The sequence below is a fragment of the Oryza sativa genome, chromosome 4 (assembly GCF_034140825.1).
Source record: "Oryza sativa Japonica Group chromosome 4, ASM3414082v1".
Lineage (NCBI taxonomy): Eukaryota > Viridiplantae > Streptophyta > Magnoliopsida > Poales > Poaceae > Oryza > Oryza sativa.
In genome coordinates this window covers 13,667,638-13,789,533 of record NC_089038.1, presented here as the reverse complement: position 1 = coordinate 13,789,533, position 121,896 = coordinate 13,667,638, and the positions used below count along the sequence as shown (strand labels likewise).

Sequence of the window (121,896 nt, the reverse complement as noted above, 5' to 3'; positions counted from 1 at the left end):
GGTTGCGAACCGGAAGAGATGAGTACTTCTCCAGTAGTGTCTGCGCCCCCCATCAATAGGGCCTATAGCATAGCATGATAAATCGTGCCGTTGATCCATCGTATTTCCTATTACTATCTTCTATTGCAATTTGGTTAAGAAAAAGCCAAGCAAACACACATGCAGACCTAAAAAAAATATACAAAGCTCTTTTACCTAGACAGATCGATTAAAACTCTACTGGATCAATCTCTACGTTTTCTTTATCTCCTATATTGCAATTTGGTTTAAAGAAAAATCAACCAATCAAAACAAACAAATTGCATATAAAACAACTACTAAGCTCTTTGACCTTGTCAGATTAGTGTGTACTCGTACCATACGTCCACTGGAATGGCAAATGTGCCTCCACTGCTTAAGCGTACTAAAATTTGACTCAATTGCTCAAGTGTGCTAAAACTACCCATATTTTAAATTGATGTCCTACGATGGAAAAAAAAACAAACCTATCAAAGAAGACCCATTTACAGTAATTTTGTAGATGATAGATAGAAAAAATAAATATACAAAACTAAAATCTTCACCACGCAACCGACGCTCTGATACCAACTAATGATGCTATATCTTGTGGTACAATCTTCTGGTGAGGTGATAACTCTCGCTTTGATCAAGTGCGACGTGTCTACCAACCAGAACAAGTCCAGAACGTCGTGCAATTGCTACACCATAAACGATGTCATACTAACCCTGACGCGTGGTTGATGATCCTACAATGCAAACGAGAGAACACTGCATGAATAAGATAAGATACAATCTAAATATTGCGAATAGGTAATTAAGCATCAAGAAATAGTTACAATTAAGGTGGTAGATCTAATCGACCCGGCAAATAAACACACCAACTATTAGTGACTCTGAATCTATAGTCACCGACTAATTAAACGAGGATGACTAGAGACAAAGTGAATGACACTTGGCAAAATTCAAATAAACAAAACTCAATTGTTTTACAGGATGTATAAAGCTTTTTATGATAATAAAGCTAGAGATAGTTGCTGGTTGTGGAGGTGGAGAGAGGCATTTCCTAGATGGGTATAATCTATTATAAGACTCAAGGTTCAAGTTCGGTTTCAGCAAACAACAATGTATTGTTTTGATGATTTCTGTTGACTTAGGATGAATTTTGATATGAGACTGGGTGTGTTTAAAAAGTAACGAGATAAGCTTTCCAACATGTTCAAGATCAAATCGGAGTTAGCATAAATGTTCAACATGTTTGAAGTCGGTACTAATTTTGGAGGTCGAACTAGCTAGACTTCAAATTATCATTAGAACTTGGAGGTCGAACTAGACTTCAAATTATCATTAGAACTTGTGGAGTTAATTAAGTGTGTATAAAGTGACGACGTCCTTATCACTCGGGGCTCATATGTGATGACGGTGTTCGGAAGGAGACGAGGAGGAAGGCCGAAGGAGGTTTGAGGAAGGGGCGCAATTGACAGCGCACGAGGTACGTCATCGGGCAAGGCAGGAAGTACGATTGGATGAGTGGGGTCGATCGGTACGTGGTGGGATAGGATCAATGGTTCGCGCGGGTGATTTTTCCGGACGATCGTGTGAGACGAATCTGGTCCATCCGCCAGATTTCGCGACCAGACGGTCAGGAATCAGCATACATGTTCGTGCAAGTACGTTGCTACATATTGCAGTATAGATTACCTCTACTCACCCATACATACTTTTGCAATTCTAAGCCCAAGGACCAAGGTCATGGGTTAGTCCAGCTGTCCTCTCTATTTTAGCCAACGCTCCCATCCTCCACACATTTGTGCCAATAGTATAATACACTGGCTAACCGTACTAGTTATACGTACTGATGCTAACTAATCTTGACCGGGTAGCACATAGTTTTGGGCTTGTTAATGCTAATTTTATCAACATGTGCTTTTCTTTTTATTATTAAAAACCATGTGACAACGTAACGAAACTAGATCACATGGCGAGCATATAGTTAACTCTACTCACCATACTCTCGATCACATGGTGAGCACAGATGATTATTGGCCATTTTTTAATATTATTTTTAATTTTTTTAGGGAAGGGTATTTTTTACCCGGCTTAACCACTAGTTATTTTTTGTCATGCCGTACTGAAGCTAACTAATTTTGACCGGGTAGCATATAGTTTTGGGCTTTTTAATGCTTATTTTTATCAATATGTGCTTTTTCTTTTTATTATTAAAAATCACGTGACAACATAGGGAAACTCGATTGGTCATTTTCTTAATATTATTTTTATTTTTTAGAGAAAGGTATTTTTACCGGCCTTATTGGTCTTTTTTTTATTATTTCTTTTAGAGACGGATATTTTTTACTCGGCCTTTACATCCAACCGGATATATGCAAACATTTAAATTGCAAACATCCAAACTGAAATTTGAGGTCACTTAGTAACCACTAGGCTACATATCTTTTTGCAGAAACCAAAACCATTATTGGCCATTTAGAACTGGTCAAGCCAAAATTCCATCTTCCCAAGAAACCAAAAAACTAAAGCACCGGGTGGTAATATATAGTTATGAAGTACTGAGAGAGCGAGAACACAAGTAGCCGATCAAACACTTCAGAGTCCGCCAGTCCGGCGACCCCATGCCGGCGACGGTGAGGCCATATATCTTTCCGGTGACCACATCAGCTCATCGACTTAGTGTCATCAGGTCAGGAGATCTTGTCAACCTCTGAACTGACCACAGCTTCTTGCTGGCTTCACTCCTCCCTTTCCAATCCAAGAAACATGTCTCCTGGAAATCTCTTCGCCGACTTCACGGTGCTGGTGGTCGTGGTGCTCGCAGTTGCCGCACCACCGGTGTCCGGGCAGCGCTCCGTCTATCCCAGTGCCAACCTCTCGACACTGTGGGTCAAAAACAAAGTCCTTGACAGCGTCCCATATGAAGATGGGTTGGTACGTGCCATAGTCCTCCGATCACCACAAACCTCCGATCTCTCATTTGCCGCAGGGTTCTTCTGCACCCCACCCTGCCAAGAATTCATCTTCGCAGTCTTCATTTTCCCTGACACAGATTCTTTCCCGGTAAATAAAATGGCACGGGTTGTCTGGTGTGCCAACCAGGCAAGCCCTGTAGGAGAGAATGCTACCCTTGAGCTGACTGGAGATGGCGACCTGGTCCTCCGTGAAAAAGCCAATGGCAGACTCATCTGGTCGAGCGGCACTTCAGACCAATCCGTGCGACGCATGGAGATCACTGAGCAAGGCAACCTTGTGCTGTTTGGTCAGAGGAACATGACAGTGTGGCAGTCATTTGATCATCCCACCGACGCATTGGTCCCAGGGCAGTCACTGCTGCAGGGCAAGATGCTCAGAGCAAATGCCTCCCCCACAAATTGGACTGAGGGTAAGATATATATAACTGTTCTCCGTGATGGTGTACATGGTTATGTTGAATCCACACCACCACAACTATACTTTAAGCATGAGCTGAGCAGAAACATGAGCCAGAGAGATCCAACAAGGATTACCTTTACAAATGGCAGCCTCAGCATCTTTTTGCAGTCCACACATCCAGGAAATCCAGATGAAAGTATCCAATTCCAAGAAGCTAAGTCCACCCAGTACATAAGGTTAGAGTCTGATGGGCACTTGAGGCTGTTTGAGTGGTCTCGTGGAGAACCAAGCTGGATCATGGTGTCTGATGTAATGAAGGAATTCCTACATGTTGATGATTGTGCTTTCCCAACAGTGTGCGGGGAGTACGGGATATGCACAAGTGGGCAATGCATCTGTCCCTTTCAGAGTAATTCTAGTTCACGTTACTTCCAGCTAGTTGACGAGCGGAAGACTAATCTTGGTTGTGCACCAGTGACACCAGTATCTTGTCAAGAAATCAAAAATCATCAGCTCTTGACTCTTACTGATGTTTCTTACTTTGATATGAGCCAAATCATCATGAATGCAAAAAATAGAGATGACTGCAAGCAAGCCTGCTTGAAGAATTGCTCATGCAAAGCAGTAGCGTTCAGGTATGGTCAGAATGATTCCAATGGAGAATGCCGGTCAGTGACAGAGGTATTCTCCTTGCAGTCAATACAACCTGAAAAGGTTAATTACAACTCTTCAGCTTATCTAAAGGTACAGATTACTCCCTCTTCTGACCCTACACAAAAAAAATTGAAGACAATTTTAGGTGCTACACTTGCAGCAATTACTACTCTTGTTTTAGTTGTTATTGTTGCTATATATGTACGAAGGAGGAGGAAGTATCAAGAACTAGATGAAGAATTAGAATTTGATATATTGCCTGGAATGCCAACGCGGTTCTCTTTTGAAAAGTTAAGAGAATGCACCGAAGATTTCAGTAAAAAGCTTGGCGAAGGTGGATTTGGATCGGTCTTCGAAGGAAAAATAGGTGAAGAGAGTGTAGCGGTGAAACGTCTGGAAGGTGCTAGACAGGGAAAGAAGGAGTTCTTGGCAGAGGTCGAGACTATTGGCAGCATTGAGCACATCAATCTTGTCAGGCTAATTGGATTTTGCGCAGAGAAATCAAATAGGCTTCTGGTATATGAATATATGCCAAGAGGGTCACTTGATAGGTGGATATATTACCGCCACAACAATGCTCCTCTTGATTGGTGCACAAGGTGTAAGATCATTATGGATATTGCCAAGGGTTTATGTTATCTTCATGAGGAATGCAGGCGAAAAATTGCTCATCTGGATATCAAACCACAGAATATTCTTTTAGACGAGAATTTCAATGCTAAATTGGCTGACTTTGGACTTTCCAAGCTAATAGACAGGGATCAAAGCAAGGTAGTGACAGTGATGAGAGGCACACCTGGATATCTGGCACCTGAATGGTTAACATCGCAGATCACTGAAAAAGTTGATATATACAGCTTTGGAGTTGTTCTCATGGAAATAATAAGTGGAAGGAAAAATATTGATCTCTCACAGCCCGAGGAGAGTGTTCAGCTCATCAACCTATTACGAGAAAAGGCTCAAAACGATCAGTTGCTTGATATGATTGATAAGCACAGTAATGACATGGTGTCACACCAGGAGGAAGTGATTCAAATGATGAAGCTTGCAATGTGGTGCTTGCAGAATGACAGCAGCCGGAGGCCTTCTATGTCAATGGTTGTCAAGGTATTGGAAGGTGCAATGAGCGTGGAGAACTGCCTAGATTACAGTTTTTTCAATGCAAATTCAGTAATATCTGCTCAAGGCAACCCATCTACATATTCGGCTCCACCTCAAGAATCAATACTATCTGGTCCAAGATGAAATGGGTGGCTAATGATTACAGGAAAATCAGGTTCATGTACTTTACCTTTTATTACTACTTTTATATTTTATCTTTTTCGTTCTTTGAGAAGTATATTTCAGAAAGCATCAAAAGAATACTTTCTGGCTATTTTGGATTTTCGGTGATGTTCTGAGTATGTCGTTAAAAACATTAGCACCACTAGTACATGTTCTGAAAGCAATGTGGGCTTTGATTTTCTAATATTCACTTTGAAGTAATGTTGATTCCATGAAACTAATAGAACTATATATTGCAAGCCTCCTGAACTTCTAAAATTGGTTTAATTCACCCTATTAGGTGGGTTTCAACAATAGTTATGCACCGTGCATGTCATCTGAAAACCAACACTGACACATCCCATAGCGAAAACTGCACCCCAGTAACCCACTGCCTTACCTGTTGGCTGCTGTCTACAGATGTCACCCCTACCTGCTATCGAATGCCCTATACAGTTCACACGGTTACCTTGCCCATGATGACAACCTAACTTTAGCAGAATGCCAAAACCATTCTCAGATGAGCACTAGAAAGCGAAATGAGCCAATATTACATGCTCAATGGTCAAGATGAAAAGACTAAGATGGACACTTGTAATGCTTCAGGGAAGTAAAGAAGTTATTTTTTACCATATAGAAAGGATTTCTTGTTATTTTGTAAGTAATTTGTTCTTAAACCATTATGATACACATCATATCGTGAAATGATTTTATGCAGAATAAAACATAATTTAACAGTAGATTAGCCATTACATAAAACTCTTAATTCAACTTTGTTCCAAAGTAAGGAGATGCATCCTTTATTCACCCAAACTCTTATGTACAGAAAGGATGGCGTGTGAAAAATTTGCTAGTAATATACCTATGCATAGATGGCATTTCTAGAAGTAAATTTGGGGTAAGTTTTGGTCTTGTCTATTCGATACTAGAAACAGCAAATTCAAACGAGCTTACATGTTAAACTCCAGATAAATATTAGGATCACCAAACTCAAGTTGATTTGATGTGTCAAAAGTTAGAACCATAAATGGTGGAGTTCTAGGAGGATCCAACAAAGCAAATTTGTTAGACCATATGTTAAACAAACATCAGCAACACAATTTTACTGAAAAATAGGTTAAAAAATAGCAGTAGCCTTAGAAAAACAGCAGCGAAGACTATCATGTTTTTAACTGTTAAGTGTTAACTGGGTCAGCCCATTTAAATTTGGAGTCTCCTAGTGAGTAGAAGCCTACAACCATCATGATCTCTGGTCCCATGTCTTCCACATCAGGCAAATACTTTGTATTTTGCGCAAATTATTGCAGCTTTGTTTTGTGCACTACAACTTAAGGTAAAAAATGTTCATGAAAAAGCTGAAAGCGCTATCTGGTTCCACAATCTTATAATATGCACAAATACGAACTCACAAACTTGATGGGAAATGTGAACTCACTTGCTTAGAGCTTGGTAGAAATTATTGTTCCACTCATCCGCGTCTCCAACCAGATTCCATAACCCAAGAGGGGATCATCAGGTGCACGCCATTCCTCCGGAACACGTCCAATTTGTGCCTGCAGTTTTACAGGTCCCATAACGTCAAAATTGTTGACAGAGAGAAGCATCCCGCTGGCATACAGCAGGCCTGCGAGCTCAACCTGGCGATGCCACGATTTCCCATGCTATGAGAGTTTAGGCGAACTCAAACAGACAAACGAATCGATTTCTCCCGTATGCTACGAGAGTGTAGGCGAACTCAATCAGTAAAACGAATAGCCTTTTTTCCCAGCATATGCCAAACAGCTCATGGCGGCGGTGGCGCTCGCGCATTTCGTCGAACACCTCCCGTGCGGGGGCCATGGATGGCCTGGCGCCCGTCAAAGCCAGAGACGGGACGAGGCGCCCGCAAGCGAGAGCGGAGTGGACGCCATCGCGGCCACAGCAGGCGGCGCGGTGGACTGGTGGCGGGCAGATTGGAGTTGCGTGGCGAGAGTTGGGGAGAGCGTTGCGTGGCGAGGGGAAGCTCCACGATGGCGGCGAGATCGAGAGTTGGGGAGATCGTCATTCAAGGCCGGTTCACTGGCCTTTTATCGACAGTTGTTTTGGGCTCCGACTGTCCTTTATTTTCAGGGTCTTGATAGGTTGTTAAGGCCCTTTGGGGAGCTTCTAACAGCTGCAGCTTCTTCTAGAATCTTCAGTTGCCAGAAACTCTCCTAAACAGTCCAGTTTTTTACCAAGATTTTGAGAATTTGTAGTTGTAGAATCTGGAAAATGAACTAGAGGCCAGAAGCTGGATTTTCCAGCTTCTCCAGATTCTCACCAGCTAGCTTCTTAACAGCTACTTCTTAGAATCTTAAGCTCCCCAAACAGACCCTAAGAGTTTTGAGTTTTATAGTTGTGGTTTTCGCCCAGTTTCTCTAATTAACTATGCATTGTAGTATTGTAAGTTTTGGTTCTATTTTTTTCTTAAAATAGAACATCTTCTTTTTCATATAAAACGAAGGCAACAGCCTGACCGTTGAAAAAAAATAGCCGGCTCACTGGCCAAACACGCCCTAGATCGTCATCCAAAAACTGCTCCAAGTCCAACCCAGCTCACTGTGAAGCATTTTTATATGGTGGTCCACCTTACATAATTTTAAAATTTTTAAGTGTCATAAATATAAAATGTATACAACGAAAATATATAATTGATAAAAAAATATATACCATGTGATATATTAATAAACGACTTGCTAATTATTACTGGTGCAAAAAAATATTTATTCTCTTTTCAAGAATATTTTTTTCTTTTCTAAATTATAGCTATGTAGTTTTGGATGGTCCCTAGACCACCCATCAGATACGCCTGACTCTTAAACAAACCACAGACCGAACCAAACCCATTGTTGTGAAACAAATTTTTATATAAGATAGGTTTTTTTTAATCTATAAATCGGAGTACAGATACGATTTATCTCTTTATAAGACCTATATAAATATATGTGCAGAGCGAGATTTTGATGGTGATGTAAAAGAGAGCTTTTATGTTCATTATCTATTTTTACAATGCTTTTGAGAGCCCTCACACTGTCACCCAAGCCTCCATCCGAGAGCTCACACACTACCGCCTCCATCTCAAAGCTCATAAGCCGCATTCAACACCAGTGGCGTAGCCAGGAATTTTTCATTGGGTAGTCCTATTTCTCATTACAAAAGACGAAAAAGATTATATGTGACCCCCTACTGAGTAGGTATCAATTATAATAATATAATATTATGAAAAAAAAATGTCTAAATGAGAAATGCATACAAGCTAAAATATAGACGATGAGATATTCATTTCTACAATAGGAAATCATTTACCTTCCGCCGTGGTCCTTACTAATACAACTTAGTTCTTGTAAATACTACCTCTGTCCCAAAATATGAGTTTTAGACTTACACACAAGTATTAAGAACACAAGTAAAATTAAACGAGAGAAGATTGTAATTGGTTAAGAGGAAAAAATACTTAAAAAATTTGAACGGTGAAATATTATAATTGATTGAGAAGGAATATAGGTGGAAAAATTGTTATATTTTAGGATAAATTTCAAATGTTAGAAGTTTGTTATATTTTAGAACGGAGAGAGTAGCATATTATGATATACTCCCTTATCCCAACTCTCAAAATATAGCAATATAGAACTGGATGCAAGTGTGGAACACATCTAGATTTTTTAATAGAATGTGTTTATCTAGTTCTAGGTTGATATATATTAGGATGGAGGGAGTAATACAGTTACTGTTTTAAGGCTTCACTTGATGCAATCTTAAGTGAATCAGTTTAACAATATAAATCTTACAAAGATGAAAATCACTATATATCACAGAACTTTATTAGACTTCGTGGGTATAGGGTTAAGGTCTTGGGCTAAAAGCTAGGGTAGTCCTATGCCCATATAGACTACCAGCTAGTTATACGCCCTTATCAACGCGCGCCTTCAGCTGCATCTTTTTTCCCCCTCGTGGATGCAATCAGAGCGATGGCAATCTCACTACACTGGCCAAGGTCACCTGTGACGGGCCCAAACCCTCATCTTTGACGGCTTCGCGCATGGTCAGTGATCAGTGGTCACTGGTGAGTCCAGTCACCTTTGACGGGTGGCCGGCCGTCACAGGTGACACCCACCTCTGACGGGCAAGTTACTAGAAGGCCGTCAGAGGTGTTGGTCTCCGCTAGCCTAGAGCGAGTTAGGACCCGTCACAGGTGACTCATCTCTGACGGCCCTTTAAATAAAGGCCGTCAGAGGTTGAGGTCTCCGTAGTTAGAAGCTGTCACAGGTGATCTACCTGTGACGGCCCCAAAAGTAAAGGCCCGTCACAGGTAGGTCACCTCTGACGGGCCTTTATTTGCTAGTCCGTCACAGGTTAGGTTACCTTCGACGGATTTTTGTTCCGACCCGTCACTGATGAGTTAATTCCAGAAAAAAAATAAATGCTAAATATTGGCTAGCCTCAGGATTTGCGAGCCATGCCCTCTGAAACACAGATACATTACAGATATATTCTAGTCACAGATACATCACCCCCCCAATATAACATCACAGATCCATCTCAAACATCACAGATCCCCAACAACACATATATGCAGTTCAAATGCCACAATTTTGCACAGCAAATTCACCACCCTTGAAAGCCACAATTTCGGTCATTGCTCATAGAACCGCATATATACTTACCAAATGGATTAAAGCCATAATGTACTCGACCTCCACAACCTGTCAATAAGGGAAAAAAAAAGAGAAAATAGATTAATAGTACAACGTAAATCGTAGTTGATCAAATGTGATGACAATTTAGTAAAGTACCATAAATATTGCACATATGAAAGTAAATTACATTGCACTCTATAAAAACATAATTTTTTACATCGCCAGAAATTATAAAAACATCTTTTTTACATCACAATAAATTATCTAGCCAAGTTCATGAGTCTATTTGGCATGAAAACGTCCTTTCTTGTTCATTATTTCTGCAAGAATAAAGGCGCACACTTCGCCTCTGATAGCGGGAGGGTTGATGGGTGAGATCTTGAAGCCAGCTCTACCTTTCTGTTTAATAAATAAGAGGTTAATTAGCACGTTTTGAATAGCAATGTAGATATTGAAATGAGCTTATTCGCCATTAGCAACAACCTCAGGGTCGAAATCTTTCACCTCTCTTAGAAGTGTTGACATGTTGTGGCACACGTGGAAACCACATTGGTCTCCGATCTGTTGTGCGCATGCAAACTTGGTGTCATGATAAAGTTCGTTCTTGCCCTCCTTGTGCCTACCACCCTTTTCCACATATGGGCCCCAAGCCATATTTAAGGCCTTGGTGATTTCACTGAAATCATAATCTTTGGACTTATTGGAGTTAAGGTAGGTAACCCTACTCCACTTAGGTACGATGACTAGGAGAATCCAATGTCGCCTGCGCAGTGGTTATGTAGCGTTAGTACTAAGAACCTTAACTTCAAAAACAATATACACGAAGGGTATTGTCCTCTTACTCTTGGTTGTGTGCGCACATGATGTACTCCTTGTCTTGATGGGCCCATAAACACCGGTTGACATAGTCAACCACCTCAGTGAAGCTCTGTCGTAAATTAACCTCATTCACCATGGATGGATCAAGGAACCCAACCTGATTACCATGGCGACGACTCTCGATCCAACACAACCTTAAAATATTTACGTATTAGAACTAATTTAATTAGGAGATATAGTCCAGTCATATCACAAGTATAGAAGGTATGCACTTACAAGGAGTAGCATTTTAGAAGACCAGTGTCCAACTTTCGGATCCTGAAAAGGTTGAAGAGGTCATCAAAGCCTATAGTTATATAGGCAGGCGACGATAGGAACGGCTGGTGGTCGTGATGTCCAACTATGGATGACTCCCTCATTTTCCGCTTGGCATTGCTTAGCTCCATTTATTGCTTATGTAGCTCTCGGCAAGCAATACCCATCACAGCTAACACATTGTCCTCCACCAATGGCATGCCTAGCTCAAATTGGGCTGGCGCCCTCACGACCTTCCCCGATTTGCTCACCGGCATCGACGTCGCAGCCTTGCCCCTTTTTGGCTCCGGCGCCAACTCCCCGACCTTCCCCTTGCCGCGTTCACGCTTCTGGCCCTTGACAAGTGGTGGGGAGCTATCGGCCTTTCTTGTGGTCTTTATTGGAGCCAAGCTTTGAGCTATATCTGCCAAGTCCATATCAGCTCCACCGGGAGAATGAGGTACTGACAATGCCGGTCCACGGGGAGCCTCAATTGATAGCTTAGACTTGGGAGGTGTAAGCTCCGTCGGTCGACTTGGACGAGGAGTCATCTTCACAACTATGTCTTCTTTGGGCCATTGTATGAACGTCTTGCGCGCATCGCCCAAAGTCATGATTTCATCATTTGGGGGCACGGGCAGCGGATAGCCTGACCAGGTGTCCTTTACTGTATCGATGGACACCTTGGCATACCCAGCTAGCAGGTCTGCACCGTGGACCTTGTCTGTAACCGAGGGCTTGAAAGCCATGCCCTCAGCGACTTCAGGAGCGAAAGTTGGGTGGACTCTCGCTAGTAGGACACACTGTGCTACGCCCTGCATAAGGTGAAAGTTTGAATTTAATATTGGAATGTGTAAATGTCTTTTATTAGATATGGATCGGATAACAACAATTACCTCGATGTGGTCCACTGCAGCTAGTGGTGCGATCGGGAGACCAGGGGCCGGCACCTCTGTGGATGCACAACTACTCCTATGCTGTGACGGACTCGCGTCGTGTTGTACACGAGGAGTTGGTTGCACAGCAGGTGTTGTGACTCGGGGTATATTCATGTCGGCGAGCACCTTGTTAACCCTTTCTTCCACCCTTGCATTCATGCTAGCTTCTAGTTCTTGAATGACCTCAACCTTAAGTTCGGCCTTCAAACGAGCGTCCCTCTCTTCCTTGGAGACTTTTCGTTTCCTGTATTGGGAGCTGTACTGAGGGAGTCCATGCTTCCAGGGCACATCGCTACCAATTCCCCGAGTTCGGCCAGGATGTTCTTTGGTTCCGAGCGCCTTTGTGAGGATGTCATCTTCGCGCCTCTTCGGCGCGGACTCAACCTCGCTTTGTGAAGCTTGTTCAGCAACCAAGCCCAACTAGAAAAGAAGATAGTCGTTTATACGAACTTGTACTTTATACGAACGGAAATTAGTTAGGTTAAGTAGTGAACTCACCAGTTCCTGATAGACGATGGCATCACTTTTGTTCTCAAATGTGACAGAGCCGTCCGGGTTGACCTTACCCCTTGCCCGCGCCCAGTTACGAGCTCTTTGTTCAGGGATGTCTGAAAACGGGGCAGGGACATTCGCTGCTGCAGCGGCTGCATCTTCTTGGGCCCATATTGCCTCCTTGCCGATGTACCCTGCGGTGCCCAGCCGATGCGGGTGCTCATTCCGCTGTTGCAGTACGCGATGTGCCTCGCTTAATTCCCTAAACTCTTGGGTGGTCTTTAGAGAGCAGAATTCCTCCCACACCGCTTCGGTTATTTGAGGGTATTCATCGAACGACGTATGATTGCCGGGCGGGTTGACAAACTCGGTGAAGAGCTTCGACTTCCAATTCTTCCAAGCTTTGCCCATCTTTTGGAATGCCTTCCGCTTGAGCCTATCCTTTGCTTCGGCTGGAAATGTGAACCATTTCTCCATTGCCGTCCAAGCTCGCTCTTTCTCGGCTTCTGTGACCTTCCCGATATCTTTATGGAGGATCCCGAAGTTCTCACGTGCCGCTAGCCCGCAGCAGTTAGACCATCTTCCAATAACAGTCCTGGGGGCCGTGGGCCTACCACTAGCGTCAACCTCTCTTATAACTTGCACTGTGGTCGGCCATATATTTTGTGACCGCGGATTTCTACTAGACCTACTTGCACTTGTCCCGCCCGACATCGACGTATGTTGTTCCTGCGGCAATTCTGCAGCACAAACAGAAGGCAATATTTGCTAAGGGGTGCTAGCTAAAATTTATGTGGTCATGTGGTAAAAATTTATCCTATAAATTACCATGAATTTCGGGTTGTTGGACCGCCGTTGTCGCGGGATGACCTTCGGCAACTGCCTCTGTGGCTGGGTTTGCTTCTTCCTGGATCCTCGCAGGTGTTGGGGAGGGCGGGTTTGCGCCGGGCGTTGACATGGTTTAACTTTCGCGAAAAAGATTATAAATTTCCTACCATTAGACTAAATAGCATTAGATCCAATGTAATACGGGGTATACTATGAAAGATATGGCCTCAGTTTTGCTGAGAAATATGCATCAATTACAATCATTTGCATGAAGGGATAAAAAGAGGAAATCATAACATCAAAAGAGCAAGTGCGGAAAATCTGTTCTTATGCATAAAAAAAGAACAAGTGTAGAGGTATATAACCACTGAATCAATCATGCAAATTTAAAAAACAGCAGCAGCAAGGGTACAGAATTTGCATGATTGACATAAAACAGCAGCAGGAGGAGTATATATGCCACAGGGGTAGCAACAGCAGGGGCAAATTAACTAAAACAACATGTCTAGATATACTCCTCTTATCAATCCAGAAGAAAAGAGCAAGTGCAGAAAATCTGTTCTTATGCATAAAAAAAGAGCAAGTGCACAAAATCTGTTCTTATGCATAAAAAAAGAACAAGTGTAGAGGTATATAACCACTCTACACTGGCCATTTAATAAGGAACAAGTGAACAAGTGTAGGGGCAAAAAAATGAACAAGTGTAGATAATCTGTTCTTATTGAGCAATTCATCACTGGCCATTTAATAAGGAACACATTGGGCAGCAGCAGCAAGGGTATATAAATCATCAAAGAATGACAGAAAACAAAATGCATGGAGAACTTTGGTGTCTAGGTCGGTTCCGTCCATGGACTACACTGACCTATCCTTTTTCAGCTAAATGTAAACATGATCCACAAAATTCAATAGGTCTAGCAACATATATAGCAGTACACACTCCATGAATGGTTATATGTCCAAATGGCAGGGGCAAGTGTAGATAATAAAACAGCCCACAATAATTTATGTGGCAGCAGCAGCAAGGGTATATAAATCATGTATATAAACAACAATTCATGCAATTCACCTATTCATAGACAACAAGGGTATATAAATCAACAAGTGTAGGTAATCTGTGGCCAATCTATCAATTCTTTCATTTGAACTAAATTTCAAACCCTAAACCTAATAAAGTTCCTTAATTATCAAACAATGACAGAAAACAAAATGCATGGAGAATTTTGGTGTCTAGGTCGGTTCCGTCCATGGACTACACTGACCAATCCACCAAAATTCCCCATGCATTTTGTATTCTGTGATGGTTTGATAACCTCGGAACTACATTAAATCTACGGCCAATCTATCAATTCATCCATTCCAACCAAATTTCAAACCCTGTATATGCTTTATTTATAGGAAAAGGGAACATTACCCCTAACTAGCTATCTAGACAAACTATTTCTAGCTAGCTACCCTACCTATCTAACCACACTGTTGCCAATCTATTAATCCATCATTTTTCAGCTAAATGTAAACATTATCCCCGAAATTCAATAGTTCTAGCAAAAGGGAACAAAACAACATATAAAGCAGTATACACTGCACAATTATACATATGCATTTTCAATTATAAAGCAGTATCCACATTCAAGTTTCAAACTAGCTACATATTTAAGTTTTAAATAACAGTTGCAACAATCTGAACGGAATGACAAAAAAAGTGCACAATTATACATATGCATTTTCAATTCAAAAAGAGCACAATTATCCCCAAAATTCATCATTCATCCAAAGTTCATCATTCGTTCATCCATTCCATTGCATCATTCATTCATCCATTAACTGCACCATTCCATTCATCGGCATCAGAGAGAGGGGTACCTGGAGAGGAGACGACGAGCAGAGGAGGCGGCGCACGGTGACGACGAGTCCCGGCCGGCGCACGGCGCACGGCTTCTCGGCACGGCAGCGCTGAGGAGGAGAAGAGGGGGTTAATCGGCGACCAATAGTAAACGAGGGGAGGCGGGGGCCGTGGGCTCACCGTGGAGGTCCCGGTCGAGAGGAGGAGGCGGCAGAGAGGAGATCCCGGTGGCAGCGATGACGGTCCTAGCGTGGCGACTAAGAGGAGGTCCCGGCGGCGGTCGAGAGAGTGAGTGAGGCGGCAGCAGTGGAGAGGGCGGTCGAGAGGAGGACGGTGGAGAGGTCGAGGCGGCGGTGGAGAGGGCGGTGTAGAGGGTGGAGATGGCGGCAGAGAGGGCGGCGGAGATGGCGGCGGAGAGGTCGAGACGGCGACGGTGGAGATGGCGGTGGAGATGGATGGCGGCGGTCGAGAGAGTGAGTGCGGCGGCGGTGGTGCAGGCCGGCGTCGGTGGAGAGTAGAGCGTTGAGGGTGGCGGAGAGGGCGGAGAGGGCGGCGGATTTGGCGGCGGCGAGGGCGGCGGTGGAGAGGTCGAGGCGGTGGTGGAGAGGAGGGCGTAGAGGGCAGCGGAGAGGTCGAGAGAGGCAAGGCGGCGGTCGAGAGAGTGAGTGAGTGAGAGTGGGTGCCGGATCTGGATCGATCTAGAAGATGTCCAACCCTAGGTCAACCCTAGTCAAACTCACCTATGACGGGCGCCAACTATGTGGCCGTCACAGGTGTCCTCACCTGTGACGGGCGCCAACCGTGGAGCCGTCACAGGTAAGACCACCTGTGACGGGCCCAACACTCTGGGCCGTCACAGGTGAGGTCACCTGTGACGGCCCTACAGATAGAGCCCGTCACAGATGAGTTTGCCTAGAGCAATTTTATTTTATTTTATTTCACTTAGTTCTTTTATTTTCCTTAACATATTTTCACATACACTACATATTTTTTTATACTTAATTATTTTATTTCACTAACAGTAGTAATTGCACTTCATTATTATACTACTTTAATTATTTTATTTCCAATGCTTATACTTGCTTAATTATTTTATTTCACTTCTAGTGGGTGCTTCACTTAATTATTTTATTTGACTATTTCATAAGCAATATACTATTGATCATTGCGAACATATTAGAGTCATACAGATAACAGACATGTAGACATAAACTACGTACATAAATTACAAAAATAATCCTTCCTCATGGTCGACACGTGCATATTGAACTTCATCTTCTTCTTCCTCCTCTTCTAGAGGTATTTCTTGACCTATGCCGTGGACGTGCTGGTTGTAATCATCCTCGTCTGCAATGTTGTCCAATCCAACAATTTTCCTTTTCCCTTCACGAACAACATGTAGTTTCTTGTTACACGGGTCAACTATGTAGAACACTTGAACAACTTGTTTGGCGAGAACGAACGGTTCATCCTTGTATGCGTTGTTAGCCAAGTTGACAGTGGTGAAACCTTCATTGTCAACTTTTACATTGCGAAGATCGACCCATCGACAACGAAACAACGGGACTTTGAACTTCAAGTAATCTAGCTCCAATATTTGCTCAACTTTACCATAGTATTGATCACGACGACCACCGTCACTAGCAGCCTCGATGCGTAACCCACTGTTCTGCACTGTGCATTTGCTGTCTTGCTTTACCGTGTGAAAGGTGTATCCATTTATGTCATATCCTTGCCAGGTGGTGGCACTCCATTCAGGACCCTGTGACAACCACTGAAGTGTTTCACTAGACAAGTTCTGCAACCTGGCAATTCGGTTCTTCAGCCACTCGTTGAAAGAAGACATGTGCTTATTCCTGACCCAACTCTCTGATCGGCCTGGGTTCTCTTGTCGGATAACTGCAAGGTGTTCGTCAACGTACGGCACCACCTCAGTCATATGCTGTAGTACCGTGAAATGAGCTTTATCGTACACCTTCCGATCCAACCTAATAGTCTTTCTTCCAACAGTACCAACACCGTCAAGCCTCCCTTCGTGATGAGATCGTGGTAATCCAATTGAAGATGTTTCGGACATGTAGTCCACACAAAATTCGATGGCCTCTTCGGTGGTGTAACTCTCGATGATACTCCCCTCGGGGTGTGAACGGTTCCATACATAACCCTTAAGGATCCCCAGGTACCTTTCGCAAGGATACATCTGCGTCATGAATGCTGGACCACAGCACTTTGTTTGCCTCACAAGGTGCACCGGAAGATGTTCCATTATGTCAAAGAAAGTTGGAGGAAAGTACATCTCAAGATGACATAGGGTTCTCACAAGTTCTGCCTGTAGTTCATCTAGTCCCTCGGGATCAATGATCTTCTGGCCGATTGCATGGAAAAAGGAACACAACCGCTGGATCGTGTGTCGCACCTTAGGAGGCAAAATATTCCTTATTGCAACGGGCAACAGCTGTGTGATAAGAACGTGGCAATCATGCGACTTCATTCCAACCAACTTAAGATCTTGCAGTGAAACGAGCCTACTGATTCTTGATGAGTAACCAGATGGAACCTTTATACCACTCAAACATGTTAGCAAATCAATCTTCTCTTCTTTCGAGAGAGTGTAGCATGCTGGAGGAAGGTAAACCCTGCCGGATTCTGTGGTTATGGGATGTAGCTCCGACCGAACACCCATATCTTCCAGATCTCGTCGGGCGTTGAGACCATCCTTTGTAGTACCTGGGTTAAGCAGTAATCCCATTAAACTCTCGCATACATTCTTCTCGACATGCATCAAATCTATGCAGTGGCGAACTTCAAGATCCTTCCAGTATGGTAGTCTCCAAAATATTGACTTCTTTTTCCACATGCTCCTCTCTTTTGTCTTTTGTTTTTCCACATGCTCCTCTGTTTTTTCCTTCGATGTGCTCTTCTCTTTTCGCTTTCCAACTTTCCTCTTTTTTCCAAACTCGTTGGTTATTCCCACCACTAAGTTGTGCACCTCTGTCCCTGTTAGCTCTGTCGGGGGTCCGGCTGTATCTCTGTGTCCATTGAAATTCTTTTTCATATTCCTATACGGGTGATACCTTGGAAGAAATCTCCTGTGACCCATGTAGACCGTTGTCGCGACCGGGAAAATTGCCTTTTCCCGAACGCTAGTGTATTAATCCCCGTCCCAGGAAAAGCCGGGGTACACCATACAAACATGATATAAAAGACACATCTTTATTATATCGATAATATTTACATTATTACAAAGGCACTTAAGGCCTGACAAACAAAAATAAACAGCAGCGGACTAGCGGGCCTACGGCTCCATCTTCACAGGCGCTCAACTGGGGTATAAGCCAGGACTCCACCTAAGACATCTTCTCCAAAGCTTCTCTTACTGAAGAGGGGAAAGATTGAGCAAGAATGAGTACAACCACAGTACTCAGCAAGCCACACCGGCAGATGCATGATTAATGCAAGGGGGGTACAAGGGGATAATAATAGGGGTTAGGTTTTGCAGTAAACAGCATTTAAAAGTCACTTAGTTGCCCAAAGCTATTTTATAAAGACGATCCTAGAGCTACACAATATTATTAATCAAGGCCGTGGACCCACACGAACCTGCCTTAACCCAAGGCCTACGATGATTCAGACCGAACTGGCAACCCGACCTGGGTCCCAGCTCGTCCCAAGCCAACCCAGGCCAACCTTTCCACATTTTAGTTGTTAAGCAAATTTTAAGAATTAAACCACTAACTTGGGTACATTGCTAGGCTTGCCCATATCCGAGGGCTCGGCTATTCGAATAGATTTACTCTGATCAGAGGTGTACATCTTTACCCACAAGACACATCTTTACTCCGCATTCCATGGCCTTGGAACCCGTCGTAAACATGTGACATAACCCTTCACCCATCCTAGCCGTGAACAAAAGTACCGACCCAACCCTGCCTACGGCCGGTATCCCGGGACAGGCAGGCCAGGATTGAGCCCCTAGCAACAAGATCTAGACCGGGTGCGCCACACACATAGGGGTGAGACCACCCGCGTACTAGTCCAGTGCCATGGCATCTCGACTAACGGGCACCGACCCGTGTAGTCTTCATTTGCCTAGACATCTCGATTACCGAGCCGCAGCTCGCGTAGCCTTCATTTGCCTCAGAGATATCCATCGTCGCAACGACTTCATCCATCTCTATCCGTGTCATTTTGTTCAGGACTAGACTGAGCACCGAGTTAAGCCTTACCCATTAGACATGTGGTTAGTACGGTAGTGCTTTGCAACAGAGGCCCGAGCTTAATCCTTATAGTGGCCGGGGTGCTACTTCCCACAACTGGCATGCACCCAAACCCCACCGAAAACATGTTTTAGGGGTTTTGAAAGAGGAAGAGAGGTGTATGTCCAATTCCACCATAATCCAACAATTCCATAGTGTCCAAATGATATGAGAATTCCCAAAGTCTAAAGTTATAAAACCACCTAATGTTGCCTAATTAATCAGCGAAGCATCTACCTAAATTTATACTAGTGGAACCACGAATAGAGTACCCACTAGTTGGGGTTTTGTTTATTCTAGGGTGAACAAGGTAATAATAACAATGGCAATAATAATGTCTTAACAAAGGTAAATAAGCATGGCTAAATAAAACAGTGATAACGCGGGAATTTAAATAAAGCAATAATGCAATAATTTAAATCAAAATAATTTGATAAACTGGGATTCAATATGTTCAAGGATGATGTGACTCGCCTTGCTCAGAGAGAACGGCCTTCCGAACCTTCGGCGACGACCGCGAACCACGCTTCTGGAACCTCCGGAACGACAGAAGCTACGCGAAGCACACAAGCAAAGCTACAAGCCTATAAAGAAGCAATAACAACACATAAAAAGAAAGCACAGGGTTCTTTAGGTTATAACAAACATTAGGAGACTTGAACGGGTCGATTCAGAGTTCGTACGACCAAGATATGATCATCCGAGGTTTAATGCTGTTATATGGAGATTTGCGGATTATTATAATTAAGCTTTGCAATTATAAAACATGTGTAAGCGCTAGCCTGGAAGAGACAGGAAGGCTGCGCTGTTGACATGCGGACCCCACATGTCAACCTAAAGGACCACGGTAGACCGAGTACACAGAGACGGTCCACGGGTCGACGGAAGCGGACCCCGTGTGTCAACCGAGGCGAGTGGCCAACAAACGGACTCCACTAGACACCACACGGGCTGCACACGTAGAAACCACGCGGCTACCGAGCGGGCACACTAACACGGTCACCACACGCACAAGCGAACGACTACCGACACCGGTACACGGGAACCGGGGTCGACGACCGCACAACGGGTACGGGGCGACACCGAAAGGACGAGGACGGGGCAGCGAGGGAGAGGGAACCTTACCACCACGCGACGAGGCGCGGGAACGACAACGACGAACGGGCGCGGCGGAGACAGACGGGCACAACGGAGACGAACGGCGAGGGGACGGCTTCGGCGGCGATCCTTGAACGAAGGCGAGACGCGGCCGGCACGGGGCTTGACGACGCGGAGCCGAGGACGAAGACGAGGACGGGGCTGCAGCGGCTCGCTTGACGAACGCGGACGACGGACGAGAACGGCTCGACGGAGGGACGAACGCCACGACGACCGGGAACGACGAGAGGACGACGACGACGACGACGACCGGGACCGGCGAGGAGGCGACGAGGACAGCCGGCGGCAGCTGCACGGAGATGGGGACGACGTGGAACACGCCGCTACGATGCCGACGACGGAGGCGGCGCCGCGAGACGACGAGCCGGGCGACCGACGGGACGTCGACGACGAGAACGATCGGAGACGACGATGATGGACCGCGGAGGGGTTTGGATGGAGGGGAAACGATGCCGAGGACGACCTTGCCGCTGCGATGCCGGAGGTGGTAGTGGTGCAGCAAGCCGACGAGCCGGGGAGGAGGAAGGGGCGGCCGAAAGGACACCGGCGACGAAGAGGATGGAGAGGCCGGCGCGGCGACGGCGTTCCGGCGAAACCGAGGAGCAGCCGGGGTGGAGGACGACGCTGCGACGTCAACGGAGGAGACGGCGACGTCGGTCGGCGTACCGGCGACGAACAGCAGCCGGCCGGAGACGGAGAAGTGGTGGCGACGCCACTGGACGCCGGCGAGGACGCGTCTCCGGTGATTTCCCCGCGAAACGGAGGCGAAGCCGGGAAAGAGGAGGCAGCTGCGACGCCGGGAGAAGTGGCGGCGCAGCCGGAGGGTGCACGGGCGAGGCGGGAGGTGCGGCTGGAGGTGGCCGGCAAGGAGGAAAGAGAAGGGCGACGGCGGGGAGGCAGCTCCGGGGGTCTCCGCGGGAAACGGAGGGCAGGCCGGGGTGGAGGAGGTGGCGGCGACGCTGGAGGAGGCGACGGCGCGGCCGGCCGGCGCACGGGCAAGGCGGTAGGGGCGGCTGGAGGCGTCCAGCGGCACGGGAGAGAGAGGGCGACGGTGGGGAGGTGGCTAGGGACCACGGGAAGGCTCGGGAGGGGGCTAAAACGAGAGAACGGGGGATGAGGATCCCATTTTATAGGATGGGGGAGAGAGCCGGGCACGGGAGAGGGCGGAACGGCGACGGGAATGGCGGCCGGCGGCAAAGGTAGGCGGCCGGACTTGGCGCGTCCGTTCCCGGCGATTGGGGGCGGCATTCAAGGGGGAAAACGGGGGTAATCGAAGAGGAATCAATGGGGATTAATTCCCCCCAATCAATTTGGAAAGAGCCGGCTTGAATAGAGCGGATTTAGAGGAGGAATGGCGCTAGGGTTCACGGGAGAGAGAGGAAGAAGGCCGGCGGCTGGAGGTCGGGGACGCGCCTGACAGGCGGGTCCCACGCGGGAGGCGCGCGGCGTCAGCGCACGTGCGGCGCGCGTGCGCACGCGGCTGGCTCGGGCAGGGAGGCGCGGCTTGGGCCGGGAGGCGGCCCAGGCGGGAGGAGGCGGGAAGCGGCCTGGGCCGGGCAGGCCGGGAGGGGAGGGGGGGGAAGAGGCAGCCCGGGAGAGAGGGAGGAGGGAGCTGGGCCGAGGAGAAGGGGGGCCCAAGAGAAGGAGGGAGAGAAGGAGAGGAAGAGGAATAGAGGGAGGAAGAGAGAACTTTGGCCGCGGGCCGAGAGAGAGAGAGGGAGGACTTTGGGCCAAAAGAAAAAGGAGGATTATTTTTAGGTCTTCTTTTTAATAAACTTTGATAATTGTTTTTGTTGTTTAATAAATATTTCCGGTGCTCTGAAAATTCAAGTAAAATTTGAGGGCTCATTTTAGACCAAGGAGAATTTAACAAAAATTCTCCAGGCCACATTCGAATTTTTCTTGTACGTATTTTAGTGTTTGCCGATTTCTTTCCGAATTTTAATTAATTCTATTATTCCTTTTAGAAAATGATTTTTATTTCGGGATGAATTTATCAGGACGTGACAACCGTCTTGTGTGAATGCTTCAACCATTTGCTTCTTGTTTCCTCCATACACTCCGAACACGCCCATTTCCCTTTCACAGTTTGGCCAGAAAGGTTGCCAAGGGCCGGATAATCGTTGATGGTACAAAACAGCATCGCTTGGAGGTTGAAATACTCTTGTGCATATGCGTCCCATGTTCGTGTGCCCTCATTCCATAGCCTTTCGAAGTCATCGATTATCGGTTCAAGGAACACATCGATATCGTTGCCAGGTTGTCTCGGTCCTTGAATGAGCATGGCAAGCATAATGTACTTTCTTTTGAAACACAACCAGGGAGGAAGGTTATAGTTAACAAGCAGAACTGGCCATGTACTGTGACGACTGCTCAAATCACCAAAAGGATTAATGCCGTCCGTACACATTGCGAAACGCATGTTTCTTGGGTCATCTGAGAATTCCTGGTAAATCCTATCGATTGTCCTCCACTGTACTGAATCTGCTGGGTGCCTCAGCATAGTATCGACTTTCCGTTCCTCGGCATGCCAGCGCACAAGCTTAGCTTGTTCCTTGTTCGCAAACATTCTCTTCATGCGCTCCGCAATTGGGAGATACCACACCACCTTTGCTGGGCCTCCCCTCTTTGACTTACTTCCTTCACCTTCACTCTTTGCTCGTTTGTATCTTGATGCCCCACAGATAGGGCAGACATCCAAGTCAGCGTATTCCTTGTAATACAAAATGCAGTCGTTCGGACATGCATGAATTCTTCTGACCTCCAGGCCCAACGGACATAATACTTGCTTCGCTTCATATGTCGTCTGAGGTAAATTGTTCCCCTCTGGCAACAGATCCTTTAACAGCTCAAGGAGTTCTGTAAAACTCTTGTCCGACCAGCCATTACTAGCCTTAAGCTTCATGAGTTCCAACACGCATGACAACTTGCTGTGCTTCGACTTGCATCCATCATACAACGGCATCTGGCAATCTTCCACCAACTTACTAAACTTCTCATAATCTCTGTCGTTGTCCTCTGCGTCTTCAATGTCATGCAACATTGTAGATAGACATTGAGTGTCCAAATCTATGGTCTCTCCACCTAAAGGAGAAGGTACGAACATGCCTTCTCGAGCTGCGACGGTGTTCTCTACATCCTGATCCAACACTTCTTCAGCTGCGACATCAGGCGCCTCTTGCTCTCCATGCTTGGTCCAGCAGGTATATTTCTTCATGAATCCATTCATTATCAAATGAGCATGCACTTCATCCTTGTCTTCGATCATCTGTTCATTCTTACAGTCCCTACATGGGCACAACATGTGCATGCTCATCCTACTTTTTCTGTCATTATCCGCAAATGTGACAAATTCAGTGACCCCCTCTCTATACTCGGTAGACGAACGATGCGCATAGTACATCCATCTACGATCCATCTGAAATCAACAACATACGAAGAAAAATAAATGATGATCGATATGTTGAGAATGAATGGAGAATAATGTGTTTTTTACCTTGAATTTTAGCAAAAAATCGCCCCCCTTGCCCTCCCAACCGATTTGTGAACAGTACAATGGTCGGGATGGAAAGCAGTTGGCAGTTTGGGGGTATTTATAGACCCAACACACCTCAAACGGGTTAGATAAAAAAAGCCCGTCAAAGGTATTGCTCATACCTTTGACGGGCTTCTATTCAACGACCCGTCACTGGTATCCGCTCACCTGTGACGGGCCAGAAATGAAAGCCGTCACAGGTGGCGGCCCATCACCTCTGACGGCTTCTAATGTATCGGCCCGTCACAGGTGAGGTGATACCAGTGACGGGTTGGAAGCAAAACTCGTCACTGGTATACCTCTGACGGGTTTTCCTTTCGGCCCGTCACAGGTGAGGGGATACCTGTGACGGTCCGCGGCCGGATGGCTCACCGGTGACGTTATCCCGTCTGACCTGTCAGAGGTAATGGTCACTAGTGACCAAATCGTTTGCCCGTCACAGGTATCCCGTCAGAGGTGTGAGGATCTGGCGTAGTGTCTTAATCTGATGATTTTCAAACTTCAAATGTTACTAAGCGGGATGTGCATGATAGTACGTCCATCTTTTACCCGGTTAATTTGTTTTGGCTCGGAGAAAAGGAAAATACAATGACGGGCGACGGCAAAAGCAAAATCAATATATAGCTCGTCTCTTCTCTTGGATATACAAACTTTGCTATACTTACGGTATACTAAGGGGTTGTTTGGTTTGCTCCCAAAGTTTATCAAAGGTTACCACACTGTTAGATACAAGTTTGACCAAGTTAGTCTATTGTTTGGTTCATAGCCATACTTGTGGCAAGATTCCCTCTCATCTATTATGATCCCACATGTCATCAACTCAATAAAGTGTGGCATAATCCTATTTTGCAAGCTAAGGTGTGGCTCACTTTTTATAAACCACAACTTAGACAAGTGTGACATAAAAGTACGATGAATGATAGCAAATTTAGTATAACATCCAAACAGCCCCTAAGTTTATACGTATTAACTTTATATATACACGTGTGCTATACAAAATTTATATCTATATACATACATATGTAACTTTACATATACGTATATATAAAGTTATACGTGTATATATACGTATACATATAAATTTTATACATATACATACAAATTTTATACACATATATAAAGTTTGTATGTATACGTATAATTTTTCTATGTGTATATATAATTTTTTATATACTTTATATATACATATGTATAAGTGTACATACAAACTTTATATTTAGAGCAATTTTATGGTCCTTAAGTAGGTACCATGAGGTACTACTTTTTCTATTGTAAATTTGGTACCTCTTGGTACCTAGGTACTATAAGGTATCATGAGGTACCAAATTGGTACCTCATGATAACCCCTCAAGGAACGTGGAATTACTCTTATATTTATGTATATAAAATATATAATATGTAGGTACAGTTTGAGACTAGATCCATTCGATCTCTACTCGAAATGAGAAAAAATAATGATTAATTAAGTAATAATTATGATTCTTTTTAATTTTTAAACAACTTTCACACAGATTTTTTTTTCTAAAACGTATGTAGTAATGAAAAACGAGAAAGTTGAAGTTTGGACTTAGGCCCTCTTTGTTTAGGCTTATAAGCCTACTTATAAGTCGAAAAGTCTAAGTCAAAACAAACAAGCAGCTTTTTCATTTGGCTTTTTTTGAAGCCATAAGCCACTCTAACACTATTAAGCCAAAAGCTAGGTTGGAGAAGCTTTTTTGGCTTATATGAGATAGATGTATGACTCCACCACTAAACTTAGGACATTAAATCCACTGGCTTATAAATCATATAAGCCAATAAGCTGACTTAAAAGTCTAAACCAATAAACCTAAGCCTAAACAAAGAGGGCCTTAATAAAGAAAAAGCGCCTAAGCGAGTAGCGGGTCACGCCTCACCCGGGCGCGGAACCAGTCGCCCATCAGCCGGGGTGTGAGACCGAGACACACCTCCACGTTGAATCGTGCACTCACCACACCCCCGACGCACACGGCGGATTTAGCGCGAACCGCAAAAATCCACCTGATTTCTCCACACGGCGGATTCTCAGTGGCACTACAGCGCCGTTTCTTTTCGCTGTAGGGAAACCCAGGTACGCGCCCGTCAGTACACGCTTAATTTGAACGTACGCTTAGGGAATAAATATAGCTGCCACTGAGACATCTGACTATAGCTCTCAATGGAACGGTTTTTTTCCTTTCACTGTAGTGAATTAACAGTACATTTAATTGCATTTATGCAACTGATAGTAAAATAGCAAAAGATATTTCAAAACCCTCCAGGTATTTTGGGCATTATTAAAAAAATCAAATAACTAACCAAAGGGAAAATTACAAAAACCATCTCATAAGTCACTTAACGGGATCAGCCTGCTATTGTAGGAAAATTACAAAAACCACCCCCACAAGTCACTTGAACTTTGACATTTCACCATATGAATCATTTTGTTGTAAATGCTTACTCACTATTTGATTTTGTTGCAAAAATCAACCCAGTACGAACGTTTTTAACCGGATCAGCCTGTTATGATGTAGAGCTCCATAGGCTAAGCTAGCCAAGTCAATTGTCTAAGTGTTTGCATTAGACTCATTCTTCATGTTCCATTAAGTTCTTTTCATTAGCAAAACTGTAAGTGCAACAACATTTACGCTCTCATCAACAATTTTATTTGTGAAATCTCCAAAAAAAATTTATAAAAACACATTGACGTCTCATTAAGCACAAACACACTAGGATGGTTTTTTACAATAAAACCGAATAGGAGGTAGGCATTTGCAACAAAGCTGAGTAGGATGTGAGCATTTGCAACAAAATGACTTCAAACTTCAAGTGACTTCTGGGATGATTTTTTGCAATTTTAAATAAAACAATATGATTCACGTGTTTTCTTACCGGTCTTACCTGAGATTAGTTAATTAGTCTGTTGGTATGCTCACCCAAACGAAAATAGCAGAAAAAAATGGCGCTCAATTACGAAATTGCTTAAAACCATACCATTATCTACTCCGACAATGCTTAAATGATGAAATTGTTAACGGTGATGCATCAGCACTTGCCCTTTTTCTTGACAAGAAAACAATGAGATAGCACACGGAAATTACGCTGAGTCCATGGTGGTAGTCACTGCCTCACTGGTCAAGCCACTCGACAATGTAATGCGGCACAGCCAATTCTTGAACCTTTAGAATTAGAACTGGTGATTGGAGAAACCAATTCAAGCTTCCAAAACCAAATTCAAAGCACCGTGTGGTATATATCCCTGAACTTTCAACATGTATTGACATATCACCAGGTCAGGACATCTTGCCAACCTCTGAAATTGGCCACAGTTCCTTGCAGGCTTCTCATCGCTTTTCCCATCCAAGAACCATGTGTCCTGCAAATCTCTTGTCCTTCGACATCGTTGCTGCGGCGGTGGTGGTGGTGCTGATGCTTGCAACTGCAGCACCGGCCATCTCCGTGCAGCAGCTCTACGACTATCCGACGGCAAACCTCTCGACGCGGTGGGTCAACAACGCCGCGGTGCTCCAACACAGCGTCGACTTCACCGACGGGTCAGCCGTGCGCTCCATCATCCTCCGCTCACCAGAAACCATATTTGGCCCCTCCTTCGCCGCGGGGTTCTTCTGCGCTCCACCCTGCAAAGCGTTCCTCTTCGCCATCTTCATTGTCTACACTGACGGTGGTGCCAGTATCACCTCGGTACGAAACGGTATTCCGCAGGTTGTCTGGTCGGCCAACCGGGCACACCCTGTTGGAGAGAATGCTACCCTGGAGCTGACTGGAGATGGGATCCTGGTCCTCCGTGAAGCCGATGGCAGACTCGTCTGGTCGAGCGGCACTTCAGGCCGATCTGTTGTAGGCATGCAGATCACAGAGCAAGGAAACCTGGTGCTGTTTGATCAGAGGAATGTGACAGTGTGGCAGTCATTTGATCATCCAACTGATGCATTGGTCCCTGGGCAGTCTTTGCTGCAGGGCATGAGGCTGAGAGCAAATACCTCCAACACAAATTGGACTGAGAGTAAGTTGTATATGACTGTTCTTTCAGATGGTTTATATGGTTACGTTGAATCCACACCGCCTCAACTCTACTATGAGCAGACAACAAACAAGAGAGGAAAATATCCGACAAGGGTTACCTTCATGAATGGCAGCCTCAGCATCTTTATACGTACCACCCAGGCAGGAAAGCCTGAAGCCATTATTGCACTGCCAGAAGCAAAGTCCACCCAATACATAAGGTTAGAGTCTGATGGACACTTGAGGTTGTATGAGTGGTTTGATGCAGGATCAAATTGGACCATGGTATCTGATGTAATCCAGAAATTCCCTGATGATTGTGCTTTCCCAACAGTGTGTGGGGATTACGGGATATGCACAAGTGGCCAATGCATCTGTCCTCTTCAGGCTAATTCTAGTTCAAGTTACTTCCATCCAGTTGATGAGCGGAAGGCTAATCTTGGTTGTGCACCAGTGACTCCAATATCTTGTCAAGAAATGCAATACCATCAATTCTTGAGTCTTACGGATGTTTCTTACTTTGATGAAGGCCAAATTATTGCCAATGCAAAAAACAGAGATGATTGCAAGGAAGCCTGCTTGAAGAATTGCTCCTGCAGAGCTGTGATGTTCAGGTATTATGGGCAGAATGATTCTGATGGAGAATGCCAGTCAGTGACAGAGGTCTTCTCCTTGCAATCAATACAACCTGAAATTGTTCATTACAACTCTTCTGCTTACCTCAAAGTGCAACTTACTCCCTCCTCAGCAGCCCCTACACAAAACTCCTCTTCTGCACCTACACAGACCTCCTCTTTTGCCCTTACACAAAACAAAAGTAACAAAATGAAGGCAATTTTAGGTTCTACACTTGCAGCAAGTATTACTCTTGTTTTGGTTGCTATTATTGTTGTCTACGTACGAAGGAGGAGAAAATATCAAGAGACAGATGAAGAGTTAGATTTTGATATATTGCCTGGAATGCCCCTGAGGTTATCACTTGAAAAATTGAGAGAATGCACTGAAGACTTCAGTAAAAAGATAGGTGAAGGTGGATTTGGATCAGTATTTGAAGGGAAATTAAGTGAAGAGAGAGTTGCAGTGAAACGTCTAGAAAGTGCTAGACAAGGAAAGAAAGAATTCTTGGCAGAGGTCGAGACTATTGGCAGCATTGAGCATATCAATCTTGTCAGGATGATCGGATTTTGTGCAGAGAAGTCAAATAGGCTTCTGGTATATGAATATATGCCAGGAGGGTCACTTGATAAGTGGATATATTACCGCCATAACAACGCCCCACTTGATTGGAGCACAAGGTGTAGGATCATTCTGGATATTGCCAAGGGTTTATGTTATCTTCATGAGGAATGCAGGCGAAAAATTGTTCATTTGGATATCAAACCACAGAATATTCTCTTAGATGAGAACTTCAATGCCAAATTGGCGGATTTTGGACTTTCCAAGCTAATAGATAGAGATCATAGCAAGGTAATGACTGTGATGAGAGGCACACCTGGATATCTGGCACCTGAATGGTTAACATCACAAATCACTGAAAAAGTTGATGTGTACAGCTTTGGCGTTGTTCTTATGGAGATAATAAGTGGAAGAAAAAATATTGATATCTCTCAGCCAGAGGAAGCTGTTCAGCTCATCAATTTATTACGAGAAAAGGCTCAAAATAATCAGTTGATTGATATGATTGATAAGCACAGTAGTGACATGGTCTCATACCAGGAGGAAGTGATTCAAATGATGAAGCTTGCAATGTGGTGCTTGCAGAATGATAGTGGCCGAAGGCCTTCTATGTCAACAGTTGTCAAGGTATTGGAAGGTGTAATGAGGGTGGAAAATTGCCTAGATTACAGCTTTTTCAATGCAAATTCAGTAATATCTGTTCAAGGGAACCCATCCACATATTCAGCTCCACCTCATGCATCAATATTATCTAGTCCAAGATGAAAGCAGAAGAAAATTCGATTCATGAACTTTACCTTTTATAACTATTTTTGCATTGTATCCTAGTATCCTATTTATTATTGGAGAAGTATGTTGCAGAGAGCACCAAAAGAATACATTTTGGACAATAAATGATTAAATGTTATGTGGGGACAGCTCTATGTGCGCTGTCTGAAGCAGCAGAAGCCGATGACATCCAACTGAGTCCATGTCTTCCATTTGATTAGCTTAGGATTAGTTTTTCATTCAACGGGATTAGGATAGTTTTTTAAGGATAAGACATTCTTGTTAAGAGTTTTTTAAGTGTTGGGCCTCTCTCTTATATTAAGAAAGATGTCGGAATCAATAAGCAAGCAGAAGTTAATCTCCCAAACCCCTCCCTCCCATTCTCTGATCATCACGATTCCGGGGAGGTGAGGCAACAGACCTAGCTCTCCTGTCGAGCACCACTATCACCTGAGGAGCTTGGGGTACACCCCTGGTTCCTAACAATAAATATGTTGGATTTTTTTTTTGTGATGATTTCAGTATGCCGCTGAAAAACCATTAGCATCACTACTACATATTGTGAAAGCAATGTGGGCTTTAATTTGCTAAAATTCACTTTGAAGTAAGGTTGACTCTATGAAACAAATCAAACTATATGCATTGCAAAAACCTCCTGAACCTCTGAAACCTGTTTACTACCCCATGAGGTGGATTTCAACAGTAGTTATGCCACCATATCTAATCCATTTTCGCCTTCATTTCAACATCACTCTTATTCCCCTAAGCGCATGCACAAGTAGGCACTAATCAAACCATGTAAAATCCACCAAAAGAATCCCAAAATCACCATAACTAGATATGGCCACATGAGATGCTAACCCTTAAATCAAACAAACAAATATCTTTCAAACCTCATCTGCTTCCTCTGAAAGATCCTCCGCACTTCTCTTAGGGAACAATAGCAGGAGTCTTAGGTCAAAAAAAAAAAAAAGAACTACAGCAAAATTATTTTCCTTCAAAAAACAAAAATGGAAGAAGCCTATCTTGTGTTCACCCACTAAACTTTCAAGTCTCCTATGACTGGGTAAGAAGCCTACTACCATCATCATCTCTGGTCCCGTGTCTTCCACCTCAACCCAGATTACTGGCTACAGCAAATAATTTGTATTTTGCATAAATTATTTCAGCTTTTCCATTTTTGTTTCTGTGGGCTGCAACTTCATCAAGATACAAGATATTCATGAAAAGCTGGAAGCACTTCCTGGTTCCTTAATCTAGGAATATGCATATATACCAACTTACAAATTTGATGGGGAAATGTGAACTTACATGTTCAGGGCCTGGTAGAAATCATTGTTCCTCGCACCTGCATTTCGATCAGCTCCCATGACCCAAAGGATCAAGATTACGCCACTGCCCATTTGTGACTTGAGTGTACGGTGCCATAACATCAAATTGTTGACAGAGAACACAGCCCGATAATGGTTCGTTCATGAAGCCGCAGAGAATTCCAATTATCTGCCTCACCACAAACCTGCACGGTGCATCAGTCGGCTCAAGTGAAGTGCACCACAGCGAAGCCCCCCAGTGAGGACGGTACGTAGGTAGCATACTACTAGGTCTAGCTAGGCTGCAAATTCGACCTGGCAATGCCATTGCCATGGCTTTCCTTGGTCCCAGGCAGCACGCCAATAGCTCACGGTGTTGACTCCCGCGCATTTTGTCGAACACCTCCCGGGCGAGCCAATATCAGCCATGGCTGTTGGCGCGGCCGGCCAGCGCGATCTGCAAAAACCAGAGATGAAAGGGAAAGAGACGCGGTAAGCGTGGGCGGGAGGGGGGCGTCATCGTGTCGGCACCGACGCCGTCGCGTCCAGCAGGCGGCGGCGGGGAGATCGATCGGCGTGGTGGCGGTGGATGGATCCGTCGTCTCCGCGCAACCTACCTACCTTGGTGTTGGTGTTGGTGGCACTTTGGAGTTGGGACTTTGCTTGGGTGGCAGTCGGGGGAAGAGGAAAGCTCAATCAATCTTGGGTGGCAGTGACACGTAACGTCGAATGTTTGTGGTGTATCTGTGGAAATATCGAACATAAGCCCAACAAGTGTCTTTGAAAAAAACAACAACTCATAATTAAACTGCATTCGCAGAATATCATCTTGATAGGCCTAACTATACTTTTTCCATCCTAAAATATATCAATCTTTGAGCAGATAGAAGATATTCTAATACTACCAATTTAGATATATGTCTGTTTAAATTCATAGTAATAGAATATGTACCATTCACTCAAATGTTGTTTATATTTATTTTGGGAGTAGTACTGAGATTCCAGCTCTGCATGACATGCACGAGAATAACCAAAGTCCAAAACGACGGTTCTTAAAAAAAAAAGTCCAAAACGACCTTCCTACAAGGCTACACCTAACTTAGTCACACTTCTCCAAACTAACTACCAATAGTAACAACAGAACAAAATTTCGGTGCTAGGAGATTTGCACAGCTCGAAATTACAAATCGGATCATGGACATGTTTTTTGCAAGTTGACAGCACAAATGCATCCCCCATTTCATTCTCTACTTCTCTTTCTTTCTCGTTCACCTTGATGCTGCCCTCTCTGGAGTTCTCTCTCCGGCACCATGCCCTTCAGTCCTCTTCCCAACCTCTTCTTATTGCTAAGAATTCCCCTGTTTTTGTCTTTTGATTGGTTCACTGACACTGTGCCAAAGCAGATCAACATATTAGTTCATGCGTAGAAGAACGAGTGAGGTTGCTCCGTGCTTCCTATAGTCGGCAGGTGTCTCTATCAAGATGATCCTACAATCCAAAACTAGGTAGAAATCAGCAAAAAATTTCAGCTGGTAGTTGGGTAGAAACTACCTTTAACAGTCTACTGGAATGACAAAATGGGGGGGTCTGGTATGCTAAAGTATCCCTTTTAAGATAAAGTACCTATGAATTTCTAATCGGTGTCCATGAATATGGACAGCGATTCTTCCTAGAAGGATCGAAAATCATATGATATGATCCTAGCTGCCACTGAGACTCCTGGTTGCACACTATAGAAGATGGTGGTGGTTGTTGAAGTATAAAGAAATTATAGCCTTCTACATCAGTTTGCAATTCACATTAACTTTTTAGGTAAACTAAATAGTACCTATAACTCAATGCACAAAAGAAAGGATTCAAAAGACCTTGGTTGCTGCAATTTAAACAAAAAAGGATTCAACCCTTGTAGATTCCAACTTGTCGGATTCGTTGGAGCTTAGAAGTGAAGAGAAGTACGTGTTGAAATACTTGCTCCGGTTATCATTATTTGATGTTTAATTTGATAAGACCTGATCAAACTTTGGAACTTTAACCGTCATTAACTTTTGAAATACTTATCTTTAAAACATAAAAATGCTATGTGTAGATTTGTCCCAAAAACACTTTCATAATCTCTTGAACTTATTGAATTTTATAAAGTCATTATAGTTTAAATTATGGTTAAAGTCACACATCAAAAACCATGGAATTAGGGAGTATAAGTAAATTACTTGTTCCCCTAATATGTAAATTTCAAACCAACCGTGTTACCTGGTCTTACCTGATTAGTCTTAGCTGTTATGCTCTCCCAGGACGAAAATGGAAGAACGGAATGCGAATGCCGTGGCATGCTTAATTATGAAGCTTCATATTACCATCCCGGTGTCTACTCTAAAAATGCTTGAATTGCTAAAGTTAATGATATCAGCATGTGCTTTTCCCCATGATACGGCAGAAGGAAACTTGTTCACCAGAATCCATGGTAATCAAAGTTACATGGGAATGCCTGTAAAGCCAATTGTTGTCACTTTAGGATTAGAAGTGGTCAAGCCAATCAATCTTCAAAAGAAATTGAAAGCACCGAGTGGTATGGTTCTGAACTGTTGACTTGTATCCGGAGTGCGAGAAGATGAGTAGTCGACCACTTGGGAGCAATAGCATGCGCCAGCTGGCAAGGCCGCGAGGGTGAGCCATCTTTCTGGTGACCATATCAGCTCATCGATTCAGTGTCATCAGGTCAGGACATCTTATCAGCCTCTGAATTGGCCACAGTTTCTTGCTGGCTTCAATCTCGTTCCTTCCCATCCAAGAACCATGCATCCTGCCAATCTCTTCTTTGAGATTGTGGTAGTGCTTCTGCTGCTTGCAACTGCAGCACCGTTCGTCTCCGGGCAGCCCTATGACTATCCTATGGCTAACCTCTCGACGCGATGGGTCAACAATGCTGCCATGCTCAAGCACAACTCCTACACCGACGGGTCAGCAGTACGTGCCATTGTCCTCCGTTCACAAAAACAATTGCCCGGCATCTCCTTCGCTGCAGGGTTCTTCTGCGCCCCACCCTGCCAATCATTCCTCTTTGCTGTCTTCATTGTCTACACCAACAGCGGTGCCGGGATCACCTTATCGGTAAACGGAATGGCACAGGTAATCTGGTCAGCCAACCGGGCAAGCCTAGTTGGAGAGAACGCAACCATTGAGCTCACTGGAGATGGCAACTTGGTACTCCATGAAGCTAATGGCAGACTCGTCTGGTCGAGCAACACTTCAGTCCAATTAGTGGCAGGTATGGAGATCACTGAGCATGGCAACCTGGTGCTGTTTGATCAGAGGAATGCGACAGTGTGGCAGTCATTTGATCATCCAACCGATGTATTGGTCCCTGGGCAGTCATTGCTGCAGGGAATGAAGCTCAGAGCAAATACATCTACCACAAATTGGACTGAGAGTAAGTTGTATATGACTGTTCTCCCAGATGGTTTATATGGCTATGTTGGATCCAAACCACCACAGCTATACTATACATATTTGGTGGACACAAACAAGAGCAGAAAAGATCCGACGAGGGTTACCTTTACGAATGGAAGCCTCAACATCTTTCTGCAGTCGACACAGGCAGGAAAGCCAGAAGCCATTATTGCACTGCCAGAAGCGAAGTCCATCCAGTACATAAGATTAGAGTACGATGGACATTTGAGGCTGTATGAGTGGTCTGATGAAAAGTGGACCATGGTATCTGATGTTATCAAGAAATACCCTGATGATTGTGCTTTCCCAACAGTGTGCGGAGAGTACGGGATATGTGCAGGTGGACAATGCATCTGTCCTCTTCAGACTAATACTAGTTCAGGTTACTTCCATCCAGTTGACGAACGGAAGGCTAATCTTGGTTGTGCACCAATGAATCCAATATCTTGTCAAGAAAAGCAAAACCATCAATTCTTGACTCTTACTGATGTTTCTTACTTTGATGGAAGCCAAACTATTGCAAATGCGAAAAACAGAGAGGATTGCAAGCAAGATTGCTTGAAGAATTGCTCCTGCAGGGCTGTAATGTTCAGGTATGACCAAAATGTTTCCGATGGAGAATGCCAGTTAGTGACAGAGGTCTTCTCCTTGCAATCAATACAGCCTGAAATTATTCATTACAATTCTACTGCTTACCTTAAAGTGCAACTTACTGCCTCCTCTTCTGCGCCAAAACAAACATCCTTATCTGCCCCTACACAAAAGAAAAGTTACAAAATAAAGACAATTTTAGGTTCTACGGTTGCAGCAATTATTACTCTTGTTTTGGTTGTTATTGTTGGTATCTATGTACAAATGAGGAGGAAGTATCTAGAGATAGATGAAGAATTAGATTTCGATATATTGCCTGGAATGCCAATGAGATTCTCATTTCAAAAGCTAAGAGAATGCACTGAAGACTTCAATTAGAAGCTCGGCGAAGGTGGATTTGGATCGGTCTTTGAAGGGAAAATAAGTGAAGAGAGAGTTGCAGTGAAATGTCTGGAAAGTGCTAGACAAGGAAACAAAGAATTCTTGGCAGAGGTAGAAACTATTGGCAGCATTGAACACATCAATCTTGTTAGGCTGATTGGATTTTGTGTAGAGAAGTCAAACCGGATCCTAGTATATGAATACATGCCAAGAGGGTCACTTGATAAGTGGATATATTACCGCCACAATAATACCCCCCTTGATTGGAACACAAGGTGTAGGATCATTCTGGATATTGCCAAGGGTTTATGTTATCTTCACGAGGAATGCAGACGAAAAATTGCTCATTTGGATATCAAACCACAGAATATTCTCTTAGATGAGAACTTCAATGCCAAATTGGCAGACTTTGGACTTTCAAAGCTAATGGATAGGGATCAAAGCAAGGTAATGACTGTGATGAGAGGCACACCAGGATATCTGGCACCTGAATGGTTAACATCACAAATCACTGAAAAAGTTGATGTCTACAGCTTCGGCGTTGTTCTTATGGAAATAATAAGTGGAAGAAAAAATATTGATTTCTCTCAGCCAGAGGAGAGTGTTCAGCTCATTAAGTTATTATGCGAAAAGGCTCAAAATAATCAGTTGATTGATATGGTTGATAAGCACAGTAATGACATGATCTCGCGCCAGGAGGAAGTGATTCAAATGATGAAGCTCGCAATGTGGTGCTTGCAGAATGATAGCTGCCAAAGGCCTTCTATGTCAATGGTTGTCAAGGTATTGGAAGGTGCAATGAGTGTTGAAAATTGCTTAGATTACAGTTTTTTCAATGCAATTGCAGTCATGTCTCCTCAAGGCAATCCATCGATATATTCTGCTCCACCTCCTGCATCAGTATTATCTGGTCCAAGATGAAATGGGTGGCTAAGGGGCACAAGAAACTCTGGTTCATGCACTTTACCTTTTATAACTGCTTTTGCAATCTATCTTATTTGTTCTTTGAGAAGTATGTTTCGGGAAGCATCAAAGAGTACTTTCTGGGCAATACCGCTAGTACATTATTGTGAAAGCAATGTGGGCTTTAATATTGTAAAAATCACTTTGTGGTAAGGTTGATTCTGTGAAACAAATCGAATTATATATTGCAAAGCTTCTGAAGTTCTAAACCAATTGACTTCACCCCTTAAGGTGGGTCTAAACTGTACTTATGCCACCAAATTGAATCCATTTCTGCGTTCACTTCAGCATCACTCTAAGCCCTATCAAACCATGTATAACCCACCAAAAGAAACCAAAAATCACCACAACTTGATCTGGCCACTGAGATGCAAACCCTTGCATCAACCAAAAAATATCCATCAAACCTCATCAGCCTCCTCCGACAGCTCTGCCATCGTTTTCTCAGATATAACAGCAGAAGTCTTAGAATCAGCAAAGAAAAATGAAAGAAGCCTGATCAACCCACTTAAATTTGAAGTCTCTACCGAATAGAAGCCTACAAGGCTACAACCAACATAATATCTGGTCCAAAGGTTTCCACCTCTACCTAAATAACTGATCACAGGAAAATAATTCGTATTTTGCACTTTTCTTTTTGTGCACAGCAAGTTCATTAAAATACAAACTATATTCATGAAAAGCTGAAAGAGCTTTCTTGTTCCATAATATCAGAATATGGCAATATGCACATATATGAACTCACAAACTTGATGGAAATGGTGAATTTACCTTCTTAGAGCTTGGTAGAGTTACTGTTCCACGCATCCGCATTTCAATCAGCTCCCATGGCCCAAGAGGGGATCAGGTGCACGCCATTGCTCCGGAGAAGTCCCGATTGTAGCTTCACTACTCCCCGGAGATGACGCTAGCCTGCATATTCAACGCCACGATTTCCCTTGCTAGTTGCGACCAGAGTCTTAGGCGTACCCACCAGAACCGAATCGTGCGTGCGTGCGCCTTCCCCAGCATGCCAAGAGCTCACGGCGGTGATGGCTCTCACGCATTTCGCCGAACACCTCCTGGCCAGAGCGGACCGTGGCTTGGCCCAGGCGCTGCGAAGCCCAGAGACGGAAAGGGAAACAGCCGCATCGATCCAGCCACGCGGCAAGCGAGAGGTACGGAGTGGGCGCCATCGCCCGGGCACCGACGCCGTCGCCGGAGTGGTGGCTCGCCCACTCCGGTCGGCGCGCATTTCGCCTCTGACCTTGGTGGTGGGGAGGAGGGGGGAAACTATGGTGGGATTTTGAGATAGATGAAAATAAAGATGAAGTCAGCTCATACGTAACGAGCGAATTATTAATATAGGCTTAATTGAGTTTTAATTATTATTAATTTGAAAAAAAATTTATTTAATATTTTAAACTAATGTTTTTATAAAACACACTATTTAGTAATTTATAATGAACGCTAATGAAAATTAGGGTGAAATATGTATCTTAATAAGAAAAGACCGGAGCCATGGATAACCGTGGTGACGGGGGAACCGCAAAGGGCCTGCTGTTATGGCTGCACTGGACAATCCAGTTGTTCGGCTGTCAATCAAGAATGCATCTTGGTCGTTTGGCTGCTGTAGCCGCTGCTAGCTGGTTCCGTTAGACATTGTAGCTACTGCTGTAGCGCAGCAGTAGCCAGCTCTTCCGAACAGGCCCAAAGCTATGTTGAGACGATTCGGGAGAAAATGGAGGGAAAGAAAGGAAGCAGCCATTCTATTCATAGGGCACGTAAAAGATGTGAATGCTTGCTTTTACTTTCAAATAAATTGCATATTACCTAAAACATGCATGAATTGGGATAAAAACTTATATAAAATGACACACAGAACCATGGTGAAAAATATGAGTGAAAATCAGGAGATTGATTCGTGTCGGGCACCTGATGCCAGCCCTAAAATAGGGTGCTCTTCCCACGATCTGCTAGCTGCGTTTGTACGTTTATGGTATGTGTGCACAAATCACCTTCTTATTTTGGCTTCTCGAAATGATTTTTTAAATTAAACTACTTATCTTATTTATAATCCGACTATATTATTGTACTCCTTGCAATTAAATCTTTATAACAATATGACACATGATTTAGGTGATAAAAAATACCTGTTTTAACCGGTGAATTTTAACGTTTTATGTGAGGGAAGTGGATGTTTCAATTAGAATTGGATTTTGTTGCACGTTTTAAGTTACTCATGTTGCGGTGGATCTTTTTTAGTGTTGCACATGATATCATTTGGATATTTGAATAAGTATTTTTTTAATGTTTCACTAGTTTATTTACAAAAGTTGCACGTGGTTTTTCTTGCATGTTTCATCAAGTATATTTGCGATGTTTCATGTTGCTATAAGTTATGTTCTATTCTATTATATATTTATTGTTGTTGCATTGCTTGTTAATAACTAAAATTTTCAGTAACTCGTTTTTTTTTACACCCTGCGATATAGGAAATGTTGGTAGTGTAGGCATACGGTCAAATAAGCGACCAACTAAAAGTTGTTGTTAGTCTATCGTGTACATAAACATGTATACATATGTACCTATACCGTTTTGTTTGTATTAGCTAGGTGTATGACTTTGTGAAAAAAAACAAGCAGTAGTTGCTACTCCCTCCATAAAAAAACTCAACTCCTAGAGTTTAAATTTTATAAAAAAATCAACTTATATCATTCTACCTACCCTCATCACGTAAAACGAGAAGCTTTATCTCTTCAATATCCTTTACCTACATATTACTCTCACTACCTTTTTTTAATAATTAAGGGTATTTTAGTCATTCTCACTCTCCACTATTTCTATCTTGGAATACTAGGGATGGATTTTTTATAAGACGGAGGGAGTATATGCCAGTCATCCTCGTAGCTCACGCACGAGCGAATTTTGTACCTAGAAAAGAAGAGCAAGACTTTTGATTTTTTTCCCCTTCCAACCTGCGCCCGACGCGTCGGTGCGGATACACTTGTGAATCAACTAGAACATTGAATAATTTAGTAAGAACGACTAAACCATCAAGAAAATTCAAAAAAAAAATTAAAAATATAGCATGTGTAACAGAGTTAGATTCCCGATGAAACATTTGTTTCTCATACGTAAACATCAAATTCTAATGGTTGAATAAGTGCAAAAACAACAGTGCAATTGGATCACATAATGAATAAGTAATTTAGGAGGAAAAAATATTTGAAATTCGCTAAAAAAGACTACCACCATATCAATACCGTGGATGATAAGACTTTTACAGTACACGAGATGCGAGAGATGCAAGAGATGGACTAATTACAGTGTGCATGTAACATAGGCTGCGCGTGGTGATGGAGACGCAATGTGGGGAGGGGCGGCCGATTTTTGGCTCTAGTTTCAACCTTTGCTTGCTCACAGCCTCACGCCTTGTGTCTGAGAGATACTTCCTCCGTATTTTAATGTATGACGCCGTTGACTTTTTAACAAACATTTGACCTTTCATCTTATTGAAAAAAATTATGTAATATCATTTATTTTATTGTGACTTGATTTATCATCAAATGATCTTTAAGTATGACATAAGTATTTTTATATTTGCATAAAAAATTTAAATAAGACGAATAGACAAACGTTGGTTAAAAAGTCAACGGCGTCATACATTGAAATACGGAGGGAGTATATTTGTGAGAAGTCAACTCCTTTTTATCATTTCTTTGCTATTATCCACATCAGCAAAATGATTAGATGATATTCTTTTTTTAAGGAACAATGGTTAGATGATATTCTTTTTTTTAAGGAACAATGATTAGGTGATATTGATAAAAGTATTATATGACCTTGTTATTGATAAGATTGGACACATCTCGTAATGACAGTTAGATCATAAATCGCAGTTGGAAAACTAACATATTTTGAAGTGCTTTATAAAAAGCCAGTTATTTAATTTGATAAATATATGAAAGAACTTATGAACATTTATAGACGAAAAGGAAAACATGAAGGAACTCCAATCCAACACACGGGGAGAGCAACAAGTAAGGCTTCGATTAAAGGCGGAACATCCAAAGCGCAAATGCAATACCCATCCATCACATAGGGTCGAATGACGATCGAGAAACCAGAAAAATACAAAACTTGTGAATACAATCATTAGAAAACAACATGTAAAATGTGGACTTTCCGCGTATATACATTGAACAGTAAACTTTATGGCACCGAATGAAAACGCTTGCCGATGAAAAGTTGAACACAAAAGACTGACTATTCAACTGTATTTTTTTTTGCCTGTACTCTTTATGGCACCGGTTTGCAAATTAAAGTAACAAAACCAGTCATTGTATCAGGTTACAATTTTGCAAACGAACTAAATGGAGGGAACTCTGGCTCGGACGTATGATGTTTGGGAAAAAATCGGACGCTGACATCAGCATAACGTCAGCATGACGTCAGCGTCCGATTTACGTGCAAAAACTACTTTAAACTGATTTTTCTCTTAAATTACATATCCAAATCATGATTTGATTGCACCATTAAATTCGTTGCAATTAAATCTTTAAAACAAGACCACGCATGGATATATTCCGACGAAATTTTTTTAAGCTTATTATTGAATTATTTTTAAATGTTGCATGATGTTCCACCAGGTATATCGGAATTGTTTCACTAAATAGATCGAAAATGTTTCACTCGTTTAAATCGGGTGTTATTTCACCTTATATAAAAATAATGTTTCAGCAAATAGCGAAAGAATGTTTTAGTTTACTGCAACATTTGATCCATATACAGTGAAACATTATAACTACACTAGGTGAAACTTTTTCGGCGGAACAAAAAATGAAACGAATTCCCTTGATAGGGGGTTTCCAAAATATGTGGGTTTTTTTATTGCAATGGAATATTTCAGTTCACTGCAACATTAGATCTGTACACAGTGAAAGATTGTGAGTACACTAGATGAAACATTTTTTGTGGAACAAAAAATAAACCAAATTCCCTTAATAGGGGGTTTCCAAAATATGTGGGTGATTTGTTGCAACGGCGCGTTCCATAATATTAAAATCCAATACAACATTTGATCCGTATATATTAAAACATCGCAAGTACATTAGCTGAAACATCGTAAAACTACTGGTTAAAACATCAAAAGAGATCATATGCAACATTCAAAAAAATATCAATAGAGAAGCTAAAATATTTTTTGTCGAAATATAATCATGTGTGGTCTTGTTGTAAAGATTTAATTGCAATGAATATAACGGTGTGATTAGATCGCAGATTAGATAATTAGTTTAATAGAAAAATCGTTTTAAAACTAGAGCTGCAGGAGGTGCTTTTTCTCTGACGTCGGACGTCAGGCGCGCAGCATTTTCCGAACTAAACGCGGTAAGCTTCGATATATAGCAAGATGCTTTTACTCTACAAAATAGATATATCATCACTTTCGCTTCTGTTACAGTTTTTTCTTAAAAGAAAGTTTCAGCCCATCTCAGAAAAGAGAAGTCTGACTTTGAGGGCTCCGTTTTAATTTCCCCCAGTCGAAAGTACAGTATCAGGTACAGAAAACACAGGATATTACAGATACAAGCAAACAGCAAAGTTGTCCGGTTATTTCAAACCCCGGACAACACGACAACATGTAAGCACGCAACAGAACAAAACCAAACCCGACGAAGCACTCCACTCAGGCACTCACTCACTCACTGCGTGCCACTGCGACGGCCACAAGCGAGAGCGCGACGAGCCTTGACTAGCATCCACGATTAGTCAGTCGTGCACTCACCACTCACCACCACGTCGTCCCCCGGCGGCTCAAACCCAACATAGTCAAAATTGCCGGATTTTTCCACCAAAACGGCCAAACTCGATCTCCTTGCCACGCCGCCCCCAACACGACGAGGCGTCGAAGCCCCCCACCACAACTAGTACTGTGTTTGATTTTTCTAAATAATGATGCGTACTGTAATTTAGAACGAAGGGAGTAAAAAAAAGACCCGCCGCTGAGACATGTGACTAGCTCTTCATGGAATTCTCACTGACAGTGAAATAACAATAGATAATAGATTTAATTGCATTTATGCAACTGACAGTAAAATATCAGAAGATATTGCAAACCTCTCAAGGGTGTCTTAGGCATTATGAAAAAAATCAAATAACCAACGGAGGTTAACTGATGGTAATTAAACAAAGGGAAGAAAAACATATTGTATGTATGTAGAACTTGTGCTCGCCAATAACAACCAAGCGCTTGTTTATAGCAGATCATATAATTTCTTCCTGATTCAATCGTTCCATGGCCGTCTGGAACGTGTAAATTTCAAATAGAACAGTATGATTCACGTGTTTTCTTACCGGTCTTACCTGATGCTCCCTCCATACCAAAATGTTTAACGCTGTTGACTTTTTTAAAAATATTTGACCGTTCGTCTTATTCAAAAAATTTAAGTAATTATTAATTCTTTTTCAATCATTTGATTTATTGTTAAATATATTTTTATGTATACATATAGTTTTGCACATTTCACAAAGTTTTTGAATAAGACGAACGGTCAAACATATTTTAAAAAGTCAACGGCGTCAAACATTTAGGGAAGAAAGGAGTATTAGTCTGTCTGCTGGTATGCTCTCCAAACGAAAATAGCATAAAAGATGATGGTATACTCGATTACCAAAATTTCTTCTTACCATACCAATATATTCTCTGACAAGGCTTGGATGATGAAATTGTTAAGGGCGATGCTATCAGCTCCTGCCCTTTTTCTTAACAATAAAACAACAGACAGTAATTACGCTGACTCCATGGTGGTGGTCACTGGCCAAGCAACTTTACAAGGTAATGCGGCACGGCCAATTCTTGAACCTTTAGAACTGGCGATTGGAGAAACCAATCCATGCTTCCAAAACCAAAACCAGAGCACCGCGTGGTATAGCCTTGAAGTTTTGACATGCATTGACGAGAAAGCCAGTCGACCAATTGGAAGCTAGTCCAGAGATCATCTTTCCGGTGACCACATCAGCTCATCGATTCAGTCTGATCACAAGGTCAGGACACACCTTGCTAACCTCTGAACTGACCACAGTTTCTTGCTGGCTTCTCTCCTCTCTTTTCCATCTAAGAACCATATGCATCCTGCCAATCTCTTTGCCGGCTTCACGGTGCTGGTGGTCATGGTTCTTGCAGTTGCAGCAGGGACGCTCCCCAGGCAGCGCTCCGACTATCCCATGGCCAACCTCTCGACACTGTGGGTCAACAATAGAAACAGGCTCCCTGACAGCATCACATATGACGACGGGTCTATGGTACGCAGCATACTCCTCTTGTCACCACAAACCTTTTATGGCCCCTCCTTTGCCGCAGGGTTCTTCTGCACCCCACCCTGCCGAGAATTCATCTTCGCTGTCTTCATTGTCTTCACCAGCAGCGGTGCTTTGTTCCCTGTAGCGGTAAACGAGGTTATCTGGTGTGCCAACAGGGGAAGCCCCCTAGGAGAGGATGCTACCCTTGAGCTGACTGGAGATGGTGACCTCGTCCTCCGTGAAAAAGCCAATGGCAGACTCGTCTGGTCGAGCGGCACTTCAGGCCGATCCGTGCAAGGCATGGAGATCACTGAGAATGGCAACCTGGTGCTGTTTGATCAGAGGAATGGAACAGTGTGGCAGTCATTTGATCATCCAACAGACGCATTGGTCCCAGGGCAGTCACTGCTGCAGGGCATGATCCTCAAAGCAAATACCTCCCCCACAAATTGGACTGAGAGTAAGATATATATAACTATTCTCCAAGATGGTGTATATGGCTATGTTGAATCCACACCACCACAACTCTACTATAACTATGTAGTGAGCACAAACAAGAGCAAGAGAGTTCCAACAACGGTTACCTTCACAAATGGCTGCTTCAGCATCTTTGTGCAGTCCACACAACCAGGAAATCCAGATGGCCGTATCGCATTGCCAGAAGCTAAGTCCATCCAGTACATAAGGTTAGAGCCTGACGGGCACTTGAGGTTGTACGAGTGGTCTAGTGAAGAGAAGTGGACCGTCGTGTCTGATGTAACCAAGCTATCCCTTGATGATTGTGATTTCCCAAAAGTGTGCGGGGAGTACGGAATATGCACAGGCGGGCAATGTATCTGTCCCCCTGAGAGTAATTCTAGCTCAAGCTACTTCCAGCCAGTTGATGAGTGGAAGCTGAATCTTGGATGTGTACCAGTGACTCCAATATCTTGTCAAGAAATGCAAAACCATCATCTCTTGACTCTTAGTGACGTTTCTTACTTTGATGTTAGCCAACCCATTGCGAATCCAACAAACAAAGATGATTGCAAGCAAGCATGCTTGAAGAATTGCTCCTGCAGGGCTGTAATGTTCATGTATTTCCACAATGATTCACATGGAACATGCCATTCATTGACAGAGGTATTCTCCTTGAAAACAATACAACCTCAAACTGCTACTTACAACTCTACTGCTTACCTCAAAGTGCAACTTACTCCCTCTTCTTCTGCCCCTACACAAAACAAAAGTTACAAACAAAGACAATTTTAGTTTCCATACTCGCAGCAATTGGTGCTCTTATTTTGGTTGTTGTTGTTGCTATTTATGTCCAAAAGAGGAGGAAGTATCGAGAAAGAGATGAAGAATTAGATTTTGATATAATGCCTGGAATGCCAACGAGATTCTCATTTCAAAAACTGAGAAAAAGCACTGAAGACTTCAGTAAAAAGCTAGGTGAAGGTGGGTTTGGATCGGTCTATGAAGGGAAAATTAGCGAAGAGAAAGTTGCAGTTAAACGGCTGGAAAGTGCTAGACAAGGAAAGAAAGAATTCTTGGCAGAGGTCGAGACTATTGGCAGCATTGAGCACATCAATCTTGTCAGACTGATCGGAGTTTGTGTAGAGAAGTCAAATAGGCTTCTAGTATATGAATATATGTCAAGAGGATCACTTGATAGGTGGATATATTATCACCATAACAATGCGCCTCTTGATTGGAGCACGAGGTGTAGGATAATTCTCGATATTGCCAAGGGTTTATGTTATCTTCATGAGGAATGCAGGCGAAAAATTGCTCATTTGGATATCAAACCACAGAATATTCTATTAGATGATAACTTCAATGCGAAATTGGCAGATTTTGGACTTTCTAAGCTAATAGATAGAGATCAAAGCAAGGTGATGACTGTGATGAGAGGCACACCTGGATATCTGGCACCTGAATGGTTAACATCGCAAATCACTGAAAAAGTTGATGTCTACAGTTTGGCGTTGTTCTTATGGAAATAATTAGTGGAAGAAAAAATATTGATATCTCTCAGCCAGAGGAAGCTGTTCAGCTGATCAATTTATTACGAGAAAAGGCTCAGAACAGTCAGTTGATTGATATGATTGACAAGCACAGTAATGACATGGTCTCACACCAGGAGGAAGTGATTCAAATGATGAAGCTTGCAATGTGGTGCTTGCAAAATGATAGTGACCGAAGGCCTTCTATGTCAATGGTTGTCAAGGTATTGGAGGGTGCAATGAGGGTGGAAAATTGCCTAGATTACAGCTTTTTCAATGCAAATTCAGTAATATCTGTTCAAGGCATTCCATCCACATATTCAGCCCCACCTCGGGCATCAATATTATCTAGTCCAAGATGAAATCAGTGGCGGAGCCACCACCAGCCTAGCCTGGGTAGCCGCCCGGGCTCACTGGCGAAAACTCCATTAAATTTTAATATTGATGAGTAAATTGATTATGAAATTTCTATAGCAAATGCTAGTTATATTGAAATTTGCCAGGGCTTAAAAATCTTTCTGGCTCCACCGCTGGATGAAATGGATGATTACTGACTATTGAGCAGAAGAAAATCTGATTCATGTACTTTGCCTTTTATAACTTTTTTTGCATTCTATCCTATTTATTCTTGGAGAAGTGTGTTTAAGAGAGCACCAAAAGAATATACATTTTGGACAATAAATGATTTAAAATTATGTGGAGACGGTCCTACGTGCGCTATCCAACTGACCCCATGTCTTCCGTTTTGGTTAGCCCAGGATTAGTTTTTCATTCAACGGGATTAGGAGAGTTTGTTAAGGATTAGACATTCTTGTTAAGAGTTTGTTAAGTGTTGGGCCTCTCTTCTGTATTAAGGGAGATGTTGGAATCAATAAGCAAGAAGTTAATCTCGCAGACCCTCCATCTCATTCTCTGTTCATCACGGCTCAAGGGAGGTGATGCTACAGATCTCACCATCCTGTTGAGCACCACTATTAACTGAGGAGCTTGGGTACACCCCCTGGCTCCTACCAATAAATATGTTGGATTTTTGGTGATGATTTCAATATGCTGCTGAAAAACCATTAGCAATCACTACTACATATAGTGAAAACATTGTTGGGTTTAATTTGCTAAAATTCACTTTGAGGTAAAATTCACCTTAAATTATATATCTTTCAAACCTCATATTTTTCCTCTGACAGCTCTGCCATCCTTCTCTTAGACAACAATAGCAGGAGTCTTGGAAAAAAACAGCAGCAATGCTATTTTCCTTAAAATAACAAAAAAGGAAGAAGCCTACCCTGTGTTGACTGGGTCCGCCCACTAAATTTCAAGTGTCCTAATGACTTGGTAAGAAGCCTACAACCATGATGTCTGGTCTGGCGTCTTCCACCTCAATCCAGATTACTGGCCACAGCAAATAATTTGTGTTTTGCATAAATTATTTTCAATTTTTGTTTTTCTGCGCACTGCAACTTCATCAAGATACAAAATCTTCATGAAAAGCTAAGAGCATAATCTAGGAATATGCGCATATACGGACATACAAATTTAGGAATATGCACATATACGAACTTACATATTTGATGGGAAAATGTAAACTTACATGTTTAGAGATTGGTCGAAAATATTGTTCAACGGATCTGCATTTTGATCAGCTCCCATGACCCAAAGGATCAGGTTTACGCCACTGGCCACTGCTCCTGAAAACATCAAAAATTGTTGACAGAGAACATCCCGATAATAGTTCGTTCACGAAGCCGCAAAGAATTCCAATTTCTGCCTCACCATCAGTTGGCTCAACGGCACCACAACCCGGCACGGTGAGGACGACGCTAGCACGGAGCATTAGTATACAGCTAGCCTGCGAATTCGACATGGGAATGCCCACGGCTTTCCTCGCTGCCAGAGCTTAGGCAAACCAGATAGTAAACGAAGCGCCTGGCTTCCCATCCCAGAACGCCAAACAGGCAACAGCCCGTGGTGACTCGCGCGCATTTCGTCGAACACCTTCCAGGCGAGCCCGTCATGGGTGGCGGAGGCCGCCCAGGCCGGCGGCTGCAAAACCAGAGACGAAAGAAAACGGACGCGGCCAGGAAGCGAGGACGCGGAGTGGGAGACATCGCGCGGGCGCCGCCGCCGTCGCGTCCAGCAGGCGGCGAGATCGGTCCGAATGGTGGAGGTGGAGGTGGACTGGTGGCTCGCCGCCTCGCCCACTCCGGCGGCGGGTACCTGCCTCGCTGCTAGTGGCAAACAGGTACAATAGCGGACCATAAGCTATTTATAAGAGAAAACTAGACAACGGTATTCCGACGACCGTTGGAATAGGATACCCTCTATGAGACGTACATACTACTTGCTACCTATTATCTTATCAGCTGCATGGTACTCGATACATGTGATACATATTATCTGGTACCTATGATAATTAGGACCTTATACCTGTGATATTCGTGCAAGAAAATAGTTAATATGTTTATCCCGTTGCAACGGGCTCCCGTTTTGTAGCAGCGCTCTATCTATAAACACATATCGCGAAAATAAAAGAGTAGAGAGAAGTATAGTGGGCTATAAATTTATAGCTAGCTGCAGCACGACTCCAGGATACAATGTATGTATGATAGGTGGAATCATAGTATATATTTATAGATAACTATTTTATGAATTAGATGTTGCACCACCAAAATTTATCCCGAGAAAGCAACACAAAAATTCATCTGCTGCTGCGTCTAAGGTCTGGTTTAGTTCCCAACTTTTTCTTCAAACTTCTAACTTTTTCATCACATCAAAACTTTCCTACAGACATAAACTTTTAACTTTTCCGTTACGTCGTTCTAATTTCAATTAAACTTCTAATTTTAACGTGAACTAAACACCCCCTAACTCATGCGGCAACGCCGCTGTGTAGATGCACACGCAGGAGCAGCTGCTCCGATTCAGGCACGCAGCGTCACCACCAGCCGGCCGGAGGGATGACGATGACAGCTGACTGCAGTAGATCGGAAGCAGCAAAACGAAGAGAAGGAAAACAGCATAAAAGGAAATACGATAAAAATTAGGTGTTGATTAATTCTGTGTTTTCCTTTCCAATCGGCCTCAACCCTTATATAGGGTCCCTGGTCTTTGTCTTGGTCCCACACTAATTAGATTAGAGATCACACATCAGTAACCAAAACAATGAAAATGAAACGTTGCATATGCACAGCGCCTCCAACTTCCTTGCCTCTGCACGTCACTTCTATGCTGCCAACTTGATCATGTGATCTTCTATCCAGCATCACAGCATATCAATTTTGTTCTCAAGTTTTAACTTCCATAGAAAATCCTGAAGAAACCAATCTCTGCATGTACTGCTGCTACGCCAGGAGCCAGGAGGCAAAGTAAGAAACCATATATGCATGCATCACATTCAGGAGCACTTGCCCATATATTCTCTGATAATAACCTGGTTAACCATTGAACAACCGAATTCAATTAAGTAGAAGAATAAAAACATTCGGCAAGACTTCATCCAAATAAAATAACCGAATAAAAACCATCGGCTGTCAATTTTTGATATCAACAGACGTTAACCCGTGCATTGCATGGGGTAATAAAGAATATTAAAATTTTAATCACAAACTGCACATATTTTAGGAGTTAAAAAATAATAATATAGTTATGTAGTCGATATTATTTCATATAAAATTTATTAATATAAAAATATTTTCACCAATAATATATGTAATAAATTTAGTCACACTTAACATTTTGTAATATAATAGAAAAGAAGATGCAGACCTAGGATTTAAACGGTGACCCGCTTGGTGGAGGGGCTTGCCTCTTGCCACTGCTCTAGCCGAGCAGATACGAGAAATGTGGTCCTAAAGTTCAATTTATACGTTCATAGCGCTGAGCATATCGAATGAAATGTGAACACCAATATATTCATGGCGCGCTAAAGTGTTATACTTCAGTGTCAACCTTCATACCGCTAAGCCAGGTTTATTTTTAAAATAAGTTTTTGAAACGGTTTATTCCTAAAATAAGTTTTCTAAAAGAGTCATTTTGTCAAAATTTCGGTAATAGCTAAATGTCCCGTGCTTTGTCACAGATAAAAAATATTTATTATAATATTGTCTAAAACAAATAAAATATATTTATCTTGAAATATGTTACTTACAAAAGAACATTCACCTTATTTGATTTTAGATGAGGCAATCCATTTACATTTCACTGTTTTTACTATAAAAAGTTTAAAGGTTTAAAGGGTAATATGCAAAAATTATAATGGGGTAAGTGGTGTGAGGGATCCACCACCACCACTATCAACATCTAAGTAATATAGATATGCTAATCATATGCAGGCGTTTGAGAAAACTAATAATCAAGTTTTGAGTCAAATTTAAAGTACTAATTTTATTGATACACTTGGATTTGTTAATTTTTCTTTTCAATCGAGTCACTAAAAGTAAATTAAAATTTACTATGTAGAAAATTTTGTATTTCGATTAAAATTTTAGAAGATTAAAAAAAATCCGAACCAATGGTGCAAATTAGATAAGAAACACCATTCTTACATCCATGGCGGTCTCCGGCCACCTTTCCCCACCACTTTGAGATACCCCGAGCTCCCCTAAATGCTCTTCCTCTATCCCCAGGTCGGAGAGCCTCGGTCTCCTTGTCTCGTTCACCGAAGCTTGCTGGAGGCTATTGTCTTCGTCAAGCTTGAGAGGTGCCGCCGCCAATCCTCACCACCAGCCGCTCTCTCGCTGCCTTGCAGGCACGGTGAGGGTCCCATCCTCCTTCTGTCCCAGATGCCCTCTTCCGCACCACCGCCGCTCGTCGCTTGTGGCCTCCTGGGCCCGGCTGCCTTGAGTGCACGCCTGTTGTCATGGTTCTGGATACCACATACTCAATAGTAACGACTAAGCTTGGCGGGACCCAACATATATCAAGTCTTATATGGAATCATACCTTGTATATAGAAGGAGTTACAGATAAGGAAGGACAAGTAGAGTTCTATATGGAAACGACAAGGACTACCTGGATCGTATCCATACTTAACTCCCTATAGTCCTACTTGGATAAGGGGACATCTATGGGTATAAATACAAACCCCCTAAGAGGGGAGGAGAGGGGACACACAATAGATAGACACACAACATACAACCCAACACAAGTCAGAATAGACACCAACACACGCCGCCAAATATCGACATCAGAGATAAGCCTAGACAGAACTAATATGATGCCTGCGGAGGCCGACAAGAGGGATCTAGCGCCATCTCTGATCTCGATGAGTTCGTACTCGAGGAGGAAGACTACCCTGTCGTCGACTTCATACCGGTTATCTATGCCGCCAAGTCAACAACAGCTGCATAGGTTATCCCAAATATTGTACTTTGTGATCTAGATGAATAAAGAGCAACACCGGCTTCGGCCAACAGGAGTAGGGCTATTACCTGTCAGATAAGGGGCCCGGATCTATATAAAATCCTTGTCTCCATCTCTTTTACCTCAATCTCGCGTATACCCTGGTGCCGACGATCTCCATACCATGCAAATACCGTAGTCGAGACCTCAAAAGTCGACACCTGCCTAGCCACGCTGCCTAGCCATTCTCGGCCATCTTATCGGCCTCGGCCGATCTGGGCCGTCAGGTGTGTGCCCGTGTGGCTGGTTGCCATCGTGGACTCCGTCCACAGTGGACCAGCTCCCCTTGGTGCTACTGACGTGTGGGACCTGCCCTTGGTTGACGCGGTCCATGCCTGCACCCCTTGTTGATGTCAGCACTTGAATTTTTCTTTGAGAAATTAAATATTAATTGCGTAATAATTTATTATATACTAAAAGTCCATGAAACTTCCTACAAACACTCCTAAGCCACCATGTGTCTCTCCTACTATTGGCATTTCTTAAAAACATTACTAGACATATAAATTCCTAGCAATGGCGCAAGAAATGGTCCTGGTATATATATGGTTACAGAAGGAATCTGCAAGCGCATGGATATACCATTGTAGCATTTTACCCGGGAGTATTCCAAGGTATCATATTTATTTAATTGCAAAGGAAGATTGTAATAGAGAACTATGCTAATAATGTATATATGCCACTTGTATGATCATAGTCTTAAACATGGGTTAATATATTTATAAGAGTAGAGTGACACGAAGCAAGGAACTCATATCTCTCATTAATCAATCCTAAGGTATGTGGAAGAAGAAATAGAAAAGCAATCAATTCCTATATTCTAGTATACACTCAATCTTAGTTTACATATGCTAGTATACAACCATGTAGCCAATACCCCCTAACAGTGCCCTCCTGGTGTTTCGAGAGACCACCCCGAGTTGCCGAGTTCCTTATGACAATCTGTTATGGCCATCCAACCGGGGCTAACTACGGAGGAGTACCCTCCCCAGGAAAGTTTCTTAGGAATATATACTATCGTGGAGGAATACCCGTACTGAGCTGTCACCATCAGCGGTCCACCTCGACTGACATGTAGCATATATGCCCAGATAATCATACTTAATAATCTAGACACCACGTCTACATTATTAAATACTACTCTACATCCCTCGAGATGACATAGAGCAACCGAATAATCGGACACTAAACCCACACCACTGCATCTCTCTCGTAGGCTAACTACACGACTGTACCGATACAAATATAAAGTAAAGCCGATACTCATATGAACTAAAGTACCGAGAGTATATTAAGAATAACATTTCGTTACTTCCGAAAGTCTTACAAAAGAAATAAGAAAAGCTACTAGAGCCATACCTAAATTCCTTCGAAGACTCCGAGGACTCCAAGAGCTATTCTATTATACTCCACTTAGCACTAGAATACTAAACTAAAGTATAGAGAGATAGACCTTGAGCTTGCTCGAGTGTGTGAAGGAGTGGAGGAGGTGAAGGCCTTTTATAGCTGATGAATGATGGTTGGAAAGGTCGGTAATACCCTCCAACCGCTATTAGGAGTGAATCTCCACCGTCCATCCGAAGCCCTGGATCAAACGGCACAGAGGGGGGTTCGGCCGAACCATGGGCTGGGCCAACCTAGCCCATTTTCGGCAGGCTGACTCCTCAATCCAGAATAGTGAATTATGGGCCCATTTGATCTTGTCATTTCTGAGTTCCTGGCCCATTTATCCACAAGTCTAATTCTCGACAGCGTCTGACTGATTGTTCGAGTGTTGTACTGTCGATTCTCCATTACGTATCTTTCTTTACAACAAATAGAATCCAAGTACAAGAGGAAATAGATTATTCTAAAACAATAATGCATTGCAAGCATAGCTAGTTCTCCTTTATTTTAGTTATATTGACGGTCGACATTGGTCTATAACAACCGTCAACAAACCCCCCAAGCTTGAACCTTTGCTCGTCTCGAGTAAAGGACTCACAAAAAAAAATAAACTTGGTTGTTGATCAGGAGTTGCTACTATGTTATATCTCTAGAATGTACAAGTGCAAAGTTTGAGTACTCTCTCTCGTATTAAGAAGTAGGCACGATGGCTTACCTATACGCCCAATCCCATGATGGAACACATGCTTCTCTTCGCCTTGGGCGGTTGGGAGACAGAACAGATCATAGAGTATCATTATATCATCCTTTGCCAAACTCTTATTCCGGAAGTTTTCAAATGATTTTGCAAATAAACCAAGTTTCTCAAATGATTCTCTCAATCACTCAATGTGTATGAATATTGTTTCTCACCAAGATTATGCCTTTTTGACTCCTACACTAAAGCTGAATATGTGTGGTTTAGTAGGGACCAAGAACAAGGCATACGTGCAATCGCATTTATTACTAAACTCCTTATCCCCTCATCTCTTTTTTATTTTCCTAATCTCCAATTTAAGCCACACATCTTTTTTTATTGTTAATTAAATAAATAATTTAATATCTATGCTGTTCTATACGCCATATGCTTTATATGGCAACCAAATATAACAAGGAAATATTTTTAACTATAAAAAAGTTAACAATATATATTATGTGTCGACGTTTGATGCCACGACTACGGTATTTGCATAGTATGGGGATCGTTGGTACTACGATATATGCGAGATTGTAATAAAAGAGATGGAGACGAGGATTTTTATACAGGTTTGGGCCCCTGAATTGTCAGGTAATAACCCTACTCCTGTTGGCCGAAGCCGGTCGTTGCTCTTATTCACCATAATCACACCAGTACAATATTTGGGGTAGCCTATCTATCTGTTGTCGACTTGGCAGCCATAAAACCATCCCGTAGTCGACAACAGAGTAGTCTTCCTCCTCGAATCCGTGCCCGGCGAGATCAGAGACAGCACTAGATCCCTCCTGACGGTAGTCGTAGGTACCATATGGGGACTACTAGGACTATCTCTGATGTTGATATCCGGCGGCTTGTCTTGGCGTATGTTGGCTTGTATGTTGATCTTGTGTCTTGATCTATTGTTCCCTCTCCCCTCTCCTCCTAGGTGGTCTTGTATTTATACCCATAGGTGTCCTCTTGTCCAAGTAGAACTAGGGAGACCAATATGGATACAATTCGAGTAGTCCTTGTCGTTTCCATGTAGAACTCTATTCATCCTTCCTTATGCGGAACTCCTCCTATATCCGAAGGTTGTTTCCGTATAAGACATGGTATGTGGTGGGTCTTGCCGAGATTTAGTTAACTACTATTAGGTATGTGCTATCCATAACCCTGACATTATGTTACTTTAAATAATCCTACAAACATGTGTCGCTAAATTATATTGATGATATCCAATCTATCTATTATATAGTAAAAAGTCCATCAAATTTCCTATAAATACTCCTAAACACCATGTGATAGCTCTTATAACTCCGCGTGATGCTATAATAAATTAGATAAAAAAGAAACAACTATCTTTGATTTTCACTAAAACAACTAGCTCTAATAATTTTCTGTCTAACTGTTCTCTCATTATTACTAAATTAACAATATAATATACATATGCCTATATTTTGCTATATAATTATAGCATTTGGGCACAGTCCACCTGTGCACTTTGCACGCCATCTAAATACCTTATAATCTGACAATAAATATTATATCACTATGAATCATTCTACATTCTACAAACATGCATAGCTAAATTAAATATATAGTATCAAAACAAAAATAAAAAATACATATTCAATTTGCCAAAAGAAAAAGAAATAATTCAACAATACAGGTCGCACCATGATATGTTTGAAAAAATGTATAGCTAAACGCACACTACATAAGCAGAGTACCTAACTGAAATATAAATAGTCTGAGCCACTACATCAAAAATCGAGTGCCTTTAATTAGAGAAAAACATATTTTTTTTCTAAATATGCTCAAATAATCCAAACAAGCTAAATGATCTTCTATAAGTTTTGATTAATATTCCACCTTTATAAGTTTCTCAAACGCGGCCTACGATTCATGCCCGCGTGAATGCGTAGGCTACCTTCCTTGTTCAATTTAATTCCAGAAATCCACTTAAATGGCTCAAAACATCTAAAATTCATAACTAATTCATACAAACACCATATTGGGCCATTCAACTTGCAAAATTCATCTAAAATTAAGCTCTACATGTTTGTTTACTTTTCATCTATTGTTTATTTGGTTTTTATTAGAGTTTTTTCTCGTTTTGCATGCCAGTGTGTGCATCCCGTCGTTTCGGAAGATCGCGTTCGCGAGGAAAATAGTTCAAAAGATCGTTTAAAGAAGCAAGGCAATTCACTCATTCCCGTTGAGCATGTTAACCTAATTTATCAAATGTTCTATCATTTGCAAATAAATTGCATCTTTGTCTAATTACATGGGATTATGGGACTATATATCGGCTTGCTTTCGCCTTGTTTATTTGTGGTCCATCCTTTCTTGAACTTGGGCAATAATTTGACTAGCTTGTGTCACTTATGTTAATCTTGCTAGAATTATGATATGCTTTTCATTCTTAATTACCACTAGCTCAAAATATGGGATAATCGCATTATATACATTGAGTATATTGATGAGCTACGAGCTCGAGACACTTGGCCATGTTTTATTGGTCATAATTATCCAACTAAAATATGGTTAATGGGGGGTTGTGGGTGTATGATTTTACTAGTCGCAACCATGGCAATTAAGGACCAGTTCACGGGAAACCCTGGATGACTTATAGTGCTCACCACAAGCAAAAATGGACAACTGCTGTACTTGTAGTGTAACTCTTCCCTTTTTGATGTAATGAGGCAAGTGTGAGCATGATGGAGTTTGGATAGGCCCTGCGACGGCATATGCGGCTTCCGGATTCACCTAGACACGAGATGGGGGGGTGCGCTTGTTTAGGGGGAGTTATGCAAAGAGTCTTGTCACAATCACTCGCATGGTGATATGTCTACGTGGACACTGTGACATGACGGTGAATTGTGGCTTGTGGGTACAGTTGTGCACCTTTGGCGAGAGTAAAACTATTCGAATAGTTGTGCCCATGGTTATGGACGATCGATCAGCTTCACCGTGATTAGTCCCACTCCATTAATTAACTTGACTTAATGAAATGGTGTAGTTCAGGTGAATGGTTGGGCTTGTTCAACGTGGTGTAGCGTTGTTCAGTGAATATTTAATGTTGTCTTAATTAATTAACTGTTTTACTCAACTATAAATTGTTTACAACCGCCTTTATGTAAATAGCCACAAACCTCCCTTGTATCCCCCTTACACGATTGCATCGTTGGTGTGGCTTGCTGAGTATGGTGGTTGTACCCAGTCTTATTATTATTCGCCCTTTTCAGAAGTGTAGTGGTTCTGAGTCGAAGATGGTGTTAGAGGACCGAGATTTATACCCCACTTGAGTTTTTGTGTGTGGTGTGGAGTTGAAACTATAGATGGCCAAAAGGCCCGAGGCCCGACGGCCCGGCCCACAGCACGGCGTTTTGGCCCGGCCCAAGCACGGCACGGCCTGTCAAGGGTCGGGACCGTGCCACCCGGGCCGCGCCTGGGCCTCTCCACCGACACGTTGGGCCGGCCCGGCACGGCACGATGGGCCGCAGGCTAGGCCCGACACAAACACTAGCGAGTAAAAATAGACATATTATATGCCATGGTCGAAAGAATAGGGACGTAAAATAGTCTTATTATAGCTATATATATGTCAGCCCAAAGAGGAGGGACGGAAAATAGACTTATTTTCACTGTATATATGTCAGAACCCAAAGTGGAGAGACGGAAAATAGACTTATTTTCGCTATATATATGTTACAACCCAAAGAGGAGGGACGGAAAATAGACTTATTTAAAAAAAGGCATGATGGGCCACCTGCGCCTTCGGGCCGGCCTGGCACGGCCCGACGGCTGGTGGGCCGTGCCTGGGCAGGAGGCGCAGCCCATGGGCCGGTACGGCCCGGCACGAAGTGCCGATCGGGTCGTGCCGGGCCGTGCCGACCCGATGGTTGGTGGGCCGTGCCTGGGCCGGGCCGTGCCAGGCGGGCCTTTTGGCCATCTATAGCTGAAACCCAGCTAAGATCATCTTTTTCCTTTGCTACTTCTCTCTTTTTGTGTGAGAATTTATCAGCCGTCCGACGCATAGTAGCGTCCCTAAAATTAATATCACGTACAATATCATAAGCGCTCTAGTTTCAACCTTTTGCTTGCTCACACCTTGTGTCCAAGCGATATATTTGTGAGAAGGTAACTCCTTTTTTTTATCATTTTGTTTGCTATTATCTGCATCAGCAAAATGATTAGATGATATTGACAAGTACACATGCATGGTGCCTTATTATTGATAAGCATTGCACATGTCGTAATGACGGTTACATCATAAATCGCAGTCAGAAAACTAACATATTTTGAAGTGCTTCATAAAAAAACCAGTTATTTAATTTGATCAATATATGAAAGAACTCATGAACATTTCTAAAAGAAAAGGAAAACGTGAAGGAACTCCAATCCAATCACACGGGGATAGCAACAAGACTTCGATTAAAGGTGGAACATCGAAAGCGCAATGCAATACCCATCCATCATATATAGGGTCGAATGACGAGAAACCGGAAAAATACAAAACTTGTGAATACATTAATTAGAAAACAACATGTAAAATGTGAACTTTCTGCGTACATTGAACCAAAAACTAAACACTTGCTTGCCGATGAAAAGTTGAACACAAAGACTGTGTGTTTAGTTCACGCTAAAGTGTCTAGTTCACGCTAAAATTGGAAGTTTGGTTGAAATTGGAATAATGTGGTGGAAAAGTTGGAAATTTATGTGTGTAGGAAAGTTTTAATGTGATGGAAAAGTTAAAAGTTTAAAGAAAAAGTTTGTAACTAAACCAGGGCTAACTATTCAACCGAATTATTTGCCTGTTAGGTTTCAAAAAAAATTATCTGCCTGTACGTTTTCTGGCACCGGTTTTCAAAGTAACGAAAACCAGTCATTTTGCAGACGAACCGTAAGCTCCGATAAATATAGAAAGATGCTTCTACTATACAAAATAGATATATCGCTCTGGTTCTTCTATTAGGGGCTCTTTGAATCACATGAATGAAAAAACGGAGAAATAGAAAAAACATAGGTTTTTGACAGGAATGTAAGTGTAAAACAGATGATTGCAAAACACAGGAAAAACATAGGAATGACCGTTTGATTGGACCACAGGAAAAACACAGGAATTTAAGAAGAGATAAAGACTCAAAGGATTTCTTCCATGAGGTTCTACCTCTTGTTAAAATTTCTCCAAAACTTGTATGGGAAGGGACATTCCATAGGATTCATTCCTTTGATTCAAAGGGCTTTGTAGGAAAAATTCCTATAGAAATAAAATCCTCTAAAATTTCCTTACAGTTTTTCTTTTTTTTTAGAAATATTACAGTTTTTCTTAAAAGAAAGTTTCAGCCCACAACTTTTAAGAAAAGAGAAGTCTGACTTTGGGAGCTCCGATTTTATTTCCCTTCCCCCTCGAAACTACAGTATCAGGTAGTAGTAGAAAACACAGGATAGTACAAAATACAACCAAACAGCAAAGTTGTCCGGTTATTTCAAACCCCGGACAAACACGACAACATGTAAGCACGGAACAAACACAAAACCTGACGAAGCACGGACCAGATCCGACGCAGCAAGCAACCAAGCAAAGCACGGTGTGTGTACTTCCAAGTTCCAAGCGGCCACCAGCGAGAGTGCGACGCGCCTTGACTAGCATGCATCCACGCGCCCACACGGATTAGGGCCTGTTTAGATCGTGAAAAAAAAATTTTTAGATGTCACATCTAATGTTTGATCGGATGTTGGAAAAAGTTTTTAGACACGGATAAAAAAGCCTAATTTCATAACTCGTCTGGAAACCACGAGACGAATCTTTTAAACCTAATTAATATGTCATTAGCACATATAGGTTACTATAGAACTTATGACTAATCATGGATTTTTAGATTTAAAATATTCTTCTCACGATTTCTACACAAACTATATAATTAATTTTATTTAATACTCAATACATATATTAAAGATTTGGTGTGATGCTTTTTGGAAAAAAATTTGGATACTAAAACGTGCCTTACTCAGTCGTCGTGCCCTCACCACTCACCACCACGTCGTCTCCCGGCGACTCAACCCAACACCGCGTCCGAGTGTGTGCGACAGTGCGAGCCTCCCCAACCCCCACGCCACACGGCACTTGAGCCGCAAAATTTCGCCGGATTTTTCCACCAAAACGGCCAAACTCTCCGCGCCACGCCCGCCCCCGCCAACGCCACGTACGTCCCAGGCCCCCACCAATCACCGCAGCTAGAACTCCCTCCGTCCCGTTTTTAGCGCACTCATCTTTTTTTTTTTCAACGCTTAACTGTTCATTTTATTTAAAAAAATTATAAAAATATTAAAAAAATTAAGTCACATACAAAATATCTTTCGTGTTTTATTATCTAATAACATAGAAATATTAATTATAAAAATATTTAAATAATAAGAACAGTTAAATGTTAAAAATATCAACAACTGTATTTAAAATGGGACGAATAGAGTAAATGCCACCGGGCTAACTCCCCTCCCCTCCCCTCCCCCACCTCCGCCTTCCAAAACCGCGAAACTCCTCTCCTCGCCACGCGCGCGCGCCAACGCCACCACCACCCGTCACCGCTCACCGCTCGCCCGCGCCGTCACGCGCACGGCCACGCCGCGCGCGCCCGAGAGCTCTTTGAGTCGCGATGCGGCCTCCGGCGCGCTCGCCGCCTCGCCTGGCCGCGGCGGCGGCGGCGGCGCTGGCGACGTCCGCGGCGCTGCTCCTCATCTGCGGGACCTGGCCGGGCTTCGGCTTCGGCTTCGGCGCCTACACGGCCTCCTCGTCCGCGCGCCGCGCGTCGTCCACGGGCGGCGCCGACGCGCCGCCGCCGTCGTTCGCGTACCTGATATCCGGCACGGGCGGGGAGGCGGCGAGGGTGGTGCGGCTGCTGAGGGCGGTGTACCACCCGCGGAACCGCTACCTGCTCCACCTCGACGCCGCCGCGGGGGCCGAGGAGCGCGCCGAGCTCGCGGCCGCCGTGCGCGGGGTGAGGGCGTGGCGGGAGCGCGCCAACGTCGACGTCGTCGGCGAGGGCTACGCCGTGGACCGCGCGGGGCCGTCCGCGCTCGCCGCCGCGCTCCACGGCGCCGCCGTGCTGCTCAGGGTCGCCGCCGACTGGGACTGGTTCGTCACGCTCAGCTCCTCCGATTACCCTCTCGTCACGCAGGATGGTAATAACTAATCCAAAACCAACTAGTACTACTTTTTCTCAGTTACTTTGATTTCTTGCCATGTTAGATTTCATCAAGAGTTCTTGGAGTGCATACTCTGCCTCAGTTAGATTCTTTCAGATTATTCTTGGTGTTCGTGATTGGTAAAGGGATGGTATCTAATCGGTTGCTGATAACGAAATTTGGGAATCGCATCATGAAAACTCCAGCTGATTATCCCCTGATGGTATAGTAATAGGTTGCAAGAAAAGCGATGCGCTAATCGTCCTGATTGGGATGTGATTCCTTGCTTACCTATCAAGGCTCATATATGCTCACGGTCACGGATATCTACCCTTGCAATTCACGAATTGATAGATAGAACAGTGTCCTTATCATAGAGACTGTCGTTAAACAGATTATTAATTACTTGCTGCCTGATCAATTCGATGTGGGAAGCTGACTAGCTGATGCCTCACCCCCATCTTGATAATGATATAAAGACTTTTGTTGGTAGTTGTTTGTTGGGATGTCAAGCTAATGGTGGTCGTGAGATCATACGTTTTTAATTCCGAAACCTTGAAAACCGTCATGTACTAGTACTAATTGTACCCTTGTCGTGCACCCTCCTTGGTTGTTTCGACTCTTGTACAGTTGTACTGTCCTCAGGTGCTTTGCTGAAAATGGTGAATTTGTCCAGTAATGGTTTTTATGGGCAGATGAACACGGCATTTCCTTGATCATTTTAGAACAACCTTCCATATAACCAATGGGCTGGCCAGATCTTCTGTGGTTATTTTATTTCCTCGAATATGAACTGCTTATCGTTTTCATTAAGGCCTTGTTTAGTTGTTAAAACAAAAACTTTTCAACCATCACATCGAATGTTTGGACACATGCATGGAGTATTAAATATGGACGAAAAAAAACCAATTACACAATTTGTGTGTAAATTGCGAGACGAATCTTTTAAGCCTAATTGCGCAATGATTTGACAATGTGGTGCTACAGTAAACATTTGCTAATGATGGATTAGTTAGGCTTAATAAATTCGTCTCACAGTTTCTAGGCGGAATCTGTAATTTGTTTTGTTGTTAGACTACGTTTAATACTTCAAATGTGTGTCCGTATATCCAATGTGACAACCAAACCCAAAAATTTTCCCCAACTAAACAAGGCCTAAGAAGGAGAGAAAACTATTGACAAGATCTTCTGTGGTTCTGATGATTTGGTACAAGCTATAATTGAGATCTTGCTCAAATAAAACACAGGCCCTCTAATTAATATGACAGATAGGCAATTGTGCACATGACTAGAGCGATTGTAGTTGGTCAGGTTGTCAGAACAGGGCCTTTTGGTTTGAAGGCTAAACACTGCGGTCATTTATTGCTCACATGTTTCTTTGGTTGGAAGTTGATTGCCAATAGCCCCAGCTATTTCCTTGTACTGTTACAAGTGGCTCCAGTTGTAATTGTTAAAAAAGAGTGAATTAATTGATTTATGCCTTCAGGTTGAAGAGGATTTACATATTTGTCTCCGGTTAAAACCTAAAATTACAACTGGTAGCATCCCCATGTCTTGGATTTCAGCCTATCAATTTGATGGTAGTCAACTATGGATGAGCTCTCTAGTTCCTGTAATTAGTGATAGCCTTACTGCGAGCATATTTCTTTACCTTTCTTAATCTTCTTTATTTGCTTTCTCGGGGAATTCATGTACTTCCACTACTACCGTTCATAGAAAAGTCCATGCCATGTTTTTTTTAAAATAAAAACTCGTGCTGGACAAACTTTCTCTTCAATTTATTGACCATCTACTTCACTCTTCTTTCTTCATGTGAAGTGCGTTTTTTTCTCATGCAGATCTGCTTTATGCATTTTCTTCTGTACCAAGGGACCTCAACTTTATTGATCACACAAGTGATCTTGGATGGAAAGAGTGAGTTCTTTTAGTAGCATATTCTAGAATTTTCCTTAATCAATAGTCTATTTTTTAAAGATAATGGAAGCTTTATTGAACTCAGGCAATTACGTCAAGGTTATACCGTTATTCCATAGTCTATATGTTTTGTTTCTTAGAGGTTTGACTTATATAGTTTTCTATTCTTCCTCGCAGGCATGAAAGATTTGAAAAGCTGATTGTTGACCCAAGTTTATATATGGACAGAAACAGTGAGATCCTTCCTGCAACAGAACCAAGACAAATGCCTGATGCATTCAAGATATTCACAGGTGCTTGCTGGAACTGTCTCTCGAATATTCAAAAGATCCTGATTGTAGAATTTTTAGTGATCTATTAGCTTCAATTGAATCCCACTTGCCAATAATCCAACAGCTAGGTGGCCATGTGCTATTTTCAAATTTTTCTTAGGGACGAAATTATCATCTAGTCAATTCAATTTTTCTTTATGATGGAAGCAATCAAAGTTGATGTCCTCTCTCACTGGAGTAAGAGATTCAGAATATGAAATATGAAGTTGTTTTTTTATATTAGTAAACTACAAATTTCTGTTGAGAACACAGTCTGTTCTAAAACATGAAAGGAGGACAAACAATGATGATGGTAAATTTTGTCAATAACTCAATATGATGATAGAAGCTGGTAGTTGTAGCTGTTCTGTTCATGTGCCAATTGCTCATGGTGTCAGGGAACAATTAATTCACTTTAGGGTTCCTTTCCATCCTTTTCCATTTGGATCATGGTAGATTAGCTTAGAAATTGTTTCATACATGACTATTTCAATTAATTAATCCTAGATACTTTCTCAAAATCTAGCAAGGAATCGAGCCTTGTCTAGGTGATTGATATGGTACGACAGTAAGCGTACGAATTAGTATATCTGTTAAATTATGAGAAAAAAAATGGCAATTAATTTAGTAGTTCCTAACTATTAGCCCTGCCTCACGATTTTCTACTCAGGCTCACATATGATATTTCTGGTTTATTTCTGTTATGTAGGTTCTCCATGGGTAATTCTAAGTAGGAACTTCACCGAACACTGTGTTCATGGTTGGGATAACCTTCCCCGCAAACTACTGATGTACTTCGCCAACACAGCTTACTCCATGGAATCTTACTTCCAGACTGTTATTTGCAATTCTTCCAAGTTCAGAAACACAACTGTCAACGGGGACCTACGATACTTTGTGTGGGATGATCCTCCAGGGCTTGAGCCACTTGTACTTGATGAATCACATTTTGATGACATGGTAAACAGTAGTGCAGCCTTCGCAAGGCGGTTCGTGGATGATTCTCCGGTCCTGAAGAAGATTGACAAGGAGATACTAAACCGTTCTTCGGCCGTCTGTGCAAGCTTCAGCAGAAGACGGGGGATGGATGTGGACTCGTGCTCAAAATGGGGTGACGTTAATGTTCTTCAACCAGCACGTGCTGGAGAGCAGCTTAGGCGCTTCATTTCTGAGATCAGTCAGACAAGAGGATGCAGCTAGCTAAAAGCTGAATCTGGAGGTTTTCATCAAGAAGATTGACTAGCTGACCAATGGTTACAAGGAACATATTTTTTTTCTGCTGATGAACTACATGTTGGAAATGGCGAAGGCTGAGTAAGCACCTGACTGAAAACCTGGAAGGTTGAGATTGCCATCAATTTACTGGCAGATAGCGTACAAATTTGGTAAGTGCCTCTTGTATACATGTGAGATACTGAGATATAAACTGTAGCAATAGATGCTTTGCCTCTGTTTCGATCATGTAGATAGATCATATTGTAGGTTACAGTGCATTTTCAGTTTCAGGAGCTAGTTACATCACATTTTGTATAGAGAATATCTGTGACAGAAGTATATACATAAACTATACCGATACCAATAATTTATAGTTCTATATCGTCAGGGTGACGTTGCCTGAAAAAATGTAGGCACTATTCATGTTTTGAAGCTGAGTTTCAGATCTTCAGGCTTGTTGGTTAATCATCTTATTTCAGGCCCTGTTTTCCGATTCTGGATTTTGAAGACGGTGCATTTGTGCAATGATTTTGTATGAGAAAATTATTTATGTTGTCACTGACCACCAGTATTATTCAATTAACCGATAAGGTATTTGAGTCAAGTTGACTTATATGTCATTTTGTTAAATGCAGCTTGTTTTATATATGTGCATAGGAATGACGAGGGTCGATCAAATTATATCGTTTCCCTTGTTTGGAAAAAAAATGAATCATTTATTAATTAATTAAAAAAAATCCTCTAAGGGATTTTCTCTCTATAAAATTTTCTTGAAATACTTTTCCAAAGCAACTTTTTAAACTTTAAACCGACCACTCGTTTATATCTTCAAATAGCTATCACAGAAATTAGAAATTAGATAATCCATCAATTTTAACCATGAACCATATGGATGTACTCTGTTAGGGCCTTCGTTGTAATGCGTGGATGAGCCCGAACGCAACAGCTCCTTTGAATAGTAGTAGGAATTTTACAGGATTTTTATAGAAATTAGTTCAAGAATTTGCTTAGAAGATAAGTTCAGTTTATGTAAAGTTTCATTAAAAATCGTCAGTTCCTAAGACGGTCTGAGTGTATTCTTTGTTGCAGTAACAAATAGCCATTTTCTAATGTGCTTTTTACCACAGTAAATATTTTTTCAAGAAAGAAAACACCATTTACCAACAGTTGACTCTTCAAGCCAAAATTTCTACAGGGCACATTACTTCGTGGTTTTGTCATAATCATACCTGAAAAATAGGGACTACCCATACATTTGTCGATAAATTTTCTAAAAATTTTTTGTTAAATGTAAATACAATATAATTATACTATAATTACACTGTAAGCGTCGATGAAGGCGCGCAGCATGCGAGCGAAGAGGAAGGCGAGCCATCGCGGACGAACAGGGAGCAGTCGCAAGAAGCGCTTCCTAAAAACGTTATTGCTGCCTTCTCCTGGTGTAGGACGTCGAAGGCAGAGGTTCCGGAGACTTGCTCTCCCGATCGCCGGTGCACGCCGGCGAGCGGGATGGAGTAGTCTACGAGCGACGGCGCAGCACAGAGTAGGAGGCAAATCCTAGATTGATTTTGCATGTGTTGCGTGAAGGCGGCGGCTCGGTTTATATAGAGATAGGTCGCTTGATCAGGGTGCTCGCACGATCTCCACTCCGTGTAACTGAATCGGATAAGTCGCGCGTAACTTATCCGGACTCCACGCCGTTTTCACGCACCAGATTTTTCGGAATGTTTCCAAAATAAAACAAATCCGAATTTCCCGTAGCAAAACAAAACTGCAAAAATTACAATATAATTACAGACGGTCTAGTACCAGATAAGACTTTGAGTGAAACTTGCTTGCACAAGACTTGCAATTCAAGGTGTAGTCCATTGTTCAAGTTGTGAGTAAGTGTGGCTTGGAGTTTTAGGTGGATGCTCAACCTTAATCGGTCTCCATCGAACCACTGGTATATAAACAGTACATTGGAAAAAGACAAATCTCAGTGGGGTTTTGAGATTTGGTGGGGGGTTGTTGGAATTAATAGATGGGCTAAGGCCCATTCGAAGATTAATTCTTTGGAAAATCACAAAAGCCCACCTCATGGGATGGCATGCATGAGGAGTTTAGTACCACCTTGCTTATTTTAAGAGAGGGGGATCTCCTTAAAAGGGAGGATGTCCTCCTAGCCACTTGAAGCATGTGTGGTGGAGAGAAGAGGGGGAACACATGCTCGCGCGCCTGGCCTGGCAGGGACCTGCCAGGCGGCGCGCGTGCATGAGGTACGTGTCGAATGGTCCGCAAAATTGGCTCCTCACCCTTGCGCAGATGCAACCTCCTTTTGCAGTTTTGTTTTGCTGCGGGAAATTCGGATTTATTTTGTTTTGGAAACATTCCGAAAAATCTGGTGCGTGAAAACGGCGTGAAGTCCGGATAAGTTACACGCGACTTATCCGGTTCGGTTACGCGGAGTGGAGATCGTGCGGGCGCCTTGATCAAGCGACCTATCTCTATATAAACCGAGCCGCTGCCTTCACGCAACACACGCGAAATCAATCTAGGGTTTGCCTCCTACTCTATGCTGCGCCGTCGCTCGTGGACTACTCCATCCCGCTCGCCGGCGTGCACCGGCGATCAGGAGAGCATGTCTCCGGAACCTCTGCCTTCGATGTCCTGCACCGGGAGAAGGCGACAATACGGTTTTTGGAAGCGCTTCGCGCGACTGCTCCCTGTTCGTCCGCGATGGCTCGCCTTCCTCTCCGTTCACGTGCTGCGCGCCTTCATCGACACCCGTAACCGCGAGTAGTTCCTGCCGAGCAACCGGTCTTTCCGAGCTCGCGTTTGAACAGAAGAAAAATCTAGCCATGTGTGCACGTGGGCTCCCATTTATTGCCCAAGGAGTTCTCATGAGCGGCAATTTTGGGCCCTTCCGAATGGGCCAACATTCACTGACTACTTCTCTTTGGGCCCAAACTCCATTGTATGATCTAGCATATCAGCCCAGGACAAAAAATATGTGGCTTTCGTAGATTGTTTTGATCTGTTTGAATGAAATGAGCGGCCCCATCTTTTTTTTATACATATGCTATCTGAACAACTTATTATCAAAAAAAAATTATAGGTACAATTTTTAGATACATGTTCTTAGCAACTCAAAAACAAATGCTGAAAAATCCAAAAAAAATTCACTTGTTTCAGTCTCTTAGAACATATGTTAGGAGGCGCATTCGCGAGATGCAAGTGCTGTGTTTCGTGTGTAGTGGTGTATGCGTGTATGCATCTGTGTGTAATCACAAAAATCAAGTTCAAAATTTCAAATTTTGTACTCCCTCCATTTTAAAATGTTTGACACCGTTAACTTTTTAGCACATGTTTGACCGTTCGTCTTATTCAAAAAAATTTGTGAAATATGTAAAACTATACGTGTACATGAAAGCATATTTAACAATGAGTCAAATGATATGAAAAGAATAAATAATTACTTAAAATTTTTAAATAAGACGAATGGTCAAACACATATTAAAAAGTGAACGGTGTCAAACATTTTAAAACGGAGGGAGTATAAGAATAAGCACAAGTGAAATAATGTGAGGATCAATAATTAAGTGGATGCACTAGAGTCAAACTAAAATTACTTTTGTAGCTCTAATATAAGTATTGATACGTAAGATGAAAATTAATTTTGTAATCCCTAGTTGCAATGTGAACCATGGGACATGTGGGTCCGGGATATAAAGCACAGTAAGAATCATGCTTATCTACTTCTTGCTAATGCATGGTATAACATGCGTACCATGTGGGACGATCAGTTGGTACTTGGTAAGTACAAGTATGCAGTATTTCTTTTCTCTAGGTTCAGGGAAAAAAAAATCTTCTTTCTCAAAACGAGTGTCGATGTCGATGTTTCAACCTTGGACAGTACTAGGAATACAATAGTTGTATGTTCTAGAACGTAATTAGAAGAACGCAACAAGTAATTTGCAGCTGGAAATATTTTTTACAGCCCTTAAACTTTCATCTGAAAAAATGGGAAAGTATTCAACTCTAAATAAACCATATGTTTTGAGAATTACAAATTATTCTACTTTATCTAAATTTATCTAGGTACAAAATAATTAGGCTACAAATCAGGATTTTTTTTCTCAGATTTGTCATTTAGTTTGCTCTTTGAATATGTCATCTCTCAAGCATACAATAAGGTTAAATGATGGTTTTAGTTTTTCGGCACCGTTTAAGGTTTCAATAGTTGGAGCTTGAATATTCTTTTAATATTCCTCGAAACTTCGAGATTGTAAAATAGATCTTTTCTTTTGCCGTCATTAGATATATCCGTAAATTTTCATGATATATTAATTAAATGTTGTTTTAAATGATTTGGCACGGCAAGGGACACTAGCTTATTGAATTGGTGTATATTTTTTTAAAGAAAAACAGCAGGGGAGGTCCCCGCTGTTAAAAGAGCTTTATTAATGAAAGAAAAAAAAGATTGCAAAAATCTAATCCAGTTAAGAATTACATCTTTGTCTTGTTGTGGCCAGACATACGTGCCGCCTTTATGTCTTGTGGGGACATTTAATAGAAATTCAATAATTCACCCATTGCACATATGTTGTATTGTTTTTGGGCGTTTGAATATACCTTGGATCTAGGAGAATTGAATCGGCCGGGTTCAATTAGTTCATGAGTAGTTTGAATAAATTCTGGAAGTACATTGGTTTCTTTAATTACTTGGGCATGTGTTGGATTTAGCTGGAGTCACTGTTACACATTAGTTTCTTTTTTCTAGAAGGGTGGGAGGGGTTAGAGATGCAGATGACCGATGAGAGCGAAATGCATCAATTAAAAAAATCGTTTTTCTAGAGATTCCCCCCTCGAAGTCTATGTGGTGAGAGAAGTTCTATAAACAAAATTGTAGTAATATGTGGTGTTCTTTAATATAAGATAAAAGATGAAGTTAGGTCACACAGAACAAATAAGCTATTAACCTACGATTAATTAAGTTTTAATTATTATAATCTTGAAAATGTATTTATTTGATATTTTCAAGCTCCTTTTGTATAGAATGTTTTCGTACAAAGCACACCATTTAACAGTTTGAAAAACGTGCTAACAAAAATCAAGATAAATTCTATATCTAATCAGACAAGAACACCACCTAAATAAAGTCGCAGATAAAAAAATATATATTTGAGGATTGTTCTTTTTTTTCCCTAGAATGGGAGAGGCACTAAATTAATCTGTACTTAATAAAAAAAAGCAACATAGACACCAAAAGAAATTATGTACTTTTTGTTTACACAGAGATGGAATACTTTGCATTCCTAATAAGGATTTTTCTCTCAAACAATTGTAGTCCCAGGCATGAAAGCTACGGTGCTGATGTAATTGTGTTCAGACAACAAAAACCACCCTGTTTTGCTCCACTAGTTCTTGTTTCTTTAATAATTTCCACAGATGCACTAATTTGTGGGGGCCGAGGTATTTATTTTGGGCAGAGATAACCTAATCGGTTAACAATAATTTATACTAACTTGAGTATTTCTTTAAAGACCATGTTGGCAAATTGTAGGCAAGATAATCCATATTTGACTTTGCCAGTGGTAAGGGACAGGACATGTACAGCTCAACACTAAACATCTGACGCGGAAATTTATCAGACATGATAAGCTTCACCAAAGCTTGCTAACTCGCACATGCCAGATCGAGCAATTAATGGCTATGGTAATATAAATAACAATGCCACTAGAATTTTGTTATTATGGTTAAATAGCCCATTGTGAATATAGCTCTCCCCTCTTCTCCTTTCACGCATGCGAAGTGCACATATGCGAAAGTACTCCCTCCGTCCTTAAATATTCGACGCCGTGAACTTTTTTTAACATGTTTAACTGCTCGTTTTATTCAAAATTTTTTATGAAATATGTAAAAGTATATGTATAGATAAAAGTATATTTAACAATGAATCAAATGATAGGAAAATAATTAATAATTATTTAAATTTTTTTGAATAATACAAACGGTCAAATATATTTAAAAAAAAGTTAACGGCGTCCAATATTTATGGACGGAGGGAGTACTACAGTAGATGAACACAATAGAGATATGGATCTAAGACGAAGGCTACCAATTAATGCTATAGATATTTCTCCTCAAGTATATGTCCCTCTAATAATTGTTTTCTCATATTTATATACAAAACTATATGAAAGTTCTACTCCATTTAGTAAAAAGTATATATGATAGCTATTTTTTACGGTGTTCACAGGGACATTAATAACAAAAACTTAGGAGTGCTCACTAACGATAACAAATGGACGTGCGGAGAGAAAAGATGTTCTGGTTTTCTTATAGTAGTTGTTTAGGACTAAGGACTTGATGATGTAGTTTTCTATTGGTCGCGGTAGATAAACTTCTTCTCCACGTGCAGATCAGCTGCAATCTATCACTAGATTTTCTGTTCACTAGGACATTAATGTTACAACAAAAAAAAATACATGTTGGGCACTGGAAATATAGAACTGAACATGTGTGAGAACTAGGGTTATACAAAACTTTAAAACTTTGTACAGTTCTAAGAAAACATATATGAAAAGAAGAAAATTGGGTAGTTTCATAAAAAATGCCGGGTCAACTATTTATTGTGGTTATGCCACTTGTGTAATTTAGCGACAATTGAATAATTAAGCCAAAGTCTCCTACAATACATACTCCATAATTTAGTTCCACAAATGATGTTATATTTTTATTCATTTTGGTTGTACTAGTTATCTATATACAAGTACAAATTGACATCATAAGCACATTGATGAGGAGGTGTTTATTTAGCTGTACGGAAGATGTAAATGGGCGCACACCACACATGCTCGTAAGAGTGTGCCCTCTACAGTCTGAACTTTCTGCAGCAGATACCTTGAGGATTGTTTTAATCTTCCCCTTTGAGACTTAGTCATATGTACAATTTCAACAGCTGCAACAAGAATTGGATGATTTGGAATTCACCTCACAAAGGGGTGGTATATGGACATTTATATGGAATACTGAGACTTACTCCTCTCAGAAATTTTACAGGTCAATGTTTATGGGGATTTTGGTCCCAAGGCCCTTCATATGGATCTGGAAGACCAAGTGTGTCAAAAACATCGAAGTGTTTATATGGTTACTTCTTTGTGACATGTTGAATGCCAGAGATATGTTGAATACAAGCATTGTGCTCCTGAGGATGCTGATCTATTTGTGATTTGTGTGAAGACCCGAGAGAAACGTTGATGCATTTGTTCTTCATATGTCCTTTCAGTAAGAGCTGGAATACTAATTTGAAAATTTGTCAGATGATGGTGCTGGCAAGACTTCAATTCAGAGGAAAAGGCTTCCTAGATATTATGCTTTTCTCGTGTTGGCATATCTGAAAACAGCGAAATGGAGAAGTTTTTGATAATTTTTTTGCCAGATGAAGATCGTTGGTTTGCTGCATTTAGGAATGATACTCTCATGCATGTTTGTAGAAGGAATGAGGATCTGCTGCATGTTTGTAGGATGAATGAGGCTTTCCGCTCTTCTATGCCTAGTTAGTTACAACTTTTATAATTTATGGTTTTATTGTAATTAATACTTTTTATTCTTTTAATATATTACTACTAGGTCTGGTAGTAGTTTAAATTAAAAAAAAAGGTGAATAGCTAAAGTTGTCCTCCAAGTTTCATGCAAGGATCAGTTTAGTCCTTAATATTTCAATGTGTCTATATTAGTCCTTCAAGTTTTTATTTTAATTCAAACTTATCCTTGAACCCACATAACCAACAACTCTTTTGATAAATGACACTTATGACCCAATACGATCCCTGAAGTTTCGCTTCGGGCTCAATTTAGTCTTCGATGTTTCAAATCATCCAAATAAGTCCTCCAAATTAATTAATTGGGTTAATATAGTCCTTGGACTCACAAAAAATGCCACGTGAGAATGCCAAGTTATCATCGCATGCAGCAGTATGAATGAAATGACCATTCTACCCTTATATACCATATAGAAAAGAAACAAAAGACACAAACAGAAAAAATAGCAGGCCAGCTCAGGCCCAACATTGTTGCGGAGAGTGGCCGACAAAGGAATTTATACGTTCAGTGCTTATTGCAGCAATCGTAACTGACAATTCTAAAATGATCATGCATGTGTGAAACCATTATCTTCTTGTTTTCTTACTTTTCTATATGGTATATAAGGGTACAATGGTCATTTCATTCATACCGCTGCATGCGAGGATGACTTGGCATGCTCACATGGTACTTTGTGTGGGTCCAAGGACTACATTAATCCAAATAATTAATTTAGAGGACTTGTTTGGATGATTTGAAACCTTAAGGACTAAATTGAGCCCGAAGCGAAACTTCAGTGACCATATTAGCTATTCACCCTAAAAAAACCTCTTTTAACACACGGTCAAGAGATTGACACTGATAATAGATACATAAACCTCTTTTAACCGCACCTACATATGTGCCAATTTTGGGTATCTACATATGTGCCAATTGTGAGTATCAAAAGAATGTGATTCTAGTGGGTGCAGTCATTTAACCGCTATACAGAAAGTGCTTTCCCAGCCGTGTTCAAAGTTCGGTCATACTTTGCTGCTACGTATAAAATTCATACCATATATGATATATCTATTTGGTGATGAATTCTTGAACAAAATATCTGTGCAGTGAACCAACCTCTTGTTGACGAGAGATCGATTTTAATTTATAAACTCAGCTATTATATTGTCATCTTGTAACAATTAAGAGCATCTCCAGTAAAGCCCCTAAACACAGACCTTAAACAACTTTGAGAGGTTGAGACTAAAAAATAAAGTCCAACAGAGCCCTTACTTAAGACCCCAAAATAGGTAGGCTACCAAATTCCCTCCCACAGCCCCTAGGCCTGGGGGCTCTATCCTCAGCCCCTATCCATTTTTCTTTGGCGCGAGGGGATGTTTCCACGACGCGTGCTCCTTCCCACACGATCGCTTGCACACCGTCGCCCGTCTTGCGGGTGATTCTGCTCTAATCCGGCCATGTCCCTGCTATAGTATTGGTCACCTGCATGGATGCACGTATGTATGGATTTTTCCGCATATTGATGAGACGTCGTTTGGTTCCTGTTAAGTGTCAACAACCATCTACTGCCAGTGGCCAACTGAGATTATATCTGGCTGATCTAGAAGGAGCTACTACTACAGAAAATTAATCTTAAATAATAGAAAACAAACTAAAATGAAAATTAAAAGAAGTAAAACACATTAAAATTAGTTTAAAACTTAGAAATAGTAAATAAGAATTATTTGGTGTAATATTTTATAATTTTTGTATGAATAAAGATATGTCATTATTGTATGACTGTTGAAAGAGTTTGTAATTATCTTATAATTATTGTATGACTGTCATTATTGCAAGAATAATTATTTGTGTACGATTTTTTTTCGACTCATGTAGATGAATCGGCAATGGATGTACGCTGACCGGCGGTCCAAATAGTTTATTGACGGCGTGCACTATTTTTTGAGAGTGGCCGAAGCTAACAGGCAAAGGGGTTTTATTTGTTGTCCATGCAATAAGTGTAAAAATCAGAAGGAGTATTCTGCATCCAGGACTATTCATTTCCACTTGTTTGAGTCGGGGTTCATGCCAAGCTATAATTGTTGGACATCCCACGGAGAGCAAGGTATTGAAATGAAAGAAGATGAAGTGGAAGACGACAATATTCTGGATTTTGCTCAGTACATTGGATTTGAAGGAAATCAAACGGGCGAGGAGGAAAGGGATGCTGATGGTAACGACGTTGCGGATGATCTTGGTCAGATGTTGCAGGACGCCAAGGAGGACTGCGAAAGTGAAAAGGGGGCCCATAAATTGGACAAGATGTTAGAGGACCACAGAATGTCGTTGTACCCGGGTTGCGAGCAGGGGCACAAAAAGTTGGATACCACTCTAGAGTTCTTGCAATGGAAGGTAAAAAATGGGGTTAGTGACAAGGCATTTGGCGATTTATTGAAACTCGTCAAGAACATTCTTCCGGAGGAAAACAAATTGCCCGAGACAACGTATGAGACTAAGAAGATAGTCTGCCCGCTAGGACTGGAAGTTCAGAAGATTCACACATGTCCGAATGATTGTATCCTATATCGCGGTGAGGAGTACGAGAACCTAGAAGCATGCCCTGTTTGCAAAGCACTACGATACAAGATTAGACGAGACGATCTAGGAGAAGTTGACGGGCAGCTAACAAAGAAGAGAATTCCTACTAAGGTGATGTGGTATTTCCCTATAATACCACGGCTAAGGCGTTTGTTCAGGAACAAGGGGAATGCTAGAATGATGCGATGGCACGCTGAAGAGCATCAACAGGACGGGATGCTGAGACACCCCGCCGATGGTTCGCAGTGGCGAAACATCGACAGAAAATTTAAAGAATTTGAAAAGGACGCACGAAACATACGGTTTGGTTTGAGTACGGATGGCATGAATCCTTTTGGAGAGATGAGCAACGGCCATAGCACTTGGCCCGTTACGATGTATATCTACAACCTCCCCCCTGGCTATGCATGAAGAGTAAGTACATAATGATGCCGATTATTATTCAAGGCCCCAAGCAACCCGGTAACGACATCGATGTGTACCTAAGACCACTGGTCGAAGATCTTAAACTGTTGTGGAAGAAGGAAGGTGTCCCCGTGTGGGACGAGGACAAACAGGAGGAGTTTAACCTACGAGCGCTGCTGTTCGTAACCATCAACGATTGGCCTGCACTTAGCAACCTATCCGGACAGTCCAACAAGGGGTACAAGGCTTGCACTCACTGTATGGATGAAACAGAAAGTATGTATCTTAAGCACTGTAGGCAGGTTGTATACATGGGTCATAGTCGATTCCTTACAGCAAACCACCCGGTACGGAAGAAAGGCAAGCACTTCGAACATAAGGCTGACCACTGTACGAAGCCTAAACATCACATCGGGAAAACAGTGTTTGCTATGGTTAAAGATCTTAAAGTAGTGTTCGGAAAGGGGCCTGAAAGCCAGCCTATAGAGAGCGAAGATGGTCACGCGGCGATGTGGAAAAAGAACTCTATATTTTGGGAGTTACCCTATTGGGAATTCTTGGACGTCCGCCACGCAATCGACGTGATGCACCTCACTAAGAACCTTTGTGTAAACCTTCTTGGCTTCCTAGGTGTATACGGAAAGTCAAAAGATACACTGGAAGCACGTAATGATCTGAAGCATATGGAACAACGCGGCGACCTTTACCTGGAACCAAAGGAGAAAGGAAGCCAATACTTGAGTCCAGCCAGCACTCTTAGCAAGGCAGAGAAGGAAAGTATGTTTGAATGCTTGGAGAGCATACAGGTACCGTCTGGATACTCCACGAATATCAAGCGAATAATAAGCATGAAGGAGAAGAAGTTCACAAACCTAAAGTCTCATGACTGTCACGTGTTGATGACACAACTGCTACCAGTTGTAATAAGGGGTATCCTTCCAGACAATGTCCGGGCAACAATAACAAAGCTATGTGCATTCAGGAACGCAATTTCGCACAAGGTCATCGATCTGGATAGATTAGAAGCCCTTCAGAATGATGTGGTGCAATGTCTCGTCAGTTTTGAGTTGATATTTCCACCTTCATTTTTCAATATAATGACGCATCTGCTTTGTCATCTTGTCAAAGAGATCAGTATTCTCGGGCCTGTGTACCTACACAACATGTTTCCTTTCGAGAGGTACATGGGCGTTCTGAAAAAGTATGTTCGTAACCGTGCTCGTCCAGAGGCAAGCATCGCCAAGGGTTATGGAAAAGAGAGGTCATCGAATTTTGCGTAGAATTTATCGAAGACCTTTGCCCAATCAGGGTACCTGAATCATGCCATGAAGGGAGACTACGGGGAAAGGGAACTCTCAGAAGGAAAGCAATAATGACGGTAGACAACAATTTATTCCGTAAAGCCCATTTCACTGTTCTGCAATAATCTTCATTGGTAGCTCCTTACATCGAGGAGCACTTGGCTTTAATTCACGCCAGGAACATCGGTAAGTCCGATGCATGGATTACACGGCATCACATTGATACTTTCCCCGCGTGGCTACGACAACATCTCATGGGTAACGAGTCGATCAACCAACAACTTGCCTTCCTGGCGAGGGGACCGTCTGGGTCGATCGCGACATTCTAGGGATATGAGATCAATGGGTACACATTCTACACGAGAGCCCAAGACATGAATAGCACGAACCAAAACAGCGTTGTTCGTGTCGATACCATGGGACACGATGGAAGAACTGGCACGTATTACGGTGCCATCGAGAACATATGGGAACTTGACTATGGTCCTCTCAAGGTCCCTCTGTTCCGGTGCCAATGGGTTAGGTTGACTGGTGGAGGCGTAATGATTGATGATAGTGGAATGACAACGGTTGACCTTAACAAGGTTGGATACTCGGACGAACCTTTTGTCCTTGCCAATGATGTAACGCAAGTCTTTTATGTGAAGGACATGTCTAGCAAAGGAAAGAAGGGCAGAGGGCCTGACGAGCCTAAGCGTCACGTGGTTCTCCCAGGCAAAAGAAAATCATCGGAGTTGAGGATTACGATCAGTTGGATGGGCAACCCCCTTTCACGGTGATGATTGACCCTAGCATCCTCCTATCAAATGAAGACACCCCTTACTCACGTAGCGATCACAAGGAGGGAACAATAGTGAGGAGAAAGTACGTGCGGTCAACCGTCACCGCCGATGTATTGCCGTAATTATTGTGTACACGATGTAAACTATTTTGGATGTATTGATTATCCATATAAATCAATTGTTGTATGGCATATGTTAATTACGCAAGATTATTAGAGGTTTTAACAATTTTAAATCATGTATATGCTAGTTATATGCGATAATTACAATTTTTAAAAGTTTTAAATCACGCAGGTGGCATTTTCATATGTTCATTAGAGTTTTTAACAATTAATTTACTATCATTCATATGCTAATTATATATGACTATTCGAATTTTTAAAAGTTTTAAATCATGCATGTGGCATTTACAAATGTTAATTAGAGTTTTTAACAATTAATTTACTATCATTCATATGCTAATTATATATGACTATTCGAATTTTTAAAAGTTTTAAATCATGCATGTGGCATTTACATATGTTAATTAGAGTTTTTAACAATTAATTTACTATCATTCATATGCTAATTATATATGATTATTACAATTTTTATTAATTTTACATCATGCCGTATGTATATACATATGTTAATTAGAGTTTTTAACAATTTAATATCATTCATATGCTAAGTATACATGATTATTAGAATTTTTATTAATTTTAAATCATATGTTTGCTTATTACGTTTTATCCACTTAATTTATTACAGACAACAATAATTTTTCGAAGTAATTGTCATTAATATTTGTACTTTAAATAATTTTAATGCATTATTTTCTATTTTAGAAGTACATATGTAATGGAAAATAATATTCAGTGCGCTTATCAGTAGTCCCGGTTCTTAACCCTAACCGGGTTTAAAAAGAATTTGGAAATAGCGGGAAAATATCTTTACTCCCGGTTGATGAGAATAACCAGGAGTAAAGATATCTTTACTCCCGGTTGTTGAGAACAACCGGGACTAAAGATCTTTTCTTTAGTGTAGGGTTCTAATATACGACAGTTACATTTAGCATACATGACTATTTGAGTTTTAGTATAAGATTATTTGAGTTTTAATATAAGATTATTATATTTGTAATTAGACTTAGTATATAATTATTGACTAGCTAGGGTCCTATAATATACGTCACCTAGACATAGCATTTATCACTATCTGAGTTTTAGTATAAGATTATTTGAGTTTTAATATAAGATTATTAGATTTGTAATTAGACTTACTATATAATTTATTGACTAGCTAGGGTCCTATAATATACGTCACCTAGACATAGCATTTATCACTATTTGAGTTTTAGTATAAGATTATTTGAGTTTTAATATAAGATTATTAGATTTGTAATTAGACTTACTATATAATTTATTGACTAGCTAGGGTCCTATAATATACGTCACCTAGACTTAGCATATGATTGTTAGCATATAAGATTGTTAAAACATAAATGTCTCATGACTTACCAGATGTTTCCTGTATGAACAGATGGCTGATCGCGATGAGGAACAGATATTGTACGATACAATCGCGGAGGGAAGCAGCCAGTACTGGAACGAAGAAGAGGGGAACGAGGATCCAAACCAGTATTTGAACGAGGAAGGGAACGTGGAGAGAGATACGGAGGGGAACCAGGAGGGGCACGTGGAAAGGGATGTGGAGGGGAACCAGGAGGAGGAGGCTAGTGGAAGTCAACCCTCCGTTGGACAGAAGAGGGCACGCGGGCAACGAGGTGTCGCGAAGAAGCTTGAGGGTCAGCACATCATAACGGAAGTGGACGAAGACAGCCGACCTAGTGCCCCGGCAGAAGACGCCAAGAACTATGTGCGTCACAGCGGTTGGGTTGTGCGGGATAACGTGCCTATCAGTACGGTGTACTGGCGCAGAACAAGGGCACGCGGAGATCATGAGAGCTTTGTCCCATATTCGGAGAAAGAGATGCTATGGACCACAATGCTCGAGACATTCACCCTTCCTGCGGGTACAGAGGACAAAGTGAAAAGGTGGACTCTGAAGAAAATGGCAGAACAGTTTCAGAGCTTCAAGGGAGATCTGTACCAGAAATATATCCTGAAGGGGCAGACACCGAACTTTGACACATTCCCAAAGCTAAGGGATCACTGGGACGAGTTCGTTACATATAAGACAGGTGAACAAGGGCAGGCGATGATGGAAAGAAACAAAGAAAATACCACCAAGAAGAAGTACCATCACCACTTGGGGTCAGGTGGCTATAGCGTCGCGATGCCGAAGTGGGAGGAGATGGAGGCTAGCTTACTTGATAGGGGTATCGAACCGGCCACCGCTAATTGGCCGGAACGATCGAAGTTCTGGTACTATGCTCACGGTAGAACGCTCAACCCAGCTGATGGCTCCCTGGTCTTCGGCGATCAGATACGCGAGGCTGCGCGTCGACTAACAGACGCAGTGGAAGCCTCTTCTCAGGGCACGTTCCGACCGGACAAAGAGAAGGACGAGCTGTCACTCGCCCTGCAGACTCTAGAGCATCCAGGACGAACACGAGGGAAAGGGGTGATTCCTTGGAAGATTGGGTTCAAGGAGGACATCCACACGTACAGGAGTCGGATGAGGAGCAAGAGAGATACCGAGGCGAAGATTGCAGATCTAGAGTTCAGGGTATCGAGCTACGAGCTCAGCATGCAAGAGGAGGTGGCAAGAAAGGTTGATGAACGCATGGCCGCACATCGGTCCCATGATCCCCAGCCGACCATTCCTCCTGCAATGGTGAGCCCGTAAGGAAACCGTAGCAGCTGCGCCTCAATGGGGCAGTAGGATCACAGAGCATGGACGCCATGCAAACCCAGGACGAATCCACCTGCCCCGTTGATGACATCGCTTAGTGGACACCATGTGAGGTGCATATTCCTTTCAAGAACTTATCAATAAAGGTAAGCTCGTAGTTTATAGATTTTAGATTTGGCCATTCCGCTAGTTGCTGTTTATATATGTTGATTACTAATAAATAACCTCTCACCACATGAAGGTGGCGTCGGGCATGGCCATCCCAGCGGACCCTTCAGGTACTTACCACTGCAGGCCGATTCCAGTAGGATACTCCAAGGTCGATGTTGAGTTGGTCGAAGGCGCATACGAGGACCTTGAGCTGGATTACCCTGGAGGAGATGGTGAGACGCATCTACGAGACACAAGCCATGCCATTATTCTATGGCGCAAGCGGTACATCATCCTCCCTGGGCGACAAGCGTCGTCTCGTGCACCATCTCCTCCGGCTCCGCCATCTCCTCCTCAGGCTCCTCCACCGTCTCCTCCTCAGGCTCCAGCACCGTCTCCTCCTCATGCTCCAGCACCGTCTCCACCTCAAGCTCTAGCACCGACTCCTCCTTAGGCTCCTGCACCGATTCCTCCTCAGGCTCCTGCACCGATTCCTCCTCAGGCTCCTACACCGACTCCTCCGCAAGCTCCTCTTCCAGCACCTTCCAAGTCAAGGGCCCCCAAGCTCTACCGCCTGCCCCCACAAGGGCAATGAAGAAGGCGAAAGTTGACGCCGCCAAGAACAAGGACCCAGGGTACGATTGCACGCAAGAGGAGGTTGAAGCTTACGTGGCATCAGAAGTCAAGAGATAATTCAAGCCTCGAAGTCCAGAAAAGAAGATTCCTATAGACCCGAGTGTCAGGAACTTCTTCAGGGGTATGTCTGCACCTGCCAAGGAGGCCATAAAGCTATCGGACTATGAGCGAACGCTCAAGAAAGCATCTTCTGGAAAGTCCAAACCAGTCCCTCAGCTTGGAGAGCAACCAAACCAGGAGATCAAGCTGTTGGTGACCGGTGAAGATTTTGGAATACAAGAATTTATTAATGACACCGGGCTAACTACGGATCAATTGCTAGGAGACGCACCAGTCGAAAAGGCGGAAGTGAAATACATGTACAAACTCGGTAAACCGCTTGTCAAGCCTGAGCTGCTGCAGTCTCTACCCACACAAATGTACAAGTTCCATCAGCTGTACATGGAGATGAGCGCCACCGGTAGAGAGATGATCGGAGCGAGGATCAGGGACACGGACTTCTTGCAAGGAGATGACATTCTCTGGATCAATTTCAAGGGAATCTACGAACTATACCAGCTGGACGCCCTCGACGTCTCTATTATGAGTTGCTGGATTTTGTAAGTATATCGTTCAGTTAGATTTCTTACTACGTCTCCTTTAATTAATTAGGTCCTTGTATATAAGTAGACTATATATAATATATAATCCCTTTTATCGTTGTAGAATGGAGATTCAAAGGGCCTGGCGGTGGGGGGTTTTCGATACTGGATTCATCGACCCTCAGAAAGTAAACATCGCAATGCTCAACCAATATCCGCAAGCCACAAAGGACAATCTCGTCCATCTCCTGAAGGCGCAGCATTACAAGACGTTTATACTATTGCCGTACAACACAGAGTTAGTTTAATTTTACTGTCTTCCTATACCAAATTTCATTCCCGTACGAACATGCTAAGTGTTTCATATGTAATGCATCCCATGCACATTGCAGATTCCACTGGGTGCTTTTACTCTTCGACCTGGAGGCCTGCACCGTCAATGTATATGACTTAGTGGATAAAAAAGAGTCTACGTTTGACGAGGTTTTCGAACTTATAGACAGGTACTGTCATAAGTTCCTATGTGTTAATTAAGAATCTTGTTATAGTTAATTGCTACTACGAATCATAGCTTTAAACTCCATGTAGGGCTTGGTATCGGTTCCGTCATTTGGTCCGCGGCAAATGGAGAGAAAGACTTAGGCGGAAGTTCAAATTTCCTGTAAGTACACATGCTCTACATTTATATTTCTCAGATTCAAATACATACAAGTTTATATTAATTAGATCTCTCGTCGTTTGTCATTTATTTATAGTGCGCAAAGCAAAAGCAGGAAACTAACTTGTGCGGCTACTACGTGTGCGAGTATTGCCACTGCCTTGCAAACCAAATCATCACCACAAGAGAGCTCGATGTACATACAAATAAATTCAAATTTTCATTACGTATCGATTTGTTGTTTAATTACTAATCAATTTCATACATTCATATAGTTTATTCGCATGAGGGATAACCTGATCACACACAAGGAATTTATCGCGGCGGTTCAAGAACAACTCATGGGATTCATCAACGAACAAATCCTTGATCCCAAGGGTGAATTCTACTACGACGGAAACACAATTCATAGGTCCTTAGCTTCTGAGCTAGCGACTACTACTACGTCGAAATCGTAGCTAGCTAGGACATATAATGGATTGTAATTAATACATGACTACATATGTTTCTATATGCATGTGTACACATTTTCTATAATGTAAATATATATTTTGATCATATATATATATATATATATATATATATATATATATATATATATATATATATATATATATATATATATATATACACACATACATACATACATATGTATTTGCATAACATATATATGTATAAATACATATATATATGCATGGTTTATATATATAAACCATACAGCAACAGGGCCATGCAAGAAAAAAAAAAGTCAGCTCGATCGTTAGTCCAACCGGGAGTAAAGATGGCTCAGCCGGCCACGTGGCTGAGTCATCTTTAGTTCCGGTTGGTGTTACCGACCGGGACTAAAGATCGATCTTTAGCCCCGCTTATTTCACCCGGGACTAAAGGGGGGTTACGAACCGGAACAACAAACGCTTTCTCCACCCGTGGATATTGATTGTAGGATGGATGAACTGCTACTGCTACCAGCCGCAACAGATGCACTGATGGAGCATTCTAGCGAGTCATCCATGCACTCACACTAGTGTATGTATATGCACATATCAATGTGATATCACAAAAAAAATCAAATTTCAGTTTAAATTGTGTTGTTTGAAATTATTAATTTAAATATGATTAAATTCTATGCGTTGGAAATATTAATATTTACATTATTGTGGTATTAAACTAAACATAAAAGATGGATTATAAGATGAAATAGAGGAGAAAAAGAAATAGGGACTAAGAAATAGAGGTTGTTGCTGGATTTAGAACCACTTTTAGAGTCCTAAGAAAATGGGGGCAGCCCTCATTTAACCTTTAGGGACTCTAAAATAGGAGCTATTGCTGGAGATGCTCTAAGTATCCAAATATTTGGGGTTGCTTGTGGGATATTTATTATTAGGTATATATATGTCCAGCAAAGTAGATGCTTAAAGGAGCAAGTTTAATTGTATAGCCCACTACTAGCTCCAAATCATTTATAGCCAATATAATAGACAATTCATACAACAGTTGCTTACTATACTATTAATACTTGGTCCCACCTGTCATACACACATTACGTCTTGGAGTCCGTGCTGTAGCTGGCTACAGATCAGTAGCTCGCTGCTCTTCTCTCTCTTTTTTATCTCTTTAAAATATGTTTATAGTTGGCTCATAGCCTCCTATTGTACTGCTCTAACTACGCTTTTATGTTGGAAATTTGTTAATTAATGGGCTGACGATACAGCTACCGCAAAACCTGGGCCTGGAACCATTGCTGTGGTGGTTTTATAGAATCTGAAAGTGGAAACTTGTTCTTGGTGTACGTGTATATGTTATGGCAACATATTGGTAATATAAAGTTGTGGTCACCATCGCTGGATCAGTTCCAAGATACCATGAGTCATGGATGACAACAGCTATTAGTACTAATTATTTTTTTCGAATGTGAAGTGGAAAGTAGTTTAGGTAGTAGAACGTTGCACTTGAATCACTTATAAAACTACAACTATTTTAGTGAAAACTCACTTTGCTGGCGATTTAACCTCTACGTACTACCTAAAATATATCCTAGTTGAAATTCGTAGCTAAAATTAGAATTTCTTGAGACGGAGGATATATGTCCCTACCTGTGTATAACATATGAGAATATAATATATCCTATGCACACAAACACCCCGTGCACAGCAACAAGTAAATATTACAAAATTTTTTTAAAAAAATCTAACATATACTCTTCATAGTATTACTCATATCTACAAAGTCTTATATTCAAATTCGTTATATTTTAGCTGTAACAAAAAAGTAAAAAATCTGACAGTTGTAAGGGTAAAATCTATCGGAATTTTGTCTTTTTTTTTTGTTACGACTAGAATATAATGAATTTGAATATAAAGATTTCACAGATATGTATAACACTATTTAAAGTATGTGTCCAATATTTTCTAAAATTTTATATGACATTTGTTAGTTGGTGTGTACGGAAAATTTGTGTATATAGGATATATCCCCGTAACATATATAGGACAGACTTGCAATGGAATATGTATGTATCTCAGTTGTGTTGACACACGCGTGACTCGATCTTGGACATATTGAATGAACGAAGTTACAATTATATAATAAATCATTAATTATTATTACAGTTTTCGGAATTGGATAGCTCAAACGAAGAACATCGACATTTCAACACAATATGCAGTTTCAAGAGTTTACTCTTTGTATTATGAGTTTTTTTTTTGAAAATATTCGTATTATGATGTGATGCTGCAAGTGACCGTAATTTGCATAATTACTTCTGCCTTACAGTGCCTTTGCAAAAATTACTGGCATATATATCGTATTTTTTTGAAAAAAAAAGTATTCAGCTACTGCATCATATTTATTTCACAGTGGTTCCCATGGTTTTTTTTTTGAAAAAAGTATTCAGCTATTGCAGCATATTTATTTCTGTTGCGAAGTTTAATTATTGTGTCGCTTCTCATGGAAAATGAAACTTGATCGATCTAGACATGAATGGATTTTCTGAAAGCTGATATTTTATTAGAGCACCCGCAATGGTAAAGTAAGGTGCTATCTATAAAACATGTACATCTCAGCAATAGACTATATTAATAGTAAATCACTTTAATAGTATGTCTACATGAGTATCTATAGCTCTCTAATCTATTGCCACGTTTTTCTCTATAGACTATCTCCAGGTTAGTAGATAGCTTTGCTCTCTCTCTTCATTTAATCTCTTCCAAGTAGAAAAATATGCTGACATGGATATCTTGTAGAGAGCCTATAGATAACCATTGCGGAGCATCCGCAATGGTTATCTATAGGCTCTCTACAAGAGTTCCATATCAGCATATCTTCTTACTTGGAAGAGATTAAATGAAGAGAGAGAGCAAAACTATCTACTAACCTGGAGATAGTCTATAGAGAAAAACGAGACAATGTATTAGAGAGCTATAGATACCCATGTAGACATACTATTGAGATGATTTACTATTAATCTAGTCTATTATTGAAATGTACATGTTTTATATATAGCACATAACTTTACTATTGCGGATACTCTTATAATTTCTAAATAACTCTTTGTCAGTATTAATTAATTCACTAGTAGTTGCTTGTTGAGCACTCATAATTAAGTAGGACGAGATGATCGAAGCGGCCGAGTTCAGATTTCAGAGTTACTAGTTTGATACCAACAGGTTCGCTTTCCCATGCATGTCATGAGAGGCAAATTTAGTTTTCTCTATCCTTTTTTTACAAAAATTTCACAGTGCCTTTGCTTTTGTTTTTTTGAAAAGGACACTGCCTTTGCAGTTAAAAAATTTGGTAAGTAGATCAGCCAGTGCAATGTAAAATTACTCCCTTCGTACTCATAAAGAAAGTCGTTTAGAACAATGTTTAAGTCAAACCTTATAAATATAAATCATGAATAACTCTTAAGTTGTTAAGTTTAAAAATGTAAAAATTATATAAATAGATTTGTCTTGAAAAATACTTTCATAAAAATATACGTATATCACTTTTCAATAAATATTTTTATAGAAATAAAAAATCAAAGTTGTGTTTTGGAGACCGTATCACTATCCAAAGCGACTTCCTTTACTAGTACGGAGTACTTGAGTAGACTGACAGTTTTTCTTCCTTTTGCCAAACAGGGTAAAAGCAGTTAATTTTAACCATAGAGTATGATCAATTCTCTATTTAAATTTATATAAAAATATACAAATATAACTCATGCTTAAAGTATTTGTAGTAAAAGAAGTCAACAAATTAAATGATATTCACATATATTTATTTAATAGCACAAAATGTTAAAGTCAGTGGCATTAAATATTTGTGACCGAAGGAGTACATGCTACTGCATTACATATCTATGTTAAATCGTTATCATTTAATCCCTCCATTCTAAAATATAAGACACAATCAATTTTTTCATGTCTCATAATGCAAGGCGCGCATGCATAATATACAATTAAACTAGCACCTCCCTGTTCTTTTATTTTTTTTTCAAATTGTCTACCTCAATATCTTTATTCTTATTGCTTGTATGACTGCATTGATTGCAGTGAACCTGTCTGTGTTTTACAAGTAACTGTGATTTATATTTTGGGATTGAGGAAGTATATAAAGGGCAATGTGGATTATCTTAGAAATGCGTGCTAGCGATTGGCCGTAGCATTCAGACATCACAGATGCATATACTAGCAAAGTAGGGATTCCTTTTCTAGACCCGCAAATCTAGGCTGAAGACATCATTTGTTGAGTAGTTAATCACACAGCCATTGTCATCAACCCTTTCTTCTTTAGATCCAGTTAGTAGTTAAGGTCTTATTTTATGTGTTTGAAGCTTGATTTAGAAATCAACCAACTAATCAGATGACACTACATGAGGTTATATGGCTTGGATTTTTCTCTAATCCCTGTTGGCAAATTGGAGAGAAAAAAAAAGGAAATCCATATTTGACTTTACAAGCTATGGCTAGGTGAAGAATTAATATCTTAATTGGGTGTAAACCTCATCAGAGACCATGCCTTCTGGCACATGACTGCCAGATCGGGTAGCAGCAATGCCAATTAAACAAACAAAAATTATCAGTGCATTGTGCTTGGGAACAGGTGTCCTGCAGAGAGAAGAAGATGCCAATAGATTATTTATTTGTTTGGGTTTTGATGCCATAACTGTAATCTCACACTAGATATGGCAACTAGTTGATCTAATCTTGTTTAATGCATCAATTTGACAAGTTGGGCAAAGGGTTGGTATAAAAAAGAAATCTTTTTTTTTAATGTTGGGGAGGGGAGTTGTCTCATCTGAACTGAAATGTTAAATATTCATAGGTTTTGGCAAATATATATATGCAAAAAGAAAGAAAGTTAGGTCGTTAATTTCTAAAGAAAAATTGCATGTTCTGCTGGTTAATAGCTGTGGTTGATGTGTACGGGTAATGAGACTTGTTTTTGTTCAGTGATAGATCCAGAACATTTTTAAATATTAGCAATTTTTGCTACAAGTTTTATTTACTGCGAAATTCTATCTTCAATACTTTCAAGAAGACAGAGATTTCATGGAGATTTTGCCAATAACCTCGAATGGTCGGGTGCCCAGGCGATGAATATCCGCCAATACATGTGTGATGTCTTTATGATAGGAAGAGATAACTAACAATGATAAATGAGTAGAATCTACTCTCTCTCTCTCTCTCTCTACATTTTATCTCGATAGCGAAACCAAAGACAGCAATTGCTGGACGGCGAAGTGTAAAGGGTGACGAAACCAGGGATGACGTAATTTCAGTTTTCAAATGGTCCGTCGTGCCACATTCGCAATTAATTCCAAGTGTCCCCTCCTCCAAAAACAAACAAAATAAAAATCTCTATCTGAATACTGGACCAAAAGGAACAAAAAATAAAGGCATTAAAAAAAAGGAGATGAGAAATTATTCATCACCAAAATGGGGACAGGCACATGGTGCGAGCCAAACCCCATCCACAGCGTCGTTTACTCGGATCAGACTCGCTTTCTCCACGTCCACACGCGTACACCATCAATGCCCAACACAAGGACAGCGACATCGCTTCCCGTACTGTCATTTGTAATTAACACGCGATTAATTAGCATAACCAAAGTCATTACGAGAGTGCTTACTGAGTAGGAGTAATCCATAAAGGCTGGGTTCGTTCCTAGGGTTCCCAACTACTCCCTCCGTCCCATAAAAAAACAAATCTAGAACCGGATGTAACATATTCTAATACTGTGAATCTGGACGAATATATGTCTAGATTCATTGTAATAGGATATGTTACATCCAGTATTAGCTTGTTTTTTAATAGGATGGAGGAAGTACTCTGCAGTGCATGTGAAACGAAACTATCAATTAACGCATGATTAATTAAGTATTAGCTAACTTTTTTAAAAAATAAATCAATATAATTTTTTAAAACAATTTTTGTATTTTTTTTTTACAAATAACGCATCGTTAAGTAATTTAAAAAGCTTACGCGCGGAAAATAAAAGAGATTAGTTGGAAAAACAGAGTAACAAACTCAACCACTTATGGTGGAATCAGAATTAAGTCATAACCATCATATATGTATTCTTTCTACCCATCAACAGCAGTAAGACGTTTCTTATAACCTCATCAATTTCAAGATATATCGCTTTAATATTTTGTAGATTGCTTATTAGAACAGACGCACATTTATATGAATTAGTGTACGCGTTTGTGGTGTGTTTGACGAAAAGGTTACTAAGGGGGTGTTTAGATCCAGGATGTAAAGGTTTGGTATGTCACATCAGATATTATATAGGGTGTCGTATAGAGTGTTTGGCACTAATAATAAAACTAATTACAGAATCCGTCAGTAAACCACAAGAAGAATTTATTAAGCCTAATTAATTTATCATTAGTAAATGTTTACTGTAGCACGATGTTATCAAATCATGGAGCAATTAGGCTCAAAAGATCCGTTTCGCAAATTAGTCGCAATCCGTGCAATTATTTTTTTAAAACTATATTTAATACTTTATGCAAGTGTTTAGACGTTTGATGTGACATGATGTAAAATTTTTAGGTGGGATTTAACTGCCTCATCGTTTGGCCTTTTTCGTAATAAGCCAAAACGGCTTATTAGAGAATAAAAATAAATTTGTAGGTAAAACTTTTATATATGTGTTATCGGTGACTTAAATGTCAATGCTGAAAAAGAAACTACGTTGAAAATATCTCAAAATCAATATTAAAATTAAGTTTGAAAATTTAAATTTTGGTTTTTTCTTTTAGCTGAATAGGCCATCCGATGGGTGCCTAAACTAAGGCCTAGCAGATCAAATACACAACAGAAGTAGTAGCGTGCGTAGCAGTAATTAACATGTGATCGCCACATTAAAAAAACGAAGCGATAATAATCAGTGGTGGCCGGAGGCATCAATCGGCCGGGCTCGCGCACGCGCACGTTGTCCTCGCGTGCCTGGCTCGGCGGGCCCACCCGCGGTTGAATTCCCGCACGTTTTCCGCCTGGTCGCCACGCGGTCCCGGAGACCAGACGCGTCCGTGTCCAGGTGTGGGTGTGCGCGTCCCCCCCCGTGGGCCCCACCTGCCAGCCTCACCCCTCTCCCAGTATATATTGGCTCGGCGACTCGGAGAGAGACAAGTGAGCTCGGAGTCGGAGAGAGACACAAGCCAACCTCGAACTCGAAGCAGAGCAAACGCGAAGCAGAGCAAGCGCCATGGACGCCGAGATGGCCATGGGCGAGAGCTTCGCCTACTACTGGGAGACGCAGCGCTACCTTGAGTCCGAGGAGCTCGACAGGTGCGCCTCCGCCTCGCCGCCGCCGCCGATCCGCCATTGTTGTTGCTGACATGGTGTTTGGTTGCAGCATGTACCTGCCGACGCAGGATGACTCCAACTACGAGTCGAGCTCGCCGGACGGGTCGCACTCGTCGTCGGCGCCGGCGCCGGCGGCCGTGGGCGGGGACGCAGCCGCCGCGGTGGCGGGTAGCGGTGGCGGGATGACGACGATGATGATGGGCGGCGGCGGCGGCGGTGGCGACGACGCCGGTGGCGCGAACAAGAACATCCTCATGGAGCGCGACCGCCGCCGCAAGCTCAACGAGAAGCTCTACGCGCTCCGCAGTGTCGTGCCCAACATCACCAAGGTAAGGGAGAGAGGAGTAGAGGTGTTCGTCCATGGCGGCGACGGCGACATTGCTGACTGACTGCTCGTCGGTGGTTGGGCGCAGATGGACAAGGCGTCGATCATCAAGGACGCGATCGAGTACATCCAGCGCCTGCAGGCGGAGGAGCAGCAGATGCTCCGGGAGGTCGCCGCGCTCGAGTCCGCCGCCGCGGCGAGCGCCGCCCCGGCCGCGGCGAACCCGTTCGCCGGCCTCGGCGCCGACGAGGAACACGAGTACGGCCACCACCACCCCTCGTCGTCGTCGGAGCGGACGAAGAAGGTGAAGCGGGCGCTGTCCGTGTCGTCCATCAGCGACGCCCTGCTCGCCGCGGCGGCGCCGGCGCCGCCGGTGGAGATCCAGGAGCTGCGCGTGTCGGAGGTGGGCGACAGGGTGCTGGTGGTGAGCGTGACGTGCAGCAAGCGCCGCGACGCCATGGCCCGGGTGTGCCGCGCCCTCGAGGAGCTCCGCCTCCGCGTCATCACCGCCAACATCACCTCCGTCGCCGGCTGCCTCATGCACACCCTCTTCGTCGAGGTATAATACAATCTCCATCTCCATTGCTGACGTCACGCACGATCACTGAGCTCCTCTTCCTTTCCTTAGGTTTGACCTTCCAAGTTTGACTTTGACCGTTCACACGCAGTACTACATTTTACTTCCATTTTTAGGTAGAAAAATAACGTTGCGATCACACGCTGCTCCCTTTGCGGCGTCAGTATGTTAGGCCAATCAAATCCTCACCAATCCTAAAGCAACCGTCCCGAATCTCAAAGCATCAGAAAATCCCCTTCTCCCCGCTTTACGAATCCACCTGATTCTTCTTCTTCTGTTCTTCGATTGCAAAAAGCGATTGAAAACCACATGGGATTAATCGGGTGCGCACGAGGGAGAAATCGAACAATTCGATGGATGGATGGATCGCGCACGTGCTTCAGATAATAATTAATGAATTAATTTTTTGGGGGACAAACGGGAGCACTACATCTACATGGGCGTCACATCACGTGCGTGTTTTGGTTGGGGGAAGCCATGGAAAACGATTGGCACGTGTTCGATTGCACGGGAGATGATTTTTTTCCCCTCGTTTTTTTATTTGTTGTGACGTTAAATTCCACACTTTTCTTTAAGCTGATTTGATTACAGATGTGAAGACAACAGTTTTTGGGGGATGTTCTGTGTTTTGTCCTCTTCTAGAAATTAGGTGTTTGATACACATTATTGAGGCCGAGTTAGTTTTTTTTTTTTGGGGATTGAGGCTGAGTTAGTTTGTTGACTTCCACGTGCATGCACGTTTCTTGAACTGTTAAATTTTTAAAAGAAATTATACAAAAATTGTTTTAAATAAATCATAACAATATATTTTTTAAGATTTTTAAAATATATTTAATTAATCATGTGTTAATCCATTACTCTATTTTACGTGCGGAGGGAAGGGGTTCGCAACCTCTTCAAAAGAACAAAACCTTAGCATTGTTAATTTTGGGGTTTTGGCTGAATAAAGTTGTTTCAAATTTCAGGTAGATCACATGGATAGTGTCCAAATGAAGCAGATGGTGGAGGCTGCTCTCTCCCAGCTTGTGGCGACCGGCAGTCCGTTGAGCTCCATGAGCTATTAGTTATGAGCTGGATAGATATATGGAGTCATGCGTTTTGGCCACCTACTTTACCTAGTCTCATTCGCAATAAAGCGCATTTTTATGTATGCTTGGTGATGTTGTTGTTGTCATTTTTGCGACACCCCACTACGTGATGGAGGTGGTTGTTTTCTTGCGAGGCAACGATTTAGTGGCTGGATGATAGATTTAAGTATTTTGGAAATCTTGAGTACGCTGACTTGTTTATGTAGCTATTAATATTGATGAATAATAAGGTGGTCCAGCTTAATGAAAACGAAAATGTGTGAATTACCTCTCTGAATGAACTATTGGGTGAGTGCGAATTGTTCGAAATAATAAATGAGTCTTATACTATTTGAAGATTAATTCTTTAGAAAATCACAAAAACACACATCACGGGATGGCGTGCATAGGATGCTTAGTACCACCTTGTCTGTTATAGGAGATGTAGATCTCCTTATAGAAGAGGGTGCTCTCCTAGCCACTTGAGACACGTGTGGTGAAGAGAACAAGAGAAACACACACGCGCTCACTCGTCTCGCCTGGCTAGGCCGCGATGGAGTCCAGATAAGTTACGCATGACTTATTCGGTTCGGTTACAGGGTGTGGAAGTGCTTCACATGACTACTTGCTATTTGTCGACCACGGCGCCGTCGTCAATGTCCGATACTGTGAATTCTTCCTGCTGTGCAGCTCCAGAACCCTCGGTACGCATTCATCATGTTTTGTATATTCGATCTGCTCTGGCTAGTTTACATGTATAGATCGTATGATGCGATTATGCTAGTATACATGTCCGGTACCGTGAATTCGTCCTGTTGTGCAACTCCAAAACCCTCGGTACGCATTCATCATGTTTTGTATATTCGGTCTGCTCTGTCTAGTTTACATGCATAGATCGTATGATGCGATTATGCAGTATACATGTTCAATGTCATGATTTATTTATGGAATAAATTAAATCTACATGTGCTTATATATTCTAACACGAATTACCCCTTGAACTCAAATACCAGACTTTTACGCTCTCAATTATTCATACTGAATAAATTACCCTCTATCGTTGTTTTGGGCGATTTTGATCAAGAACTTACACACGTGAAATCAACATGACAATCCAATCAACAAAGAAAATAAATATGGACCCACTTGTCATCTATCTCCCTTAAGCCAATCTCCCTCCCCGGCTCTCTTTGGAGGCTGTGGCGGCGCATACACCGATGCCGCCGTTAACTCGAGTTGAGGTGGGAGCAACCGGGACAGGGGTGCGCTTCATGTGGGAGTCATTGCCCTCGCTGATGAGGATGGTGCCGATTGGGTCATTGAAGCCAGCGGCCAATGTCAGAGCTTGTGCGGAGGTGGCTGCAACATCGGGGGAGTCGAACCTCACGTGCAGCCAGCAACAAGTCCACCTCCGTCTCAAGCTTTCTTGCGCTTAAGGATGCTCACAGCTGCCGCCACTCCTCCCAGGCCTCAATTGGCTTGTGCTTCACCTCCTCGGCCTCCGCCGGCATGTGCGTGAGGAGCCCCATATCCGCCGCCGCTCCTCCTCGGCCTCCGCCGGCGCGTGAGTGATTTCGTATTCACCAAATATTTCAGGGGTAATTTGAACTTTTTCCTATTGAAAATGATATTAGTTGCCAATATAAAATGATATTTACAAAAAAAAAGATGAAAATTCACCTATGTTAAAATTCAACAAATACAAAAAAAAAATCAAAGTTCTCACTCCAAGTCAAAATAAATCTATTTTTAGCCTTAGGTGTTAAAACAAGGTGGAGGGTAAATAGAGAAGTACCGCTCATCTATTTCACTACTTAAAAGTGAAGTCCTCGTCCCTCCCCAGATAAAAAACTACCTCCCTCAAAAATCATTATTTCACACGAAAATCAACCTGAAAAACAGGATAGAAGAAAAGGTAAACCCCATAATTTTGATCCATTGCAAAGCATAGTTGTCCTCCAATCCCATATAAAAAACCATGCATCCAAAAAAAATTAACCAATGGAAAAAACTGTACCATGTTCCCCACTCCTTTCCTTCCCTCTCCCAATCTCACATATACTTCGAAAAACCGGTGCATTAAAAAAGAACTGAACCATGTTCTCCAAATCCTGTTTCGAGGGTATAAAATTGTACCACACGTGTATCATATCCTGTTGCAACGCATGATATATAACAATAGGAAAATAGTGGTATTTATGGTTAGGTATGTAAGAGGTTAGCAAGGAGAACTTAACAAATAAAACTCATCAATTTACGAGCTAAAGGTAGGTAGGTTAGATGATAGAAATAAACTTATTTTTGGACTGATGTAGTAGTAAATATCTGTCATTCACAGTGTGCGAAAAAATTGGAAGATATAATATGACTGTTCAGCACATGCCAAAAAACACTTCGTAAATTTTCAGAAAGTTAGAATTTGAGACTTGAGAACATTTTATAAAACAGAGTACTAAAAATATTCAAGTTCTCAATAAAATTCTAAAGTTGTAACTGAAAATTAACTGAAAGTTGTGATTCACAATTTCAGAATATTTTAACAAAAAATAATTACATAGTGAGATGTCTGGACACAATACAGCGTGGTGTGACTCGTAAGTCGTACCATGACTTAACACTTTTCTGGAGCTTGCTAAATGTACTCATGTGTTTGTTTGTGTTTATTGAAATAGACAGTATTATATAGCGTCATTAGTTGGATGACGTCACCAACCTAACTTGAATGCGACAGCGAATTTACCCAGGACGGGTGTACCCGTATTCCATTCTATTCCTCATGTAGTCAAACATTCAAACTTTAAAGTCACAGTTATTCTGTTAAGGTCATTGTTTATCGTTTGCCTTCCCTTTCCAGTACAGATTTAATTCAATCTCTTGAAAATCTGTTAATTTTTGCTTGACTAGAGGGCAAAATGAATCAGCACATTTTAAACCTCTTATTATTAGCACCATCAACTTGAAAACTAGTACTATTTCCAATCAATAATATTTTTTGAGAAATATTTCCAATCAATTTAGTTACACCACACGACCCCAAATGCGTTTTGGATGGTGATTTTACTATTGAAGGTGTTTTTTTGTTAGATTTAATTGGATATTTGGCCTATTTAAATTAAATAAAAAAATCCAAATCCCATTAAATCTTACAAGTCACGTGTGTTTTCGTTCCACATGGGAAATCGAGATAGATTAATCAACTTCGATGGTGGAAATTATTTACACCAATTGTAAAGTTGAAGAGAGACAGGAGGAAAGCACACGCGCTCGTTCGCACAGTTTGTGATGGACAAAACGAATTTACACAATTGGTTGGTTTTGGAGTAAACAATGTCGTTTATATTGCACAACTGTTTTTGTTGGAGTAACCGAACTGTTTATAGTTTTGAAGTAAACAACTAAGAAAGTAGCCCGCGTATTCGCGAGGACATGTACCATATCGTAGGATGCATTTTAGAAACCCATAGGGTTGGTATACCAAAATTGTGATTTTTTTCATGAATTTTCTCCATAGCATTGCTTGATGAATTTAATTGTTATTTATAAAATTACCTACTAAAGATTAGGTTGGTAACTTATGATACTTAAGACGTGACTTTTGAAGTTTCATAGGGAAAGAGAGAAAACTTTAGCTATAAAAGACATTCATATAGAACCATATATAATTAATGATATAATTAATGGCTCTACCGATTTATGTAAAAAATCGATGATTAATTTATTATTTGATGACAAACGTCGAGTGGTCATAGCTACGGATAATTTCTCATAGGATATTATGAATATATCTACAGTATAAGGGTACAAATTAGAGAAAATAATAGAAGTTATGAGAAAAAAGAAATATCTAACCCTTAATTTTTAATTAATTCGGTATATCATTATTTCTAACCATTGCATATGCAGATGATCTAATATATTGTGCATAGTTGAACTAACCAAATTATTCGTCTTCCCTCACCATAGACGGTGGATATGTTAATTCATGCCTCCGGTGGCATGCTCGCACGCATCATCATACCGAGAAGAAAAAAATAATGTCCTGCATGTATAAGGATAATACATGTAACTATCTCATAACCCTCTTTTCATCTTAGAAAAATAAATTCTACACCCAGCATGCTTGTATATCGGGATGCACAGGCTAGCCCTCCAGTTTTTCACTCAATGGGCAGTATGTACCTTTGTTCTAATGATTAGATAATTTAGTAAATAACGTACAAATAAATATCTGAAATCAATTTTTAATAAATAACATACAAATAAGTATTTGAAATCAACTTTTATTAGTAGGATATCCGTAAGGACACCCCTACAGACCCCTCTCCCCTTCTTCTTTTCTTGGTGTATTAGTTGGATTTGAGCAACGTGAGATAGCATTCCCGACAATTCTGTGATGTAGGTATTTTGGGCTATAATTTAATATTTCCTAACCCTTAGCACCGAACGCATCCTAAGATCTTTTATTTATCTTTAAAAAGATCATATCTTTATGAAAGCATTAGGACTAAGTATATATCCTCTACATACATGTTGAGAGATATACTTAAGTTGGTTGTGCGTCATTATGTCCGTTGAAGCTATAATTAAGGTTAATGGTTTGTAGTTATGGGTACATTGATTTTATTAATAAAATAAGGTGGATATTTTGATTTTCCATGAGAACTTTTATGTTTTCTTTTATTATGGATGTGGGTCCAGAATATAATAATTTTATTAGTAGTTAAATATAGATGGTACATATCTTAAACTATTGATTTAATTAAAAAATACAATGGTTCATTCAGATCATAAATTGAATATATAATTAAAAAAGAGTAAATTGCGTCTACGGTACACAAACTTGGTAGGTGGGTGCGATCTAGCGTAACAATTTAAAAAATGATCATTTAGGTGCAACAACTTGGCTAATACGTGCATTCTGGTTAAAAAATCAATATTAGACACCAAACCTTTTAAGCCACGCAGTAAAAAAAAGTAGTCGTCGTTTGTCAATAATCTAATAAGTGTAATGATTGTCAAATAATATTGGTCTAGACGTATTGTATTTGCTTGCTTATAATAATAAAATAAAGTGTCGATTTGAAACCGAAAAATATAATGATCGTTAAAATTAAGTGCATAAAAATTGTTATAACATAATTTCCGAGCGATTCTACTGGTCAAACATATTCAATTGTACTCATGACCAATAATCTAATAGTTATGCTTATAATAGAACAAACAAAATAGGTTGAATCATATGTATGTAATAGTGTTTTGACGAAAATACACTTGATTGCCAAGTTTATGTACCGGTCGGCATATTTTTTCAAGTTGTTGTACTAAATCGCACCCACCTACAAAGTTCTTCTACTACTGATGCAATTTACTCTTAAAAAAATTACAACCATTGAAGATTCTTTATTATTTATAAAAAATATAAAGATCAATATGTATGAGGGATCACTGGTGGAGAAATCGTTTGTAGTCCCGGTTCATAACCCCCCTTTAGTCCCGGTTGTCCAACCGGGACTACGAATCCGGGACTAAAGATAGCGATCTTTAGTCCCGGGTGAAATAACCGGGACTAAAGATCGATCTTTAGTCCCGGTTGGTAAAACAAACCGGGACTAAAGATCGGTCAGCCACGTGGCCGGCTGATCCATCTTTAGTCCCGGACTAAAGATCTATGTACCATTTTTTTTTATTTGCATGGCCCTGTTTGCTACATGGTTGATTATATATATATATATATATATATATATATATATATATATATATATATATATATATATATATATATATATATATATATATATATATATATATATATATATATATATATATATATATATATATATATATATATATATATATTACAATACATATATATGCATTGTAATATATATATTATGCATGTATATAGAATACATATATATATATATGTATATATATATGCGTATGTATATATGTATAAATACATATATTACACACATATTTATAATTTAAAGCACTTAACATTTTATGTACATATATGTTACCAAAATATATATTAACACTAAAGTAAATGTACGTACATATATAAATATATATATATATATATACATGCATGTATAGTACAATTCATTTGCTCGCTAGCTATAGCTATAATTTCGACGCCTGCGGTACGTCAGAAGAGGAAGGACCGACGTTACAAATTGTCGATCCGTCGTAGTAGAATTCACCATCGGGATTAAGGACTTCTTCGTTGATGAACCCCATCTGTTGTTTTTGAACAGCCGTGATAAAATCCTTGTGTGGGAGTTTTTCCCTCATGTGAATACGCTATCATTCGAAAAATAATGACATATCAATATATGAAATTAATAAACAACTTAACAAATCGATACGAAATGAAATTTTGAATGGTTTATGTATACGTACATCGAGCTCTCGTGTGGTGTATATTTGGTTTGATAGGCAGTGGGCATACTCGCATACGTAGTAGCCACATAAGTTAGTTCCCTTGTCCTGCTTTGCACACTACATGAGAAACGATGAGAGATTTAATATACTCTTTATATTAACTGTAACTAGAGATTCAATTCAATATAATTTTGGATCATGCATGTACTCACTGGAAAATGAAACCTCCATCCAAGTTTTTCTTTCCAAGTCCCGTGGACCAATTGACGGAACCGATCCCAAGCCCTACATGTGCAGTTGCAAGCTATGATTAATTAAATATTACCCGAGATCAACATAATAGCAACAGAGTTCCGCGACTTTGGAATATATGGCATTATATTACCTGTCTATCAGTTGGAAGACCTTGTCAAAAACCTTCTCCTCTTTATTCATTCAGTCGTACACAATGACTCTGCATGCGTCCAAGTCAAAAAAAAACAGGACCCAGTGGAATCTGGAATATGCGTGAGATGAGATAAATATCAGAATGTACATGTTATATGTATGGGAATGAAATTTGTTCGAACGACAATAAAAACTCACTCTGTGTTGTACGGCAATAGTATGAACGTCTTGAAATGCTGCTGCGTTAGGAGATGGACTAGATTGTCCTCTGTGTCTTTCTCGTACTTGTCGAGCATTTCGGTGTTGATTTTCCGAGGGTCGATGAACCCAGTATCGTAAACCCTCCGCCGTCGGACCCTTTGAATCTCCATTCTACAACAATGAAAGGAAATTATTATTGCTTACATATATGCTAGGAGCTAATTATTGAACGAAACAAATCGAACTCAAAGATACTTACAAAATCCATGCGCTCAGAAGAGAGACGTCGAGGGCGTCCAGATGGTACAGATCGAAGACATCCTTGAAATGGATCCATAGAACATCTTCTCCTTGCAAGAAGTCGGGGTTTCTGATCCTCGCTCCGAACATCTCTCTACCATTGGCGCTCATTTCCATGTACCGTTCATGGAATTTGTACATTTGTGTCGGTAGGGACTGCAGCTGCTCAGGCCTGACAAGCGGTTTACCGAGTTCAAACATGTATGCCACTTCCGCCTTCGGGATTGGTGCGCCTCCAACCAACTGAGCCATGGTTAGACCGGTGTCCGAAATGAAATCCGTTATGCCAAAGTCTTCGCTGGTCACCAACGGCTCGACCACTTGGTGTGGTTGTTCTCCAAGCTGAGGAACTGGTTTGGACTTCTTGTAATAGGCTTTCCTAAGTGTTCGGTCATAGTCCGATAGCTTTAAGGCCTCCTTGTTTGCGGTGGACATTCCCTTGAAGAAATTCTTCACGCTCGGGTCAATAGGTATCTTCTTTTCAGGACTCCGAGGCTTGAGTTGCCTCTTCACTTCTCCTGCCACATAAGCGTCAAGCTCCTCTTGACTGCAACCGTACGGCGGCTCCTTGTTTTTGGTGGTGTCAACTTTGGCCTTCTTCGTTGCCCTTGTGCTGGCAGGAGGTGGAGCATGTCGAGACCTTGTCTTGGGAGGTGCAGGCGGACACGGTGGAGGAGGAGGCGGAGGAGCCGGAGGAGATGGTGCAGGAGGAGGTGGCGGAGGAGCCGGAGGAGATGGTGCAGGAGGAGGCGGAGGAGGCGGAGGACCCGAAGGAGATGGTACAGGAGGAGGTGGCGGAGGAGCCGGAGGAGATGGTGCAGGAGGAGACGGCGGAGCCGGAGGAGATGGTGCACGAGACGCCGCTTGTCGCCTAGGGAGGATGATGTACCGCTTGCGCCATAGTATAATGGCGTGGCTTGTGTCTCGTAGATGCGTCTCACCATCTCCTCCTGGGTAGTCCAACTCGAGGTCCTCGTACACGGCTTCCACCAGCTCAACTTCGACCCTCGAGTATCCTGCTGGAATTGGCCTGCAGTGGTAAGTCCCTGAAATGTACGTTGGGATGGCCATTCCCGACACCACCTTCACGTGATGAGAGGTTATCTATTAGTAATCAACCTAAGCAGCAACTTGCGGAACATACGAGTCAAAAATCATATATTACATCAAGCATACCTTGATTGATAAGTTCTTGAAGGGAATATGCAGCTCACATGGTGTCCGATGCGTGATCTCATCAACGGGGTAGGTGGTTTCGTCCTGGGTTTGCATGGCGTCCATGCTATGTGATACTACTTGCCCCGTTGAGGCACAGCTGCTACGATTGTCTGATGGGCTGACCATTGGAGGAGGTATGTACGGCTGGGGATCGTGTGACCGATGTGCTGCCATGCGTTCATCCACCTTCCGGGCCATCTCCTCTTGCATGCTGAGCTCATAGCTTGATACCCTGTACTCAAGATCTGCAATCTTCGCCTCGGTATCTCTCTTGCTCCTCATCCGACTCCTGTACGTGTGGATGTCCTCCTTGAATCCCATCTTCTAGGGAATCACGCCTTTCCCTCGTGTTCGTCCTGGATGCTCGGGAGTCTGTAGGGCGAGTGACAGCTCGTCCTTCTCTCTGTCGGGTCGGAATGTGCCTTGAGAAGAGGCTTCCACTGCATCCGTTAGTCGATTCGCAGCCTCGCGTATCTGATCGCTGAAGACCAAGGAGCCATCAACTGGGTTGAGCGTTCCACCGTGAGCATAGTACCAGAACTTCGATCGATCAGGCCATTTAGCGATGGCCGGTTCGATACCCCTCTCAAGCAAGCTTGCCTCCATCTCCTCCCATTTCGGCATCGCGACGCTATAGCCGCCTGACCCCAAGTGGTGATGGTACTTCTTCTTGGTGGCATTTTCTTTGTTTCTTTCCATCATCGCCTGCCCTTGTTGACCTGTCTTGTAAGCAACGAACTCGTCCCAGTGATCCCTTAGCTTCGGGAATACGTCGAAGTTCGGTGTCTGCCCCTTGAGGATGTATTTCCGGTACAGATCTCCCTTGAAGGTCTCGAACTGTTCTGCCATTTTGTTAAGAGTCCACTGTTTCACTATGTTCTCTGTACCCGCAGGGAGCGTGAACGTCTCGAGCATTGTGGTCCACAGCATCTCTTTCTCTGATTCCGGGACAAAGCTGTCATCACCCCCGCGTGCCCTTGTTCTGCGCCAGTACACCTTGCTGACAGGCACGTTATCCCTCACAACCCAACCGCTGTGGCGTACAAAATTCTTGGCTGCTTGTGCCGGAGCACTAGGTCGGCCGTCTGCGTCCACCTCAGTTATGATGTGCCAACCCTGTATCTTCTTCGCGACACCTCATTGTCCGCGTGTCCTCTTCTGTCCAGCGGAGGGATGACTTCCACTAGCCTCCTCCTCGTTCCCCTCCGCATCCCTCTCCACGTTCCCCTCCTCGTTCCCCTCTGCATCCCTCTCCGCGTTCCCCTTCTCGTTCAAGTACTGGTTTGGATCCTCGTTCCCCTCTTCTTCGTTCCAGTACTGGCTGCTTCCCGATGCGATTGTATCGTACAATATCTGTTCCTCATCGCGATCAGCCATCTGTTCATAGAAGAAATATTTGCTAAGCGTAATATTAACACTCTACTAATCTTGTATTAAAAATCAAATAATCATATATGCTAAGTCTAAGTGTCGTGTATTTGTACGGTAGATAATCATATATGCTAAGTCTAATTAAGTTTCGAATATTACATCTCTAATAATCTTATATTAAATCTCTAACAATCAAATATGTTTCAATATTACATCTCTAATAATCTTATATTAAATCTCTAACACTCACATATGCTAAGTCTAATTAAGTTTCGTATATTAAACCCCTAATAATCTTATATTAAATCTCTAACTATCTCTAACACTCAAATATGCTAAGTCTAAGTGTCGTGTATTTGTACGGTAGATAATCATATATGCTAAGTCTAATTAAGTTTCAAATATTACATCTCTAATAATCTTATATTAAATCTCTAACAATCAAATATGTTTCGAATATTACATCTCTAATAATCTTATATTAAATCTCTAACACTCACATATGCTAAGTCTAATTAAGTTTCGTATATTAAACCTCTAATAATCTTATATTAAATCTCTAACTATCTCTAACACTCAAATATGCTAAGTCTAATAATCTAATAATCTCTAACACTCACATATGCTAACTCTAATAATCTAATAATCTTATATTACAAATCTAACAATCTTATATTATATCTCTAACAATCACATCTTTACATCACTTGCCTGCGCGAATTCCTTCGAGGGCTAGCTACCACTTCGGCTTGAGGGACGACGACGATGACGTCTTCTCTACAACATGAAAAAAAAATGTATTAGTCTAAATGCAAAGGAACATATAATGTATTTCACGTTTTCAAGTATATATAATCATATATATATGCTAAGTTCAACAACAGTTTAATTATCTCGTTCGTACACATTTCGCTCGCGTTTGTACTCACACTTTTAGTTCAAGTGCATTCACGTTCGTTAATGTTTCAATCATGTTCGTTCGCGTTTCATTCACGTTCGTTCGCGTTCGTTCACTAACACTCACGTTCGTTCACGTTTCAGTCACGTTCGTTCGCGTTCGTTCGCGTTTCGTTCGCGTTCGTTCGCGTTTCATTCACGTTCGTTCGTGTTCGTTCACGTTCGTTCGCGTTCGTTAAGCGTTCATTCGTGTTCGTTCACTAACACTCACGTTCATTCACGTTTCAGTCACGTTCGTTCGCGTTCGTTCCCGTTCGTTCACGTTTCGTTCGCGTTCGTTCACGTTTCTTTAACGTTTCGTTCGCGTTCGTTCACGTTCGTTCGCGTTCATTAAGCGTTCGTTCGCGTTTGGTCACGTTCGTTAAGCGTTCGTTCGCGGCGGCAGCGTCTCGCGGCGGTGGGGGCGCGGTCCGACGCCGTGGGCCGGCCCGGCGGCGTGGGGGCGGCGGCGGCGTGGCGGCGGCGGCATCGTCTCGTGGCAGTGGTAGGGGCGCGGTCCGGCGCCATGGGCCGGGTCGTCGGCGTGGGGGCAGCGGCGGCATGGTGGCGGCGGCATCGTCTCGCGGCGGTGGTGGGGGCGCGGTCCGGCGCCGTGGGCCGGATCGTCGGCGTGGGGGCGCGGCGGCGGCGTGGCAGCGGCGGCGGCGTCTCGCGGCGGTGGGGGCGCGGTCCGGCGGCGTGGGGGCCCGGTGGCGTGGGGGCCACAGCGGCGGCATGGGGGCCCGGTGGCGTGGGGGCGCGGCGGCGGCGTGCCGCGGCGGGTACGTCGGCGTCGGCGTCGTCGGCGTTCGTCGGCGAAAGAGAGAGAGACAGAGAGCTACATCGAGAGAGAGAGGGCGGGGGCTCTCACCCAAGAGACGCGGCGGCGGCGTCTGCGGCGGAGGCGGCGAATACCGCCAGGCGACGGTGAGAGACGACGGCGGCGTCGGCGCGGGGTTGCCCTAGGCAGTGGCGGCGAAGGAGAAGCCGATGCTCGATCTCGATGGAAAAACGTCTAAGTGTTGGTGGAGAAGACGAGGGCGCACCGGGAATATATATACCCTCGGATCTTTACTTCCGGTTGGTGAGAAGAACCGGGAGTAAAAGATATCTTTACTCCCGGTTCTAACAACAACCGGGATTAAAGATGAGAAGAAACGGGAGTAAAGATATACTCCCGGTTCTTCTCACCAACCGGGAGTAAAGATATTTTCCCGCTATTTCCAAATTCTTTTTTAAACCCGGTTAGGGTTAAGAACCGGGACTAAAGTTAATAGCACTGAATATTGAATTTTGTTGCATATATATTTCTAAAATAGTAAATAATGCATTAAAAATTCTAATTAACATATGTAAATCCCACATGTATGATTTAAAACTTTTAAAAATTCTAATAATCATATATAATTAGCATATGCATGATATTAAATTGTTAAAAATTGTAACTAACATATGTAAATCCCACATGCATGATTTAAAACTTTTAAAAATTCTAATAATCGTATATAATTAGTATATGCATGATATTAAATTGTTAAAAATTGTAATTAATCATATATAACTAGCATATTCAATACATCCAAAATAGTTTACAACAATTACAGCAATAGATCGGCGGTGACGGTTGTCCGCACGTACTTTCTCCTCACTATTGTTCCTTCCTTGTGATCGCTACGTGAGTAAAGGGTGTCTTCGTTTGATAGGAGGATGCTAGGGTCAACCGTCACCGTGAAAGGGGGTTGCCTATCAAACTGATCGTAATCCTCGTCAGTCTTGTCCTCTACTCCGACGATTTTTCTTTTGCCTGGGAGAACCACATGGCGCTTCGGCTAGTCAGGCCCTTTGCCCTTCTTTCCTTTGCTAGACATGTCCTTCACGTAAAAAACTTGCGTTACATCATTGGCAAGGACAAAAGGTTCGTCCGAGTATCCAACGTTGTTAAGGTCAACCGTTGTCATCCCACTGTCATCAATCGTTACGCCTCCACCAGTCAACCTAACCCATTGGCACCGGAACAGAGGGACCTTGAGAGGTCCATAGTCAAGTTCCCATATCTCCTCGATGGCACCGTAATACGTGCCAATTGTACCATCGTGTCCCATGGCATCGATACGAACAGCACTGTTCTGGTTCGTGCTCTTCATGTCTTGGGCTCTTGTGTAGAATGTATACCCATTGATCTCATATCCCTGGAATGTCGCGATCGAGCCAGATGGACCCCTCGCCAAGAAGGCCAGTTGCTGGTTAATCGTCTCGTTACCCATGAGATGTTGTCGCAGCCATGTGGGGAAAGTATCAATGTGATGCCGTGTAATCCATGCATCGGACTTACCGATGTTTCTGGCGCGAACTAGAGCCAAGTGCTCCTCGATGTAAGGAGCCACCAATGAAGATTGTTGTAAAACCGTGAAATGGGTTTTACGGAATAAATTATTGTATACCGTCATTATTGCTTTTCTTCTGAGAGTCCCCTTTCCCCGTAGTCTCCCTTCATGGCGTGATTCAGGTACCCCGATTGGGCAAAGGTCTTCAATAAATTCTATGCAGAATTCAATGACCTCCTCTGTTCCATACCCCTTGGCGATGCTTGCCTCTGGACGAGCACGGTTACGAACATACTTCTTCAGAACGCCCATGTACCTCTCGAAAGGAAACATGTTGTGTAGGAACACAGGCCCAAGAATACCGATCTCTTTCACTAGGTGACAAAGCAGATGCGTCATTATATTGAAAACTGAAGGTGGAAATATCAACTCAAAGCTGACAAGACATTGCACCACATCATTCTGAAGGGCTTCTAACCTATCCGGATCGATGACCTTATGCGAAATTGCGTTCATGAAAGAACATAGCTTTGTTATTGTTGCCCGGACATTGTCTGGGAGGATACCCCTTATTATAACTGGTAGCAGCTGTGTCATCAACACGTGACAGTCATGAGACTTTAGGTTTGTGAATTTCTTCTCCTTCGTACTTATTATTCGCTTTATATTCGTGGAGTATCCAGACGGTACCTTGATGCTCTCCAAGCATTGAAACATACTTTCCTTCTCTGCCTTGCTAAGAGTGTAGCTGGCTGGACTCAAGTAATGGCTGCCTTTCTCCTGTGGTTCCGGGTGAAGGTCGCCGCGTTGTTCCATATGCTTCAGATCATTACGTGCTTCCAGTGTATCTTTCGACTTTCCATATACTCCTAGGAAGCCAAGAAGGTTTACGCAAAGGTTCTTAGTGAGGTGCATCACGTCGATTGCGTGGCGGACGTCCAAGAATTCCCAATAGGGTAACTCCCAAAATATAGAGTTTTTTTTCCACATCGCCGCGTGACCATCCTCGCTCTCTATGGGCTGGCTGCCAGGCCCCTTTCCAAACACCACTTTAAGATCTTTCACTATAGAAAACACTGTTTTCTCGCTGCGATGTTTAGTCTTCGTACGGTGGTCTGCCTTATGTTCAAAGTGCTTGCCTTTCTTCCGTACCGGGTGGTTTGCTACAAGGAATCGACGATGACCCATGTACACAGCCTTCCTACAGTTCTTAAGATACGTACATTCTGTTTCATCCATACAGTGAGTGCAAGCCTTGTACCCCTTGTTGGACTGCCCAGATAGGTTGCTAAGTGCAGGCCAATCGTTGATGGTTACGAACAGCAGCGCTCGTAGGTTAAACTCCTCCTGTTTGTCCTCGTCCCACACGGGGACACCTTCCTTCTTCCACAACAGTTTAAGATCTTCGACCAGTGGTCTTAGGAACACATCGATGTCGTTACCAGGTTGCTTGGGGCCTTGAATAATAATCGGCATCATTATGTACTTTCTCTTCATGCATAGCCAAGGGGGGAGGTTGTAGATACACATCGTAACGGGCCAAGTGCTATAGCCGCTGCTCATCTCTCCAAAAGGATTCATGCCATCCGTACTTAAACCAAACCGTATGTTTCGTGCGTCCTTTCCAAAGTCTTTAAATTTTCTGTCGATGTTTTGCCACTGCGAACCATCTGCGGGGTGTCTCAGCATTCCGTCCTGTTGACGTTCTTCAGCGTGCCAACGCATCATTCTAGCATTCCCCTTGTTCCTGAACAAACGCCTTAGCCGTGGTATTATAGGGAAATACCACATCACCTTAGCAGGAATTCTCTTCTTCGTTAGCTGCCCGTCAACCTCACCTGGATCATCTCGTCTAATCTTGTATCGTAGTGCTTTACAAACAGGGCATGCTTCTAGGTTCTCGTACTCCTCACTGTGATATAGGATACAATCATTCGGACATGCGTGAATCTTCTGAACTTCCAGTCCTAGAGGGCAGACTATCTTCTTAGCCTCGTACGTTGTCTCGGGCAATTTGTTTCCCTCCGGAAGAATGTTCTTGACGAGTTTCAATAAATCGCCAAATGCCTTGTCACTAACACCATTTTTTGCCTTCCATTGCAAGAACTCCAGAGTGGTATCCAACTTTTTGTGCCTCTGCTCGCAACCTGGGTACAACGACGTTCTGTGGTCCTCTAACATCTTGTCCAATTTATGGGCCCCCTTTTCACTTTCGCAGTCCTCCTTGGCATCCTGCAACATCTGACCAAGATCATCCGCAACGTCGTTATAATCAGCATCTATGTCCTCCTCGCCCGTTTGATTTCCTTCAAATCTAGCGTACTGAGCAAAGTCTGGAATATTGTCGTCTTCCACTTCATCTTCTTCCGTTTCAACCCCTTGCTCTCCGTGGGATGTCCAACAATTATAGCTTGGCATGAACCCCGACTCAAACAAGTGGAAATGAATAGTCCTGGATGCAGAATACTCCTTCTGATTCTTACACTTATTGCGTGGACAACAAATAAAACCCTTCTGCTTGTTAGCTTCGGCCACTCTCAAAAAATAATGCACGCCGTCAATAAACTCTTTGGACCGCCGGTCAGCGTACATCCATTGCCGATCCATCTTCATGAAATAAAAAAAAAATCGTACACAAATAATCATTCGTACAATAATGACAGTCATACAATAATGATAAAATAATCACAAACTCTTTCAACAGTCATACAATAATGACATATCATTATTCATACAAAAATTATAAAATATTCCACCAAATAATTCTTATTTATTATTTTTTAAGTTTTAAATTCTTTTAATTTTCAATTTAGTTTGTTTTCTTTTATTTAAGATTAACTTTCACTATATTTTCCTACTCAACTATTTTATAAAACCTTATTTAGCAAATAAACAAAATTTCTATATATTCTTTCTTTTCCCACACAAATTTTCTCTCTCATCAACTTACAACAAAATTTTGGAGACAAAAAAGTGTGCAAAACATAGCTCCAAATGTAATATGACCAAAAAAAATATTGGAGGATGAAGTTACTAACCTTTTAGGCACCTCCGATTTATATATAATCACCAAAGTAAATTCACTATAAATTTTGGCATGACCTCCCCTCTTTTTTAAAGAAATTTTGAAGCTTGCTCGGGCTGGAGGAGTAAGAAGACATATATAAAGGGGTGTAACTTTAGTCCCGATTGGTGTTACCAATCGGTACTAAAGATCACCGGGATCTTTAGTCCCCGGGGGGGCTGACAAGCCCTGACAACATTTGAACCGGGACTAAAGATCATCTTTAGGGTTTAGGGTCATCTAAAGATCAAATATGCCCGTTACCCTTTTTAACCGGGACTAAAGATCATCTTTAGTCCCGGTTTTTGTTGCAACCGGGACTATCGTGGAATTCGGCCGACCGACGAAAGATGGTTTCTCCACCAGTGGATATTATCTATATGTATATTTGCAAGTGCATGAAATTAACTTACTAATTAGACACCATGAAGCCTTAACTTAATTACCTTAGAGAGAAAAAAAAAAGTGCCGAGCATAGAAAAAGCACGCATGCTCTTCTCATGATACGTGTGAATGGAAGCACGTGCTTCCGGAACGGCCATCTCCGCCGCGCTCGCCAGCTCCTCAATCAGTTCACCTGCAGCAGTAACAAACCACAGCGGCAACTCGATCAGATCTCGAAACAAAGGGCTTGCATATTTGTTTGGAAAATAAATATCAATGTTGTGGGCCGTTTTGGGGGGGGGGGGGGGGGAGGATAGGGAGGTGGGGTTCTTTTTTTTTTTAAAAAAAAAGAGAAATCTAATAGTTAAAATAAAGGATCCATCTGTTTATTAGAGTGCCACGTGGTAATTTAAGAGCGTTTATAGGATGCCACGTGACGGCTTAAAAGCGTTTGTAGAAAGTTTAATGGACTTTTAGTATATAATAAATAGATAATAGATGTGGTTTATATTGCATAACTAGTAAACGGAAGCGACCCTTGCCCTTTGTCTTCGGCTGTTACTTAAACTGACGTAAACACATAGTTGAAATGGATGGGTGTTGCAAGAGTAAAAAATATTCGTCGCTCTTCCTATTTCTAGGACTCTTCAAATTGTTGGTTTACCCTATAAAAATCAAATCAGAACCCAACTGGCTAGATCACAATCTCGAGAAAGACACATAGATATAGACCTTTGCACCCATATGTTGTTGCTGCTTCGGTGATCTCATCCTAACAAGCTTCATGATGAATACGTCGGGAGATGAATCAGGTTTTCGGGAGTGCATCCAGCAAATGCTCGTTAGTTCCGGTGAATAACCACGTTAACTACTTTCTCTTCATTATTGCTAGTGGCGAGAACGATATCAATAAGAACTGCAACTGCTCTGCTTCCAATACTGCTCTTTGTATGTTTTTTATCGCCGGCCATAAAAGTTTTTATCGCCGGAGAAAAAAACAAATAGACCAAATTGGTTCAAGAACCTCTGCCCAGATGGATGGCAAGAAAGGGGCAAAAAGGTTAGCTTTGATAAAAGTGACGGTGGAATTGGACGGAATGATATAAATTTATGATCCGGAAACATTCAATGGTATTTAAATGTAGTGTAAAATTCGAACCTTATTTTTAATAATTCTGCATCACATATATAACCCTACTTTGTCCATAGTTAAAGGGTCCTACCTTCGTCCTAAAATAATTATAATTCTAGGTTGTTTAGTGCATATTAAGGTTCGAGAAAAAGGACTATGATACATCTTATTAAATAGTGTATAGGTAAAAGTAGAAGAGTAGTTGAGGGTAAAATAGGAAGAAATTTGAATATGAAGTGATTAATGAGACCATTAGTACTTTATTGTGATAATTATTTTGGGACAAATTTAAATCCTATAAATATAATTATTATGGGACAGACATAGTACGTACTTAGATATCAACTAGTTTTATTTCAAGATTTATAATTAGAAAGATATGAAGGACCATGGTTTGAATTAATCTGATTGTGAGGGGTCCCTTGATTTTGTCAATGTGGAAACTGAAAAGTAGAAATGCGGCAATGATCTCCTGTTCAAAAGAAAAGAGAAGTGGCATCTTAAAAAAGGAAACGGAAAGAGAAGTGGGACCTTAGGGTGATTGAGATAAACGGGAACAAGAAGATTGAGAATATACAAAAATGAGGTGAGCGTTTAGTTTATAATTAATTAGGTATTAATTATTTAAAACTTAGAAAATAGATTAATATAATTTTTTTAAAGAAATCTTTTTATAGATTTTTCTAGAAAAAGTCACCATTCAAAAAGCGTGCTCGCATAAAACTAAGAGACTTTTGAAATGGAAGCAGCCTTAGCCCACATAATTTAGAGCCAAATTGCGATTTTAGTCTTCTATTTTCTGTACAGCTCTCTTGTGTGGTACTCTGAATCTGAAGTCTGAACCAGGAGTTGGAATGTTGGATCATTTCCATGAATGTAAATTGATGATATTGCTGAGTATCAGACACAAGGTTAAATTCCCTATAACCTGTGAATTTCAGATTAATTCACCTGACTAATTAGTTCATCATCTAGCTACGCCAAAAAAATTACAGACCGCAAGCTACTAATATATATTTCCTGCATTAATTTCACATGGTAATATATTTGCGTTGGTGGATCACATGATGTCGTTACCGTTTCCGGCCGGCTTCACCGTTCCGAATCGATTTCTAAAAAAAAAAAGAGGGAAAATTAAGGTAATGAAACTAGGAGATGACCTTTTCTGATAATTACCGACCATTTTTATTCCAACTTTGAATTGAGGATAAAACACTAGCTAAGCAAGCTGTTGATGTTTTGGACAAGCAGCCGTCCATCCATCCTGCCACCTGGTAAGTTGGCATTTTAAATTTTGATACTTAATTCGTGCATCTTTCAAAATTTACGATGGGAGACTCAAAATCTTTCATTTCGTATCACTACATCCATCTAACCACACCGACGCACATGCTGGAATTTACACTGGTGTTGGGCTACTTTTGTTTGTTTTTTTTTTTTTTTGCTTCTAAGCAGGCCTATGATCCTATCATTTGACTGTTTGGTGGAATAAGCTAAACGATATATTTACAAACAAAAATAAAACTTTTATATACGTGTTCTTGTCGATCTAAAAGCAAAGTCTAAAATAAACCTCAAAATCTTAAATTTTGACTAATAAATATAAGTATAAACGAAAAGACGAGGCTTCCCTGTTTATCTCCGGTGCATCAGAGCTTTGACATCATCGATGTTCATATCCACTGAACCTAGCCGAAATTAAGGCTCTGTAACCGTTTGGACGGTAAAAATATAGAATGACTTCCAAAATTGTTGTCGCCGTCGTTGATTATTCCCGCTTTCGGCAGCGACAGGAGAAGAAGGTGGCGCATCAAGTCCCCTTTGCTGAAAATCCTACATATACTTCATGACTAAATTAATAAGGTTGATGCCCTTATAAACACATGCATGTTAATAGACTAAAGCGTGTCGTCGTCCTTTTATAATTCGTGACTTATATATAAATAAAATCACTTGTCACGGCCGTCCTGAATAATTAGACTTTTTCACTTTCGTGATTGACTACTACGATATATGTGTGACTGATCGATTTCATGGCCCAATCGCGACTCTTTCTCTGACCTCTTTGTGGAATCTGTATGTAGATCCTTGCATGGATGGCGCGGCCCAACTAGCTTAATTAATTTAGAGTGAATGGTACATTGGTCAATATTTTATTTTCTAAAGAAATCCTTAACACAATAACTTTTAATTGAATTAGTTTTTTTTTTTGAAAAACTACCGTAAATGATTAGGTTGCGATGAATGAAAATTGTATGGTTACATTTATTACATAGCACACTGACTGGACGAGGAACCTCAATAGTTTTGCACTTGTAGTAGCAGTGATCAATAGGTTGATCTGGTTTCATATGTCAGTCGCAGCTACTGCAGATCTAGTACCGCAGCCAATCCCAACTGACTTTTACAATATTCATATTTTTAAGTATTTTAATTCACGGTAAAAATATGTGATTAGTCTGATATAAATAGTAACTAGAAAATGTTATTTGAAGACGGTGGAGATAGTACTAATTATAGCCCCATTAATTAGTTCAACATACTCCCTCTCCCTCCAGTTTTATAAATTTTGACGTTTTGGACAATGACACGATTTTCAAAATATATCTTTGACTATATTTTCCAATTATAATATATTCATGTCAATTCTTAGAATCGGCAATATAATTTATATGGTGCACAAAATCAAGAAGAGATGTTGACATAAATGTTTATATTGGTTCAAGCCTTCGGCGTGAGGTAATACCCTAGTCTAGCTAATGTAGATTAGACTTGCGTAAGTATACGTTGCATGGCGTTGGAATAGATCGTGAGCACGTAAGTGGAGAATGATCACCCTTTAGTGTTTCCCCTTGCATCCCTTAAGTAGTTACGAGGTCAGCTGGGTGGATATGGTACGGTATCCCTCATAATTAGAGATACCTACTTAATTGTTTTATCGTCTATCTTCTACTTAATTTACAAGTATACCGTATGGGCCTAGGGTTCTCGGTCCACCCTATGCTTCATGGCCCAAGGCCTTGCCGTGAGTACCCGAGTACTGTGTACCACACAATACAATAAATAAAAATATTTTTAATTTTATTATAGTGCTTTATAAAACAAATATATAATGTTGTTTTAGTGCCTTTAAACTAAATATTTTAGAAGGTTATAAAAAGTTTGACCTCAACCTTATCCAAAATGTCAAGAATTATTAAACCGAAGAGAGTATGTACTAGTACTTTATATTGCGCATCATATATCCATAATATCTTCTCGTAATATTTGTTTCCTATGTCATGCATGCATTAATTCCTGCATTTCACATGGACACTCTCGGAAAGATTAAGTCAAATTTTAATCATCTCCTACGTTCAAAACAACTAACCACTCTTGATTTAAGATTTTTTCAAAAATAAGTGACCACTTTAACACTGCTAGAACTTAGATTATTCACGACCAACCTTAACAAACATCTGATCGTTGATAGTCAAAGAAGCCGCGGTAGGCCCTCCGACGGCCATGTAATCGCTGGTCGTTACTACGTGCATGTATGTGGTCGCTAATAAGGCGTCAGTTCAGAATTTTCTATAGATAACGAAATTGGTGGACCGATCCCCTTCCCCGCCGGCTTAGATCCGCTGCACTGGTGCACCAGCACCGACGCCCCCTACATGGTCACCACTGCCGCTGCACCCAGCGGTCGCCGGCCATCCCTGCGCGCCTGCTCCCGCTCCAGGCTTTTCCCGAGGACAAGATTTGGCCGCCAATAAGCCCCAAGCCCTAGCGCCTGCCCAGTTGGGGCAGCTCTGACTCGCCGAAAACGGCGGCTTAGCAGTTGGGCATGGAACAGCGGCGAGGCGTGAACGGCAGAACTAGGTCAGATGATATCCCTTGTAACTTTTTCTCTGCCTTGTTTTAGCGTTGTGGCTTGAGGATTATGATATGTTCGTTCCATGATATCCCTTGTCGTCCTGTAATTCTATTTTCCAAATTACGGCTGGGTTTAATTGTTTAACTTGAGGATTATGATATGTTCCTTCCATGAGATGAAGGAATATATAAGACCTGTAGTACATAGCCATTTTTTCTTGCTGATCTGTCAGGCTAGTTTTTCAAAGGAACAATTTGTAACTATGCCCAATTGCCCATTGCAGTTTAATTTACCAGTTATACTGAGTGAGCTTGTGATTTGTACTACTCTTGTAGATTTGAACTTAGAATTTGTTATAGATGGCAGTGTGACCTCCATTCATGCTCTCATGTCCATTCATCCATGAAGTCTCAACAAGGTATATTTTTTTTCAACATGGCGCATAACTTCTTTTTTCTTTCTGAATGATTTTGAGTTTGATCATAATACTTGAGAGGAAAGTCAATTTTTCTTGCAGGATAATCTAGTCAATATACAGTGATTGGTTTATTTATCTAAAATTACGGGATTCTTCTTCTGTGAACACGCAAATTTGTGGAGGCATCTTGGCATATTGTTTAATGTTTACAGTTCAGTAACAAGATATAGCATGGCCCTGATACCGCTGACAAAACGATAATTTCATTTTCAATCAATCATTTATCTTCCCGTACTGCAATTCATGGCTTCTTGCAGGCAGTTGATAGTTTTTTTAACATATTCTACTTATTGGTATGAATTTGCCCTGCTCTATGTTATCAGTAGCAGAGCACACTTGCTTCCATTTGGATTTATTAAAATGTGTTTAGTTTCTCATATTACAGCTCCCTTCTCTTCATGGACAGATTCCAGTGTGACATAGCTAAAGTGCAAAGAAACTTATTTTGTGTGCCCAGATGTTATTATTTCCAATGGTTCCTGCAGGATGATTTATATATGTTGATCAACATTCTTGGATTTGATCAACATCAATATGATATGCACTGATAGTCTGGTATATGGCTTGCCACTTCCTTTTTTTTCCAAGTTCAATAAGATAGCATACATCCCCAACTTGTAATGCTTTGGAGAAATCAATAAGAATAATCAACAGACTAATGGACTATTAATGTTGACCCTAACTTAGATATTGTTAGGTTTACACTTACCATAGCTTGGTGTAAAAGTAGTATCTAGTTCATAACATAAGCATTCAGACTGCTCTATTATACAGGCTGAATTATATGTTCTCCTATAACTCCACATATCGCTATTACAATTCATTTGTGTATTGATTGGTTTAAACCTTGGATTTTGCAGTGTTCACAACATGGATGAAACAAGCCAAGAGTTCTACGACTGGGTTGAAGACCTTTCATGTAGTTGTAGATGTATAGTACATTATGGACGTACATTTCCAAATTATATGTAATGAACGAATTAAATTATTTGCATTTGATTAATAAAGAGTGGTCAATAATTTCGTTTATTGGTCTATTAACATCTCGTTAATCTAAATACATTACCATTACTAGTAAAAAATGTGATATCGTCATTAATAAAATAAAGACCACACAGTGTTGTCATCGTTAAAAAAAATAACGACACAAATCATGGTCGTTAATGAATATAACGATGTCACAATGTCACAGTCGTTAAAGAGATGACGATGGCAGAGAAACTCCGTCGTTAGTACAATAACGACAGAAAAAAAGTTAGCGTGCTCGTTAATATTATTAACGACGGAGCCTTTAACGACCACTGACGACCACAAAAAATATGGTCAAAATATGGTCGTTAATGACCTTTAACGACCACATTTGGACTTTCAACGACCATATTTTCTGTCGTTAATAATGATTTCTCTAGTAGTGTAAAGTATTACTTATCTTATTAACTAGGTGATTCCCCGCGCTTTACTGTGAAAATTTCTAAGTAGCATGTAATATTTTTTTAATAATCGAGCAAACAGTACAAATTATATATATTAGTTACTAACGACAAATAAAACTGGTTTGTCAAACTATGTTTAGAGATAAATACATTTAGTAGACTATGTATGAGGGTGTTTGAATCTCCTAAAGATGAAGATGAAGTGTTTCACGTAAAACGAGATGGTAATAATGTGTGATTAATTAAGTTTTAATTATTACAAACTTGAAAAATAAATTAATCTGATATTTTAGAACAACTTTCATATATGAAGTTTTCGTACGAAACGCACCATTTAGCAGTTTGAAAAGCGTGCCACTTTAATCCAAAATTTTATCCACCCTTTTAAGTACATTCCAACTGGACTATGTATGAGATTGTAGATGAAATATGATATCCCGCACTTTGATTATATGGATGAATATATGTTAAGGATTATAAAAATGAGGGATATATACATGTTAAAAATATTGTGAAAAATAATGTGAAGGGAGATGATTGGATGTTAATTTGTAGAATTCAATGAATTATAAATGATGTTGCATGCTTGCATTAGTTTTGCATGTAATTATTACTAGTGGATGATGAGGTGGCATGTTTCTATATTGAGCTTTATAATTAGTGGCTTATAACTTTATAGTAAGATAAGATTTATCTCTCATTTAATTTTTTTCAATCTTAGATCAATTATACTTCTATGCACAAACACCTCTTATTTAATAGGGTAAATTTGATCCTTATGCTATTATAATTTTGCCATATTAAAAAATATTATTACCTCCCTCATAATTTAGACCATAAGTGGTAAAGTGGTCATTTGTTTTGGGTGGAGGAAATACTTAATAGAGAATCTACTTTTTTTTAAAGGAATACTACCAGGGATCACCCAGTAGTTTTTAATATATTAATATATACAAAAAATACAAAACGTCCAGTATTACAAAGATTGTAACCAAATAGAGAATCTACTTTATGTCACTATGTTTGTCCCAGTTCAATGATTTATCATTGACATTGTTTCTATAATATACCGGTAACTTTATCAGTTGTTCTACAATATGTCATTGGGTTGAGCCTTCTTTAAAAATATATCCAAAATACCCTTCCATACATGCTAGGTTGACAATTAATTTATCTCACTATAAGTTTGAGAAAAGTATGAAAATTTTAACATGGCTTCCTTATTGCGTGTTGGTGTTGGCCTCCTCAGAAGCTGGTTGCAACCAGCAACTTCTCAAAATCTTAAGCTCTCCAAACAAACCTTAAATGTCTCCTTTTCTATTTGTGTAAAGAGTAAATGGATGTCATTGAATAAGCTTCATGCGTGCAACAGTATATATGCATCTAGCGATGATTAGATTTTGTTGGTGCAACTCACTGCAATATTTTTCGCTTGATGTAATTCACGGGAGACGAAGCGAGAGGGAGCACCTTGATTGATTGATGAGAGTTAATTTTATAACCATGAAGGTTTTTTTCTTTGTCCCATCGCCTTTTGGTTAGTTCAAGATCAAATTGGGATGGTAAGAGTATTTTCTAGTCGAGTGAACTTCTAGGAGCACTCAATCTTGAACTTCAATTACTACATCTGTTTTAAAATAGTTTGTCTTAAGTCAAACATTTCAATCTTTATCTATTAAATTTTATAAACTCATATTGTTTAATATCATAAGAATTATAATTTTTAGACTCACCATGAGAAATATTTTCTTATTATATAACTTAGATGTTGTTAAATTACAAGGATTTATAAAAAAATATTGATATTTAACTTAGTACAAACTAAAACAGAAACTAAAGGTAAGTAATTTAAAATAGAGAAAGTACTAAATAACTTGGAATATAATATTCTATATGTCTCCGTTTGTGAACGGAGGTAGTACATAACAATATTAAAAAGTTGCCCTCTTTGGGAGGTAGAAGTGTACTTCCTCTGTCAAAAAAAAAAAAAAAACTCAACCTTGGATGTCCCCTCGTCCGACAAGTAGATCGACATGCTCGTTTGTCCTGATTAATTTGTTCATCGGTCCCGGTTTGCCCGCAGCTATCAAATCAACATCTTTTCCATTCTCACTAATCTAAACCTTCCAACCAGAGTTCGCCCTGATCATTGTGAATAATTTATTCAAGGAAAAAATCTCTGTAAATATTGAAAGTACTAATGTACAAAGTTTCCATCATCAATTCTGTCGTTTATTTTTGTGACCTGTGCTCTTATGCAAGGGCACAGGTAATACCTAGGGAAAAAAAACATTTGTTGGAAGGTACTAATGTAAAGTGATTTTCATTCCATTGAAAATGAAATGCGAAAGGACTTTCATCGTCGTTGTCACCCTCGTTTATGTCTGGTGTATCCTTACTTGAATCCTAGCGCATGACCTAACAAGATGAAATGTGATGGCTGATGAATAAGTGGCATTTCACTCTGCAAGTTGACAATTACAGGTGCGATTGACTGCACGGCCCAATTTCAATTCTTTTCAGACCGCTTTTTGGAATATGTACGCGGATCCTCACATTGACGGCCCAACTAGCTTTAAATTCTAATTTCTTTTTGTCACGGTTTACATAGGTTTGAAACACTAAAAGTGATTTAAATATGAGGTTTAAAATTTTAAGCAAATAATCACGAAAAATTTTGAAAATATTTTTGAAACTTCAATATTGGTGCCATCTATGCCTTAAAATATTTTGGATCCAACTACAGATCGACCACCCGATTTTTCTCTACAAAACCAGGCATCCCCTCCCCCAGCATGCATATCACATTCGAATGTGCATGCAACCTCCCCCATCATTTTCTCTCTCCTACTTTATACTTAATTAGCAAGTTTTAAACTATTTTTCTCATAAATTATAGGGTAAATTGGATCCGTGCCATTATAAATATAGTAAATTAGAAAAAATGCCACTACTATTTGCGATATCCGTTTGATGCCACCTAAATTTTGTAAAATTATAACCATGCCATCGCTGTCCACTTTTCTGTCCTTCCTGTTAGATCCACGTCCACCTTCGTTGCCGCCATGGCCACTCTCCTCCTCTCCTCCCACCTCGCCTCCGCATCCTCATCCTCTTGTCCGTCTGCTCCTCTCCTCCTCTTCGTATGCTCCTTTGCATCCTCATCTTCCTCTGCTTGACCGGCCGAGGCCACCCCGTGGCCGCCGTCGCGCGCTCAAGGAGCGGCTTGTGCGGCTGCAACGGCCCCGACGAGGTGGTCGCAGACCTCGCCCCTTCCTGCGTCGTTTTCTCTGAATCAAAGCCATTGAATGGGTTCGCCCTCGCCCCGACTAGTGTCTCACCTCCGGCCGCCGATGTTCGTCCCCTCACGAATCGAAGCCATTGAATGGGTTCTCCTTGACCTCCTCCACGTAGCTCTCAACCGGTGTCACGCCCTGAAGTTCCCCTCCTTGCTTTAAAATTTGTTAAATAAATCGCCCGAAGAAATTGTTTAAATTAACCTGGAGTTGAATCCTAATTAATAAATGCAAATAATAATCGGAATCGGCAAGTGGAATTTTTCTTGGATTCTATATGTCAAAATATGCTAACAAGATTTTTAGTGGAATTTTTAGAGCTCAATAAATAATTTTAACCAATTAAAAACATTAAACCGCAATAAATAATCCCAGGAAAAATCTTTTTTCCTTTTTCCTCTTTTCTTTTTCCCTTTTTCCTTTATTGGGCCATCGGCCCAACCTCTCTCCCGCGCCACCCACCTTGTTGGGCCGGCCCACTCCCTCCCTCCTCTCTCCGGGTCACCGACAGGTGGGGCCCACCTGTCGGCCCTGTCTTCCTCCTCCAGCCGGCGGCAACCGCCGCCCACGCCGCCGCTTTCCCCGTTTCTCCGTGCCCCCAAGCCGCCCGCCTTTCCCGCGCCCACGTCGCTGCGTCGCTGCCCGTTTCCCCCTCCTCTCCCACGCGCGCGCACCGCTACAAGGGGCGGGATTCAAATTTGAATTCCCCCCACTCTCCCTCTCTACCTCCCACGTCGCCGGCGAAATCGGGAGCCTCCCCGGCCACGTCCGCCCCTCCCGAGCCCCTATAAAGCTCCCCCACACTCCCCTCCATCTTTTTCCTCTTTCCGCCGCTCCCTCCCGTGCCCTCTATCGCTCCCACGCCGCTACACCCGCCGCCGCCGCCTTTTCCACTCCTCTGGCCACTGCTCGCCACCGCTAGCACCACCGCCGAGCCGCGCCATCGCCGCCGTCGGGTTCGCGTGAATTCCGTCACCGGAGCCCGCATCTCCTCGCACTCCGGTGAGTTTCCACCATTGCCGCCGCCTTTGGCCATGGTTTTCGCCCGCCGTGGACCACCCTTCACCCTCTAATCCCTCCCATTTTGTTCCCTAGGTGGTCTCGGAGCTCGTCCGCCCATCGCCGTCGTTCCCTGGTCGTTTGCCGTCACCGTTCGCCGTCGTCTTCCCCCACGCCGGCCAACTCACGGTGAGCCGCCCCTCCCCCTCTTTTCCCCTTCCTCTCCCTCCGAGCGCCGAGCCGGGCTGAGCTGCCGCTTCGGCCGTGCGCCGCCGCCTTCGCGCCGTCGCCATCCGCCACCGCCTCTCGCGCCGCCGGTTGCCGTCGCTGGGGACCGCGCGTGCCGCCGCCGCCCGCCATAATCGGCCGGCCGGCTTGAAGCCGAGCCGAGCCAGGCCGCCTTCCTCCTCCCCTTTGAGCCACCGCCTGGTGGGGCCCACTTGCCACGCCACCTCCCCTCCTTTTGAGTCGCTGACCTGTGGGTAGGGATGAAAACGGTCGGAAACGGTCGGAAAAACCCTCTACCATTTCCATTTTCATTTTATTTTCTCGAAAATGGAATCAGAACGTATACTCGGAAACGGTAAGGATATCGGTTATATCGGTATCTCGGAAACGGAACCGTCGGAACGGGAATATACCGATATCGGACGGAAGTCGAAAATTCATGTCGGAAACAGCGAACTGTGGTATCATCCCGCATTTAATTATGTATGAAGATAACCTTATAATTTCACCCTTGCATCATTATGCTGCCACACAACACCGTTATATAATGATTAATAAGTTGACAATAAGATTGACAAATAATATAAATAAAGTTCAATGATACTTCAACATCAATGTGGCTAAAGCATACAATGTGGCTTATATGATAGGATTACAGCATAACTAATATTGTCCGACTTTTTTTAGGATATAGATTTGAAGTCTTCGAGAACACCAAGCTCACAAGCTGGCATGGCTTCAGCTGATCAGCTCCTTGTCAAATATCATTCATTATTTCATCATCAATTGACATAGCTATATCGTCGTCCTACAGTGGCACATTGCATAAGAACTTTTATGTTGACACTGTATAACTACCGTTGTAATTAAGTTTCATGCTAAACTAGACTTTTTGGTATTTCCAGGTCGATCACAGAGAGGAGTCAAGATGGTGGGGCCCGCCGGTGGATCCCACAGCCTTTCTTTTCCTCTCTTTCTTTTATTTTCTCTCTCTCTTATCCTTCCCTTCTCTCGGTTCCTTTTCCTGCTCTCTCGATTTCTTCTCTGTTTTCTCTCTTGTTCTCTTCTCTGCCTTTGGCTCCTTCACGCGCGCCCGAGAGGAGAGAGGCGCCGGAGATGGCGGCCTGGCGCAGGGCGGCGGTGGGGGAAGGAGAGAGGAGAAAGGGGCGGCATCGGTGGGGAGGAGGAGGCTGGGGCGGTGCGGCGGCGCTCGGCGCTTGGCTCGGTGGCACGGAAGCCGGCGGTGGAGCATGGGGGAGGGAAAGGTGGCCGGCTGCGACGGAGGCCGTCGGGGCGAAGGAGGTTGCGGCCGGCGTCGGCGACCTGGTGGCGGCGCCCAACACGGCGCGGCGGTGCCCCAGCGCCGATGAAGACGACGATGCGGTCAGGCCTAGTTGGCTTCTTTATTCGGAATGGGCTGCTCCTTAATGCCTAATGGGCTCCTCCTCCTGCTAGCCAGGCCCAGCCGACTTCCTTCTTCGGAATTTTGTCGGAAATTTGACGGAAATTACCGATAAAAAACGGTTACCGACAAAACGGTCGGAAAAAACCCCATATCATTTCCGCTACCATTTCCGTAAAAGATTACCGTTTCCATTTCCGATACCGACAATTACCGATACCGATTGAAACGGTCGGTGCAAACCGAAAACGGTAGCCGGAATTCTCGGAAATTTCCGTACCGTTTTCACCCCTACCTGTGGGTCCCACCTGTTGGCGTCGCCCCCCTCCTTGATGACGTCAGCCCTGGGGATTATTGCGCAATAAACAAATAAGGACTTTTCTTTTTATAGTAAAAACACAGAGAATCTTCTAAGAATCATATCTAATTCATCCGAGCTCCGATTAAGTCCATTCAAGTCTCAGTAAATTCATAAAAATGCATAGAATCCATTAAAAATGGTTTTGTTTCCTGTTTCAATAGACTTATAGCATGTTTTGCTTGTGTGCTTTGTTTGTCGCGTAGATTTCGGCCGTTTCGTCGATCCACGTTTTCTCGAAGACGTTGCTGTGGTCGCATCAGTGCGAGAGCAAGGCAAGTCATGCATTACAATTGATCATATTGTACCCAATTTACAAATGTCCCGCATTTTTTCTATTAAATGTTGCATTGTTTTACAATATCATGGGGGATGGGTCCTACTACTCAGCCATATATTGTTTACCTTATGCCATTGATAACTTGGGTATTAAAATGCTTAGATGTTGGTTTAGGGAATGCTTAGCCATGCTTAGTTCAACTAGTACACAAAGGGGGATCACATTAATGCATAGACATTGATTATTGGCAATAGCTTTGGATTAGTGCCACCGCAATGGTGTTAGTTAATTAAAATACACTACATGGTGGGCTGTGGGTGCATGGTTTTGCTAGTCGTGCCCATGGTGATTAAGGACCGGTTCGCGGGAAACCCTGGAAGAATTTATCGTGCTTACCACAAGCCAGCGTGGGCAACGGCTGGGCTTGTAGTGTAGCTTTTCTCTAGCCGACGTACCCAGGCGAGGGTGGGAGTGATGGAGTTG

At 41.8% G+C, this 121,896-nt stretch overlaps 6 protein-coding genes, 3 long non-coding RNA genes and 4 pseudogenes across 13 annotated transcripts; 8 read left to right on the top strand and 5 right to left on the bottom strand.

Moving 5' to 3' along the window:
* The first annotated feature begins 2,276 nt into the window (after positions 1-2,276).
* Positions 2,277-5,525, top strand: LOC4335421 (G-type lectin S-receptor-like serine/threonine-protein kinase SD2-5). The gene has a single exon (XM_015779287.3). It carries the CDS (start codon positions 2,773-2,775, stop codon positions 5,278-5,280), a length of 2,508 nt encoding a protein of 835 aa, XP_015634773.1. The 5' UTR covers positions 2,277-2,772; the 3' UTR covers positions 5,281-5,525.
* A 4,781-nt stretch (positions 5,526-10,306) lies between these two features.
* On the bottom strand, positions 10,307-12,510 carry LOC136356012 (uncharacterized). 2 transcript variants are annotated; one of them, XR_010740650.1, is made up of 3 exons: positions 10,796-12,510; positions 10,437-10,716; positions 10,307-10,352 (listed from the first exon to the last, which is right to left on the bottom strand). It is a non-coding gene; the product is annotated as an uncharacterized lncRNA (long non-coding RNA). The 2 variants fall into 2 exon arrangements; XR_010740651.1 differs by having other exon boundaries at positions 10,321-10,716; positions 10,796-10,966; positions 11,049-12,510.
* A 7,387-nt stretch (positions 12,511-19,897) lies between these two features.
* LOC136356184 (uncharacterized) lies at positions 19,898-26,035 on the bottom strand. The gene is made up of 3 exons (XM_066309769.1): positions 26,012-26,035; positions 20,549-21,644; positions 19,898-20,007 (listed from the first exon to the last, which is right to left on the bottom strand). Exons 1-3 carry the CDS (start codon positions 26,033-26,035, stop codon positions 20,000-20,002), a joined length of 1,128 nt encoding a protein of 375 aa, XP_066165866.1. The 3' UTR covers positions 19,898-19,999.
* A 371-nt stretch (positions 26,036-26,406) lies between these two features.
* On the top strand, positions 26,407-30,441 carry LOC107280618 (G-type lectin S-receptor-like serine/threonine-protein kinase SD2-5). The gene has a single exon (XM_015779286.3). The coding sequence runs from the start codon at positions 27,483-27,485 to the stop codon at positions 30,075-30,077; it is 2,595 nt and encodes an 864-aa protein (XP_015634772.1). The 5' UTR covers positions 26,407-27,482; the 3' UTR covers positions 30,078-30,441.
* A 464-nt stretch (positions 30,442-30,905) lies between these two features.
* LOC112938708 (uncharacterized) lies at positions 30,906-31,532 on the bottom strand. Its single transcript, XR_003241957.1, has 2 exons — positions 31,392-31,532; positions 30,906-31,273 (listed from the first exon to the last, which is right to left on the bottom strand). It is a non-coding gene; the product is annotated as an uncharacterized lncRNA (long non-coding RNA).
* Positions 31,533-33,747: 2,215 nt separating this feature from the next.
* LOC107280617 (G-type lectin S-receptor-like serine/threonine-protein kinase SD2-5) lies at positions 33,748-36,736 on the top strand (annotated as a pseudogene).
* Positions 36,737-43,428: 6,692 nt separating this feature from the next.
* Positions 43,429-46,554, top strand: LOC107280616 (G-type lectin S-receptor-like serine/threonine-protein kinase SD2-5; annotated as a pseudogene).
* A 13,507-nt stretch (positions 46,555-60,061) lies between these two features.
* LOC4335418 (beta-glucuronosyltransferase GlcAT14A) lies at positions 60,062-64,782 on the top strand. Of its 2 annotated transcripts, XR_001544907.3 has the most exons (5): positions 60,062-60,724; positions 62,566-62,641; positions 62,819-62,934; positions 63,662-64,337; positions 64,647-64,782. XR_001544907.3 is itself a non-coding variant. In XM_015778010.3 (4 exons), exons 1-4 carry the CDS (start codon positions 60,199-60,201, stop codon positions 64,150-64,152), a joined length of 1,209 nt encoding a protein of 402 aa, XP_015633496.2. In that variant the 5' UTR covers positions 60,062-60,198; the 3' UTR covers positions 64,153-64,604. The 2 variants fall into 2 exon arrangements, 1 of the variants encoding a protein (XP_015633496.2); XM_015778010.3 differs by lacking the exon at positions 64,647-64,782 and having other exon boundaries at positions 63,662-64,604.
* Positions 64,783-75,539: 10,757 nt separating this feature from the next.
* Positions 75,540-76,141, top strand: LOC112938719 (uncharacterized). The gene is made up of 2 exons (XM_066309768.1): positions 75,540-75,836; positions 75,950-76,141. Exons 1-2 carry the CDS (start codon positions 75,564-75,566, stop codon positions 76,139-76,141), a joined length of 465 nt encoding a protein of 154 aa, XP_066165865.1. The 5' UTR covers positions 75,540-75,563.
* Positions 76,142-89,234: 13,093 nt separating this feature from the next.
* LOC4335417 (transcription factor BHLH6-like) lies at positions 89,235-92,242 on the top strand. Of its 2 annotated transcripts, none has more exons than XM_066309875.1 (4): positions 89,235-89,395; positions 89,463-89,742; positions 89,827-90,297; positions 91,982-92,242. In XM_066309875.1, exons 1-4 carry the CDS (start codon positions 89,313-89,315, stop codon positions 92,141-92,143), a joined length of 996 nt encoding a protein of 331 aa, XP_066165972.1. In that variant the 5' UTR covers positions 89,235-89,312; the 3' UTR covers positions 92,144-92,242. The 2 variants fall into 2 exon arrangements, with proteins under 2 accessions (XP_066165972.1, XP_015634154.1); XM_015778668.2 differs by lacking the exon at positions 91,982-92,242 and adding an exon at positions 91,281-91,653.
* Positions 92,243-97,505: 5,263 nt separating this feature from the next.
* Positions 97,506-101,249, bottom strand: LOC136356183 (uncharacterized; annotated as a pseudogene).
* A 2,528-nt stretch (positions 101,250-103,777) lies between these two features.
* LOC136356182 (uncharacterized) lies at positions 103,778-106,294 on the bottom strand (annotated as a pseudogene).
* Positions 106,295-112,699: 6,405 nt separating this feature from the next.
* Positions 112,700-114,446, top strand: LOC136356298 (uncharacterized). 2 transcript variants are annotated; one of them, XR_010741013.1, is made up of 4 exons: positions 112,700-112,944; positions 113,275-113,357; positions 113,824-113,972; positions 114,278-114,446. It is a non-coding gene; the product is annotated as an uncharacterized lncRNA (long non-coding RNA). The 2 variants fall into 2 exon arrangements; XR_010741014.1 differs by lacking the exon at positions 113,824-113,972 and having other exon boundaries at positions 112,806-112,944.
* The last annotated feature ends 7,450 nt before the right edge of the window (positions 114,447-121,896 follow it).

Excerpts from the sequence above, each read along its gene's own strand:
- LOC4335418 (XM_015778010.3), top strand. The coding sequence starts at position 60,199 with ATGCGGCCTCCGGCGCGCTCGCCGCCTCGCCTGGCCGCGGCGGCGGCG. Across the intron at positions 62,642-62,818 it reads AGTGATCTTGGATGGAAAGA|GCATGAAAGATTTGAAAAGC; the intron begins GTGAGTTCTTTT and ends TCTTCCTCGCAG. Across the intron at positions 62,935-63,661 it reads TGCATTCAAGATATTCACAG|GTTCTCCATGGGTAATTCTA; the intron begins GTGCTTGCTGGA and ends TCTGTTATGTAG.
- LOC136356184 (XM_066309769.1), bottom strand. The coding sequence starts at position 26,035 with ATGGGCGACTGGTTCCGCGCCCGG. Across the intron at positions 21,645-26,011 it reads GCGACTGGTTCCGCGCCCGG|CCACCTCCCCACCGTCGCCC; the intron begins GTGAGGCGTGAC and ends CGTGGTCCCTAG.
- LOC107280618 (XM_015779286.3), top strand. The coding sequence starts at position 27,483 with ATGTGTCCTGCAAATCTCTTGTCCTTCGACATCGTTGCTGCGGCGGTG.
- LOC4335417 (XM_066309875.1), top strand. The coding sequence starts at position 89,313 with ATGGACGCCGAGATGGCCATGGGCGAGAGCTTCGCCTACTACTGGGAG. Across the intron at positions 89,743-89,826 it reads TCGTGCCCAACATCACCAAG|ATGGACAAGGCGTCGATCAT; the intron begins GTAAGGGAGAGA and ends GGTTGGGCGCAG. Across the intron at positions 90,298-91,981 it reads TGCACACCCTCTTCGTCGAG|GGTGTGGAAGTGCTTCACAT; the intron begins GTATAATACAAT and ends GTTCGGTTACAG.
- LOC112938719 (XM_066309768.1), top strand. The coding sequence starts at position 75,564 with ATGAAGGAGAAGAAGTTCACAAACCTAAAGTCTCATGACTGTCACGTG. Across the intron at positions 75,837-75,949 it reads CGCATCTGCTTTGTCATCTT|CATCGCCAAGGGTTATGGAA; the intron begins GTCAAAGAGATC and ends TCCAGAGGCAAG.
- LOC4335421 (XM_015779287.3), top strand. The coding sequence starts at position 2,773 with ATGTCTCCTGGAAATCTCTTCGCCGACTTCACGGTGCTGGTGGTCGTG.